General features: G+C 40.5%; 11 protein-coding genes, 2 non-coding genes and 1 pseudogene across 13 annotated transcripts; 5 read left to right on the top strand and 9 right to left on the bottom strand.

Annotated features, from left to right (window-relative positions):
- Positions 1-6,334: 6,334 nt before the first annotated feature.
- Positions 6,335-8,659, bottom strand: LOC120296233. The gene is made up of 4 exons (XM_039317952.1): positions 8,344-8,659; positions 7,602-7,744; positions 6,416-6,576; positions 6,335-6,338 (listed from the first exon to the last, which is right to left on the bottom strand). Exons 1-4 carry the CDS (start codon positions 8,657-8,659, stop codon positions 6,335-6,337), a joined length of 624 nt encoding a protein of 207 aa, XP_039173886.1.
- A 3,816-nt stretch (positions 8,660-12,475) lies between these two features.
- Positions 12,476-15,969, bottom strand: LOC104454303 (scarecrow-like protein 30). Its single transcript, XM_010069111.3, has 3 exons — positions 15,828-15,969; positions 13,104-15,527; positions 12,476-12,899 (listed from the first exon to the last, which is right to left on the bottom strand). The coding sequence occupies exon 2, from the start codon at positions 15,371-15,373 to the stop codon at positions 13,133-13,135; it is 2,241 nt and encodes a 746-aa protein (XP_010067413.2). The 5' UTR covers positions 15,374-15,527; positions 15,828-15,969; the 3' UTR covers positions 12,476-12,899; positions 13,104-13,132.
- A 12,624-nt stretch (positions 15,970-28,593) lies between these two features.
- On the top strand, positions 28,594-30,747 carry LOC104454301 (expansin-A4). The gene is made up of 3 exons (XM_010069110.3): positions 28,594-28,897; positions 29,458-29,776; positions 29,995-30,747. Exons 1-3 carry the CDS (start codon positions 28,603-28,605, stop codon positions 30,302-30,304), a joined length of 924 nt encoding a protein of 307 aa, XP_010067412.1. The 5' UTR covers positions 28,594-28,602; the 3' UTR covers positions 30,305-30,747.
- Positions 30,748-33,305: 2,558 nt separating this feature from the next.
- LOC104454300 (protein INVOLVED IN DE NOVO 2) lies at positions 33,306-39,556 on the bottom strand. Its single transcript, XM_010069109.3, has 8 exons — positions 39,133-39,556; positions 37,129-38,076; positions 36,600-36,781; positions 35,218-35,307; positions 34,832-35,119; positions 34,416-34,634; positions 33,957-34,195; positions 33,306-33,609 (listed from the first exon to the last, which is right to left on the bottom strand). The coding sequence occupies exons 2-7, from the start codon at positions 38,048-38,050 to the stop codon at positions 33,959-33,961; spliced, it is 1,938 nt and encodes a 645-aa protein (XP_010067411.1). The 5' UTR covers positions 38,051-38,076; positions 39,133-39,556; the 3' UTR covers positions 33,306-33,609; positions 33,957-33,958.
- Positions 39,557-40,235: 679 nt separating this feature from the next.
- On the bottom strand, positions 40,236-43,801 carry LOC104454299. The gene is made up of 9 exons (XM_010069108.3): positions 43,376-43,801; positions 43,176-43,295; positions 42,588-42,900; positions 42,019-42,442; positions 41,828-41,927; positions 41,672-41,731; positions 41,463-41,546; positions 41,189-41,296; positions 40,236-41,093 (listed from the first exon to the last, which is right to left on the bottom strand). The coding sequence occupies exons 1-9, from the start codon at positions 43,442-43,444 to the stop codon at positions 40,785-40,787; spliced, it is 1,587 nt and encodes a 528-aa protein (XP_010067410.2). The 5' UTR covers positions 43,445-43,801; the 3' UTR covers positions 40,236-40,784.
- A 106-nt stretch (positions 43,802-43,907) lies between these two features.
- On the bottom strand, positions 43,908-43,980 carry TRNAK-UUU. Its single transcript has one exon. It is a non-coding gene; the product is annotated as a tRNA-Lys (tRNA).
- Positions 43,981-44,668: 688 nt separating this feature from the next.
- LOC104454298 (receptor-like cytoplasmic kinase 176) lies at positions 44,669-47,778 on the bottom strand. The gene is made up of 6 exons (XM_010069107.3): positions 47,501-47,778; positions 46,620-46,924; positions 46,285-46,420; positions 46,041-46,183; positions 45,807-45,930; positions 44,669-45,398 (listed from the first exon to the last, which is right to left on the bottom strand). The coding sequence occupies exons 1-6, from the start codon at positions 47,547-47,549 to the stop codon at positions 44,977-44,979; spliced, it is 1,179 nt and encodes a 392-aa protein (XP_010067409.1). The 5' UTR covers positions 47,550-47,778; the 3' UTR covers positions 44,669-44,976.
- Positions 47,779-57,303: 9,525 nt separating this feature from the next.
- LOC104454296 lies at positions 57,304-58,669 on the top strand. Its single transcript, XM_010069106.2, has 2 exons — positions 57,304-57,433; positions 57,595-58,669. Exon 2 carries the CDS (start codon positions 57,742-57,744, stop codon positions 58,426-58,428), a length of 687 nt encoding a protein of 228 aa, XP_010067408.1. The 5' UTR covers positions 57,304-57,433; positions 57,595-57,741; the 3' UTR covers positions 58,429-58,669.
- Positions 58,670-61,818: 3,149 nt separating this feature from the next.
- TRNAK-CUU lies at positions 61,819-61,891 on the bottom strand. Its single transcript has one exon. It is a non-coding gene; the product is annotated as a tRNA-Lys (tRNA).
- Positions 61,892-61,979: 88 nt separating this feature from the next.
- LOC104454295 (dolichyl-phosphate beta-glucosyltransferase) lies at positions 61,980-66,630 on the top strand. The gene is made up of 10 exons (XM_010069105.3): positions 61,980-62,216; positions 62,345-62,393; positions 63,176-63,282; positions 64,073-64,118; positions 64,441-64,575; positions 64,695-64,784; positions 64,881-65,012; positions 65,103-65,186; positions 65,322-65,386; positions 66,055-66,630. The coding sequence occupies exons 1-10, from the start codon at positions 62,104-62,106 to the stop codon at positions 66,239-66,241; spliced, it is 1,008 nt and encodes a 335-aa protein (XP_010067407.1). The 5' UTR covers positions 61,980-62,103; the 3' UTR covers positions 66,242-66,630.
- A 1,529-nt stretch (positions 66,631-68,159) lies between these two features.
- On the bottom strand, positions 68,160-71,538 carry LOC104454294 (actin-1). Its single transcript, XM_039318190.1, has 5 exons — positions 71,407-71,538; positions 70,177-70,246; positions 69,664-70,057; positions 68,636-69,249; positions 68,160-68,536 (listed from the first exon to the last, which is right to left on the bottom strand). The coding sequence occupies exons 2-5, from the start codon at positions 70,234-70,236 to the stop codon at positions 68,471-68,473; spliced, it is 1,134 nt and encodes a 377-aa protein (XP_039174124.1). The 5' UTR covers positions 70,237-70,246; positions 71,407-71,538; the 3' UTR covers positions 68,160-68,470.
- Positions 71,539-73,353: 1,815 nt separating this feature from the next.
- On the bottom strand, positions 73,354-76,626 carry LOC104454293 (very-long-chain enoyl-CoA reductase). The gene is made up of 4 exons (XM_010069103.3): positions 76,172-76,626; positions 75,966-76,005; positions 74,191-74,945; positions 73,354-73,688 (listed from the first exon to the last, which is right to left on the bottom strand). The coding sequence occupies exons 1-4, from the start codon at positions 76,238-76,240 to the stop codon at positions 73,620-73,622; spliced, it is 933 nt and encodes a 310-aa protein (XP_010067405.2). The 5' UTR covers positions 76,241-76,626; the 3' UTR covers positions 73,354-73,619.
- An 11,405-nt stretch (positions 76,627-88,031) lies between these two features.
- LOC104454292 lies at positions 88,032-90,175 on the top strand. The gene is made up of 2 exons (XM_039318276.1): positions 88,032-88,217; positions 88,979-90,175. Exon 2 carries the CDS (start codon positions 89,110-89,112, stop codon positions 90,043-90,045), a length of 936 nt encoding a protein of 311 aa, XP_039174210.1. The 5' UTR covers positions 88,032-88,217; positions 88,979-89,109; the 3' UTR covers positions 90,046-90,175.
- A 29,818-nt stretch (positions 90,176-119,993) lies between these two features.
- On the top strand, positions 119,994-122,134 carry LOC120296232 (annotated as a pseudogene).
- The last annotated feature ends 498 nt before the right edge of the window (positions 122,135-122,632 follow it).

The following is a 122,632-nucleotide window of genomic DNA, read 5'->3' as shown; positions in this document are numbered from 1 at the left end:
TTTTTTTTTTTTTAATATCAATTTTTAATTTTTAATTTTTCCTTTTCTTTTATTCTTCTTCTTCTTCATTAGCTGAGTCCACGGTCGCCGAGGCCGCCGGCGGCGATCGGCCACCGAGCGAGGACTAGCCAATGAGAAAGAAGAAGAAGAAAAATAAAGAAAAATAAAAATAAAAAGAATAACAAATAATTATAAAATCGATTTAAAAAATTAAAAATTGATAAAAAAAAATGGTGTATGTAGGGAGACACAAAAATAAAAACAGAAAAATCGAATTGAACCGAATCGAACCGAGATTTCGGTTCGATTTAATAAATTCCTTATCAGTTTGGCTTGATTTGATTTTTCAAAAAAATTGAATCAAATCATTTACACCCCTACTGCCAATTCGTCTCGTGAATCATATTTGGACGTTGCCCTCTCAAATGGATTCCACGGGGGGACACAAGGCCACGATCCGCTCGCCTCGTGCGCGCTTCCATGTACGGAACGAACGCCCCTTTTCACCATCATAACATCGACATTGTCCAAAGGGTGGAGTCCGACATGGCACCTTGAAGAAAATGAAAATACAAAAGTTCAAGTTTTTCGCAAGAAAATAATCAGTAAATTGTGGTGCTTCGTGCACAAAAAGTGCGCTGACAAGAAATTAAAATACTACAGACATCTACGTGGGAATATCTAATTGTTTTTTTCTTTTAATTTTTTATTGGGTTAATATCTTTTATTGGTACACTTGTGTGAATATCAAACTATTTTTTGACCACAAAAACCCCAAACCTGGTACATATGTGACAGATCTACCCTCTGTTAGCTTCCGTTCGATTTTTCCATTAATTTTGCCGACGTGGTTGCTGACGTGGCAAGCCATGTGGAAATTCATAAGTTTAATACCATTAAAAACCCCAAATTGGTATATTTATGAAAAATTTACCCCAAAATGGTATATTTATGATAAATTTACCCAAAGTTGATATATTTACGACAAATTTACTCTAAATTAATTTTTTTGATCATAAAAAACCTAAATTGGTACATGTGCGGCACATTTACCATCTTTCAATTTTCCCAAATTTGACTGAGTTGTGATGTCCAATCAATTTTATTTTCTGGATTACTCTAACATTGCCTTCATATCATTAATACTTGATTTTTTTTTATTGGAATCATTATTAGAAAACTATTCAAAGGCTACCAAATGTGCACTTCATTCTTGTGCCAGGAAGATGCCCATTAACTAAAAGATGGATAGATCGCTTGCGCACATATACAAAAGAATCACACTCAAAGCACACATGAAATTAGCGACAAACATAAGTGATTTTGGTTCCAGCATTTCAACGAGCATGTGATGTACGAGTCACTCATACCATTCACATGCAAGTTTCATGTTAAAATTTTGACACTTACAATTCAAGGTAATAAAAATTACGTAACGCTAATAAGGACCAGCAAAGTAAGAGTAATATGTAAGCGTACAAACAGATTGCGGACAAGTAGTAAACCATGTGGGGCTGAGACATATAAACATAAAGCCAAGTTTGTCACAAACCAAAAACGAGTGAAGCAATCACAATATGTGCACTTCTTTTGTATATGTGCGCAAGCGATCTGTCCATCTTTTAGTTAATGGGCATTCTCTTGGCACAAGAATGAAGTGCATATTTGGTAGTCTTTGAATATTTTCTAATAATGATTCCAATAAAAAGAAAAAAAATAAGTATTAATGATATGGAGGTAATGTTAGAGTAATCCGGAAAATAAAATTGATTGGACATCACAACTCAGTCAAATTTGGGAAAATTGAAAGATAGTAAATGTGCCGCACGTGTACCAATTTAGGTTTTTATGATCGAAAAAATTAATTTAGAGTAAATTTATCGTAAATATATCATCTTGGGGTAAATTTGTCATAAATATACCAGTTTGGGGTAAATTTGTCATAAATATACCAGTTTGGAGTTTTTAATGGTATTAAAGTTATGAATTTTCACATGGCTTGCCACGTCAACAACCACGTCAGCAAAATTAACGGAAAACTCGAACGGAAGCTAACGGAGGGTAGATCTATCACATATGTACCGGTTTGGGGTTTTTGGTGATCAAAAAAATAGTTTGGAGTAAATTTGTCGGGTGTATACCAGTTTTGGGGTTTTTTAGGGTATTAACCCTTTTTTATTTACTGCACTTACTCATTTTGGAGAGAATATTTCATCAAAGCATCCCGCTAAAATTAGCATAGTTGATAAGATGGTAATCTAGATAGTCCAGTCATGGGAATATATTATATATCATATATTATTATATCCAAATTCCAATTAATGAGAGCATATGTTCTCATTAGGCAAAGTAGCATAGACATATGAAAAAGGTTCATTCATCTGCTGGCTATGGCTAGATGTTGAGAGTAGCAATTAAGCATGATCTAGTTACATTTGGCAAGTACGTGCAAGGTTTATCTTCCTTAGTTACGAATCGTGTTCTCCTTGCCGACTTCCGATGTATCATCGCTAGCGTTAATGATTCGGATGATGCCACGCTATCGATTTAACTTATGTTTGATCCAAATCGAAAGGTTCTGTGATGTGCATGCCTAGCTATAGTATATCTCAATCACAGAGGGAGAGTTGTTCGTTAAGTTTAAACCTATTCTAAAATGGCCAATTTACTCCTAAATTTTAATTTGGCCAATTTAGTCTTAAATCTTTTGACAATTCTTTAATTGATCAATCTAACCAATTTTGACTAAAAATCTTTGACATAGATGATTTTTCTTTTTTCTTTTTCCCCCCACATTCTACTGTTCATCTTCTTCCTTCGCCGATCATGTCAACGTCGGAACCAACCATTCTATGTAAGACAAACAACACTGATCAAACTGTCATGTCAGCGATTTTCGGTCAAAATCGACCACACAAACTACATTAGAAAATCATTTAAACATTTAGAAGTAAATTGGTCAAATTGAATTGACCGCTGGACAATAAATTTATAATTTTTTTCAATCAAATGTGCTTTTGAATCTTCTAAGTTATTATGTATTTATCGCCAAATGGAAGCGAAAGCGACCATCCAAATGGACCACCCTTTCGAATGACAAACTAACGACACTTTTGAGTGGAGTTGGGGGAAGTCATCAAAACAACAGCAGTCAACACTTCCTCTTTCTGTTGACCAAATTATTATGCCCTCGAATTGCTTACGATCATGTCAGACTCTATCCGATGCTCTTGTTCTCGTTCTCGTTCTCGAGATGACAAGATTGTCACCTCATGGTCGGAAACCTTGAGCCTCCAACTTATCCCCTATTTGTCTGGTCCAAGAAAGGATTTTCATCATCCTCTGCATGCACGCACGTAGCTTTCTACTTCGCATTTTCCCTCGACTTGCAGACAACGGTCTCTCCTGCATTAATCTCTTATTTACTCTTGTTTTTGTCATTAACTGCGTGTTAGATAACTATTTTGTTCTCGAAAATAATTTTTACTTAGAAGTAATTTTTATTTTTAATTCTGTTTTCGGGAATAATTTCTGAGTTTTGAAGATGCTTGATAATTGTCCAAAATTTCTATTCCCGAAATAAAAATGTGTTTGGTAGAATTCTTAAATTTTTTAGTTCTTTTAATTTTTTAATACTATAATTATATTTTTCCTTTTTTTCTCTTTTTCTTTTTCCTTTTCTCTTCTTCTTCCTTCTTCTTCCTTCTTCTTTGGGGCCGGTCGCCGGAGGCTTGCCTAGCCATGGCAAGGCTTGGCCTCACCCAAGTAGCATGAGGTCGGTCTCACACTGGCCTGGCGAGACCCAACCGCACGCAACTAGCAAGGCCGAGGCTCACTGTGGCTAGGCAAGCTCACCGAACCTCGCTTTGGCCTGATGAGGCTCAAATGAGCTCACTGAACCTCACCTAGTTGGTTGCTAGCCACCACCAGTGACGAGGGCGATGGCCGGCAGTGGTCGCTGACCATCTAGGAGGAAGAAGTAGAACAAAGAAGGAGAAGAGAAGAAAAGAAAAAGTTGGGCTTGATTATTGAAATTGTTCTCTGGAATAAGAAGTTATTTTTTTCTACTCTTGATTCTATTCCGAATCTATTTACGAAAACAAAAAATTTACTAAACAGATTTCTATTTTCTTTTTTATTTTGTGGAACAAAAGAATAGAACCAGTTGGTTCCCGAGAGTATTACCATATAGGCCATAAGTGACTACTTTTCGTGCCTTCAACGCGGGAAAAAAACGGGGTTGTTTTTGTGCTTTGAATTGTCGCTTCGATCTTGTGATGCTCGATCAGAGTGTTGGAAATGGCCTAACTAGGGTTTTGAAGATTTTTTCACACTAACTCATTAAGCTAAACATATTAATTGCTTGAAAAATCACGAGCACATGATCATCTTCCATTCGATGGTACCCATCAGGATGTGAAAAAGAAATGTTTAGAGAGCACTCTATCGTGTGCATAACAAAATGATTGACCGTCAATTGTGGTTTAGGACTGTGTTTTCCTCTACCTTCTAATCGTTGGGTCACAAAATGAGGCACCGCTTGCATTGTTGTATTCAATTAAGTTTTGTTAGGATTCACCGCACAAACACAAAAAAAAAAGAAAAAAAAAAAAAAAAAATAGAGAGTAAAAGTGAGAATATTCGACACATAAGGTTTTATTTTGATTCACCCTCAAATTAGGACTACGTCCAATTGATGATTTCACTATAATATGCACTTAGCACCTTGTTACATCTCTCAATTACAAGAGAAAAAAAATAAGAATATATATATAGTAGTTACTCATGAGCCCAAGTTCAAATTACCAATAAAATATAAGAAAGGAAATACATTATACACACACACACACACATTACACACACACACACACACACACACACATATATATATATATATATATATATATATATATATATATATATCCGGTAGCTATTTATGAGCCAAAGTCTAAATTATTAATAAAATATGAGCTCATCCTCTAGAGTCGCATTTTCTCCAATACTATAGTTTTTTGTTCCACTTTCTCGCGGATGAAGTGATATTGAATGCTGATGTGCTTTGTTCTTACATGAAATCTAAGATTCTTAGGCAAGAATATAGCACTTTGACTATCAAACCCATATTTCACTTCTCCTGGTGTAAGCCAAGCTCTTTACATAATCTATGCATCTAAATTGCTTCATTAACAACATGATTAAGGGTTATATACTCTACCTCAGTAGAAGATAAAGCAACCATGCTCTATCTCTTGCTTGTCCAACTCACAGTTCCTCCGAATAAAGAAACAACATATTTGTCAATTGACCTCCTGCTATCAATGTCGCCTCCCTAATTAGCATCCATAAAACACTTAAGTTCCAATGCTTGTCATTCCTTTGAGTTTTTCATGCCTTCATAACATAACTTAAAGTCAGATGTACTGTGAAGATAACAAAGCACCCACGTTACTACCATCCAATGTTTTTTTCTTGGATTGGACATATATTTGCTCAATACTTCCATTACTTGAGCAATATCTAGATGAGTATATACCATTGGATACGAGGCTGCTACCTTCTCTTCAATTTCCTCTTCAGTCTTAGGACACTAGAGCACTAATAATTTAGAACTTATGAACATAGGGGTCTTCATTAGTTTGCAATCTGTCATGTTGAATTTCTCCGATATACTTTCAACACATTTCTTATGACTTAACCATAATTTTCCATTTTCATGCTCTCTTTTAATCTACATGCCCAAGATGAGATTTGATGGACCTAGATCTTTCATCTCAAACTGTTTTGCCAACAGTCTTTTCACAGTGCTAATTATTTTCATATTATTCCCAACTAGCAACATATCGTCAACGTATAAGTTTAAGATAACAAATTCATCATCTAACCTTTTTCATGTAGTCACAATGATTAGCATCATAACGAACAAAGCCAAATTTAAAGACATATGAATCGAACTTTTGATACTACATCCTTGGAGATTGTTTTAGGCCATATAAGGCTTGTTTAGTTTGCAAATAAAGTCTTCTTTTCTTCTGACCACAAACCCTTTTGGTTGCTTTATGAAAAAATCCTCCTCCTCATCACCATAGAGGATTGTCGTTTTCACATTAAGCTGCTCTATATCCAAATTGTATGCAGCTGCTAAAGATACGACAAGTTTTATGGAATTTAATTTTTCTTGAACACCCACTTATAACCGATTGCCTTTCGATTTGTAGATAATTTTACTAGACTCCACATTCCGTTTTGATTAAGTGAGTCAATCTCATGTTCCATGGCTTTTTCCCACTATTTGGCATTCTCCGCACTTCTTGCTTCCTAGTTAGTACTTGAATCATCACCTGTAATAATTAGAGCACAATTTTCATTATCAGCAAATATGGTATACTTTTTAGGTGGAATTCCCAGCTATGTATACCTTTTTAAGACCGATTCAAGTGGTGCTTCATCATCAAATTCAATTTCAGAATCTACTATATCATCCATCCTATCTGGCTCATCAACTTCAGATTCTAAATTTTCTAATCGAACTTGTGCAACCTTCTCCTCTTCCTTTAAACCAACATCTAACTCAATCATCTGTGGTTTTTTAGGACTTTGTAGAACAATATGATTTGTTGTAGATTCTCTAAATACGATATCTTTGCTATAGATAATACTTATAGTATCAAAATTCTACAGCTTATACCTTTTAACACCATCTTTATACCCAATGAATATGCATTTTTCTTACTTGCTCTCAAGTTTGTTCCTCCTCTCCTTTAGCACATGCACCTATGTTTCACAACCAAATACCCTAATATCGGGTATATCTGGCCTTTTTCCGAATGATGTCTTAAACGGTGTCTAATCCTTCAAGGCTAATGTGGGGGATTTGTTTTTCAAATAACATGTAGTAGCCACTGCTTCCGCCCAAAATTTAGATGCTAAGCCTACACCACTTAACATGCTTTTTCCATGAGAGACTGATAAAGCCTCTCCATTACCCCCATTTTGTTGAGGTAAATATGGTGTTGTTTTTTTGCATTGCAATGCCATTGGTCGCACAAAATTTATTAAATTTCCCTAAACAAAATTCTCCCCCGTTGTCAATTCGCAAAACTTTAATTTTTCTATCAAATTGATCATCTTTTCTCTACAAGAAATATATCCACACATATCTGGAATAATCATTAATAAAAGAAACATAATACCTTGATTTTCCAAACGATGCTACAGGTGTAGGACCGAAGACGTCACTATGGATTAGATCTAGAATTCCTTTAGCTCTTTCTCCTTATAGATTCAAAAGATACTCGATTTTGTTTCCCATGTAGACAATGTTCACAAAATTCGAAACCCATAGAACAGCTTGAGATTCCAACCACCATCTTCTTTGAGGTAAGGGTCATCAACCCTTTCTCACCGATATGACCCAATCTCCGATGCCATAACATCGAATAATCTTCTTCCATCTACTTTGAGATATAATTCCCACCACTGATCACCGTGCTTCCTAATAATTTCTATAGTTTTCAATATTGTTCGCCTTTGGTGATCACCAAAGATCCATGGTTTAGCTTGCATGAATACTTATTACTAGTGAAAGTAATGCCAACATCTACCATAGTTCCCACATAAAGAAGATTCCTAGTAAGACCAGGAATGTGCATCACATCCAGAAGATTCTTGATTGTCCCATCTTTCATCTTTAGTTTCACCTTTCCACGACCAACCATATGAAGTATCATATCATCTCCTATTCGCACTATACTCCTTGATATGGTTCATAACATCATAACCAATCTCTATGAGGTGTCATGTAAAAAGATGCTCCAATATCAATTGTCCATGTACTACGGTCATTCTGTGATGAATTGCAGATGAGATACATATCTTCCGAGTTGTTGTCATCATCCTTCTTTGTATTTGAGGATGATGTATCATCTCGCTTCTCTAGACCCACACTTTTGCTTTTGTAATCTTTCTTCAAGTGTCCAAGCTTTTTGCACTTTCAACACGTTATTTCATATTGATCTCGGCTTTTAGATCTTTCTTTATGCTTATTCTTGCCACCAAATCTAGATTTGGGTCATTCACTATTTCTTTCTCTTACAAAAAGAGCCTCTTGTGTTGCATTATCAGAACATGTTCTCCTCATTTCCTCATACAATAAAGTAGTTACAATGCGCTCAAAGGATAATGCACTAACACTAGTGCCAATACAGACAATTATATGTTCCCATGAATTCGACAGTGAACACAACAAAGTACATGCTTTATCTTCTTCATCTAGATAGACATCAATTGATGCAAATTGCCCATAAATAGTATTAAACTCGTTTAAGTGTGTTGAAAAAGAATCACCTTTGCTCATCCGAAGATTGTATAGTCGCTTCCATAGAAATAGTTTGTTCACAAACAACTTGCTTTGATAAAGATTTTCCAGCTTTGTCCAGAGATCTTTCGCCGTCTTGTAAGAAGTCACGTTTATTAGGATGTTATCAGCAAGACATAGCCAGACCAGGTCTCGCACCCTTCGATCGCGAATATTCCATTTCTTCAATTCAATAGATGTGGGTTCCTTTACCTCATCCTCCTTCAACTTCCCCTCAGATTTTTCCTCATATTGATCTTCTTTGATCATGTGCCACAGATCTCTTTCCATGAGCAGAGCCTCCATATTCAATTTCCATAATTAGAAACCCTTTTGAATTTCTCTACTTTAACCCATGATTGACCAAACGATCACATCTTCCCAAGATTTGATTTTTTCAGATCTCTCTATACCGAGAAACCCTAACCTCAAACTTGGCTCTGATACTTGATGTTAGGAATCACCGCACAATCACAAAATAATAAAGAGTAAAAATGAGAAAGATAATTTGAGACGCAAGATTTTATCTTGGTTCACCCTTGAATTAAGGTCACGTCTAATTGAGGATCTCATTATAATTAGCACCTCACATTTCTCTATTATATCTCTCAATTACAAGAGAAAAAATGAGAATATATATATTCAAACAATATATATATTTAGTAGTTATTTATGAGTCCAAACTCAATTACCAACAAAATATAAGAAGAGATATAATAGCTATTCATGAACCCAAACTCAAACCATCAATAAAATATTAGTTCATCCTCTAGAGTTGCAGGGTATTGCCCTTACATAATTAATGGGGAGTAGGAATCATAACTTAACAAGTTTAACTTCCATAATTTAAAACCCGATATTAGATGATTATGGTTGGAAAAATTTTATTCGATGGGGGACAGAGAAAAATATAGCCGAATAACTAATCGTACTTTTCTTTTTTTTTTTTTTTTTTTTTTTTTTGGGGTGGGGTTTCGAAGGTTTAGCATACTTCAACAGGTCAAATTTGGACATCATGTAGTAATTTAAGAGGAAGTGGTTTGACACCCGTCACAAGTTGATTTCAAGACATTAGAAATCTTTAGTCACATCAAGCAAAGATAATTCGCGCTTTGGCATGATGAAATCAATCGATTATTCGGCGACTATTGGAAATCTCCTCAGTGCAAGTGGAGGTTTTACATCCGAAGAGGACCACACCCAGGCTCCAGTCGTTTCCAGATTTCCTCCAAATCGACCCAAAAAGAAGAGGCTCATTTGAAACCCGTTCTGCATTTGAACCGACCCGTTCCTCTTTTTCCCCCTTAATTCGAGACAGACGCCTGCAATTTACTCCCTATCCTTTCAAATTTAGCGAAGAAGGTCTTTATCATTAACTTGATGCAATATATATTTCCCTCCTAAACCTGCGACCCTCGACATGCTTTGGATAATTTGAATGTCACCATCAATATCGCGTGGAGATGCGAAGTACTAATTAAAAGGATTCGGAACTCGATGCTGAAGTGGTGAATTTTGGATGCACATCAACTATTTGCTTGACGTTATAGCCTCGCTACATAGAGGGAAATTTGGGGCACTGTATTAAACCAGAAGTCATAGCTCGGCAGGGCTGCCGCCTCTCGCGTGCGAAGGAATTTTGCACTTTCATGAAATGCAACTTGAAACGGGGGGCCTCGACCCCGTTCTTACAGCTCGAAGGCTCCTCAAGCTGTGAAGAATGGACTGTGTGTTTTGGCCCAACTTAATGAAATGGAAGATGGCTTGCCATGTTAAAAGCATTTGCTCAGAGCTGCATTCGGATAACGTATTTTGAGTCGCATTAGTTAAAAAAAAAAAAAAAAAGCCTCGATAAACTTTCCATAAACCCATATAATGACGTATCATATGCACGGTATGTGGGGATGACTATCCGATGATATTAACTGTTAGGGAAATCCCTCATGATATTTTGAAGATGACAAAATAAATCAAAGGTTACTAACATGTTTGATGGTTGAGTAATAGAAGACGGCCAGAAGACTAAACGTAACACATGTCCAAAGTATATTATGAAGATTTCCAGACTTTTGTGTCAAAGTCGAAGATCGCCGTGTCAAAGTCTCGAAGACGCGACTTTAGTGTCAAAGTCTGTTCTACATCAAGTCTGTTCACTCGACTAATTCCAGCATCGAACGTGAATGATGAACCGTAAGACAGACTCTATGCTAAAGCCGAACCGGGTACGAGACCTAAAGCTAAATCTGTTGAAGCGAGATATGTTCGCACCCATTGTAAAGTCTACAGACTCAGATTGTAAAGTCTATTGCTCTCAGACTTTACATTCAAATTCGATGAAACGTAACTCAAGCCAAATCATACCAACGGCTAGTGATCTGGTTTGGATTCCACATCAAGATTGATTTGATTGATTCAATCTATTTGATTGACGATTGGATCTTGAAGACAAGATTTTTCTATACGAAGAAGCTTTTTACTTATGGAAACCAAGATTTCGTTTGTATGGGCGATCGGAATCAATTTGGGATTCTACCTTGTCACTCAACGGCTACCAAATCTTCTAGATACAGAGTTTGTCCAATGGGTATATTGGAAGACGATTCTCCGGGATACTTGTCCAACGGGTAGTTTGGAAGTGGAGGAGTATTTAAGGAGATCATGGACCGATGAGCAAGTAAGAGACGGAGCGTAGAATTTATAATTCTAAAGTTTGAGCGACTTTCAATCATATACTTGTCTCTTGAGAGCTTAAACGTTTGTAATCGTGAGAGAAATACCAAAAGAGTGACTTAGTGAGATAGTGTGATCTACTACTAAGTGTTTGCACTCGAAGTTGTAATCTCTTGTTGATTGTATAGTGGAATCTAGCCAAGAAGGCTGTTAGCGTGGGAGAGTGGACGTAGGCTTGGATTAAGCCGAACCACTATAAATCTTGTGTTCTTATTCTTTTCCCTAACTCCTTTATTTTGTTCATACTAGCACTCTCATTAACAAATCAAGCACTTGTTATCAATTTTCATTCGATTTCCGTCATTCATTTAAATGTAATACCCGTTAGGTGGGTATTCTGATATCACGAAATATTTCGGGATATTGGCATTTAATTGCAATCACTGAGAAACTAAAATATCATTATAAGCCTTAGAACCCGACGAGGAGATGCAAAGACAACCTCGGGAATCTGATTTCCGATGTCGCATTTCAAGCTTTTGTCATCTGATCAGGAAATATGTGGATGGGTTGATGCATTCCAGCGACATTTCGGGAACTTTCTTGATTCGCCGAGCGCTCCCGTGTTGCATCAATTTGCTTCCCTCGAAATCAATCTCCGAAAGAAAAGACAAAAGGGTAGCTCCAACTCTTGACCGCAAGATTTACATCTTTGCACATGATGCACGCATTTTAATAATAGCTACTGGATTTCTGTATATCCTTCGATTGCCAGTGCCAAGTAGAAGTCGAGTTAGCAGAACATGAATTTCCAGAGATGAATAATCTCCTTCATTAGAATGACGATGATGCGACAGAACATGTTGTGCCCCAGCCCGAGATCGTAGTGTGATCGTAAGTGCACTCCCTGAGCACCGTTTCATGACCATGTCCATGTTTAGAATTTGGGCATACTGAGCTGCAACTAGTCCCTAACCCAACCTAATGTTTAGCTAGTACCACAACATATGTCTGCGCATATAAGATGTAGGTTTGTGTTTAATAACCTCAAACATTAACTAAACTCTTGCACATACGCATTTATCACTCTGATTATTTAAAATTGGCACCTTGATAATGCGAGACATTGATCATATGGGTCTCACCAAATCTAATGTTTCACACGCACAATGCTCATACAAACTTGGTGCACACGATAACAAGATTACTTTATGGCTTCCTTATTAGGGAGAGAAATAGGGGACGGGGGATGAAACGGAGAAGTCTGCATTTTGATCAACGTCCTCTTTCTAACCATACATAGATCAAGGTAAAGGCGCCTACATTGCATTCCCAGCATTCAGATATAGAAATCACCAACACGAACACAAATGAAATCTTGAATTACATATAGAAAGAAAAACGAACCGCTTCTATTAAGCCTAATTCAGACCGCAGATCATTGCCGCCGACTTTGGCAAATATGGATCTCACAAACATCATTAACCTGATCAATTCAAGTTCAAGAACAAGCAAGGAACAAATAAAGGCCAACAGCCGACGGCCGATACTGAAAAGAAAGAATGGATATTTAATCAAAGAATGCATATCTAATCATTTGACGAATGGTCTGCATTTCTAAAAATTAGTGCATCTTCAAAACTTATTGGAATCAAAATATAGCATAAAGAGAACTATCTAAAAATCACAGCCATAAATCTGCTGATGCAATTGCTGCCCAGATATCTTCCAGCGTATGTACAGAAACCTATGAGGGTCTCTCCTAATGAACATATAAGCAGTACCATCCATGATTAACCTATTTCTGTTCTTTATGAATCAGAGGATTGGCAAGTCGCCTCGTCATCTTGAGCTATCTGAACATGTCTCTCTCCACCTGTTTCAGAAGAACAGAATTCAGCACATAAATCTTTCTGTTATCAATGTCAAAGTCAGAAGCATCAATTATATATACTTATGCAGCAGGATGCAAATGGCAAATGCACAAATCCAGCATGATGAAGAGATTTCGGATGATAACAAGAGCGATAACTTAGATGACTAGAAATCCCAAATTATGTAGAATCAAAACCAGACTCACCATAAGAAAAACTTCTTGTCCTATCATCTTCATGCCTTGGGTGAATATGTAATGGTGGAAGGTCCCCATGTTGAGAACGCATCAACAATTCGGCCCTTCCATCCTAGCAGAAGCCACTGACCATCTTCATCAATGACAAAGTCCTTATGGTAGTAAGATTTCACTCTGTCCTTTGCTGTCTCCATGATCTCCTCATTCAATGGAAGTGGTGTAAACCCTCCCCTCATGATCCGCACCTGCCACTGTTTGCAGGTCTCTGGCCTTTCAATCCTCTCTGAGCCTTCGCATGCAATGACATTCATGGCTTCCCATCCAAATAACTCTTTCTCAATTAGCATCCTCTCTGGAATGTCGCGGGGAACATTCGTATCAAGCATATCAAAGATAGTAGAGAAGTGAAAAAGAGCCTCTCGAAACCGGGAGGTAAAGAAGGGGGCACTATAGGCCCCGTTTGTAACTCCAAGAATAAAGACCGCTGGGTTCATCTTCCTCATTAGATTCACAACAATATCTCTTGGACTCTCAGTCACCACTGTCTCATCGAGTAGGTTCTTTAATCTGTGCATACAGTTCACCACAAGGACCTCATCTTTATCAATTCTAAGATCCTCCAGTTGGATAGTGTCCCACCTCTGTGCTATAGCATTGAACTCGAATGGCACGCCGAAAGTCTTTGCATAGTTCTTCAGGCGGCGCCCTGTCTCCTCCACCCTTTCAGCTGGCTTGAATCCTGGCTGTGGAAAATCGATCCCAGTTATCCGAATTTTAGGAGGTCCACCAGGTCGTGATGAGAGACGTTTTATGAGGCAAGGCCATGGGAAACCATAGAGGATGCCAAAATCAATGATGTGCAGCCTGGTTGCATTTTCAGCTACATTCATTATTGTCTTGTTTGAGAAGAAGTTCGAGATCTTCTTAAATGGACATGCAGCAAGCATTAGGCGATAAGCTTTCAAGACAGAGGCAGCTGATGTCGGTTTAGACATGATGCCAGTGTAAATCTGAGTTCCTGAACCAGCTAATCGTGCCTCAAGACCATTAGCAAAGTAGTGCGCCATCCTTTGCATTCCATCACCAGTAGGAGATGAGTGTTGTCTTATCTGTTTGAGCATCTCATTTGCACTTCTCCTGTCATCTACTGCGACGGACTGTGCACAGAGAGTCAGCAGCGTTCTCAGATCAACCACGTCTTTTTTCCGTCCCTGCTTCTTAACTCGGCCCTTTTTCCCGTTCGACCCTTTTGTTTGTCCGTTCTGCTGCACACTTTGCAACTCTGCACGAAGTGGATCATCTTTTCCACAGCTAAGCAATACTGCATCAAACATATCTGAACTCACAGCTGATTCAGTAGAAAGTGATGAATGCTTGTGACTTCTTGATTCCTCCAAGCATACATCCTCAGAGTGAGGATTCTTCTTTCCCCTAGATTTATTCAGGCGTCCGCTCCCCATAGTCTTCTCCACCTTTGGGACAGTATTGATGGCATCATTCTCTGGTATCTTAAAAGACAAGCTACTTTTCTCCAAATCGGCAAACAGAGAACTGTTGTCTGGAAGAAACTTACTCGCCTCCTCAACGCCTTTCTTGAAATGAAAGGCTGATTCTTTTTCACTTAAAAGTTCGGGCAACCTAAGGATACTCACAGGAGAATCAGCAAACCCATCTGCGATAGGACTATTGCTACTATATGGGGAGCTAACTGAAGTATGGGAACTCGAAACGGAAGAAGAAACAGAGGCCCTGGGCTCACCCACGTCACAACTCCATCCTGGCTTTACCGAGTCGTAACCACATAAATTGTGTTGGTCGCCAGAATCGATGGCAGAAAGATCGGCAGGACTATCGTGATTCATTTCAGCAAGAGAAATTGGGTGGTTATTCAGTGAAGGCGGATACCTTTTACCAATGACTGCATAGAAGGACTCCTCGGCAGCCTGAAGAGCCGCGGACTCTTGGAACATGCAAGTCTTCTCTTCCACGTCTTCCTCCATAAGAATTTCGCTGATGTACTTGAGAACTACGTCGCTGAAATCACAGTCCTCAGCCGACTCCTTTTCCGAGCCGACAGCGCTCAAAGGCGGAGCCACTCCAGCCAGATTCAGATCAGACGACAACGGCACAGCACCCCCCAAGGAATTCTGCCCATCGTCCCCATCATCAATTTTGAGCCTATTCACAAGATTATAATCCAGCAAGACTGCAGCCGCCGCATCGCCGCACTCTCTCCCATTGGCCCGGTCGTAAACATCACCACCGACTCTTCCATCCATCGGGCCGTAAACACCACCTATTCTATATCGTTATCCAGAACAAGCTACACATCTCTCTTCACAAAGCTTCCTTTTCTTACCCAGATTAAAAAAAACCTAGATACGCATAAACCCAGAACTTGGCTAAACGCAAGTAACCTCCTACCACTTCCCCCTGAACAAAACAAAACAAACAGAGCAAGGAGATCTTTAGGCAGGCAATGAGTGCCCCCGCGGGCGCTTACTTTCGACACCCAGAAACGGGAATCGACACGACGACGACAAAATGACGACGACCGACGGACGGAACCCGCCGGCGAGCTCAGAAGAGCATCGCCGCCATCGCCGCCAGGCCAAGAGACGTAATCGGAAGAGCTCTCGAGACCGAAAAGCTCGAAACTTTACACGGAATTCCCTACTCCAAATCCAAAGAATTCGAATGGAAACGAAGAAGAAAGTGAAGCCGACGAGTTACCTGGGCGACGAACCAGCAGATACCGCGAGAGCGAGAGAGAGAGAGAGAGAGAGAGAGAGGCGTCGAGTTTTCTCGATTATGGAAATAAGGGAGGAAAATGCAGAAAGGCCCGGTTTAAGCGGAGCGATGACGACGGACGTGAACTCGTCCGATCCCGACCGTCCGTATTATCTGGTGGAAAATATAATATGTCATATATTCATGTTTTGGCCTAAAAGAAAATTTTGGAATTTCGACCCCAAGAACAAAAGGGAAATTGAATACTCTTTTCCTTTCTGGCTACTTCAATTATGGAAATATCGATGATAGTATCCCTTTACCTGTGGGGAAAAAGCGTATATTAATTTAATAATCACCCTCATTTCTTATGTTCAAAGTATAAATAAAATCTCGTGAATTATCGTGTATAAAATTAACGCGTCGAATCACGAAACACGCTAAAAAAGCGACGCCCCACTTGTCATGAAATTTCCACATGTCAAAAGTTCTTATTTTAATTATGTTTGGCTCGCTTCGAATAAAGACGCGACATCAAAAGGCGATAATATTGTTCGTAATTAATATCCACGTCTCGGCCGCTTAAATGGACTCCTCGGACGACATAAGGACACCATCCGCTCGTGTCGTGTATGCTTCCAAGTTCCATGTACGAAACCAACGCCCCTTTTCACCATCATAAACATCGACATTGCCGAAAGTGAGGCGCCCGCCATTCCACCTTGATATCTCTCTCCTCTATTCCATTTAATGGGAAAAAAAATACAAGCTTTTTGCAAGAAAATAATCCGTAAATTATGGAACTTCGTGTACAAGATTTATGCTGACAAAAAATAAAAATACTACAAACATCTACATCAAAATATCTAATTTCCTTATTTATTTATTTACTACAATTACTCATTTTGGAGAGAATATTCCACAAGAGCATCCCAATTAAATTAACATAGTTGGTAAGACGGTGATCGGATGGGAATATTATATATAATTATAATATATTATATCCAAACTCCAATTAGCGAGAGCATATGTTCTTGTTAGGTAAAGTAGCATAGACCCATGAAAAAGGTTCATTCATATGCTATCTATGGCTAGATGTTGAATGCAACAATTAAGCATGATCTAGTTACAATTAGCAAGCACGTGCATGGTTTATCTTCCTTAATCATGATTTGTGTTCTCTTTTATGACTTCCGATGTATCGTCGCAAGCATTAATGATTTGGATGATGCCACTGCATCGATATAACTTATGTTTTATCCAAATTGAAAGCTTGCCTTGATATGATATATCTTGGTCATAGAGAGAGAATTGTCCAATAAGTTTAAATCTATTTCCAATTTAATCCTACACATTTCAATTTAACCATTTAGTCCTAAATCTTTTAACAATTCTTTAATGTAGTCTATCTGATTAATTTTGGCTAAAAATCGCTAACGTAGATAATTTTTGTAATTTTTTTACTATTTCCCCCCTATTCTACTGTCAATCTTCCTCCTCTGCTGGTCACATCAATATTAATGCCGGCAATTTTATATAGGACGGACAATGCTGAGTAAATTATCACATCGGCAATTTGTAGCATAAATTGGCGAGATGGGCCACAATAGAAAACCGTCAAAAAATTTAAGAGTAAATCAATCAAATTGAAGTGACCAAATCGCTGAACAATAGAATCAGGACTTTTTGAAAAAATTTCCCAATATATGCTTCTGAATCTTCTAAGTTATCCTGTTTAAATCGCCAAATGGGACCAGCCTTTCTACGAGCTGGGGGGAAGTCTTTAAAACAACATCAGTCAACAGTTCCTATTTTTGTCGACCAGATCATGTTCTTGTTCGCAAGATGACAAGATTGTCACCTCACGGTTGGAAATCCTTGCCTTGAACTTACCTCCTTTGTGTCTAATCCGAGAAAGGATCTTCATCATCCCGTGCATGCTGCGCGCCCGTCGCATTCTACTTCGCTTTCCCCCTCTGCATGTTTCGCCGACGATGATCTCTCGCGCATCGATCTCTTACCACTTGCTCGGGTCGCTTGTCATTAAGCAGCCACTTTCCGAGCTTTCGACACGGGGAAAAATGGGGTTGTTTCCGTGCTTTGAATCATCACTTCGATCTCGTGATGCTTGATCAGAGTGTTGGAAATGGCCTAACTAGGGTTTACAAGGATTCCTTCGCACGTATATAACATCGTTGTCTGCCGTGCTCATTTCATCGGATGCGTGATCGACTGGGTAAGGTCCAGTGTCGAGAGCAGGAATCAATTTCAAATCTCGTTGTTTAACCTTTTTAATCGCTGCCTAGGATGACGTGTTTCTATTGCTAATGGAGTGCGACACGAACCCACCGGTCAAAGCCAGCGTGATATAACGAAAGTTCTGCGATGTCATCTCGGTTGACCCCTTCCTTCTTCCAATTTATGCCTTTTTTTAATCAATTTCCTTCTGCAGAACAAGACAACAGAGGATTCTTGCAATGCACGAAACCCAATTTGATTTACTCAAAATAACGATAGGTAATGTGCTGGACAAAACCAATTATAATGCTGGAAAACATTTTCATGCTTGTTTTACCATAATAAGAACCGATGTCAGTCTCGTTATATATCGAAAGGGGAGGATTGATCATGACTTGGCTATTCATGCTAAATTCTTAAGTCAAAAGTTGCTTATTGGTGTTTTACCCAGACGGGAAATGATTACTTTACTTTACGCAATTGAGGAAATTTGTTTTGCGCGATGCTTATGAATGTCCGCGTGCGACCAGCTTGAAAGTGACAATCAACTCGATCGAAGTAGAATGATTCTAGCTCGAAGACGGTTTGACCTGCGAATAGTAACATGGGCGAGGCCGAAGTCCAAAGGGCGGGTCGCGGCGGCAAACCCATCTAGCCGCCGCCGCCACCGCCATATCTACAAACATCACGTGATGCATCTTATTTCGCCGCGTGTCCACGATTGCAGGCCCGTCAGCAAAGACCATTCGTACATAAACTTAGCACACCGACGAAATTTTCCGGAATTTGAATTCTATCGGGAATCGCCTACGTGGACTTTTCGAGATACACAAAAGTCGATATAGATATTATCCAATCGTGGTACTTAAAACATGAAGTCATTATTTACGCACCTGAAAATTTAGTATCCCTTCGACTACACTAACTCATTAAGCTAAGCACGTTAATCACTTGAAAAATCGCAAGCACATGGTCATCTTTCATCGATAGTATCCGTTGGGACGTGAAAAGTAAAAGTTGAAAGAGCACTATATCCTGTTATAATCGCATGACTTTTTGTATTTAATTAAATTTGCACGTTGATGACATGTATAATTTATAATCCCGACAACAAAAACGTGTGGTTGGAAAAATTCTATAAGAGATGGAGAAAAGTATAGCCGATGGCTTATCATACTTCAACGGGTCAAAATTTCGCATTAAGCACCAAGTTAAAAGGAAGTGGTATATGGCTCCAAGAAATTGAACGTCATTTGTCACATCAAGCAAACACATTTTGCGCTTTGGCCTGATGAGATCAATCGATAAGTTTGGCGACTCTTGGAAATCGCAGTGCAAGTGCAAGTGGATATTCCACATCCGAAGGACCACATGCAGGCTCCAGTCGTTTCTAGATTTCCTCCAAATTGATCCAAAAAGAGGATATTAATTTCAAACCCGGTTCGCATTCGAACCGACCCGTTTGACCCCTCTTCCCCCCCGGCCCTCCTTTATTGCGAAGTAGATGCCTGCAATATAGAACCTAAATTTGCGATTAAGGACTCATCATTAATTCGATGCAATATATAATCTAAATTGCTGACCCTCGACGTGCTTTAGATCGTCTAAAAGTTGCCATCGATAGTGCGTGGAGACACGAAGTACTAACTAAGAGGATTCGGAGCTCAGTGAATTTCGGATGCACGTCGATGTTATAGCCTCGCCACATAGAGCGAAATTTAGGGCACTGTATTAAACCAGAAGTCGTGGCTCGGCAGGGCTGCCGCCACTCGCATGGGCAGGAAATTGCACTTTCATGAGATGCAACTTGAAACGGACTGTGTATTTTGGCCCAACTTAATGAAATGAAAGATGGCTCGCCACGTTAAAAGCATTTGGGTCCAATTAGGGCTTAGGAGCGATCGTGCCCGAAAAAGAAACAGAAAATAGCGGAAGAGATACGTTACGTATAAACAAGGAAATTACCAAAAAAAGTCTTAAACTTATTAAAATTGTGCCATTTTGTCTTAACTCCTTTTTTTTGTCAATTAAATCTTAAAAATTATTTTGTACTCGTGTCAATTCAATCCATCTTTCTTACTTCACTCTTCTTCCAACCAATGTTAAAGCCATTTATAATTGCATATTTTTACAAAGCTTTCTTAAACTGAGGAGGTGAGGCAAACCTCATATCTAAGTTAAATTATATTTCTTTATGATCACAATTGGGGTCACATCTAATGGTTCTGGGTCTTCTTTGCTCACTGGCTTCTTCAGATCCATCACAATTAAGAGGGCTCAAATTTTCATCTCATTCTTCTAGCTCAACGTCTCTATCATTTTCACCCCATCCTCATTTTCAAGCATGTTAACTTCAACTATATCAATAGCATTAGCAACAATAGTAACTTCAGCTACATCACTCCTCTTGCTATCATTACTCTTAGGACGCGCATGATAAAATTTCTGGAACAGAAATCAAATTCTATTTCTTAGACAAGTTTCCGAGCAAAGAAACGCGTTCGATAATGATTCAATTTTTTTTTTTGGAATAAAAATTCATTTGATAATATAATAAAATTTCTATTTCTAGGGGTAGCAACGGCCGACGGTCGATAACGAGGGTTTGGTGTCCAACGGCTGACATCTGACGTTCAGCAGCGAGTGTTCGGCGTCCGGCGTTTGGTGGTTGGCATCCAGTGGTGAGTGGCCAATGACTAGCAATGGTTGACCAACATTCGATAGTCAACAATCGGTGATGGGCGGTCGAAGTCAAGCGTCTCGCGGTGGGCGGCCGATCGGCGATGTTTGGTGTTCGACATCGGTGTTTGACGACGAGTGTCCAACAGTTAGTGGTTGGCATCTGGTGGGGAGTGGCCGACGACCGACGGCCTGTCTAGTGGTGAGTGGCCAACGACCAGCGATCGGCGGCCAACAATCGGCAATGGGTGGCGGAAGTCTGATGTCCGGTAGTGGGTGGTTGGCGTTTGGTCCCCCATGGGCAGCAAGTGAGTGATGAGTGATGATGAGAGTAAACGATGAAAAGAGTTTTGATTTCTCGCTTTTGTTTAGAAATTGAAAAGCTAAAAATTCTAGTTTCTAATTTCTGCTCCAAATTCATTTCTAGAATAGAAATCTGTTTTAAAATAGAAAAATAAATTGCAATACAAAAAAATTTATATTCCAAACCTTTTTCGGAGAACAAAGAAATAGAGAAACAAAGAAATAGAAATTTTACCATGCATGCCCTTACTATCTGCCTTATCATTGTCACCACCACTAGAACAATCACTACCGCCACCAAGAGAAAGTCCTTCCAAATATATATACTTCAATAACACCAAATCTAAATCCTAAACCCACTAATTCAAGCCCTTAATTTTCACCAAAAATCTGCACGAGACCATTTCTCTAGGTATTCCCGAGAATTAGGTACCACTGTACCACAACCTTGAAGTGTGCATCCTAGACCATTAAGGTTGTGCTTGATTGGACTTTTGAGAAAAGCCTTTGGAAAAATGCAAAAACTTTGAATTAAATGAGTTTTCCAAAATACAAATTGTGTTTGGTAAGTTATATTCTAAAAATTCATTGTGAAGTACCTTTGAGCAAAGTAGTATTTGGAGAAGTTATAAAAAAAAAAAAAAGAGTTGGCTAGCCAAGGGTAGGCGGTCGTCAGCAAAGGGTAGGCAGCCGTCATTTGAGATTGTGAGACCTCAGGTGGCGTTTAGAGACCACCGGTGAGGGTCATCTAGGGCAGGCAACCCTCCTAAAGGTTGTCGCGACAGACATCGCATGGCCCCTCACGGAGGTTACATGGCCTAGCATGGAGGTTGTCATGACCTAGATCGCACGAAGGTCGCGCGACCTAGGTCGCAAGACCCCTCGCAAAGGTTGCCACAACTCAAATCGGGCAACCCCTCACGGAGGTCACGCGACTCCCCAGTGACGGTTGCTTGTGTTGCCACGATCACGTCGGCCCCTTTCTAACCAATCGCTAGCCCCTCATAGCCATTCAAAGCATCATCGATCAACCTCAATAAAGAAGAAAATGAACAATCATCAAGGGTAAAACTAGAGAAGAAGTTGAATAGTCATCGAGAGCAAAACTGAAAAATTTAACATTTAATGAGGATAGTTTTGGAAGAAACCTTTTTTACCAACCGTAACTAAAGGTATACCGAGAAAGCTAAAAATCCAAGGCAGCCTAGGACTTGCCTTGGGCTTTCAACCTTTTGAAGGCTACCTTTGCGAAATGAAGTTTCAAAAAATTTGCCAAACACTTGCAATTTAGCTACTTGCAATTTAGTTCAAGGTGTTTTTGGTGCCCAAAAGTGACTTAGGAAAGCCATTCTCAAATGCATCCCAACAGCCTTACCAATGGCATTATAGTTCATTAACTTTGGCTTACAACCATGGAAATTGTGTAATCCATGATGTCTTCAAATTCCATAACTCCACCCAACTGGAGTGCCATTATAAATCGCCAGACATCTACAGGAGAACAACAAACAAACCACTTGGTTTGTAAGAACCAATCAAGAAACATGAAACAACGCCGGGAAAACAAAAGGACATGACCAAGATGGTGTTTTCCTTAGCCATTTACGGTATTTCTGCTTCAAGTTCCCTGACGTCGCTGATCGTACCAAGCAGAACAAGTTCGGCAAACAAAGCCAATAAAAAATAAAAAAAAAAAAACTAGAGGATCAACGTGGGATTTTCTAATTGTTTCTGAAAGAATGAGCCTTAGCATTGTTCTAAAGCAACAAGCAAAAAATAGAAAGAGAAAGAGAAGATTATTGAAAAAGGTTGAGGAAGATCGACGAAGATAACCAGAGATTCGGGATTTTCTATCGTTTTTTGAAAGAATGAGCAACACGAGGAGGGAGGGAGGACGGGACTATGACTTGTGCCTTATGCATGGGTCAATTCCCTAAAAAAACACCAACTTTAAGTGAGTCTCAATTGTAGCCGAACCTTTTTTTCCTTCGTAAAAAATTTGCCAATCCTCACTTTGTACCCAAATCAAGCCCCCCTTAACATTTTGTTCAATGTTGTTGTTAATGGTGCGACATGTCAATTCCAATATAAAAAGAGTTGATAAACGTATGAGGTTGCTAACCAAGACAAGTAAAAATTGATACCTTAATATAAAATTTTGTAAGTTAAAAAAGATAACTAAATATTGATAAGTAACTAAATTGAAAGTTGGTAATCCAAAACTAGTTGGTAATTTAATTCGATAAATGTTTGTAAGTCTCCTTAATCTAGGCTGGAAATTTCATATACAAGCTAAGGCATCCAAAGGATTGGTAAATTATGCATTTTAAAATTGATAGTCAGTACAGAAATCCTTAATTTGTAAACTATATTAAAAATTTTGGTGATTTCATAAAAATGTTGTTAAATTACCGACAAGTTACTCAAAAAAAAAAATTCATTTTTATTAACAATTTTTTAATACTTATCAATACTTATCAATTCTTATTGAAATTTATTAATACAAACAAAAGTCAATCACCCGTGGATAGCGAAAGTGATTTTTGCTCTCTCCTACAATGTTGTAGTCGAGTTTGAATTTTACATCCAAATAGTGGCTTGCAACAACGTCCAACGGTGCCACCGGGCATCGAAGAGCGATGTGACCCTGTGAGAGGTCCTAGCGGTTCTTCGGTCAAAAAAAAAAAAAAAACAAAATAAAACAAAATAAAACAAAACAAAAGTCTTATTCACACGCACGGAACAATAGAATCCTGTTGAGTAAAGTATTATGGAGACTTAAAAAATGATAAGCATTGATTTGGTTTTTTTCGTTTGTCCCGATTCTTCTGGGGACTCCAGGAACTTGTAATAATTATAAGCATTGATTAAACGATGCATGGTGCATCAATTTGGGGCCCTCTCCATATTCCGACACCAATAATTAGTTGCCCCGAGTCCAAATTTGAATTCGGACATGAAACATGTAGAGTCCACTCGATTCAATGATTGGGGTTGGTTCGCCTCTCAACCTTCAAGCCAATTAATGTATTTTTCAGACAAGACCCTCCCTACAATTATGGAAAAAGGAGGAAGCTTGGATATCACAATCTCCAAAATGGGTCCGAAAGGATCATACCGTACGAGGCAAGAAAGAAAATTTCAAAAATAAAATTGCAATAATTATGGGAAGAGTGCAAAAATATTGTATTATTGTATATGATTCTGCGTTTGCTTGCTCGATGAAATTGGACTTTTTTTTTTCTCTTGTCCCACTCTTAGGGTTTGCGTAAAGTTGAATAGAGACTACGGAGACAAAAACACATAGCCATCATTATTTTACTTTTTCATAGAAAAATGGGGACATCACATGGTAAGGGTCCCTAGGTCCAAATCGGGTGGTCTGGTAAAGATCAGGCAAGTTTTCAATTCAAGCATGCACGAGGATTTTCTTCGGCATGATAGAAGCTTTTCCGCTCGCTCTTTTTGATTATTGGGGTTTCTCAGCAGGAAGTTATGATCATTATATGCTCTAATCGAAGCATCTAATCACGTCTAATTATGGTGCGGTTTGCCGATGGACCGTCTAATTGGGTGGGGTTACCATGCCGCCGAGAAAAGAGAATATTTAGGAGTGTGCGGATTAAGACATTATTTTTGTCATTGTGTACTACTTAATTCAGCAAATGATTGTGGCGAAAAAGAATTATGGACATGTGGAAATATACGCAGTTATCGATGCTCATCGGTTCCCAATTTCAGGATTAAAACGACGTGTGTGCATTAGTTCAGCCAAGAAAAATAGTAAATCGTAAAGGGATCTATTAATTCATCTACCAGGCCTACACAGACCGATAAATTCACATTTATTGTATGTCGCCCGTCCATTGAAGTCGAATTTTGTTGTGTTTAACTATGTATGACATAGTTTCACAATAATATAAATTAAAACTAGTGAATAAACTAATGTGCTGCGACTGTCTTATTAGTAGAAATTATAACTTCTAGTCAAAATTGGCATGTCCCTTTTTCTTTACCATGGCTTTTGCTAAAAAAATTCCTTATTTTGCAGTTCAGTTTACTTAACTTATATATATATTCCCCTTCTAGGCGCTAATTTTAAGTACTTAACCGAACTTTATTTTTCAATTTGGTCTGCGACTAAAAAGTACAAATTCCGATTCCAATTTGCATTTTGATTTGATAATACGATTGGTACCAAAAGATTCCACCTTTCTTGCCCAAGAAAATTGTGGGACATAAGCCGAGCAGATGTCCTCCAAATCTCTCCATATCATAGATGAGAAGCTTCACCATCACTTAAAGTGGGGAAAGATTTGCTCTGGCTTCTAGCTCACAAAAAGAGTCTTGAGGAATCCAATTTGATATTTCTTTCTTTATGAAGCATCAGCAACTTTGCTGCCAACTGAATTAACTTCCACCGTTAGAATCACTTTCCATCCAATTAACCGAATGATGGTTCTTTGGGTATGCTCAAGAAAATATTTTTATATGTGATCTCAGTACTTGTATAGAGATTTACACACCATTGGTTTTCCCCCATATATACATCTTGCAGAACCCTATGTGAGCCAGTCAAATATGATTCCATGACTTTTCTCCTAGCAATTCCTAGCCTGAAAATAGATAACTGGGATTTCGGTTTATTCTCGGCTGTCAAAAACAAATCCGGCTTATCTAAAGCGTCTATATTGCATTTAGAGAAAGTAGGTGGGATTATGTGCTGCTTTGGATGTATTCAAATTTGAGGATGCATCATTTCTTTTTCTTTTTTTCTTTTTAAATCAAGACGGGTATCCAAACTATCAACTCTATTATTCCTTATGGAACACACAACATGTTTCATTTATATGCATCGAGTAAGGATCATCCACATCATGGCAAGCATCGCTTCAAGGTTACCTCGAGAGAGAAATGTTATGAGTCAAATGTGGGATCTACACACTTGGCTTAACAATTGATTGTTCAAGTAATCTTGGAGTTTAAAAATGAGGACATCGATATCTTTTTCTTTTCTTTTTTGGTAAAGGTAACATCGATATCTTGATATTTGGAATATGTGATATTCTGCTCGAATTCGAAATAGTTATTTGTGCTCACACAAATTCATTTTGATGATAGTTGGACCAATTTTAGTGATATTTTTATCCAATTCCTTAACACTAGGTCTAACCATAGTTGTAGCCATCTATGAGTAAGCTTGGACTAGGTTAATTTGTTAGAAAGCCCGACCTGGCCCGGTTGGGTCCGCTGAGTTCGGGCCAATCCAAAGAATCATACAAGAAATTTCTAGATAGGTAGATTAGGGTAATAATTTAGGCTTGACTTTTGTGCTCTGCCCGATTTAGAACTACTATTCTTCATTGTTGCTTCAAGTGTGGCCGCTGGTTTTAAGTCACAATACCATCACGACCCATGAGCCATCGAAGTCCACTATGGTGAAGACATTAGCGTCGTATTTAAGGGTTTTTATATTACCCTCTAAATAAAGAAAAAGGCAGTTCCATGGCTCAAAAAGCATACACAAAAAAGAAAAAAAAAAAGCCTTGGGGAAATCCCAAAGGGAAATAAAAGTCAAAAAGTGGAAATTATTTTCAAACGCATAAACGAGGGAGAGAGGATTTTAAGTTAAAAAGTAAGGAAAGATGATGGGCTTGGTGGGAGAAAATCTTATTGGTGGCATGTTCACATGCTAAGTCTCGATGTGTGTGTAAGTGTGAATTAGGGTTAGTGTGGTGTTGTTGAACTGCACAATTCAATTATTTCCAGGTGACGTGGTGGATTTCTCCGATTTGGTTGATGGGGTTGGACACTTGGACCCTTTTTTGGCTGCATAATTTATACTCTTCATGAAAAGGTAACGAGCTTCGCACCACCTCCTCCTCCCCCCGCCCCGAAAGCTCTCCTCTCCGGTCAAATCCTTATCTTCCTAGGTTGGATTTGGTAGCTCGATTTGCAATTATTCACCGGCTTGGTTCGATGTGTGCAGACAAGATTAGGTTTAGAATGGAGAAAAAACTGAGGTGCTTGCTTATTTCGTGGTTTGACTCCCTCCCCCTCTCTCTCTCACACACGACTAGAATTGCTCTAAAAGCAACGTGTTAGATTGCTTTGGCCATAAATTCATCTCCAGATATTGCAATTGCCGAGAGATCATTGTTGTTATGTGTTAGTTTATTGGGATTGACATAATTCTAATTCCTATTAGTCTAATAAACAGAAACCAAGAAAGATGAAAGCTTACTGTTATTTTATTCTTGTCCCGTTGAAAAAGTTGTGCAACTTGCTCATTGTTATTCGAGTAGCACATTATTGAATAGGGGAGAGTTATCAAGCAGGAAGTGTGAAGATGGTTTCTCTTTGATCCTGTGGAGAGTTTTTTGGATTTAAATTAAAATGGACACCTCCATATCAATAATGAAAAACTTCATAGTGATTTTGAAAAAGAACGGCTCGTAAACCCTCTTTATAACGACTTCACTGCTCCATAACCCAATCCGCTAAACGGGCTGTTCCGATTGGATTATCATGCTCGAGCATGCGAAATCACCTCCTTTTTTCAACTTTTTTCCAAAAAGGAAACATCTATCTATCGCTTGAGTAAAAGAAGAGATGCTTAAAAAAGGAGACTTTGACTTAAAGGAGGTCAAAGAACGTGACCGAGAAGACCAAGAACAGAACACGCGACCCAGGCATTCCACCAAATCGCGCCATCGCAGGAGAGAGAGAGGGAGAGGGAGTCCTCGAAATCGTACGGCTAATGCACGGCGCAATACGTGGACCGATGAATGCGGATGAGCGGGGCCCCAACTCTTCGTCGCCTTTTCGGTGAATTCCATCAATTTGGCGGCAATTGGACTCTCTCTCCCCGATTTCAATTAGTTGAAAAGTAGGGCACGGCCCAAATTTAGCTACGAACCCAACTACTACGCCTCACTGCTGCCTCTCTGCTGGCATCATGTTAACTAGGATTGCTTACGCGGAAATGTTCCCAAATACCATTTCTAGCAACTCATTTCGGACGTTTCCACAGTTAATCGGAACTGTCGAATACTGTTAGTCGGCCGTTAAGAATCGTTTGAGTTAATCCCATAACCACTTGTGAGCCGGCCCCCAATTTGGGTCCGAAAAAGTTCAAAGCTAAAAAGAAATAGGTAAAGTAGAAACGGAGAAAGAGCTCGCAGAGAGAATATAGAATTTCAGGAAAGGAGAGAGCTATGTGAGTTGATGGCACAACTTGCCTCTGAAGCAAAGTGCAATTCATGTCAATACTTGCGGCCTTTATTTCCCACGCTTTATGCCCCCCACTGCACTCATTCCACAGCAAAACATCCCCTAATCTCTCCATAATGCGGGTAGACCCTCAGGGGCATTTCCGCAAAATCGGTTCGAGTAAAACGTTGAACGGGTATCTGTTTTGGGGTTGCCGCCAAGAGGGGAGAATTGGGATGTCGTTTATAAAGTTGATTTTGATTGATAAGTAAGAGACAAAGCGCCATTAATCAAGGGAGATAATGTCATCCCAAAAACGACGACTTCATTGACAATGTAGCTTGCTATGCTGGCCTCCCTCTCCATAAATAGGAGGGCTCCCCCGTCTTCTTTTCCTCACAAGTCACGCACACCCCCCACCACAACTGCTCTAACAGCTCCTCCACTTCCTTTCCGTTTCCTGATACTGACTCTAGGAGGAGCCAAGCCCATGGCTAGTGTTTCCCGTGTGGTTGGCCTTGTCTCTCTGATACTGTTTTCGACGCTGGCCGAGGCCAGAATCCCGGGTGTCTACACTGGCGGTCCGTGGCAGAGTGCCCATGCCACATTTTATGGTGGCAGCGACGCATCCGGGACTATGGGTACTATAATTGGCTCAGTCCTGATTCTTCAAAATCTTGTCGTCTTTCAATCTTGGTTATCATGAGTTTCTTCACTTTCCGTTCCGTTCAGCAAAATCTCTGGTTGACCTGAGAGAACTTTTCAAAATGATGTCCCTCATCTGCATTTTTTTCCCGCTTCACCATAGTGAACACATGATCTCTCGAACTGCATTTCCCAGGACAGTTAGGATCACAACCCTCAATTTCAAGCCACATTCCACGAAACTGCTTTGGCAGAGTGCATCTTAACAAGAAGCCGACTTTACCACTTGGACTTCCTTCCCATTTTCCCAAACACCTAGCAAGCATTGTTGTGTTCTTGGCGATCCGCTATTCAGATGTCAGACCCTAATTTGAAATCAAGCACATTATTCTGTTTTGGACCAAATCTGGTTTTACTATTACTCCAGGAAACATCAAGAACCTGAGTTTTCCATTTTAACACTTGCTCTCACACGCACTTCATCAAACACCTCGCACACAGCAAACGCATTTACGAAAAACAGTCGCTCACCCGCTTTTTCCCTGACTCTTCGCAGGTGGCGCGTGCGGGTACGGCAACCTGTACAGCCAGGGCTACGGCGTCAACACCGCCGCGCTGAGCACGGCGCTGTTCAACAACGGGTTCAGCTGCGGCGCGTGCTTCGAGATCAAGTGCGCGAACGAGCCCCAGTGGTGCCACTCCGGCAGCCCGTCCATCCTGGTGACGGCGACCAACTTTTGCCCCCCGAACTACGCCCTGCCCAACGACAACGGCGGGTGGTGCAACCCCCCGCGGCCGCACTTCGATCTCGCCATGCCCATGTTCCTCAAAATCGCCGAGTACCGCGCAGGGATCGTCCCCGTGTCCTACCGCCGGTGAGTCGGTGACCGAGCGGCTCGCTTTTCCCGCATTTTCTGGGTCAAAATCTGTTAATGGGCCTCGAATTCTTCATGGGCTTTTCTTGAACTTCGGGTCATCCGAGATTTTCGTTCCACGTGGGACCGCATGGTCAATTTTAGTGACTTACGGTCGTCTTTCTTGAATTTGCCAATGAACATATTAACTCAAGTTGTCCGATTTGTTATGTCGGCAGCGTGCCGTGCCGCAAGCAAGGAGGGATCAGGTTCACGATCAACGGGTTCAGGTACTTCAACCTGGTGCTGGTCACCAACGTGGCCGGCGCAGGGGACATCAACAAGCTGTGGGTGAAAGGGTCGAAGACCGGGTGGATGAGCATGAGCCGCAACTGGGGCCAGAACTGGCAGTCCAACTCCGTCCTCGCCGGCCAGTCCCTCTCCTTCCGGGTCACCGCCGGCGACCGCCGCACCTCCACCTCCTGGAACATCGTCCCGTCCAATTGGCAGTTCGGCCAGACCTTCACCGGCAAGAACTTCAGGGTCTAGCCTCACTCCCAACCAAAAAAAAAAAAAAAAAAAGAAAGCTCGGCCTCTCGGCGGGCAAACCTAAAATTACCAACTTGATTATACTTTTATCTCTCTTTTTTAATGACTTTCTTTTTATTTTCTTGGAAAGCGGATGATTGAGAGAGAGAGAATCAAAGTGTGAGAATATATGAGAGAAAGTGGGGGGGTATAGTTTGTGTGGCTGTTTGTGTTTTGCGTCCGGGGTGGGGGAGAAACACTTTTTTGACTCTTGGGGACTAGGAGGGAGAAGGGGAATCCTATAAACCGAAAAGAAAGAAAAGAAAGCGTTTGATGTCGGGAGCTGAAGTGGCTTCGGAGGACGTATAATCGCCCGCAGCTTTGTTCCATTTAATGGACGTTCACATTTGATTAATGTTGATGTTATATATATGTGATGATGATCATACTTTGTGTCCTCGAAATCTCACTCTGCTCTTTCTCTTACGTCCTCTGCTTTATGTTCTATTTTGTTCTCGCTCTTTTGCCCCGCTTTCGATAAAGGTAGATCTGTGATGGGACGTTGAGAAATTATTGTGTCCCTCCTTCATTTCCAACTTTCTAGATTGCCCCGTTCCTTCTCTATCTAGGAAGAAGATAAAGCTCGCCTGCGATGAACAGATGTTCTGCACTGCGAGCGTCCCTGATTCCTGTAGGTCCCTTTCTCAGCTAAATGTAAATACCATAACAGAACATTTTCACGGCCTCTCATGTTTTAATTACATAGCAGTCAAAGGATAAACTCTCTGTCGGATTAAAAAGAAAAAAAAAAAGACAAGAAATCCCAGAAAATAAAATAGCCTGAGATTACCCAATTCTTGTTCAGAACAGAGGAAAAAAGGAAGAAAGATGAAATCTTTGAAACGAAAAGGATGTGGGATGGACTCAGTAGACGAGAACGAGACGAAAGAAACCCGTCGCCTGTGGATGTCTCATCCCTACGGTTGTCTGACCGACGCCCAACCCTTTTTCCTGCAGAAATGCAGGTAAAGGATCGAGCTTTCTCTGTCCGCAACGTTGTTCAGTCGAGAAAAATGAAATCTTTTCTCGGCGAAACACAAACGAATGCGACTCGAAACGACTGAAACGGAAGCAAACGCATAGATTCGCGACTCGGCTGGGGGCTCATATCAAGTGTATAGAAGAAGTCCGTCATCGTGGGGGCAAAGAGAAAAACCCTAATCCCCTAATCGATCCCCAAGGCGACGGCGACGGCGGAGACGGCAGATACCAGAGCCCCCGGAAGGGGGCGGCACCTGATCCCACCAACCTCGCGCCATCGCTTTCCGTCGATTAGGGGAGCGCCCACTCTAGCCTCTCTCTTTCTAATCACTGCCCTAATCGCCGCAAATGGTGCCGCATTCTACGCTCGCCGCCATAATTTCTCGATATAGAGAGAGAGAGAGAGAAGAAGGACCATGAACAGGTCCCTGCTCCTAGAGAGAGAGAGAGAGAGAGAGAGAGGAGGAGGACCATGAACAAATTCCCGCTCCCCGCCTCTGTTCGATTTCTAGGGTTTCAGGTTCGGGAGAGAGGAATATAAATAGTTCTGTTATGATTGGGCCAGAACGGGCCGGGCCTCAACGAGGAACAGATTAGGGTTTTGCAACTGACAATGTGGAGAAAGGACTTCCCACTAATTATCGATAATTTTAAGATTAATTACTTTTGCCTAAGGTGAAAAGGTTAAAAATGCCTGGAAAATGGAAATCGCCAAACAATACCTCTTGCGTACTCGTTAAGCTTCGCTATTAATGTGCTTTAAAAATATATTAGGGTAATCGGTTTTCATAAATCGCATGCCTCTTTAATTTCAAAAATGTCTCAAAAGTGTGTTTTCTTTTTCTATTTACGGTAGACTTCATTACTGTGCACGCCGGTGAGACCACGGTTATGGACTTGTGCACCTAGCACAGATTGAGCTTTTACTCAAAATGAACGTGACGCGACAATTGTGAGAGCTTCATGGTAATGTTGAGAAGGGTTGCAACGTCGATATCCATCTTATCACTTATGGAAGGATACAAAAATTAATCAATACACTTCCCTGGGTACCAAAAAAAAAATAATAATAATAATAATCAATACACTATGGGCACTTATTATCATAACCCTGACGCAAAAAAGGTAATCGTGTTTAAATGCTTACCAATTTCCGATAAATTTGAAATTCATTTCACACTTGGAAAGTTACTAAACACATGACAAAATTACCAATCACCGAAGGAGAAACTTTTCACTCTTTTTTTTTTTTTTTTTTAATCGGCAGGAACTTTTCCCTTTCTAACGAAGGAAACTATAAATTGTGAAAACTTTTAACTTATATTATATATATTGAGACTTACTTTTAGGGTTTATTTGGTTAGGGGAAAAATTAAGGCTAAAGAAAAATGCTTTCCAAGACATCACTTTCCAGAAAGATATTTTTCACGTTTTCAAGTTAAGAAATCACTTTCGTCTCTTTAAACATGCATATTTTCTTTAACCATAAATGATTCTACATTGACTAATCATTTTCAACAAATCAAATAAGCGAAAATTCAGAAAACTAAACCTCAAAAATCTCTTCACTCACACAAATGCACCGTTAATCTTGAAAACTTACCAAACACAAGGCAAAGCTGCTAGTAATTGACAGGACAAAGGTTTGCTGAGGAAAGTGATTTACAAGCATAAAATGAGGATCCAACCCTTTCCTCTGCCATGCATCTGTAGTTCTGTCAAGGCATCAAAGAAGGGAAGAAAGTGACATTTTTGGGCCACCCACACCAGCCCAAATAATTTCACATTTGGGCCATTCAATTGGGTTTCTAATTTTAATGTTTCACCTGATCGGTGATGAGATTATCGAGGTATTTCATGGGCCGAAATTTTCTTTTTATGGGCTGAGGAGTTCATATAACTCGTGTTACCTGTGATGAAACCAGGGTCCATCAGTGCCAGAGTTCATAACAACAAAATGAAGTGATCATCTGAGGTAATGTTGGAGCAAATTCAAGGCAATCTTAAAGAAAAGAGAGACCAGTAGACAATTAAGTCCAAGATTGGATCCTCATACACAGTTAGTTCACCCTCCCGGTACAAATTATTCACATAGCTTCAGTGCTTGATGACCGGAAGTTGCTGTGCAATAGGGCACAGAACATACAACAACATAAATGATGCCACGACTTACGGATAAACTTATTCGGAACATGCATTGCTAGTCACCGGTCATGGAAAATCAATCTTCTGGCGACACATTGCTAGAGCTTTCACAGGAATCGCCGCCCTCCTATTTTGCAGTCCTGTAGGTAAATTTATATGAGAAACTGGACGTTAATAAGTTTCTGGCATGTCATGAACGCAGAGTCTACGAGAGGCCGTCAAGACAGGCGAGATCCAGAGAAGTACCAGAAAAAGAAATATAGTTTCCAGTAATTCTGATGATTTTTTGTCTTGGCATCAGCATTATTAGTAGACAGGACACTAGTTTTTCAGGCCCAACAAACATCGGTATCAACAGAGAATCGTATAACTGAAAGCTCTTAACTGAATATATCCAAATTCATCTCAGCATGCTATCCTTGCTCGTCTGTTACTTCTTGTTTGCATAAAACAGGCCATGACACAATCTACACATGAAAAAACTAACCTTCAAGACATTCCCCTCTTGGATCTGGATGCGTTCCATAGTGTCAGAAGGAACTCAGCTCCTTCTTTGAGCGATGCTTTTCTCCTCTCTTTATAGTTCCATACTTCCGAAGTTATGTATCTTCCACTAGGATTGTACTCATTCACCTCCTTTAGTGCAGCCGTGACTGCCTGGCACACTTTATCACCCATTTCTCTCTTCAGAGTATTCAACTTCTCATCTTGTTCATCAATTATTTCCTGCAAAAATGTGGATTCCAAAAAGAAACTCTCTCACATGCAAAGAAAAAGCAAAGCAGGAAGAATTGCGAAATATCGGAAGCGTGAAAACACAAGAAAGTATAGCAGTGTGAGATGTTGTAAGCTACCAGAAGTTATATGAGAGTTATTGACTTGATGAAAATAAACACTGCTTGCAGACCTGGCTGATGGCAAATAGGAGAAATCTACGAAGTCATACCTGATGCTTCCCGTTAACCTCAATAACTCTGAAGGGATGCCAGTCTGGATCTTTCAAATATTCCTCCCACAGCGAGCAGAGCTCTGACGTTTTTTCTTCTGCTTCTTCTTCATTATACTTCAACTTCATCACTTCGAGGAATGGTTCATGGTCAAGTTCTCCCATTCTCTTCACACCAATGTTTGCCTTGCTAGATCCAGTACATATGTCTCTTAGTACCTGCTAAGTAAAGTCGATTGGCACCTTATGTAAGTCAAATCTGTGGTATACAGCTGCAGGAGCAAGTTGTATAGAGTATGGTAACAGAAGAAAAAGGGCCAAAGAAGAAAAGGAAGATAAATTATACAGGTGAACACATTTACTTGCCAAAAATTTAGAACTCTTGCTATAAAAGAGGAAAGGAAAAGCAAACTTGCATTGATCAATTCTTTGCGAGCTTCCTGAAGCTCATTATTGCTGTTATGCTCCTTTACTATGAGAGCTTGGTTCAGTGCTTCTAGATCCTCAAGATTCCCCTCCTTTTCCCTCAGATCCGACAGCAAAACGTCTACGTTTTTCAAAATTTCAGCATCATCCTCATCTTCCATGTGCTTCATAACATTTACTGACCCTCTCAATTGTTCAATTTCCAATTCCAAGGCTTGTTTTGCATCAAGCTGCTTTTCCAATTGAATTATTCGATTATGAAGTTCCTCTTTTTGCCTCTGGAAAAATTATTAGTTATCATCATAAGTCTCAAAAAGGATGAATAAGAAAAGATAGGCATTCTCTTGACATGAGAAAAATAAGATGATTAGAATACCTTCTGATCTTCAGCCAGTTTCCAGACTTTTTCATCAACTTTCTGTTGCTCCAAGGCAGCCAATTCAAGTGAACTGTTTTTCTGGGCATTCTGATGTACAAGAAAGAAGTTAGCCTCACCAAATAATTGTACTCTAAAAAGCATGCATAAAGGATTGCACAACACCGAAATTAATTAATAACAGCAAATAGAGTCTATCATTAGGTGTCAATTTGCGAGCAGTTTAATGAATTCAGAAATATCAATGTCACGATGTTATTTTTTGTCACACACACACACACACACACACACACACATATATATATGAACATATTATGACATCTGCACAGCAAATCCATCCGTAGAAAAATGGATGAGCAAAGGTAGATGCTCTAGAAATGAAAACTAGACTAAAATGCAAGCGTAACAAAAAAGGAGGGTTACGCAATATATGTGAAAATCTTGGAGAACACATTTGCATAAAAGTAAAACAAGGGCCAGGAATTCTAAGAAACCAATTTTCCTATCTACAAAAACATCAAGCCTACTTGGCATAATTTCCAAAAACTTCCCACATTGCAACTGTCAAAAGGCTGGCCCTATATGATCTAGAAAAAAGAATAAGTAGCTGGGGCGTAATTGACAAAAGCAGAGCCTGGTGGCACAAAGCTAGACAATTCAGTCTCTTCTGCTATATAAATCCTTCATCGTATATTATAATTAGGGCAACATTTCTGAAAATTAGCTACTCTCGAAAAGTTAGTAAGTCTAACTATACTGCGGACACCAAGGCTGTCATATATTTCTCCCAGGAGTCTAGTTTATACAACCAACACCACCCATCTAGAACTATATTTCTTCAAGGCTAACTTTGTTTATTTGGACTCTATTCTCTTTGGGGAAAAAAAGTTCATTTTTTGTAATACTGTCTTTAGTTCTCATAAGATGTGTATGCATACGACATCGCATTTCACTCATGAAGCTGGATGAACGTATCGCACAGGTAGAACAATGTTTTCATAAAACGATATTTCTTTATTTCTAAATGTATTTTTTCATGCATGCATAATGCATCTCATGGTATCTTTGCCAGTCCCACTGATTTCAGACAGCAAGCCAACGCATTCAAGAAAGCCATGTATTATATGCCATAAAGAATCCTACTCTAAATACTTAATAGAACATCATTTTGGTCATCTCCAATTAAATAATCCCAGGAATAATGGTTCTAATCTCCTAATCATGAATGCAGTATTCAATTCACTCACACATATAAAATTATATTAAAAAGATCGGTCGTTTGCCACCAGGCTTATTGATAGTCAATATCAAAAATGTTAAATATGTAATACTAGCATATTGACGGGGATATTCTATATATGCAGTAATAAAGCATGAAATACCTCTGCAATCTCTTCCAATAGCTTCTTTCTCTCACTCTCATTGTGCGCTTCACGCTTCTCCAACTCCTGTCCACGCACTTCTAGGTCCTTTTTGAGGGATTCTAGTTGGAACTTAAGCTTCTCATGATCACTAAAAATTCTCCGGTAGTGATCATGTGCACTTGTCTGTATTTTTCTCAATTCTGCAAACGCTCCATAAAAAGAAAATGCGATGTTTGAGGTCTCTCAAATATATTAGCTCCATTAAAAAAGAAGAAGAAGAAGCTGAATTGAGACATAAATTAAAAGTTCAAGGATGTTGCTCTCCTGACAAGTAGATTTAGGAAAGACCAAAGTTTCATATTCTTAATTGTTTGAAAATCTAGAAAAGATAAAAAATTCCCTAATTTTTCTAAGAACTTAGGGCTGGTAGAAAAATAATTTTACAGCTTTAGAGTATAATACTATTTAGAAAGAGGGGGTCGAATCTTGTATGTGAAGACTCTTAAGAAAATAATCCTAAGCTTCATAGCAGAAAGATGTGAGCGACCTTCGTCATAAGATTGATGAAGCTTATCCTTCTCTGTCATTATGACGTTCAGAGACTTTAATGTCTCATTACACCTTTCTTCAATCTCCTGCATGTACTTGTTCTTCACCTCTATTATGTTTGTCAAATCAGATACAAGCCTATCCTGCTTTCGAGCCTCTTCCTCCATAATCTCTGGAATGGTTTTCAAGTCACCGATCTTGCGTAAGTGCTCCCCAACGATACTATTTGAATTATAATCGTCAGCACGGGCAACCCATGCATAAAGCCCAATCTTTTGGGTACCCTCAGCATACCAATCCTTGCGGCCATGACGGTCTGCTTCATAAGCCTTCTCGAATGACATTGCATTGTGCAAGCCAGGCCAACCTTTGTTGAATTCCACCACTGCACTTCCGGAGTGACCGCGGTAATTCCAAAGCGGGTGAACCCTCATGGGATTGAAGCCTCTTCTCGTCAGCTCATCCCTCAACTTGGATCCACTCTCACCAACATACCGGCCATCTTCCGCCCGTTTAGTAGGAATGTTCATGACAACTCCTTTCCATGGCCAGACAAATTTATCATCATGGCTACAGCCAATCGGAGCTTTACCCTCATCAACAAGTTTTGAAGGACCGGCCACATCTGATAGATCTTTTTCCAGGTACTTTGCCAAAGCTAGGTGATTGGCCTTCTCTTTTGCACTTCTCTTCTCCGAGGAACTCTTGCCCACCCCGGAAGCATGCTGCAGCAGTTCATTATATTGGTAATCTCGCTTTCTCTTTTTGGGACAGTAGGGGCATGCAAATGCCTCATCTGAAACTTTAACCTGGTGATTTCCACTCTTCAGCTCTTCATATGATTTCTCTTTGTAATCGCCCATGTCGGAATCACTCATGTCTGTATCGCTATCAGAATGGTGATCTGATAAGCTTCCCATTTTTATGTTACCCGAAAAACCAGAACCTGGATAGATGAAGAATAGTACTTAAGATGCGTAGAGCTAGCTGCTAATAAACAGTGTTTGGAATAGTTACATTGTACAAATAAATTATGCAAAGCCAATTTAATTAGAACATTTCACCACATATTTGCCACATTAAATTTATCACTTAAATTGTTGCATATATTCACGAGATTCAAAGAACAAAGGAAAAAAGGAAACTATGGATGTCGCAATCTCCACTTCGACAGATTACTCGATATATGCAGGAAGTAACTGGGAAAGTAAATTCATGCTTTGCTCATTCTTTTTTGGTATAAGATATTTGGGAACTGCCTTGAAACTTCTCCTCCAAAAGCCTGACACTGGAAAGGCCATTTCTTCAGGCTAAATCCATGTCAAGCTTTTACTTCAATCTGCTTCCCTCTTTGGGTCTCCACTGATTACAGTCATGGAGAGAGACAGGTGGGGGGTGCTCAACATTAAATAAGGGTGAGGTCCGATCTCTGCTGGGATAGCACATCAACCAATGCCCGCGTTTTTCAATCGAACTAAAAAAAGCAATTAACGACTATTTTCCCCCTCTAGCTAGAATTTGAAAATTATTTTGCCCTGTTTCCAAAACAGAACAAACAGGTTTTCTGTAGTTACAAAAGAAAATGAAGCCGGAAAACCAAAACGTCGTACCCACAAATTCCTGAGAAATGCAAAAGAATTCAGCAGAAAGTCCAGTACGATGAAACCGGCAATGCGAATCCAATTGGAACCAGTACCACTTCATTCCCAACAATCCAACAACCATGCAGCTTAATCACCACCACATGAGTAGGAGAGAAAGCGAGAACACACAACAGAGCTTCAGTTTCACCAGATCGAGTGCACACCAAGCACGAACACCGCCGCAAACTCAAATTCGACAATTCCACACCCGTTCCGAACCTCAACACGCAAAAACAAGAAAGACCCAAAATCCCAAAATCCGAAACGAAACTCGAGAACCCGGCATGCATGCACGACGACGGACCCAGAACCCAGAATTCAACTCGGGAAATCGAATTCGGTCAAAGAATGCGCATCACCTGGAAGAGATTGGAGCCCCCTGGAGATTCTTGGCGCGACGCTTCAGCCCCCCGAATTGGAGGGTTTCTTGGCTGTGGTAGGTGGGTTTCCGCCAAGAACGAGCCCAACGACTGGGACTGTCAAAAGGGCATTAATAATTCCATTACACGACAAAGGCGAACGGCCGCTCCCCTCACTTCCCAGTCCACAGTGGCATCATCACTGTCGGAAGGACACAGAGAGAGAGAGAGAGAGAGAGAGACAAGACAGCAGGCGCGTGGGAGCGCGTGGGCCTGTCGAACTCGAGGTCCACGCACGAATTCTGTCGCGCAAGGGATTCTCGAGAAAACGCAGAGGAAAGGACGGAGACGAACGAGAAATTTGAAAAGGCAAAGGTGAGGAAAACCGCGAAAGCGGGTGGTAAAACTGATGAAGCAGAGCGAAAGGTTGGACCTTTTTCTTGGGAAAAAACGGGGACCTTTTTCCTTCCCGGCGCAGTCGACCAATCAGGTGACAGGCCGAGGGGAGCGAGGCCGAGGACGGTCCCCGGTCAACGGAATGACGCGTGGACGCATCGGGGGGGGGGCCTCCGCGCAGGCGAATCCGGGATCGCGGCCGTCCACGTGGGTACCTTGGTTGTGCGCGCCTCAGGCTACGGAATTATATAGGCCCCACCGAGGGTTTTTATATCTTCACCGAACTACTGATTAGCTCATTAATCCGGCATCTACTTTTCCCTTCTTCTTTTTTTTTTTTTTTTTCCATTCCTCCCCCCCCCCCAAAAAACATACGAAAGGTCTTTTAATTTTGGCTCCATGTATAATGTGATCTTTGAAATTCTAAATTATTCAATGTGATCTATAAACTTTGATCCAATACGTAATGTTATGCCTAAACTTTTAGCTAATGAAATTCATGTTTAATTTAGACCTAGAGTATAGTGTCAAATGTTATCCTTTATAAACTAAATTGAATATAAACCAAAAATCTAAATACCATATTGAATAAATTAAAAAAATTTAAACCATTTGTGCCAATAGAAAAAAGATGGGATATATTACAATCAGTTTTATAATTAGACTTGTTAAATAAGTTAATTATAATAAAAAATGGTGCCTCCCACTTTCAATCGATATGCAACTTTAGGATCTTCGACATTATTACACTTCAAGTGGCTGTACTCGTCCAATCTAAGCCATTAATACGTTGCATTGAAGCATATATTCAACTAAAACATAAGTTGCTCCCTACTTAATTTTTCTCATTTTGCATACAAACGTAGCAGCCACTTTCTTCAATAGGAAGATACGGAATCACCTAATTCAATGTTACAGAAGCAAAGACGAATCTGAAACATTTATACAGAAAAGAATGCCGATTTGCCTAACTCCAAATGCACTCTTATTCATTGCTCCCCGAGCCGGTTAATGCCCCTGCTTGTTGCCCGAGCTCAGCTCAGCTCCTCTGTTTAATGCACTCTTGAATCTCGAATCGGACCGGAAAAACCAGCACAAAACGCGTCGTGCTGCGTCCTAGCGTGGCCTAGACCGAATTGGTGGTTGAGGCTGGCTTAACTCTGCCTGGCCGTTGTCTTCACTTCCTGATGAGCTGAATCTGTCAGATTTGCGGTGCATTGTTTCCCGCTGATTGGGATATGTCCCGCTTGTTTCGGTTACAAGGCCAACAGGTACCGGAACTCGGATTGGTAAGGCTGGATTTTGACCATCTTGGAGGCGTGGGACTTGGTGTCGTAGTTCAAGCACTCCATCATCAATCTCTTGAGAATCCCAGAACGTGGAAGCTGGCTGTAGATCCACTCGAGGAGCGAATCCATGTCGTCCGCGAAGTCCCTCAAGTGCCACTGCAAAAGCTTCGGCACGATGATCTTTCTCTTGCTCGTGACCCCGACTGATGCTTCCAAATACTCGACCTTCGCTCTCCCTAATTCGTTCACTACCTCTTCCGGAGTATAGACCCTTAACTGAGCATCGACAGAATTAGCAAAAAGAGTAAGAACAGATGAATTAGAGGTTTGTTTGAATCGATGAGAAGTGACACTCAGGAGATCAAACTTACTGCAGGGGAAGACCAGCTGCCCCGGCAAAGGGCAAAGGTCACATTCGGCTCAGGATAGCCGAGGCCGTAAGCATGACGAAGCAGCATTTCTTTCTCATCCATCGAGCCCTTTTGCAGAGAAAAGTTCATCGCATTAGACAATTTTTTGGAGACAATTACACAAAAAACCTGGTGCTAGTCAATATCCAGAAGATGAGCAAACATGAACAAGCAAGAGAACCACATGAACTATTTGCTCTTTGGATTCAATAGTAATCTCACTCTTTGCACTTACATGTTTGCTTTCATATGGATGTCTGAGAATGAAATGCTCGATTGCCAGAGCGTTTAGTACTATGCCACCCACGTTCAATGCAGCCTGCCTCAGAATTTCATCATAGTCAATTGAAACAAGATCTCGTCGTACCAAAGGTGAAATCTTACTTCAAATTAAACCACTTTTGCACAATACTTCTGTATATAGTTAAGGAAATATCGGCATACCTTGTTCATCAGTGCCAGAAGTTTCTCCTGAGAGGAGGGCAGACCGTGTTCCAGAAAAGCCTGGATCAGAAAAATTGGCAGAAATGAGATTATATGTCAGATAGTGACTGATTTCGGCTGTTGTCGTTCATGCATGTTTGAGATGTCTTACAGTACATTCATTATACAGGCATTGTAGATGTTGATCCAGAACGCTAACTTCTGCTTATATGTCAAAAAGGTCAGGTCTACACTGCTCAATTTGTGCACCAAGGCCCTGAAAAGATTCCGCGGAATTGCGTTAGCTTCTTTCGAAGAGATTTTGTGTCCAATCGACTGTTGGTTCTTGCAATGATTGTGGGACTCACCTTAATTTCCCAATTGCAGGGAAACGCTCCTGAAGATGCACAATGTCTAATGAGCTTCCCGTGATTGGGATAAAGCTTTTGTACTGACCGATATCTCTGAAAGTACCATCTGCATCTAGCAACACGCCATAAGGGTCGAGACTCGAGATGTAACCATCGACATAAGTCAGAGAGATCTTGCGGCCAGACGAGCTCTTTACAGTGGACTTGGAATTCTTGGCGGCTAGGATGAGCTTCGGAGCATGATTCGGTCCTTCTCTATCCTGCAACACGCGGTTTGATTCAAGGAATACGCCTATGAGGCACTTGATCAGCTGTTCAGAGAGTTCATTAGGCTTCTCTATGACGTATCCATTTTCCATGTCCATACTGTCGTGGTATCTACTTCTCCCGATATGCTTGATTGATTTGTCGACTGTTTCTTCTGCTCAATCATTTTCTCGTAAAGCAAAAGAAATGCGTGAACACAGACCAAAAATTTATATTTAGGTAAGAAATCGAAAATCATTAAGAAATGATTAGAAATTATTTCATTAGATGGCAACAAATACGAGCTAATGATCACATACCACTGGACCTTGGGGAACTGATGCTCAGCATGTCTGAAGCAGAACCAACCGAAGCTCTTCTTTGTCTGATTATTTTCTGCTTCCTCGCTTCTTCTAAATAGTGCATTTTCAGAGGCGGCTCATGTTCTCTAAGCTCCGCATGGTATTCGATACTACAATTCAGTTGCCGCCTTCGCCGGGGCTGCTGCAGCATCTGCCATTCCTGGGTGTGCTTCTTTTCTTGGTACAGCCTCATTTTCATACCTATGATTTTCCGCTCTAGCCAAACGATCTCTTCCTCCACCATAGCTAATTCAGACAGAAGCCCCTGAACCTGTACAGAGAAACAAAGAGAGCATCGTGAAATCTCTTAAGCAAAAAGGGTGCTGCGCCCAGCCCACATCTCTAGACACATCATTGTAATCTATCTGGCTCGGCACTAACATGACAAGATTGGGCTGGTATACATTACTTTTCTGATGACATTATTATTGCAACCAAGACAACCAATGACACGACACAAGGACACTGCATCAAATGCGACCCGACCGTGCATACAATCGCAAAATGTTATGTATCAATGGATGCCTAGATTATGGAGCTCATCACCTGAGGTGGAATCAGTGAGGAAAGACCCTGGTGGGAGGAAGAAGCAGGGCAGTAGTGAGCACGGTGCAAGACCCTGTTGAGCACTTGCTGTCCCTCCAATTCCGCTTGCAACTTGGTCACCTGCCAAACTCTTTGTTAACTCTCCCTCTTCATCTCATCAATAAAAGAACCGAGAGACAGAGAGAGGAGCCATGCCATACCTCCTCCTCAAGGTCCTGTCTCTTCTGCTTCTCCTCGCCTCTCTCCATCAGCAAGTCCTCGAATTTCATTATCGGCGACCCGAAGATAGGCCGAAAGAAGAGAAGCAGAGAGAAAAGCTCAAGGTCTAGATGAACATTGAGAGGGAATAGGGGAGGCAAAAGGGGAGGAGGAAGGAGTTGAAAGTGGGCGAATGCATGAGACCATTTGCGGTGGGAGGAGGAAGAAGGAAGAATCTGGTTTGGGCGATGGCAGTAGTGGGATGCATGGTGATCACATGAATCTTGGTCTTGGAGGTCAACCGAAGCTCCATTTGAAATTTAATACAAGCATTTGGGCAAATTTGGGCAGTGACGTGAACCCCATGAACAGTTTTTATTTTTGTCACATGTCACCTCCCCCGGAAAACACAACAATAGAGATAAAGAGAGAGACAATAGAGAACTGATTGATTTTGGAGGCAAGTCGAAGTTGTTGAGTGCCACTAACATTATAATAAATTGGGGAAAAAAAGGGGATAGGAAAATAGGAAATCGCCGTCTGTGGGAATCGAACCCACGACCACATGGTTAAAAGCCATGCGCTCTACCAGCTGAGCTAAGACGGCCTTGCTTTTTAAGTCGTAATCCTTCTTCTATGTAGCTTCCTAATCTTGTTTTTTTTTTTGGTCGAAAGCTTCCTAATCTTGTTTACCTTCTGCTTTTCCGTAGGTGAGTGCTTGCCTATTCCAGGTCATGTCTGCAGACACCATTAACGACAAACAAAACGGGTTTCTTGAATTTAAACCCCTTTGGGTTCTAAAATTTCGAAAAGAGTTCACTTTTTTAACACGAGTTTTCCTCTCCTTTTCCAGACAAACATGTCATTTTTTGTCAATGAAGAAAGATCGAAATGCAAATGGATATGTAAGTATGTCACACACGAACATACGTTATTCTCGTGCCTCCTCGGAAAAGCACGCAATTTTGTGCACAAAGATGATCTTTCTCTGTTCTGCTCTTGATCTTTACCCATGGCCTGCTCACTTTCATATGGTCCCGTTTAGAGAATATTTAATCCCTTTTCCCCGATCATTGTTTTCAGGAATAGCATATATTCTCAAGAAAGCTGTCGCACTGCTCCTCTATAGCGCACACAAAGCAGAAGATGCTTCGCTTTGTAAGCCCTATGGACTGCTGATGAAAGCTTCCTCTTCTTTTTTAAGGATAAAGGGAAAGGAAAGGAAAGGAAAGATCGATGCAAAGTGCGTAAAAGGTATCCAAAGCCTCCATGGATTTTCCCAATTCAGCTTGAGCTTTACTCGGCAAGGCAAAAGTCGGTATTCATTACTAGTGACTGAAGTACAGGAACAGTAAACAGCATCTATATACACAGCAAGTGGATGATACTATAGGCTATGCAGGAATAACATACAACCAGACACGATATTCTCTCTTCAGGATTTGGCAGTGAGGCACTGAAATCAATGGGACAGAACGATTGGGGGATCAGAGTTGTCTGTGCCTTACAGCCTCCAAACTGAAGCCTCATTCAGTGAGCGTGGCTACGCCAAGTTCAAATGCCGCCTCCCAATGTGGCATCACTCTACAAAGCATGCCATTCATTAAAGCACATTGTGTTCGTTATGATTGCGGTTGGTACTTCTAGGATGTTTGGAGCCGTCGCTCGAACTTGAAGGGTGTTGCCCCTCCGATAAAGTTTCATTAGCTTTCGCCTCTTCAGAAGCCTGGAGTTGCTCCAATGCTCTGACCACCTCGTTCATAGTCGGCCTGTACTTAGGTTCAGTTGAGAGGCAACCTATTGCGAGCTTCGCCAATTTCAGGGCCCCGCCCACTGAGTACTGCCCTTGAATACGAGGATCCATCACTTGGAGAATCTTCCGTTTGCTAGTAAGGCAAGGTTTGGCCCATTCAACTAAGTTGTGCTCTCTCGCTGGCCTGTTTTTGTCCACCGCTCGCCGGCCACATAGCATTTCGAGGAGGACAACCCCAAAGCTGTAGACGTCGCTCCTTGCAGTGAGATGCCCTGTAAAACAGAACGAGTTAAATGTTAGGATCCAGACAGGAGCAACTTTTTTTTTGGATCATGACCATCATGATGATTGGATATACCAATTAGTGACATCCTACTAAGGATTTCGTTAAAAAATTTACTCCATTTCTCGTTGGTCGATCAGACGAATTCTTCATATGCCAGCAGAAATGAACAAACATGACCACATGACCAGTTCATAATATTTTTCCATAAAGGATCAAACTCAGTCCTCACAAATTCACCAGAGTCGAGTATAAACTTAGAAAATGCTGCACCAAGCAGTAGGCTTTTCCGACTATAGGAAGATTTTGGGATGATATGGATGAACTTGCAGGCAGTAACATTGTTTGAAAATCAGGATATCAGAATGTAAAAATGAACTACACGATTGACAGATACCTGTGGCCATATATTCTGGAGCAGCATATCCAAAGGTACCCATTATTCTTGTAGAGACATGGCTTTTGTCGCCTGTCGGCCCATCCTTGGCCAATCCAAAATCAGAAAGTTTTGCATCGTAATTCTGTACAAGTAATGCAAAATTCAAGAGTGAGAAGCGCAAGACAAGACAAGCCAATAGCTTCTAAGTCCTATCTGATATGTATCACTACAGAACTTTGCCCATTCACATACCGTATCCAATAAGATGTTGGATGGCTTAAAGTCACGATATATCACTTTGGCCTCATCACTATGGAGAAACGCGACGCCTCTGGCAGCACCAAGTGCAATCTTTAGGCGGAGTTTCCAAGAAAGTGGTTGATAGGAGGAATTCTCTGTTCACGAAGATTGGACTTTTTAAGTTACATGTTCACAAGATAAAGTTCCAATAAAAACAGAGAAAAGAAGAGTTGGCTCAGTACAGGAAACTACTCACTCCTGAACAGATGATTTTCCAAGCTGCCTCGGGGCATAAATTCATACACCAGAAGCCGGTGCTCATCTTCCAAGCAAAAACCAATCAGTTTCACTAGATTAGGATGGTACAGCTGCCCCAGGTAATTAATTTCGGTCTGCATTTTGAAATTCATGTCAAGAAAAGAACAGAACTGCCATCCATAGCTGCAATCGAATTCTTTAAGAACATGGCCAACAATAAATTGCATGCCTAGTAGACACTGTCCACTTTTTACATTGAAAAGCAAACATGTGCGAGAGAGGCTGTGAATGTTTAAACTAACTGAGAAACATAGTACTAAAAAGGACACTCACCAGCCACTCCTTGTGACCTTGGAAACCTTCTTGGTTAAGCCGCTTGACCGCAATGACAATGCCAGTTCCAGGCTTGGTTGCAGCGAAGGTTTGTTCATCAACCCATCCCTTGTAAACGCTCCCGAAACCTCCTTCACCCAACACACTGTCAGGCCGGAAGTTCCTGGTCGCCACCCTGAGCTCAGTATAGCTGAAGCTCTTCAAATTGGTTGACTGCAATATCTCATCCTCTGTCCGAGGAGTTTGAGGCCCCGAATAGGATGACACCCTACCGCTCAAACCACCCGAGACATTTGGTCTCCCCCCTACACAAAAGTGAAAAAAGCCATTTATAACATCACATAAGAAAGAACCATAATTCTTGATTGGTTACTTCCGATCATCAATTTCAGCTACTCCAACCTGTCTCAACATTCTACATTAATATATTCGGTATCGTTTGATGCAATTATCTGTAACCAAAACATATAATAGCAACCGTGAGTAAGAGGAAATCGATGAATTTCAGTGAAGAAGCTTTTGTAGGTCAATCAGACCCTACAAAAAAAAAAGGGCTAAAAATACCTAAAACCAAGCATTCAAGGTCCAGACAACCAGAGCAGCTTTAGAAATGACATAAGATTCTGGTACCCCAAGAGAAGCTTGAGTACAAACTTTTTACTCGAAATTACCCAACGACAACTGCATCAGCCAAAAGGACAACTCGTCCCTGTTAACAAAGCTTTCCCTTGATCAAAGGAAATTAAACTAGCTAAAACAAATGGTCGATAGACAACCACAGCTAGCTTATTTTTCCAAGGCATGTCCCTGATTCAGGCAATAACGGGCAAGAAGCACAGCTTAAACTTTCATCTTAAAAACGAGTTAGGACCGGTTCATACCTGTTCGAAAAAGATTGTCAGTGATCCTTGCACTCAAGCAACACCCCATATCGGAGAAGCTAAGAAAAGATCAAAAACGTTTCGCCTCTCCTCTACTCTCCCTCCTAGGACACCAACGCAGCTTCCAGGAGAGGGAGAGAAAAAAGGGGGGAGAGAGAGAGGGAGAAAGAGAGAGGCAGCAGCTGAAGCTTCAAAAAAGGAAAATGATGGAGAGTGTGAAAGCTTGACCCGAGAGAAGTGGAAAGAAAGAGGAGGTGGTGGTGTACAAAATGTGAAAGCAAGCTATCCACACTTAGAAATTTAGCCGTCACCCAGGAACACGCCAAGGTCCTTTCGTTGAATTATTAGACGGTCTGATAAAGAAATCGACGACGGACAACAGTGGATAAAAGTTGATCTGTTCTCTTTTGGGGGCGTGGAAAGTTCTAATCGAAAAGACCATCAATGACAGAAGGGTGTTGACTTCGCCTTCCTACTGTTTTGAGCATTGAATTTTTTTTCAATTGTCTATGATTTTGAGAGCAATTGCACTAGTATGCTGTCATATACCATTAATCCGCTTCAAATCCCAATTTTTCTTAAGAAAAAAATATATCAATTTCGGCATGTGATTCCAAATGAGTTCACTTTATAATCAATGTTATAATTTGCATGCAATTTACTCGATATAATGCATTTACTTATGTAGGGTCTAAATGTTCTTTTGAAATTGTCATTAAAGAATGCGATAATTATACATCACGTTAAACATTGAATATTCGAGAATGTTAATGCCAAGGAAAAATGAATTCTTTTTTTCTTAAAGACAGTGGTTGTGCCATTGTCGACTTCAGTAGTTCATCATCGCATGCAAAATAACTTTGAAATTGGAATATAAAGAAGCAAAACAATCCAATCACGTCAAGTCAAAAATAAAAATGATCACGTCACGACGTCGTCATACAGGTGTAAGAGCAAAATTAAAATAATCACATGGTGATGTCATCACTTAGCTGTAAACGGACCCTCCCCGAAAGAGGGGAAATAATATATAATTATGGTGAGAAACAGGCAAGAAGGTCTAGTGAAATTCTGACTTTCGGTGCCATGCAATTTGGTTTGACTTTTCGAGAGCATATGATCATCCCCAAGAGTCGTTATTTCTCCATCAATTATTTTTTCTATATTTGCTTCTGATATTTTGGCAGGACAGTATTCATTTTGTCACTTTTTGTTCGGTGCATTGGTTGAAATTATTGCGCCCATCTAGAACGACGCTGACTTTTCTATCACCGGTTCCGCACGATCTTCAAGGTTTTTCTTATGTTGGAGAATTCGGGTCGTACTAACGTTGCTTGTGTTTTTCTCCTTTCCATGTGCGTCTTTCCTTTCGATCCCTAGGCTGGAAAGGGGTCGCGTCGTTACCTTACTTACCTAGGAAAGAAAAAAATTAACATTGGTTTCGCTTAATACCCAAATATATATAGATTCGACTCATCGAATAGAAAAGGAACGCAAGATCAAACTCGGGTTTGATTTGTTGGGTTGCTGGAAATCTACTCGGGCAAACATTGGTCACTCTATTTTGCATGTATTAGGTTATCGCATTCACCCTCTTTGCCATTTATTGTGCCCACCAAGGCTGACATATGTGTTTTGCAAAACATTGACGTTTTGATAGAAAACGAAGCCTTAAAGTTTCTAAAGACAGATCATATTTGTCTGGCAGGACGAGTCTTGCCAATGGTTTTTTCTTGCCACTCGTTTGCACGTACTTATAAGTCTCAAGGTTGGTCTGTTTCCACTATAATGAGAATAGTAATATGTGCTTTATCTATTAAAAAAAAAAAAGTTCTATGTTCATATTGTATGCTTTGGAAAGGTCTCAAAAGTTTGTCACGAAAGAAACCATCTTTCAAACACTCCATTATTAGGCAAAATCTTTCCACGTACCATTGATCAACAACTTAATGACTTTCAAAGAGAAAAGTACTAAAAAAGTCTTAAACTTATAACATTAGTACAACTTAAATCATAAATCTTTTAATTTGACCAATTTAGTCCTTAACACTTTTACATTGGTACCAATTCAGTTCATCCGACCAAATTTGACAAGCCGGTGCTACCGTGGATGCCGGTCATTTAACTAACACTAACGTGATAATTTTTAATTTTTAATTTTATTTTTTTGAATTTGTACTTTTTTTCCTTTTCCTTTTCTTTTTTCTCTTCTTCCTCCTTGATTCCTTGCAGTGGCTGACAAGTAGTGGCCAGCAAGCCGTCGGAGGTTTGTTGGCCTCTGTCGGAGAAGAAGGGCAAGAGGAAGAAGAGGAAAAAGAAAAGGAAAAGAAAAAAAAAAAAGGAAAAATTAATTCAAAAATTCAAAAATTCAAAAAAATTATTTAAAAATTATCATGTCGGCATTCGTCGGCCGCCCAAAGCATCCACGTCAACGCTAACTAGCTAAATTTTGCTAGATGGACTGAATTGGTATCAATGTGAAAATGAACTAAATTTATAATTAAATTGATACCAATGTTATAGGTCTATAACTTTTTTAGTACTTTTTTTGATTTTCAAGTGTAAACCAATCCCAAGAGTTTTGCTCAAATTATCAAATTGTGCACATTACCCGATTGTGTGTGGAATGAGAGGGCCTCATAATCCAAAAAGTCATAAACTTATTGCACTCTTACAAATTTAATCCTAAACATTTTTACATTTCGTCAATTGATTCCATCCGACCAATTAGTTAGAATTCGATGACATGGATGCCGATTGTCATACATGTTTTTATTAATATTTTAATATTTTTCGATTTTGTTACATTTACTTTCTTTTTTATTTTTTCACTTTCTTCTTTCTTTTGCCGATGGCTGGGTGAGCTAGCCCGACTGGGCGAGGGCAAGCCTCAATGATGCTCACCCTCACCTAGCATCACCTCGGCCTAGCTAATGCTCAATGAGGCCGCCTAGCCCAAGCAAGGCTAATCATCGTCGAGTCTCACTTGGGTAAGGATGAGCCTTATTAGGCCATGCCTTACCTATGGCTGGCCACTAACAAAAGAAATAAGAAGAAAAAAATATTAAAATATTATTAAAATTATTCACATATTGGCCATCTTACGTGGCACCCACGGTATCCACGTTAGTGATTTTCAACTAAAATTGGTCAAATAGGCTCAACTAACAAAAAAGTGAAAATATTTAGAATTGAGTTAGCAGAAGTGCAATAGATATTAGTTATTTAAGAAAAAAATTGTATTTCAGACATTCCATTAATATAACCCAAAAAAATTCGGTTCCAAGTTCTGTGACTGAGAATCTTGTAAGTCTGTTCAGTTTGTCCTAAGCTCTCTAGTTAATGGCATTTTCCTTACTCTATTGATTGACTTCAAAAGTGATTAAGATTTGCAAATAGAGAATGGAGAAAATCAAATCAAAAAGAAGAAACCAACGAATATAATAATTTTAAAGATAAAATCATAAGTTGTATCTGTTCAATTTCAAGTTCAAAGATCGCATCTCCTCCGGTGAAGAGCATGGTGCACCTTTTCATCCATCCCATGGTCATTTGATCCTTCAACATGGTTGAGTCAATGCTTATTTATCGTCACTTTTCCTTTTTCTTTTCCTTTTCATCTCCAAAGTAACTATATATAATCACGTGAAATGGCTCGTAAATAGCTATTAATATTCATAGTACATGTATATACAACGAAAGGGGCATTGTCTAGTTACTCCAAATTTACTAATCATGGGTGAGTTGCTAGTTTAGGGAGATAATACAAAAAAAAAGAAAACAAGGTAACCCCTGAAAATGATCTAGCACAGGTTATGTTTATTTCACGGAAAATGATTTGAAAATGATTTTCCTAAAAATAAATCTGTGTCGCTCAATATAATTAGTTCATTATTAACAACAATTTATATGTAAATATTTTTGTAATTGGTGAATTTTTTTATTCATTTATTTTCATAAGCGACACAAGTGATTTTTTTAAGGAAAATATTTTCCAAGTCATTCATCTACCTTAAGATAAATGCACCCTAAAACTCAATTCGTTTTACAGAAAATGAATGATTTCGAAAATATTATTGAAAATAATCTATGTTGGACGACGGAAACATTAGTCGCTCATTCACTTTTGTAATCGATATAAGCGATTGTTTTTAGAAGAATATGTTTTAAATTATTCATTTTTTGCGAAATTAACGCAACCTAACTTGCAAATTGTCCTGCGAAATCGTAAGAATAACAATTGGCGGCGCAGCGGGAAAAATATGGTAGTAGAAAGAGCAAATAACATACTCTCCTGGCGACGAGTGTCGAGATTGAAGAGACAGAACATTGATGACATTGTTCTTTGAGGTCATTCATCGATGCCCACGTATCCCGCCTCCTTCCATGCAAGCAGGACCTCTTTCTTAGTGGTGTAGACGGATCCGGTTGGATCGTGTAATAGAACTTCCCCCAAATGATAAAGAAGAAGTGCAGAACATATCAGTATGGAAGCAAGACATCACTTCCAGAAATGGAAAACCAGAACATCACTTGTAGACTTGCCCTTGAGGACATATTTCTCGACTCGATATTATTCTTATCGCAATTAGGTTTATTTTTTGTATATGGCTTCGATCTTTTTAGAATTTTAGATGTTATTTGGGCGTCTTATTTAGTAAGAACAAAGATTATTTTTTCTCATTATCTTTCCTGGTTTAAAGATTTGACTATCTTATGGTTATGCCGCCCGCCCACTCGCCGGCTCGCCGCCCATAGTCCATGGGTGCTTGGGATGGAGAAATTCTTCTATTGTTATCAAACATATTTCTATTTTAAAAATAAAAATTTTGTATCGTTATTAAATACGTATTTTTGCTTTAAAACTCATTTAGAAATAAAAATAGAAAAATTTATTTTTATTCAGAAATTAATTTATAGCTAGAATGAGGGAAAATTATTAAAATAGTCCTAAACCTATTTTACTTTTTCCAATTTAGTCATAAATTTTCTTTTCTTTATTTATTTTTTTTTTGTCAATTCAATCAATTTGGTCATTTTTAGCTAGGCAATGCTAATGTGGACACCAATTGGCCAACCAACGCTAAAGTGAATAATTTTTTAATAATATTTTATTTTCTTGAATTTTTATTTTCTTTTTCTTTTTTTCCCCCTTTCTTTCTTTTTTATTTACTTCCTTCTCCTTCAACGACTAGCCAAAGGCAGGGTTGATGATGGACAGCACCAGCCTCAGGGAAGCCTAGCTGTGGCTAGGCGCCCTTGCCCAGGCTGCCAGCCATGGGTGAGGCTTGACCTTGCCCAATCTCTAGCAAGGGTTGTCAATGGTTGGGCGAGGCTCACCCTCTTCGGCCATGGGCGAGGCCCGACCTCGCGTGGCCTCTAGCGATGGTTGCTAGTGGTCGAGCGAGGCTCGCCCTCACCGATTTGGTGATGGTCAAGCCTTGCTGGCCATGGCGCTACCCGACCTTTCCAAATCCAACGAGGTCGTGACTTGCCCATGGCTGATGAGGCTCGCCTAGGCCAAAGCTAGGCGAGGCCTTATTGTCACTGGGTGAGACTCACCCTCGCCATTGGTTGGCAAGGCCAACCTTGCCGGGCCTCACCTTTAGTTGGCTAGAGGAAGGAGAGATGAGGAAAATGGAGAAAAAGAAAAACACAAAAAATCAAAAATTAAAATATAAAAAAATTATTAAAAATTATCTACATTAGTATAAGTTGAACAACCGACATCCACACCACCGATGTCCAACCAAAGTTGGTCGCATTGACTAAAATGACACAATTGTAAAAACTTAGAACTAAATTGGTTGGAAAAAAGGGTAAAAGACTAAATTGGAAAATTTCCAATAGATTTATGACTGTTTTGGTAATTTTCTTACAAGAATGTTTATCCTTCTTGCACCAAGTAGCCACAAATTTAAACTGATAAACTGAATAAAAAGATAAATCCTAATATAACCAGAAAAACTAAATGAAATCACATTAAATACCAAAACATGATCAGAGTTTTCTAAGACTATCAAAAGTGCAAAGAATAAATTGATACACGATCGTAAATAGTATCAATCTTCTTAGGACATCTTTACACACATGATGGATTTTAACCATCCTACTTGACAGTTATCCTTCCAAATCAATCTATGGACCAGCTAACTTTGTGCTCATGACCAATCTCAACCCTTTAAACTTACGTGGGGCAAAATCAACGTTCCTGTCATCTCATTGCGAAGTCCTCCTTCGAATTCGCTAGAAGGGAAGCAGCAGATTGGCGAGGAGAAACCAGGAAAGACTCCAAATCGCAGCAAACAAATCTTGACTCCCACAAAGGATCAAGAAGAAAACTAGACGAATCACCTTGGAGACCTGTCTGAAGGCGACTTTTCGCTCGTCAGCCAGCCAGCTGGTCATCAACCACTTGCAGGGAGCCGTGCTCTTGTCATACAAGATGCTCTCATAACATCCACGATCAATATTTTGAGATCGAGTACTTTCCTGTCAAGTACACTTAACAAAAGTCCAGAAAGCACATTCTAGCAAATTCTTTATTAAAAAGCTGGAATTAGATTAAATTCGATTCTCAAATGATGGGAAATGGAATCGTTAGATTTTCGGTTCGAGAGTCATCAATTGCTGCCCATCTCAGGCCGATCAATCAACTTTTTGACCGTAATATGTTGAATTTTCTTTCGAATTCGCCAATTTATATGTGTCAAAGCATATACACAACCAAGACAATAAACTCTGCATAACTGAAAAGAGTCACTTAGATGTGGTGCGGCGGGAGATAAAAGCGTATCCTCGACGCAGTACGGTGTATCTAGCGGGGTCTCCCTCCATTTGCAGGTGGGGTTTGTGAGTTTTTGCATTTTGCACCACAACTTTTCCTGGCTGTTCTCATTATCGTCCCTGGCAATGTAGGGTCCATAATGATTCAACATGAGACTTTATAAAGATATAACGCAATATCGGGCTCGTGAAATTGCGTGGGCTCCCATGTTTTTTGGAAATTGGCCACGGATATTTGTTGTCGTTTCTTTTTCACTATATTGATTTGGGAAAATAATTTGATCTGTTTAAGCCGGGTACTTTTTTCGGATGACTGACCGGTCCATCTGGAGGGAGAGCGTTGAAGGAGTCTGGAAGATCTCTAAGAACGTGTCATCCCAGTGCATTTTCCTTTATGAGAAGGCAAATGACACGTTGCATCATTTATTATACTCGAATGAATAGAGTAATAAATCACGAATACATGGTAGAGCACAATTATTGGACACTCTTGTTTGTTAAATATCCAGCATCAGCTCTATGCCATATATAACAAGACTAAATAGGGAACGTGTAATGAGTAGGATAAAAATCAGAACGGAGTAGAAATTGCGAACATACCAATTAATTTACAATAAAAAGGCGATGAAATATATAATAAGTTTATAGATAGGGGTCCTAAATAAAAATGAATAAAAATATAGAGAGCCAATTAATGCCATGCCATGTAAAGCCGACACTCGTGTTAAATACAAAATTCAAAGGGTAAATTTCACTTTGACACTTCTATTTTTTTATGTCATCTTGAATCTGACGTTCTTGATTTATCTAATATCCCCCCTTAAATATATGCTTAAAAATATAGATATGGTACGTTGGTTGTTAAAGGCTGAACCCGCCTGCGATCTATAATTAAGTAGGGTAGGTGCAACGAAAGAAAGGGTCTCAGTCAACCATCCACCAAGGAAAGTAAAAGAGATTTTGCTAATTTAATCAAGAGTGTTTAGGCCAATTAATGATCACAGGACCCAATAGAAAACCATCAATTTTGAGCAATGCCGGGCTCAATTACTAACCATGGGCCGTGGATTGACCCGTAAATTTTGGCCCAATCGACTCAGTAATTAATCATAGGTTTAATAGCTATGAAAGTCAAAAGTAGTTGATCGGGCATTGGTTTTATTTGAAATTGAGCCCGACCCACTTTCCACGGGCTTGGGAAACGGATCGATCACAACAAATTATTAGTAAAGAAACATTTGGATGATGTTCAGATGTCCCGGACTTTTAATCCGCCCGCCTCGCTATCCGCCGCTATCTTTAAGGAGCGGCGCTGCGTTTTGAAGTTGTGTGATCTTGTCTTTGATAAAGGGCCAACCCTCGGTTGGAGACTGTTTAACGGGCCGAGGAGTATTTTTTTTCTTCTTCCTTTTGGTCATTAACGATTTATTACCGAATCTTGTCAAAGTGTGCTGTGGCATTCCGTTCCATTGCAACTGCTAAACTGCATCTTCTTGCTTTGCTCGTTTGAGAGAATACAATGCGACCGAAATGAAACATTCACAAATTAGTTGGAGCAGACCATCTAAAATAACGGGTAGCTGTCCGGTTTATTTGAAGTATTCTAATCAACGCTTATTCGGTTGGTACATTGGTACAATGAAATTCAACCATAATGTTTTCCTACAATTAGATTTAATAATTGGGACAAATTTCTCGGTACATCTCCAAAAAAGTACAATTTTTTTAAGATGCTACAATTTCGACAATAATCATGAGGAGAACATCATTACGTAAATCTGGAATTGAAGATTATCAAAAACCACTAATTTTTGGGTTTTTTATTTTTTATTTTTTGGTCCCTTCTCTCGTAATTCCTCTCCATTCGATAGCTTCCAAGTTCATCGAACAGAGTCCAAACATCAGGAAATGCATCTGAGACTCCCTAACGTGTTTCCGAAAATGTACCGATTCCGTCCTCTGCTACGTCCGAATGTTTTTCGGCTCGTATCTCCAAATCCCCCGCATTCGGTCGAACGGCCTGTGAGTTCCAAAATGACAAAGGTACATGTCGCAACACAGCATCAATCCAAGAACACGGTCGAAAAGATGAATTCGATGCGAGGTAAATACGATCCGGAAGGTTTCGCATTTCATCTAGAGGAAGTTACTGCGGGGGATTTGGCCATGAAAGAGGACCTTGTGGAGCTCTCTCTCTCTCTCTGCCTTCCGTCCTTTTGGTCCCATGAGTTGGAAGAAGACAGCCTGTAGAGAGGACTGCTTGGGTTGTCAAGTGAGGTCTCCTGCAATCAAATATTGCAATAGAAAAACAAGGAAAATCACTTGTGAAATTATTTAAATATTTCAATAGAAAAAAGAAGAAATCAATCGTGAAATTATATAAAGCTTCTCTCTTTTGTCTCTCTGACCTGCAAAAATTCCACCCACCTGTGAACGGTGGGGTCTATGATGACTGATGAACCATTTGCTCCTGTCACCCCCTTGATCTCTAGTCTCTACCCCCTCCTCCTATTTGACCATTCCCAAGCGTCGGCGAGCCTTGAATTCTTTTCACATTTTCTGTCACTTTCTTTTTTTGCTCATCACAAAAAATTTGCCTTGAATGAAGAGCCGCAAAAATCCAAGTTTGCTTGAGACAAGCAGTGACCTCAAGACATGTCCAATCGATGAGACTCTATCAATCTAATGATGTAATGGTTTGGTCAAAATTTGGTTTTGAATGAGCATCTTAGATCAGTATTTTATATCAGAAGAGACTGGTAAATGGGTCGAGTTTCAACGCATGGGCACAGGATAGAAATTCGGTGCCTTGATCAGCACAATTTCCTGAGTTGAGTTCACCACCATCAGTGGTCCCGGCCCTCTATCGATGTGAACGTACGCTAAATCTGGAGCTGTAATTATCAAATTCTATGCCCAAGTATCATGCCTTGGCACATGTCATGCTTCTGATCTAACATGGGATCAAGGGCGACTAACAAGATCTTTTGACTTTGGTAGTTTGCTCATCCAATCGGTTTCTCAGTTTCCTTTTAGTGGGTTGGGATGGATGACCCCAATTAAGGGCTGAAGTTTCTCGTCATTGCAGATCAGGTAGAAGTGGCATTGTCGTAATATGTCATCAAGAATGAGGGTATCCAAGAACCGGTACTAGCATCTGATCAGCATACTTTATATAGTAGAATGATGTAATCTCTTTACAGTCTAGCATTTAATTCCATACCATACGCTGACGGTGAATAGGGATATGGAAGAACATGCCTTCTATAAGTCTTTTTGCCTTTCTTGACTGTTCATTTCTGATGCAGAGGAGGCTTGTGAAAGCTTTGAACATGCACAGACATCGCCAGAACTTCTAAACATCCTCCCCTTTATCCCCCCCACAAAAGATCCAAGGCCATCATAACCGATTCACTCAAGCACCAGAAGGTCTCCAAGAACGACTGCAAGAGGCCATGGGAGAGAGAGAGAAGGAGAAGAACAAGAAGCACAAGAAGCAGAAGCACCAGCACCCCAATGACCAAACTCAATCCACAGCGACAAAGCCGGCATCGGATTTCTCGTTCAAGCCCAGTTCCGAAGTAAAGGGCCTCCGGTTCGGCAGCCAATTCATCGTGAAGTCGTTCACAATCCGAAGAGCGAGGCCTCTCGAGCTCCTGAAAGTCCTGTCCTTTCCGCCAACCAATAAGGCCAGCAACAGCAAACTGCCTTTCCCTTCCACAACAGCCTATTTGCCTACGAATTTCACCATACTCGCGCACCACGCCTGGCACACACTGACGCTTGGCCTCGGCACGAAAAAGTCGAAGGTGCTGGTATTCGTGTTCGAATCGGAGAGCTTGAAGTCCGGCGTGGACCGGATGTGGCCGCCAGAGATTCCTCTAGGGGAAGTGAACAAGAAGCTCATCCGGGGCCTGAACGGGTGTGAGATGGCCCGGTTCAAATTCAGAAAAGGGTGCATCACGTTCTATGTTTATGCGGTCCGTCGCGTGGGAAGCGTGGGGTTCGGTTGCGCCGATGATCTCAGGATAATTTTGCAGTCCGTGGTCGACCTCAAGGACTTCTTGGATCACACTGCTATATTGGCCATGCCTAATCAGAGGAGCATCAGCTTTTCCCCTCCTGTCGCCATGGCTCACTAGTGGCTCCTGCTCATCTGCAACCAAAAAACCGCAATCACTGTTGCCGTTGTCGATATTTCCATCGCTCCGGGTGATCAATCTGTTCTTGTTCCCTAGAATGTTTGAGCTGACTATATTTCTGAGGATAGTGGTGTTGTAATTTTTGGGGAAATTGGTTTATTCGTTTGAACATCATGCATGCTTTTCGTTCTGTTCTACTAGATTTCACATAGTTGAGAATGTAATATGAAATTTTTGTTTCTTGTTTGAGCATACTGATTGCTGACCCTTCTCTAGATTTTCAATCTTCTGTCTGGCACGTCATATGTTTCTGGCAAATTCTTGAGGGAGTTGAAAGATTATTCTCAGCTGAAGAAATGGTCAAGCCTTCTGGTACATATTTCCCTATAATTTCGGAAAAAAGAGGGCGATTAGACAAATTCCTGAGCTTTTTCAATGATTCTATGCTTAGCTTACCCTAGTCCTTGATAAAACAGTAACGTTAGAATGCTTTTTAGACTTTAAGCTTCCTTACAGCTTCCTTAGCTTTGTAAATGGACTGAAGTGAAAAAAAAGCAAAAAATTAACCTTGGACTTGGGCTGCTTCCTCAATCATTATCAGCATGAGCTTGAAGAGAACTGCTGCTCTGATTACCATCACTGTTGTTGTAATTATCGTCATAATTGCGATTCCTAATCCTCCCTGCCGCAAGCAAACATTATCGTTGGTGTCTGTCGTTGAATAACCAGCTGGTTAAACAGTCCCTATATAATTTTTCCTCATTAAGTGAAAAGCACAGGTTAACAAATTCTGATGTTTGACATGAGATTTCCAGGGTTTCCCCTTCTTCCTTTTCTCCAGAAAAAGAAAAGTTGGTGCTCAAAGACTGTTTTCTTGTGATTTGTGCGCTCAGATCTAGCTAACCCGTGAGCCCAAAGCTTCACAAGCTGTAAATAAGCAACCTGCCAACTCTTTCCAGCAACTAATTAAATTTAACACTATCTTATCGCAAGATTGTAACTTAGAACTTCTTGAAAGGTATGGAGACCTGTCCTCCCTATTCTTATTTATTCATCCACCCCTTATTTTATTGGAGCTTAGGGTAAAAGGGTGCGTTGAGAGAAGCAAGAACTGCAGGTTTTCTGCAGATTCCGTTTCGCGGGGATTTGTGTTGTTGGTGCAAACAGTTGAGAAACCCAGTACACTAAATTGAATATATGGAACGGAATCAATCTCTTGGGCAGAGCCAAAATTTATTCTTTCTTCTTTAGGCTTTTTATTAGGCCCCATCGTTATCAGTTCAACAGAAAGATTCCTTCTCTCGGTCAGGGAGCATATGATTGTAAGAGTTAGAGCCGTTGAGCGCGGGTCGCCCAATTGCCGCGAATTTCGTACCACAAGCGAGTGGATTGGAGGGATCATTTGGGAAAGATGTTATGTATGTTTCAGTCTGCATACACCAAGTTTAGGTGATGACTTCTGCATGATCTGATAACGTCATGGGATTCATGAGGCTGCACCGATGAACCGATGGTGCCATGATCTATGGGGGTGGATACCTGATGGCGATGGGATCATGGGATGTTAGTGGTGAGAGAGAGAGAGAGAGAGAGAGCTGATGATGATGATGGAAAATGAAAAAGCAGAGGTTTTTGGGAGGGTGGCGTTGGGTTGGGACGGGCCAACCTCTTTACCTTCTTGAGCCTAGCTTTAAGGGGTCTACCAGAAGAAAAGGAAAAGTTAGGGTGAAGAAATTGAAAGAACAACCTTTTCCTGACTCCAGCCTTTGGTGGCTTTAATCATGGTAAGGCCCGGTCCCATTCCCGACCAACTTGTTTCCCATGAATCATCACTCTCTCTCTCTCTGTACACGCATTTATAATACATACATACACACACACACACACATATATATATATATATATATCAACCTAATTATATGGGCTTTACCCGATTAAAGAAGACGTTCTGCCAGAATATCAGCGTGGGGTAATGAGTGGGAAGGACTAAGCGAGGGGCATGTGAATACATGAAAGTCCTAGGATAGACCAGGCACTTATAAACTACAAGAACATAGTTAGGATGCCAATTTCCTAGCTTTGGGTCAGCTTATAGAGGAGTGTGTAGCTCAAAAATATATCCATCGACGGGATTATTTATCTTGCCCGACACCCGATGCGGCGATACATTTCATAATCGTAGTAGCGTGTCATGTCGTGTGACCTGCTTTATAGGGCATGTCGTGCTCGTGACGAGATAGTCCCCCATGTTTATTAAAAGCATTGTCCTTCGAATAGCAATGTTTCGATGTGCTCTCTATTTCGACGCGCCACGATTAACACGGCATAACACGTGATAGATATACCTTTTCTTCTTACAGGCCCAGGGAACTGGAAGGACTTTGGACTTTGCCGTTGAATGAGAAAGGCCTTTGCCTTGAAGCCGATCATGGGCCGGGGGCGATGGCCTTCTGGCCCAGATCCAAGCCCCCTTGGATATAACGTGCTGGGTTCTTAATCCATTTTGGTTTGGGACATGAACCCGCGCTGATCTTTCATTGCATTTGGACAATCATAGCAGATCATGTTACAGTGCGAAAAATGGGTTTAAGATGCTTCGGGGGGACAACCGCCACCCATTCTCCCTATACCCATTTCAACGACTTCCGCTACTGACCAAAAAAAAAAAAAAACGACTTCCACTCAAAGTGGCTGATTAGTTAGCCAAAGCCCAACGTATGGGCTATTTTCCTAGAACTAGGTATCTAATCTCTCGTCTGCTCCTTTGGATTTATTATGTACTGATGCTCATGCTGTATTTGCTCATAACTTATCCTAGTAATGAATTCAAAACGACTTCCGCTCAAAGCATCCAATCCACTCATGATGCATTATCGTACTTCGTGACTATTTAGATATGTGAAATACGTTGCCATCAGAAGTAAAATCTTCTCTCGATGACACGTACAAATTCATTAGTCATGTAGTAGGACATCATGAATAGCTGGTCATATATTTTTTAACATACTTTGAAATTGCGAATCCCATCAAAACTCTAAGGAGTAGTCCAAATCTAGAAAGTTAATTATAAATGCATCATTGACATGACCTATTCACGAAACATAAACATTTGAAAATTGTGGAGAATAAAAAGTGGAAGTGGGTAAAAAGAATGAGATATGGTCATAAATCTTGCTATCAACGTGTTAATTAATAAATCTACGATTCAAATTGTCCAAATGGGAAAGTTACTTAGACTCATCAATATTGAATTCGCACTGGAAAACTAAAAATACGGGAGTAACGTAAATATTGTTCCTCCGAAAATAAAATATAAAAAAAGAAGGTAAAATAATGTCGAAAAAATACATAAAATAAAAAGAGTAAAGACCTAAGTTAAAAATAGGGAAACGCCCACCGTGGGGCTCGAACCCACGACCACAAGGTTAAGAGCCTTGCGCTCTACCAACTGAGCTAGACGGGCTTCTTGTTCACTGAATCTTAATTTTTTTATATAGATAAATAAAATTACGAGGCAATGACAGAAAGAGAAAGACCTACATCTACGAAGCTACATGGAGAAGACCAGAGAGAGAAAGAGGAAGCGATGTTAAACTCGCCAAAACTCTGACCGAGCTGCGTTGAATCCTCGTCGCCAACCTTCACGGCGGAGGCTCAGAGTATACCGACGAAAAGATGGGATTTTTATTCACGGCGGCCGAAATCCTGATCTCGTCGCTCGGCATTGTGCTTCTCGGGGGGCTTTCGGCGGTCGTCCTCGAAGCTTACCGGAGGAGACACAATCACGCGTGCGTTCGATCTCAGAAAAGCCTCTCGCTTTGATCAATTCCTCGATGTTTAGGACATGGGTCTTGATGTTGATCTGGAGCCGCCCTCGTTTTTTTGCTGATGAATCTTTGTTCTTGCTTTTGTTCAGACATCTGGAGGCTCCTCCCGTGTTCGAGGATCCGAATTCGTTGAAAAAGGTAGGGCTTAGATTTTTATGTGGGTTCGTCGTACATGGGGATTGATCTGTCCTTGCAATGAAAAGATCGATGCTTGGGCAATGGTTCACGTGTGGGTAATGGGAGCCGAGGTTTCGATAGGTCAAGTGATTGGTGCAACGCGGGCCAAATGGCGAATGGAATGTTCTCATATTGGAGCTGTGCCATTTGCTTTAGTGGCGCCTGTATCAGTTTCATTGAGAATGACTTTTGAACTGTGTAGAACTGATAAGGGCTTTGAAGTTCCAGAGTCCTTTCTGAGATTTTTGCTGTTGCGATCATCTGTTCAATAGAATTGATAAAGCCTGCTTACTGTGGGATTATGTTGAGGTTTTTACTACCTTCAGAAGTCAATTCATGAAGCCTCGCCTAGAATTAGGATCTAATTGCACCTTCTGACGTGTAATTCAGATCACATTAGAATACCGGGAGGTAGTAACCTTTGTTCAGGCTCCCTCGTTTTATCACCGATCAGTACTTGTTGCCTTGATTATTGTAATCCGTGTTCTGCAAAGGGAGCTTCACCATGTAGTTAATTTGCTCTCATACTGAAAAAACTTTATAACAATGCTTGCGTTTGGTGTCGGAACATGATAACTACCAGTCATAAGCTGCGACAAATAGGAAAAGTTTGAAACGTGAATACCATCCTTTATGAAATTAAATTTGGGAAAGTAGTTTGCAAATCATTGGCCAAGATAAAGTTAAATGATTGACCTGTGAATCTTTGGCAGATGCTGACTTCACTTAAAATGCTTTTCCAGGTTCAATGTCCCTCTATATTCGATCCTGCAGAAAAATATATCTCTCTAATAGTTCCTGCATACAATGAAGAGCATCGACTCCCTGGAGCTATTGATGAGACCATGAAGTAAGTTAAACCAACAACTCTATGCTAATTTCCTTACTTATGATAGTCGATGAAAGTTGGTTTCGGCATTTTTGAACCACGAAATGCTCAGTTTCCATATCAGTTGTAACCAGCCTGCTATTAAATATATGGCAGAGAACCCTTTCCTATATTTGCTAAATATGAAGTTCTTTTAAATAGTTCTTTCTCAACTGGAGGAACATTTTGCGGTTCTGATCTTTTAAATTTAGATATCGCATTAGGAATTTGCCTCATAATGGGAAAGGCTACTGTGGAGGATACTAGGATCCTTTTCAGTGTAGCAATGGGATCTAAATGTGTGCAATTGGGTTCACGGTGTATGATTGCCAGATGCTACAATAAAATAGAACTGTAAGAAGGGAAGTGTGCTAATTGTTGATGGAAAACCAAAAGTGCTGATTTGTTCCCTACACATTGATCCTTTTCTCAATTAGGAATTTATTTGTGGTTTGGAAGCTGATATGGCATTATTGTACATGGACATTTCTTGTAATTGATTAGTGATTGCTTTCTAATATCCAAGTAGGAGTTGTAGTCTTTGTTCAGGCAAATGCCCCGTATCTAGAGCAGTGGAATGGTATTACAAGAATTTGCAACTCCTTTCAAGTCCTTTTCTCCCACGTGTTTTCTTTTTATCTTCATGTCATAATTCTTTTGGGGTGCCACATCTCGATATTGGCTTTACACTTTATGAATTTTCTAGTAGGATTGCTCATATTGTCTATGGGCTCAGTCAAGCGATATAATTCTTACCTTCTTCTGTATTCAGTTATCTTCAGAAACGTGCAGCAAAGGACAAGTCATTTTCTTATGAGGTATTTCTCCTGCGTAGATTAACCTTCTATAATCTAACATCAATTGGATCTTCTTGACCCAATGTCAAACAGAAAATTGCCTGCTTTAGTTGCACATCATTGTTTTCAGTATGATGCTTTTGGTATATATGAGCAGTCTTGATGATCAAGCATTACATAGATTAGTTGGATGAGTATTTATTCATGTCACAGACAATCTAGATTATATTGTATCTTGCTCTAGATATACTTTCAGATCTTTTTGAGCTGCATATTTAATATCCACTTATTTGGAGAAAAGGGGGACCTTGTGTTACATTAGTTTAACTCCATCTCTGAATAGGTCATAATTGTTGATGATGGGAGTAAAGATGAAACCACAAGAGTAGCATTCAACTTTGTGAAAAAGCATACAGTGGACAACGTCAGAGTGATCCTCCTTGGTAGAAATCATGGAAAGGGAGAGGCAATTAGAAAAGTGAGTTATCACATGCACTTATGTGCCTAATATAGCTTGAGGCATCATCGGATTACTAATCTGTTTGTGACCGCAATTGATTGAAGTTCTTTACATCTGTGAAAGCATTGTAAAAACAGGGAATGCTTCATGCCCGTGGTGAACTGCTTTTAATGCTAGATGCTGATGGAGCAACCAAAGTTAACGACCTTGAGAAACTAGAAAATCAGGTTTGTATGAGCTCTGATTAACCAGACTGGGATCTTTCCAAGTATTTGTGAAAGATAACTGAAATAATTTAGAGATTGTGCTTTTCTTGCTGTCAGATTCATGCAGTTGCCAAACAGGACTTCCATTATGGAGATTCAGCAAGCAATGATTCAAGCTTCAAAGTATCTGATATTCCTGTTGCTGCATTTGGTTCTCGTGCACATATGGAGGAGAAGGCTTTGGCTACAGTTGAGTCAGTCTCTAGTTTTCTTCCTCCTTTTTCAGACTTCTTTTTTCAGAGTTTGTAGTTAATTTGAAAGATGTTGATGATGTTTCAGAGGAAGTGGTACCGCAACTTTTTAATGAAGGGTTTTCATCTTGTGGTATTATTAACTGCCGGTTCTGGGATTCGCGACACTCAGGTACTAGTTCATGATACCAGTTCTGTCCTCCCCCTTCAGTCTGTCTCACTGGCATTGCGTCCGTTGTTGAACTCTTTATGGGGTTTTGCTGAATGGCCAATACCTCATCACTACGTGAAATTTTACTTGTCACAGTGTGGTTTCAAGATGTTCACAAGGGCTGCAGCGCGGAAGCTTTTTGCTAACGTCCGTTTGAAACGGTACTTTTCCTTTTAATTTTTCATCTCTTAGTGGGTTGAGCCACTCCTTGGCCATGCTCTTACAGGGCGGTGGAATCTTTAAAATTTCACTGATTTAGCCAATTCAGAAGTAATTCGTTTGATTCCTCTACCTATTAGAGGTCAAGACTCTTTTTGTGAGTCTTAGGCTATTGCTACAGAGATCTTAAGTGCTCTTTGGAAGTTTAATACCATGTCATAATGGTCAAATTATATCACAATATAGTGGTTTGACCCGTGAGATCGAATTGGCGTAGATGATGTGTCATTAGGGCTTGCATAATCGAAATTTTCATTCTAGGTCAGAACAAATATCGATAGTAAGGGGCAAGACATGGCACCAGCAGGTCTTGACAAGAACTTCCATATTGCATTGCTTCGGTTCCCTCAATTTCCCTTTGAAATTACATAAAATAGGATAAGACTTTTTATCTTCTACCTTTTTTCTGTAACTGTTTTGAGGCTTCTTTCCTTAACCCTTAGATTATTCTCTAAACACTCATCCACGAAAAAGGCATCCAGCCATTCTGTGTATAATGCCTGTTGAAAAAGCTGTTAGTTCTCTAATTAATAACGCGCCTGTAAATGTGTGAGTGACCACTCTCTATAAGAAAAGCTGAAAAAAATAACTTCAGGTGGGATTTTTGCAGGTGGTGCTTCGATGTGGAGTTGGTTTTCCTGTGCAAATGGTTTGGCATCCCGATGGTCGAGATATCTGTCAATTGGTCTGAAATTCCTGGGTCGAAGGTGAACATGTTAAGCATTCCGAACATGCTTTGGGAGCTTGCGCTCATGTCAGTGGGATATAGGACCAGAATGTGGAAGATCCATTCTTGAGCCTTTCTTTTGTCGACCGACCTTTGCTCTAGCACCAAATCACTTGAGCAGGTTGTTGCAAAGGCTGTGGAGAACCTTATAGAGCCATTTTGACGTTACACGCCATAGGAAGATGCATCTGCACTTGCGAAGATGCTAGTATATTTTGAGCTCTTTCAATACATCCAATCCAATAGGCTAAACACTAATGGTTCAAGTTCGTCAAAATGACTGGGGGCGTTGGCTATGTTTTCAAATTATTTACCCTTTTTGCAGGAAACTAGAATCTTTACCATATTAGAGAATGAATACTTACTGTTCTCGGAGACTGTATGGACGTCTCCTCCGAGAAATTCCTTTTGACCTCTAGTGTGGATACGACTTTTCAATTTTGCACCTGTTTTGGTTAATTCGATGTCTCAAGTGCTGGCAGAAACTGCAGGAACAGGATTTGTACGATGCTTCTAAAAAAAGCGGGATTCGTACCTTTGCCATCGTTAGTGCATGATGTCGATCGGGAATCACTTGCCCACAACATTTTATTGCAGTATTGCCTCAAAGGAGCTCCTTAAAGGGAAGGGATTGGACTTTGGCTTACTTGTTACAAATGGGGTTAATGCCATTAAAACTATCTTGGATCCCTTGGCTACCGAGGTAGAGGAGTTTCCTCCGACTAGGGCCTCCATCATGTATCTGGTAACTCCTGGTAACTCAATGGATTGCGAGAATGCGTTTTTCTTTTAAGGTACCGGTGCCTACACATTATGCACCCTTTATTAGAGTATGTATATTTTTCTTTCTTAGTTCTAAGCAATATCCTTAAGTGTTTTACATCTAGGGGATCCCAATATCTGGACGAGGATCTAGATGAAGCCTTTTTAAAGACTTGCTTAGGTCCGATTAGGAATCACCTGCCCACATCATGTTATTGCAATATTGTCCCAAAGAAGCTCCTTAAAAGGAAGAGATTGGACTTTGGCTTACTCGTTATAATAGGATTAATACCACGAAAAACTATCTTGAATCCTTAGCTACCATGGTAGGGGAGTTTCCAAGCCTCCTTCATCTGTCTGGTAATCCAGTGAGTTTATTTTATTCTAATACTCTAAATATTTTACAACGAAGTGATCCTGAGATCCTCCTAAGGACTTGTTTGGGTTAGATTAAGAATCACATGCGCACACCAATATTGTCTTCAAGAAACTTCTTAAAGGGAAGGGATTGGACTTTGGTTTACTCAACCTTTTGTCGTCAAAATGCTAAGTTTTTTTTTTTTTTTTTCCGAATATAGTTGAATTAAATGATACATGATAGTTAACGGGTATATCAATTTGAAGTTTTACCCTTTATTTATCACAAATATACCGATTTGTGATTTTTCGTAATATTAATCTAATTTAAAGGGAATTAATAAAAAGTAAATTTATCACAAATATATAAATTTTATAAATTAAAGGTTTTTGTGGTAAAAAAATTATTTAGAATAAATTTATTACAGGCATTCCAATTTAAGATTTTTCGTAATATTAACTCTTACAAATAACATCTAGTTGTTGCATCGAAACATATAAATGTCGACTAATCTGGCTAATAACATCGAATATCTCAAAATTTCCACCCATGGATGCAGAACATTAATCACTTCGCTTGTATCTTCAGACGTCAAAGTATTGAATTCGACGGGTTCCCAATCAATTATTTTTCAAGTGAACGACGAGATATGTGCCTCCACTGTCTCCGTTCTGATCAAAATCTTTCAGCTCAGAATCCATTCTTTGCAAGTTAGAAAAAATCAATTTGATGAGCTTAGTGGAAGGGGGCACTCGGTTCAGTCAAATCCGGATGAAGAAAAACACCAAAATGTCCAACCACTACGAACGAATAAATATAGGTGAATTGTACTGCTCTGTAAACACGAAGATCTAATGTCTAAAGCACCTTTGACTCCAACACTAGATGACCCATCTCATCATTCGAAACTCTACGAAGAAACAAGCATACATCAAGAGGGGAAAGGGTTGTTGGGCTTACAGAAGCCGTGCACAGCAATATAGAGAGATCCCGAAATATTAATAATCAAAGAATTCGACCGTTCTGGCAATCGAAGTCCTCACCTCCTCAAAAGTCATCACTCCAACATGAGAACAACAAGAAAGAAGCATAAATGAAAGCTAGAAAGAAAGAAATGCAAGTCGCAGTTCTTCCTAAAGTGATACTTCTTTGATCCACAACCCTATCCTTTCAAAATATTTAGAAGCATTTTCTGTGCACTATTGATGGACCAGATTCATCATACTCCGCCTTCGCAATCCACATCTGCACTCAAAAACAAAGCCAAATCACCATTACTAATTATCTATTCTGACATAATAAAAAGTATCCATGTGAAAGATCAAGGTATGAAAAGCAACAAACCTGCTGGAAAGTGCTGAGAGAGGCCAAAATGGAACCACCAATCCAGACGCTGTACTTCCTCTCAGGAGGAGCAACCACCTTGATCTTCATGCTGCTTGGTGCCAGCGCAGAAATTTCCTTGCTCATCCTATCAGCAATTCCAGGGAACATGGTAGAACCACCACTGAGGACAATGTTGCCATAAAGGTCCTTCCTGATATCCACATCACACTTCATAATGGAGTTATATGTGGTCTCGTGAATGCCTGCAGATTCCATTCCAATCATGGATGGTTGGTACAGGACCTCTGGGCACCGGAAACGCTCGGCACCAATTGTAATCACCTGTCCATCTGGCAGCTCATAGGTCTTCTCGACTGCAGAGCTAGACTTGGCTGTCTCCAGCTCCTGCTCATAGTCAAGGGCAATGTAAGCCAGCTTTTCCTTCATGTCCCTCACAATTTCACGCTCCGCCGTGGTGGTAAACGAGTAACCACGCTCAGTGAGGATCTTCATCAAATGATCAGTGAGGTCACGCCCAGCCAGGTCAAGACGAAGAATAGCATGAGGGAGAGCATACCCCTCGTATATGGGCACAGTGTGACTCACACCATCACCAGAATCCAACACAATACCTGTGCAAAAGAGTCATATCTAAGAATTGAGTTCCTTTTATTAAGGAAAAGAAAAGAGAGAAATGAACCTCCACACAGCAGAAATTAGGACAGAAGATAACAAACTAGTAGACCATTGCTGAAGATCAGCAAGCAATTACTTCACAAAAGATTCAAACAACTTACATCTCAGAATCGGAATCCCCTCCAATCATTTTTTCATTAGAGAGAGAGGGGAAGAGGAGGTGGATGGGAAGGAACGGGGAGGTAGGGGGTGTTCTGTATAATGTTCAAGCAAGAGAGCAACTTATAATTGCAAGATACTCTTCCAGGAACCTTTGGGCAGCTAATTTTACTGAGAACGAAATTTCAATAAGATACAAGTTAAATCAACATCTAGTAGCCAGCCTGTCTTAAGTAGCAAAAATTGCTTACCAGTGGTACGACCACTTGCATACAAGGAAAGGACAGCCTGGATGGCAACATACATTGCAGGTGTGTTGAAGGTCTCAAACATAATCTGGGTCATCTTCTCACGATTGGCCTTGGGATTCAAAGGAGCTTCCGTTAAGAGAACAGGGTGCTCTTCTGGGGCTACACGAAGCTCATTGTAGAAAGTATGATGCCATATCTTCTCCATATCATCCCAGTTGCTGACAATACCATGCTCGATTGGGTATTTCAATGTTAAGATACCTCTCTTGGATTGAGCTTCATCACCAACATATGCATCTTTCTGGCCCATGCCAACCATCACACCAGTGTGACGAGGGCGACCCACAATACTGGGAAACACAGCACGTGGAGCATCATCGCCAGCAAATCCAGCCTAGAAAGAAGATAGGATCAATCACTGCAATCTCATCTTTGAAAACAATTGCATGCATGCACACACGCAACTTCTCCATATTCAAATAATGATGGCTCCAAAACGATATTGATATCTACCTTGACCATCCCAGTCCCATTGTCACAGACGAGTGGCTGAATATCCTCTGCATCTGCCATATTCTTCTACCTGATGAGTAAATAACAAATATGCTTTTGTTAGTAGAAATATAAGTGCTCAACTGTACTTCAAATAATACAGACTCATAAAAGTACTGCCCATGTTAGAGAGCTACCAAGGGCAAAAGTAAATGTGAAACCAAATATCAGTGCATATCACAATGAGAGCATCCACTCTAAACATTCAGACGGGCCAAATAGCTTCCTTCTATCAACTAGAAAATTAAGAGACCAAAACATCATCAGCCATAATCAGTTCTCCTGATCGACACAGCACGACGTTGCTTTCCACCCATACATATGTAAATCTTTGTGCGGCCATTGACACCACCAAATATAGTCCCCACGGTTCAAAGATCTCAAACATGCAACCAACGAAATGATGGATCTAGGAGAATGTACATTAGAACATTTTCAGCATGCACTTCTCCAAGGAAGATGGATAAGGCGACGACATAACCAAATAAGCTGATCGTTAGAAAAATCATTCCCGAGAAAATGCTACAGAATTGAAAATCAGATAAATCAAGTCACGATTTAAAATCACCAATTCAAAAAAATAAAAATAAAAAACCGAAATCAAAATGAGACGATCCACCGCAAACACATTTGCCCGACTACAATTAACAAAAGTAGAAACAAGAGCAATCTCAACCGGCCCCGAGATACGATACCCCTCCCCACATTCAATCGAGACAGATCCACCGCATTTCCCCCTCGAAGTACCAACTTCCTAGTCACTTCCTCGAAAACGACGCTCAGAGCCGGAGATCAGCTCAAACACCGCAATGCAACCGGCAGAAGACGAAAACAACCAGAACGCGGCAACCTAACGCCAATCCTCATCCAGATCCACCAGCTCAGCCACTCCCACAACCAACCCCCGACGATCGAACACAACCTCAGAAAAACACCTCGGAAACCGCGACACGCGACGAGAAGAAACGCAAGCGTCGTAATCAGACAAAAAGCTCGTCCGATCAACAGATCCTCCTCCCGAGCGACTCAGCATCGCAATCAGACAAAACCACTCCAGAAGCGCCGGCCGCAGCACCGCGCGACGCGCATTACGGACGTCGGAAAGCGCAGATCTAAGCAATCGCGGGCAGATCCGGCGGGAGATAGAGAGAGAGAGAAAGCTAGAGAGAGAGAGGGAGAGAGGGGATGGACCTGCGGAGAGATGCGAAGATTGAAGGCGAGCGAGAGAGATAAGCGGAGCGACGACGGAGGAGGGTGCGGGAGTGCGTGTTTTGAAAGAGAGCAAAGGAGGACGGGGGGGAGGGGTTTTGGGGCCGTTATATATATATATGGAGGGCGAGAGAAGGAAGGAGGGCCGTTGGATTGTACAGCCTGGATGCGTAGGTCCGCCCCACGCGGCTCGCCAATGAGTGGCTGGCCACCACCCTCCCCTCCCTGGTGTTGTTTCCCCCATTTTTATTCTTTTTCTCTTTAGTAGTCCCCCTCTCCCACCCCCATTTTTTCCCCCTTTTTCCATTTGAAATGTAATCATCGACCCCCCACCCAAAAAAAAAAAAAAAAAAAAAAATTTATATATATATCGAAATGTAATTCACTTTTTCTTCTTTTTGGGCTGTCCGGAGACCAATTTAGGCATGGCATCTCTCAAGTTTTTTTTCTTTTTTATCTGTCTTTGTTCTCGATGAGCATTTTTGGGTTTTAGGGCCTTTAGGAGTTAATCGAGAACCTCATTGCATTTTCAGGCATGACATGACAACAGGGGTGGACATATGAGGCAATTTATTTATGAAATAACAAAAATTCGACATGCTAGACAAAATTGATTTTCGAAATTCCCAAGTATCTTGGTTATACTCTTTGTTATTCACCGACGATGTTTAAATGGAGCAACTATAAATGAAGATATGCATAGTATCTCCTCTAAAATAAATGAACAAGATTCTCTCGTAATATTTTTGGATAGGGTAACAAAATCCAAGATAGGATCATGATTCTGATATCGTTCTATTTTTTGTACTCAGCTCCTACTTAAGATGGTGATACTGTTTTTTTACGCTAAAAAGAACAAGACATACACTGATTTGGTCCATTTAAGTATCTAGCGTCCTTTTTCTTCACACTGTGGACTAATCACTTCGATGTGGAAATTGCTTCCAAGCAAGAATAGAGAGATTTTTTACACTCCCATTTCATTCCTTGAAATTCAGTAATGCTTCTTGTTACTAGGAGCCGTCTTCATAATCGCCAAATAAAAGATTGAACGACCCTCAGGCCATAATAACTGTCGACGAAGACGACAGCAGTGAGGACACAGCTTGTACGATGATCAGCTGGGCCCAATATGGTAATTGCACCGACACATTCAAAGGCGATGTGCAGAGTATTCGGAAGAATGGTCCTAATAATGTGTCGACCACGTAGGTTAGGACAGCCAGGAAATTTAAACAAAGCGGCTCCGGCGCCTTTAAGCCTTTAGACAGAAGCAGAGCACCATGTGTGGAGCCTGTTGACAATAGATGGGAACATCGACACGCTTGTATGATCTGTCCGAATGTGGGTTTTCTCAGATTACGAATCACCGTTGCGTCATGCACGTGTGCTGAGCTATCGGGATGCTTTATTTTCCATGGCGATTGTCTGAAAAAAAGGGGAAAAGAAGGATGGCTTTTGGATCTGGGAATGTGATTTAATGATGATGAATGAATATGGCTGCCTCAAAAAGGTGTCTTGGATCTGGCATTGCCCACTAGTGTAGCACCGAACTTCCATCACATCCTTGCGTTTGCCCATCCGCAGCTTTTGGAATGTGATGGAAATGACTCAGCAGCAGATATGTTGAAATGATTACGGTCATGTGCAAATCCTCAAGACTGAAACCAGGCTAGGAACTAGGGAAAAGACGTGGGAGCATGAGTTGGTTAAGTTGATCAAGTCTTTTCGATATGCTGTCCGGTCCTTTTGTTAGTTAAGCAAAACTTTATCTTATCTTGAATGCACCTATGAAACAGAGTCCAACCTTTATCCGCTTATCAAGTGATCCTTAGAAAGTAATCACCAATAATATTGAACAGCTCATGGCCGTTATCACAATTGACACTACAAATAATTGATAATGCAAGTTCAGCCTAAGGGGCATCGTTCTGTGGGAAAAGATGATAAATGAATAGACATTGGAAAGGCAATAGCACATGAAGATCAATCCAGAACCTTGCCAATAAAACAATTGAACCCATAAGGTTCACGCCATAATCCATGTAATCATATAAAAGGAGAAGCAGAGCGACAGCTAGACAAAACTAATTCAGTTGGATTACAAAGATTTGTCTAGGACTGCTGGCTAAATAAGGAGCTGATCCAGAATCAGACCACAGCTAAATGGAGATGCCGACATAACGTGGAATTTCCTACAGGAAGGGAGGTAGGATCACCCAGCGTCTTGGATATCGTGGTCTTCCTTCCTTTCCATCAAACAGCTGTTCAACAGGAAATTGTCAAATGCAATGCCAGAAGTACGAAAAATTTAGAGATCACCAATTAGTGATATTTCTAGATTCAACAAACCAGTCAGCATATACTGGTGTCACATAGGATGCTAATGCATAGACCTAACAATGTTCATGGAAACATAGAGCAATCTTAACACAAACATAATCAGGCGATGTTCAGTACTTGGACAAAGCAAAAGTTCTCTGCAATAAGTCGACTCAGTCCATCCTTAATAAGTACTTCTTGTAGATATGCACCCAGCAGCTCCACAACCGAGCATGATTTTATCAGAACACTCATAGCACACTTTACTGATACATCACACATGGACTCTATAAGTGGAGCTCAAGCAAAACGAACAGAAATTGGTTAACGCAACGAGATATAAGAAGCCTGAGTAGAAAATTAACATCTAACTTATCTGTTAATCATGATGCCTCTGGCAAACATGTAGACATGAAGTGAATCAAAAGCATCAGAAAAAATTACCTTCTTCAAGCGGCGATGCTTCGCAAGGGCCCAGTTGGTCATGATAAAAGCAGCAACCACAAGGAAGACATACCCAGCAATGGTTTGGGTCGCAATGTTGAAACCCAACCACTGATAAATCTCAGTAGTGTAATTGGCGCAAGTAACGATGTTGAACAAGAAGCCGCGAGGAATTTGATATCCTCCATTCCCATCTGGGCTCCGAAGATTTCTCAGCAAGATATGACAATAAAAGTTTGAAACTTGACAAAGCACCCCAAATGCGAAACCAATCTTCATTTGGAGGTCACTAACAGGAGTGTAAAGCGGATGGTTGACATAATAAGCAATGTATGACCCAAAACTCCAATAATAGGCACAGTTCCGGAAAACATTAGAAAGGGGTGAGGTTGCATGGCTGAAACGGTGCACGAAAAATGTCTCCATAATTCGTTTGAAGTAGTGGAAACACCAGTAGTACAGAGCATAAGTCTGTACTGGGTGGATGATGCGCTCCCCAGCGTAGCCAAAGTAGCGGTACACAGGAAAGAAGTAAAAGATGGGATAGAGGATCAAGGGACCGAGGTACTCCCAGAAGAAAAGAGTACGGTAAGAAACCTGTGGTCCAAGGTCCTTGAATACAACAGTTAAATTGGCTGAGTTTCCTTCAGTGTAACTTTCAAGGCTCTTTTTGTAGTTAAGAGCGATAGGTTTCTCCTTTGATCCAGGCTGGAGAGGGAGTGTTAGCCGCTGTCTCGAAGGATAGAATTTCTTGGCTGTTGATGCAAAGGCGCAGGAACATGTTAATATAGTAATCTTAATTCCAAAACAATCATAGGCAAATGAACATGAGGGTCCCGGCTAACCGGTTTCCATCCAAATGTGAAGCCAATGTATATATGGGAGAATAACAGGTTCATTATCCAAATGTGAAGTCAATATGTATGAGAGAATTAAAGGTTCATTATATATACTCATACACATTGGACAATACAAGGTTCATGATCATAGTTAGCAGCCATAATTTGCGTAATCACTTAAGGAGGCCCGCAGTGATCAAAGCACTAGAAATGATGACTTTTCAACTTGGTAGCAGAAGATCTTTAAAGGGAACAATAACTCCAAAATGAGGTTTACTGAATATCGAAAAGAGTAGAAAGAACTTTCATAGGTCCTGTTATGTCTCACAAACAAGCTATTATTTATCGTCTTCAAAAAGATTTGAGCACTATTTGCCAAGTGCCTTAGACAATACAATTAGAGAAGGTGCAGAATAGTAAATTGAGTTTCCTTAAGCAAGAGATCTCATCCTCTACTCATCCTAAACATGTAGATCTCCATGTCACAAGTGGCCTTGCTGGTGTAAACATCATATGCACGCAAACTAAAGGTGCATAGATAATTGCAGTTTCTGGTAATTCATCTAACTCATTGTTATTTGGACATAGATGATTTAGCTAATTCATAATACCGCTATTAACTATCTAGAAAAATGAATTCCACAGGATGAAGACCGTCTATATCAAAGTTGACATCCCAAGAAAAATGAATTTAACCCAGATTTTACAAGTCCAGAGCGGGGAAGTTTTCTTGTCTAAGGCATTCCTATAAAAACAACGTGAAGTTGCCTAGCCTTCCACAAAGAAGAACGCCAGTCCTTTTAACCCACACCGCAAGCTAAACTCATGTGCCCGTACAAGTGCACGCAATTCATCAACCAGCGGAGCAAATAAATACAGCTCAAACGGCAAAATTATTTTGGATGTTCAAAGAGAGGAGAGCTCGAGAAAGCTTACTCCTGCGATGAATCTCCTTCTGCAGATCAGCCACGGTGGCCTGCACCGCAAAATCGAAACACGTAGCAAATTTAATACCATAACCGTGAACACTTGAAAATCATTCGAATTCACCAATTAGAACGAACGACACTAAAACTCGTAACGGAAATCGAATCTAGCGAATCATCGAGAGAACGAAAGAGAGACAGGGAGTCAGTGCGTACCGAGTCGTTGAGCTCGACGCCGCCCTTGACCACTTCCCTGCCACTGCGCGAGACGACGGAGACCTTCATGTTGGAGACCGACCCACCTCACCAAATGGACAAAAACGACAGACCCACTTCACCGAATGGAGAAAAACGGCGACCCTTCTGCTCCCCCCGGCGATTTCGCTCCAGATCCGCCAAACCAGCTCGAGAATCCGAGGCTCAAAGCGGCAAGAAAAGGGGAGATTTTGGCTATGGCCGGTAGCAGGAAGAAGTGGGGCGAGACGAGGGACGCGATTTATACAGAAACGGAGAGGGGGCAGAGAGCTGGAGCGATGGACGCGGGCGATGATATTAAAGGCGGATGGTTGGGGAGGTGGGAGAGCTAACTCTCCAACTGGTACTGCTCCCCTGCCTCTGCCAATGCGTTGCCTCATCTAGCTGATGAACCACACGCCATTATAACTCGAGCTTTTTTTATTTTTCTGATTTGGCCTTTTTTTTGTTTGATTTGTATTTCTTACGTGCGCGATGGGAGAAACGATTTTCACGAAAAATGCGGATGTCGATGGGATCCGTTGTTCTTGAGTAAACGTCTAAATCATTTCGCGAACGAATCAAAACTGAGGTTTTGGTGTTTAGTACGTTTGTAAAATACATTTCATGGCAAAAAAAAGAGAGATTGATTTTATGGCTAAGAGCCAGGGGGGCCACTGCGATTAGTTGACCTAATTCTTAATTGTTCTCCTCTCCGATCTGGGACATGTCAACGCGTGGGGGAGCACCAGATTTGGACATGTTTGATATTTGATGGAAAAAGCCAGGAGAAATTATGCACATTATAACATATTTATTTTAATGTTTTTTTAGCATAAAAAATTATAAATTATATTCATTTTGACATTTTTCTTATGACATAAAAAAATATAAACTTATACTTATGTGACGCATTCATTTCCTATCAAATTTCAATCAAATGATTTTTTTTTAACTAAAATAAATATTTTCATCGTCATGTCAACGTCGTTTGTTTATTTTCTTGCGTCCATATAAGTAAATTTTTAATGATACTCGTTGGTATAAATTGGAAATTTCTGGTGTTACAGAAAAAAAAAAAAGAGAAGAAAACCTAAGGTAAATGTGTCATCGTCTTTATAGTTTTTGGTTTTATAACTTTTTTTTCCTTAAGATAAATGATGGATTTTTTATTTTTATGATGATATTGAGTTCTATGATAATTTTGATTTTTCTCTTCGTCCATGAAGGTTAAAACAAGGTCTACAGGAGTGACTACTCTACTAATGGATTTAGTCGAGACAAGTAATGTTTGATAATTGGAGACACTTCTAATGATTATCGAGGAAATAAGGCGAGAATATCAAAATTTTCTCAACCAAAATGAACCAGAGTTTGCATGAGTTTCCAAGCGCACGCGTATATGTCATGAATGAGTTTTCTCTCGATTTTTAATTCCCGTTTAGGCCTTGTCTGCATATTATAATATATTGCAATTTAGCTTCAAAGAAATTGAAATCGTTCAAAAAAAAAGGACAAAAAGGTTATAAAATAAAAAATCAGCTACCAACTTTACTCTAAAATTTTCTCTATTTGTCCTTACATTGTAATAATCATTATCATCTTTTCTCGTTTTCTTTTTTCTAAGTTTTGAATAAATATCTAGTGGCGAAAGAGAAAATGAAAAATAATCGCACACACGCGTAACGCATGCATGTAACTAATCTCTCTTTTATACAATTTAAAAATCCTAGCATTAAGCATGCACCACGCATGTGTGCAAAAATAGAATAGACATGTGAAAAGATAGACTAGGAGCTAACTCCAAAGAAAGGAAGAGGATGGTCATTTCTTAATGGAAGAATGGGTCAAAGTAATTAATATTTAGCAAACGAGGTGGGTGTTTGGCAGTGGATGGAGTTCATTCATAAATTTTGATCATTACTTTTTGAAATGTGATTTCATAATAAATAGGGAGATAAATGCTTTGTTTGGTTCAGTTTTGGAAATGGGTCTTTGGGAAATGCAAATATTTTTGACTTAAAGGATTTTGGGGAAATGTAAATTGCATTTGATAAAAAATTCTTCGCAAAATTATTTTGGGGTAAAAATTGTTTGGCAAATCTATTTTTATAAAAGACTTTTGGATTTCATTTTTCTTTTATATTAAAAATATTAAGCACTGTGTTGACTCTAGTGAAGGTAAGGGTAGTCTTGGAACAATGAGAAATAAAACCAAAAATAAAAAATTTATTATGGTAGTTTTGAAAAAAAATAATAATTTAAGTATTTGGTCAGATGCTAAAAATCTAAAACTAGTCCCTATTAGTATTGAGTTTTAACTTTTTCAAGGCCAGCATTTGATTGAAAGCCTTTTGGATAGACTTGCCAAATACTCCAATATTTCTCTAAGGGTTTTGGAGGTGAAAGCCCTTTAGGAAAGTTGAACCAAACATACTAAAAAAAGTTTTCCCCAATTATATTTTATTGATAGATTAGATATGTAGGTTTATTTTATGAGTTTTATGTAACTTTTATTTGGACAAGCAACCTTAGAAAGTTGGAAATTCGTAATTATTAAGGTTTAATCTTGTGAAAAATGAATGATTTGGAAAATACTTTTCTAAAAAAGACTACTTAAAATAATTAATTAATGAAAAATATTTCAATATCAATAATAATATATGTTTGACTATTTTGTAGACAATAAAAATATTTTTCATTTTTTATAAGCAATGCAAATAATTATTTTTAAAAAATGTTTTACGGAAAAAAAAATGTGGCTAAGCCCAACTTGATTTTCAGTCCAAAAGAAAAGCCCCACTCGAGTAAACGCAAATTCCCTGAGCCACCACCCACCCATGTTAGCTCCACCATTTATGAGGCCTCTTAAATTTCTGTCGTTTCATTAGCGGTTTGGTTCTTTATTTCATTATTGCATATTTCATATTACTTAAAAGTATATATTAATCAATTTTAATCTCGAATTATTGGTGCGCCCACATTTAATTGAGATTTCTCTCGGTAATTCACATTTCAAATATTATCCTCCTTCAACATCAATGACATTTAGGCTGCGTTTGTTATTATTTCTTTTTTCTGTTTTTGAACACTTTTTCTGTTTTTTTGTTCCTGGGAACAAAAAAGGAACAAAAACGCATTTGTGTGCGTTTTTGTTCCAAAACTATTTTTTTGTTCCCAGAAACACATCTAGAACAAAAATAAGAAACCAAAAAAAAAAAAAAAAAAAGTTGTTTCTTGTTTCTGAAACAAAATTTTTTAACACTTTTCTCTTTTTTCTTTGGCCGGCAACCGGCCGTCGAGGGTCAGCGACGCCCGTCGAGGGCTAGCGACCTCGCCGGAGTGTCGCCGGCCCTAGGCAAGGCCAAGCTCACCTAGCCAAGGCGAGGCCGAGCGCTTGGCCTCGCCGAATCTAGGCGAGCCAAGCTCACCTAGCCAAGGCGGGCGAGCCTTGTTGGCCCCGGGTCGGCGAGCCTTGCCGTGAGGCCGCCGACTGTTGGCCAAAAAGAAAAAAAAAAAGAAAAAGAAAGGAAAATAAAATAAAATAAAAATATTAAAAAATTAAAAGAAACAAAAAAGAATTGTTCTCGGAACAAGTTTACCAAATGTGTGTTTAGTCAAAAATTGTTCCGGAACAAAAATACTTTTTATTTTATTTTATTTCTATTCCCTGGAACAATTTTTGAACAGAAACGTTATCAAACGCGCCTTTATACACAAGTTCACGGTTACTTTTATCAAAAAGTGAATTTCGATGTTATTGGAGTAAATAACGATTTCGAAGAAATGTGAATTATAATCAAAATTCAGTCTTGTTTTGTCACTGGACAAAGAGGATATTTACAAATTAAAGTTCCACATGTAAACAACAACACCATGTAAACCCGCACATGTTAATCCATACACTAGCGCGGGTCAATTTTTTTTTTCTTTTTTCGTGCTTACTTGAGAGAACAGATTTTCCTTCCTAGAATAGGAGAAGTAAATTGAAAAATGAAAGTAAAACTATAATTTAGTTAGAAATAAATAAATAAAAAATTGAGTAAGTTGGTTATCTCCTCGCTACACAACTAACAGTGTGTATGGTTCAACATTTACGAAATCCTTTGGATTTTAATGTCTCTCAAGTAGATACGGATGTCGTTTATAAAATATTTCAAAGAACTTTGGAAAAATACAATTGCATTTTTCAAAGGTCTTTGGCTTTTGGCTCAAGGCGCGTCCAAAGGTGTTTTGGAATGTTGCATTTTCATAATGCAAATATAATTCTTTTTCTTCCAATTTTGCTTTCAATCAACTTTCATAATTATGAAAATATCTTCATCTCACGTGACCTTACCAGTGATGGTTCAGGTCACTGGCAAGCTAATTTGCTGCTGGCTTGCAATCTCGAGGTTGGCTGATAGTTGATTTTGTTGGCTGGTAGCTAAGTTTTGCTGGCAAATAGTTGGAGATATCTTTTAGGAAAAAATTATCAAAAGTCCTTTATAGAATGTAGTTATTACCAAATGGCATTTAAATTAAAATTGTTAACTAATGTGTTTTTAAAATAGATTTTACTAAACGTTACTAGCACTTTAGATAATCTCTTTAACCCAAAAGTATTTGTATTTTTTTGAACCCAACACACCCTAAATACCCACAAGTTCCCAACCACATCCTCCTCTCTTCCTCTACATCATTGCGTGTGCTTTCTTTTGCGTCTTCTCTCCTCACTCCCATTTTTCTCTCTTGAGAGCTTCAATATGGTTGGGCTAGCGATGACTAGAGCTGTCAAATTAGTGGGTTGGGTCAGGTAAAAAATGATCTAATCCATATTGACATTCAACTTGTTTTGATCCATTTTTATATAATGTAAAATTAATGATCTATACCTAATCGGATCCATACACGACCTAACCCAATACAACCCAAGTCATATTATCAAAAAAATTAATATTATAGGAAAACCTATATCCACTTATTTAACTCACTTTAAGCTCTCCACATGTATATGTTATTAGATAAAAGTTTCACATCGCATGAAAAAAAATTAAATAAGAAAACATTATTAAATAAAATAAAAAACGTAAAAAACTTATAAATTGAAATACTTATAAACACTTAGGGCTAGAGAAATTGGGTTCTCTACCCATTTTGTGACCTAGATTCAATGAGCCCAGTTTCATATGAGCAACTCATTTGCTTTTTAAATTAGTTATAAATAGCCTGAGAAAAAAAATGAAAGAAATAGGCAAATTTCAAATCTTATTTTGTAATTTTCCTGCATTTTTTTTTTTTTTTTTCTATTTAGACTCTGGGGCAATGACTTTAAAGGTTATTTTTTGGTTTTATCAATTAATGAGTTTGAAATTGATCGATTCATGTATAAACAAAAATAATGTTTAGATAATTTACAAATCGAGCTAAAAAATAATGGAGATCGGATATCACTGCTACTCGAGTATGTTTCAACGTAGGGATATCTCATGCTTTTCCAATAAAATAATATGAAAAGTAAAACCAAAAGATGAAAAAGAAATTAAAAATCTAATTTCTTGAAAAATGAAATCAAAATTAAAAAAGCTTCATCTTCTTCCCCATTCAGGACGTGAGCCACTGTGTCTCTCTCTTTGAAAAAGAAATCCACTTTCTCTACCGCAACAGAAAATTGGCAGCAACCACTAGAAGAAGGACCTAGCCCGGGCTGACCAAGCCGGTGGTCCGCTCCCTCGGCCCCCTCCAGCTACTTCACGCACCGCCGTCCTCCGCCGCCTCCTCCTTCACCTTTGCATCCCGCGTCTCCGCCGCCACCGTCACCTCCTCCTTCCACGGATCTGCTTCCCCGACGCGCGTCAACCTCCACCACCCTACGCAACACTCTCCTTCCATCCGCTTCTCCCTCGATCGCCCGACTTCACTGTGCCGGTTCGCAGCACAGGGCGGCTAGCTCGTCGGGTCGAGCAGCCAGAAACCGATGCCGTGGAGGACTTGCAATGCTCACGATGACGCATCCTGGCTCGTTCCGGTGCAGCTTGCCCAGGAGTTGCAGATCCCCGAGCGTGAGTGTCAGCTATGCGCTGTTGCCGAGCAGTGATTAGGTGAGTCAAGAGCAGTGATTATGGGCCATGTGCAAACCCCTATTAATCCATACAAAGTTAAGCTCAGATATCTTAAATCCATTTCCACCCATTTGTAACCTGGCCCTCTTAAAGTGAGTCATAAAATGGGTTTTTAACCCATATCGACAGCTCTAGCGACGACGGAGCCAGATTTGGCTCGACGTGCGGCCTATCATCTTTGATGGAAACACTTATCGCGCGGGGGCGGAGAGAGAGAGAGGAAAAGAGGAAAGCGACTGCAGCCGCTGGCCGGGGCTTAGCGACTAGGTCGCACCCAGCGATGGCAAACGCGAGGCTGAGTGACGGTTGTGGATAAAATAGCATTTTGGAGGAGCTAGAATTCTAACAGCACTTATGGGCCAAGGGACCGCGGGCTCTTCACGGTTTTTTCTGTGAGTACCTGAAATTTGTCCTCGCGGATGCTTGTTGACTTGTCGTTTCTCCTGTCCTGGTCTTATATGGATTTCTACATTGAAATCTTGTCTCTTGACTATTTTTTTTTGGTTTGGGTTAATGGGCGTCGTTGCATGTTGCGTTACGAAGGTGCCGTGGGTTGTGGTAAATTTTCGTCCGATTAAAACTCTCCGCATAGACAATTCACTAAAAGCTTTTGCTGGGGATTCATTTATTTCATTAAAAATAAATAATTCGGACAATATTTTCCTAAAATCTATCTTTGTCACTTAAAAAATTAGTCAATGAAAAATTTTTTTACTAATGAAGATAATTATATCTTAACTTTTTTGTGGATGACGGAATTTATTTTCATTTATCCATTTTCATAAGCTATAATTTTTATTTTCCATGAAACAAATAGAATTTGAAATGTAAATGCTTTTGTCAAATTATTGTATTGAACCATCTGCCATTTGGCTTTTCTCAAATCTTTTCAATCATTTTGTACAAATGAGGAAGATTACCAGAAAAGTTATGAACTTATTGTACTTGTGTCAATTTGGTTTCAAACCTTTCAATTTACCTAATCGAATCCTTCACCTTTTGATAATTTGCCAATTTAGTCATAACCTTTTCAGAAATGCCAATTTAAAAACTTTTGATGATTTGTCAATTTAGTTTTTTTAATCAATTTTGGGTTAAAATCACTCATGTAGTGATCTAATTAATACTGACCATCTTACTTGACACTACTAATGCTGATGTGGATAATTTAGCAACATCCCAAACCACGACATCTTGGGCCGGTCTTGTAAGTTGTTATATAAAATTTGAAGTTTGCTAATTACATAGGGACTTCTTAAGCCACTATGGGCCAGGCCTGGAGAGTCCACAACCGACCTGGTTAATATGCGGGTCGAAACAGGGCAAATTGCTACACTATAAATGGTTGCTCTCTGAACCCATGGGGAACCCCATCTCTAAAAATATCTGTCTAGGGTAATTTTGAGCCTTTGCCTTGAATTGATGAGGACGTGCACTATGTGAAGCTAACATCATTCCAAATCCCACGTTACACGAAGGAGGAGTTCATTATTTCGAGCATTCACTTTCCAAGCTTGACCAACGTTAATTGGGATGTCTATTTGTCCTTTGCTGGTATGTCGAGACATGAAAGGTCATCCCTATGGTTGACTTTTCAAATCAATGGGGGAATCAACAGTTGAGATGACCGGTCAACCCGTGAAGGATTTCAACGATTGACCTGAATATTGTGGAAGTTGGCCAACGGGATCGAGAGCCTCTCCGTTTTCCCTTGTTCATTTTCATTTGGGAATCATTACGAATCGTTCTTGTCAAAGTTTAAACCGATAGAAAATGGTGTGATGAGATTTGCACATATATTACTCTATTCTCATCTTCACATGCATATAATGCGAAATGTGGGGCGTGCACATTGTGTTCATTGTCTACAGCATATTGACGCGTCAATTCGCTTTACCTGAATTCGAGTTTGGATGGAATATGCAATACATCGGGAGTGTCAATTGTGTATAACCCTCGCATTGGTGCAAGCAAAACGCATGTTATGCAAAATTCGGGAAAAAAAGAAGAAGGAAGAAAAGAGAAACGTTAAACTTTCTTAAGGAGGGCAAATGAAAAGAAAATTGAGGAAGCGCGGCACAGAGGAAAGCGAAGAGGAGGAGGCTTGGGGATGAATGAGCCTTGTCAAAGAATTTGTCGACGGCCGATCCTAAAGCCAGTACATATGATGCAATTTGTGAAATATCAAAGGAAAGCTCTAGGTCATGGTTGAGGTTCTTCTATTAGATTAATTGATTCACGTTATGCGTCGACGTCCAAATCTGATTCATACTAAAGCTATTGCGTGTTAACCAATATATTTCCTTAGGTTAATGAATTCTAAATTTCGAAATTACCCAGTCGCCGTAGAAATCAAAGAGAGTGCTGCCGCCCCCGGTTATCAGTTGATTCCCCCAACAAGTACCTGCAAAATTCTCATTAGCTTAGCAATTTTTTTTTTCCGAAAAGCTGACCTAACGACATTCTATTCTATCCCTACTTCTAGTAGAAAAACTGTACATGTCCCTTAGATTAATACTTGAAAATTTTGAAGCCCAATTATAAGCTAAGCCGTTACATCAAACATTTTGATCATTATATCGTCAGTGTGCATTAAATTCATTTGGTCAATTTATAAATAAACTACGCGTTTTGCACTTTGAAGTAGCCTTTTCATTGACTCAGAAAGAGAGGTCCGTGGGTTCCTATTGCGTTCAACTTTTTTTGCTTGCATTGACTTGACAAAGGCAACAATTGAGTAGTTGAGCATGATTTGATCAAGCATATGGCAGAATGTATTTATACTTTTCACCATGTGACGAGCTATCTCTATTGTACATTGGTTAATTTTGTGGATTGTATAAATGTACTTCTTTTAATACCGAGTCTTGAAGAATTAAAACGGAGCCAGTTGCATCAAGCATTGATTCCAGGCTATCTCGAAAGGGATGCTGTCCCGCTACGAATTTAGTACAAATTATATTACGTCGTCATTATGATCCTAAGATATTTGATAGAGAATTATAATAACATTTTAAAGTGCAGGGAATGATTCCAAAGAATTGGGAATAGGTTTACATTTTATGCCTCGTCTAAAATATACCTCCTATTATTATGAACTTTTTCTTTTTTTTGGTAACCGAGGATTCCACCACGGGCCCTCCGTGCCCAGACGGCACCGAAGGGCCGGGCTCCTATACCTTGGGGGAGACTAACATAGGACCCCATTACCATGGACCCCCACTTAAGAAGTGTTAGCAGCTACGGAGTTTCGACTCTTGGACCTTTGTGATGAAGTGCCCAAAGCCGAACTAACTCAGCTGCCCACCGGGAGATATTATGAACTTTTTATTCCGTAAGAGAACAAAAACTTGATGGTGAGCGGACATTTTCATTCTAGTAAATTAAATGTGTTCTCCTACCAACCATCATAACCCCATGGTCATAAAAACCAGCTATAAGTCGATAGTTGTCTTCGATTATCTGCAGACAATATATATACATAATCGCACTGAAGGCGAGATAACTAGTAAAATCAGGTTATTTGGGCAAAAATAGTATCATCGTTATTAGGAGGACAAAGAGTTTTAGCAGAAAATTTAGATGCTTTAAGCAAACTGAAATGAGGAATTCTAATAACATAATTAAATGAGTAGGATGCGTATGAGTGTTAATTGGAATCGGTCACATCCAAATGGGCATTTGTATACCTAACATCATTATATATTGTTGATACTCAAAATTGATCCCGCCATCACTTGCCTGTCACAAGAGTGGAGGATGTAATAATGGGATAGACGAAGTAGTATGTGTGTCATGTGGGAAGAATTGATATATAACCAATTATCACTAGGCATAAGGATAAAAATTGGATGATCAATGACAAGGCAGAAGATGGCCGTGTGTTTAGTTGTTGGAATACTATGACGAATATCTAGTGGCCTTTCAAATGGCTCCGGCGGCAAACTTTTATGAAAATGTTTGATGTAGGCGCCAAGAGTACATGTGGTTGAGAAGCAGTTATCATTTGAAGACCCAACCATGAAACTACTATCAATAAATAAGGAATCATCAAAGCACTATCAAGGCTATAGAGGAAATGGGCAAGTGACACACGAAGGAAAAGGAATTTGGATAAGTTTAGAAGCGTTTGCTAAGGGACGTATAACTACCCGGTGATCATCAAGCTCTTCCATAAATACCCCCAATCCTTCAACAAGAGGCCCCCCCATCCCCTGAAAAACCAATCAGAAAGTTATTCCTTTATCTTTACATTTCCTGTACTGCCTTTTAATTTTCATAGCTGTAGTTCTCAGATTCCCGTTGTTGATTGGATTCCAGCATGTATCTATACCTTGGTGTAGTGTCATTGATTTGATTCCGGCATTATATCCTTTATCCTGGTGTAGCATCATCGATTAAGTTCTAACACTGTGTCCTTTATTCTGGCGCATTGTCATTGGTTAAATTTCCCGCATTGTATCTAATTTTCTATGAGCTGTGTCATCGATTAGATTTTGGTATAGTTTGGATTCAATTCCAAAGTCAGTGGGTCTATCATCATATTGGATTCTTATTTAGCCCGGTATTATATGGTGTTGTTTGAAGTTGAAAATTCAAATATTTGCATTGCATTTGATATCCTCTATTCGGAGTTGATATGGAATTTTTGTCATTTCTAAATAAAACCGATAAACAACTTTCGGTGAAACATATTCTGTTGTGGAAATAAAACCGGCGAAACATATATAAATATAAATATAAATATATATATATATATATATATATATATATATAAGTGTTAAATGGGTTTGCAATTTACTTAAACTCGGTCCCCTTCCATGACTCTCTCTTCACTCTTTTTCCCCTTTGTTCAATGTCATGCTCGCTCACTTTATGCTTTTATTTCAGTTTAGGCATGAGGTTTTCTAAATTTGGTCAAATATAAAATATTTTTAACAATATGAGTCGGGTTGGATATGAATTATTAAATCTGCATTGTATGAAATGGATCGAAACATGTTAAATGACTCAATTTAGGTTAGGTCATTTTCAACCCGACCCATCCGTTTAACAGATCTAAATTTGGGCAAGAACTCACATGTATAAGTTCATTCCCCACCAGGGATTGGAGAGAGAAATTCGGAGCATTTTCAAAGTCTAAACCTACCCACTATGTGTTGAAAAGTTCATAAGTTCAGGTACAACGTAAAGTAACTTCTTGTAGTCTAGATTACAAACGTGTTAGCGAAGTATCCTCCTAAATACCACCTCCATTGGCTCCTATATGCGCGTATGTTGAGTCGTTACATCAAGTCTATATAAGTAATTAGCACGCCAAACATTATACCGCCGGTTCGCATTAGCTTGTTCTACTCGGTTTCTAAATATAGCACGCGTGACTTTGAACTTTTCCAATCATTGACTTGAGAGAGAGAGAGTTGCATATAGGGACAGAGAATTGCAAGTAGTCCCTTGGGACGTAATGATGCCTTCTATTTAAGTCCGCTATGTACTTCATCTAGGCTCCTGTCGGACAAACATTAACACGATATTGGCACGTCGGAATAATGATTATGATAGTATCCATTTGCACAAGTAGGGAATATGCACGTTTATTAGATAGTGTCAACGAAAGTTAGTAACTTAACGGACGCAACCTCCGGGAAATTTCCTAAAAAATGCACGAATATTGCAGTGATCATGCTATATATACGGCATATCCTTCAACCCCCATCTTCGCCATTTTAGTTTGAGTTCGACTTCAGTTAAGTTCCCCGACCAGAAATTAGTCTTGTTGTGCATGTTATCTACATCTAGTTTTCTTCACCACAATGATTATGATTTCTTGTATATATCAGGATATTGCAGGATTTATAAGGAGGGAACGAAAGGAGAAGAAATTATCGGGCGCAGTCTGAATCTACCCGCAACAAACTTCCCGCTAGGTTTGGCCCTTTTTCCTTATCATCTCATCTAACCTGCAATTATCTCTACGTTGCATCGTACATAATTTGACTGGGTTCGTTTCTGAGTTCGAGTAAGCCCTAGCCCATCGTTTCCCTCCCTCTCCTCTCCCCCATCAACTATCTCCGCCACGAGCACAAAACTGGAGCCAACCATCATTCTGTTTGACAGACCCGACAATGGGAAGACGCGGTGAACGGTGGACTACGTTTTTAGGGTTTCCATGGGAATTTTTAGGGATTTGGCTCGATTCCGGCTTCATAGGCCCACCGACTATCTCTAATATTCACACTGCTGGCGCTGGATGAATGCCAAGTGTAGCCATCATTTGCTTTTTTTCGAAAATTGCCACAAAAAGCTCTAATTTGATGTCATCTACGTACTCATCTTTGTCTTTGGCTACCAACATTGCTCCTTCAGCCCCCGCCTACTTCCCTCCCTCTCCCTCTCCCTCTCCCCTCTCTCTCTCTCTCTCGATACCGACGAGGCTCAGTGAGTGATGTGGTTATTATTAGTAGCAACATGTGAATATATGGTAGTACTAGCAATTGGTTTTGAAAGTACTTCTGGCTGTTTTGGTTCGGTATGCACCACTCTTTGGTAGGGTAGAATAAGACAATAAAGTATGAGCATCTTAAAAGAGAGTTCAGGAACTTTCGAGTCTAGAATCAAATTTATTTACTGTCATTAAGCGATTCTCTTGCTTCTAATTAAATAAGGAGGTTCTTTTTGTCCCGTGCAGGAGTTTGGGATTTGCCAGAAATCAGGTGTTATTGCAGTTTAGAGTTCAGACCTCCTTCATTAACAAGAACGAATCAACCCTTGAAATAACCTGCTACATCTCCACTTTTCATCAGCACGACGATCTCTTTCATGGGAAACTCTCCTTCCTCTAGCAAGAAGAAGGGTTCCGGTGGAAAACAAAGCACGACGATCTCTTTCATGGGGAACACTCCTTCCTCTAGCAAGAAGAAGGGTTCCGATGGAAAACAAAAGGGTAAGAGCATGAGGAAGCGGATGATGATTCGTGGCCATGAGCACCAACTAATTTATCACGACCAGAAAAAAAGTGGCAGCGTGTACCAGTGCAATGGGTGCCAACAACCAGGGTTTGGTCCCTATTACTTGTGCAAGGAGGGCTGCAATCTCCATTATCACCCGTGCTGCAGCGAACTTTTAAGTTCGGAGTCCTCTGAGTCCTCCTCAGCCACTGTTGTTGGCAACCACCATCCCTATCCGACTGGGGATCTCGTGTTAAAGGAGAGGGCGCCACGCAAAGCGCGGTGCTGCGTCACGTGTGGAGAGGAAGTCCGGATGCTCAGGTACAAATGGCGGCACAAGAAGGCACATGGCTCGCGCAATCCTTACTGGCGCCTCTACCACCACCTAAATTACCGTGCCTTCCACCCGCTCTGCGCGTCACTCCCTGCGCAGATCGAAGAGACTGGCGAACATAAGATCGTGCTGCAGCTCATGGAAGGGGTCGAAGGTGAGTGCCTCATATGCAAGGGCAATGCCAAGGGATGGGCTTACAACTGTACCAGCGAGAACTACAGTTGCCACGTTAGGTGTATGAAGAAGAAGATTATAGAGCGTCAGCAGCAGAAGGAAGCTTCACGAGAGAGCAAAGTGACTATCTACGTGAAAAAAGCGTTGCGGCCGATTCTGGAAATAGTAAAAGTGGCTCTTAAGCTCATCATCGGAGCCCTCTTCGGGTCCCAATCAGAAGACCTGGCAGATGTCCTTGGAGAGCTTTTCGTAGTCATCTGTGATCGTGTCGCCAGTGAAATTGTTACTATGAACACCTAGAAGGGGGTATGGAGAGCTTTTCATAGTCATCTGTGATCGCGTCGCCAGTGAAATTGCTACTATGAACATCTAAAAGGGGGTGAATACGTGTTTAAAAGAAGTTTTGACAAATAAATACTGAATAAAATAAATTTCGAGCAAAGTCTGAATAAGGATCAGAATTTGACAAACGAGCTATTAGATTTATGATAGATGTTCAAAATTTGTTATGCGATGGAATAGATGCAACAAACTTAAATAAGATGAGTTAAGGAAAGAAAATGTTGCACACGAAATTTATAGTGATTCGGCTTAGATCAAGCCTATGTTCATTCTCCCACGCTAACAACCTTATGGTTGGATTTCACTATATGATCAACAAGAGATTACAATTTTGAGTGCAAACACGTAGATCACACTATCTCACTAAGTCACTCTTTTGGTATTTCTCTCAAGATCACAAACGTTTAAGCTCACAAAAGACAACGTTTAAGTTCACAAAAGACAAGAGTATGATCGAAGTTCGCTCAGACTTTGGAATTCTAAATTTTATGCTCCGTCTCTTACTTGCTCATCAGTCCTTGATCTCCTTAAATACTCCTCAACTTCCAAACTAGCCACTGGACAATATCTAGAAGATCGTCTTTCAATCTACCCATTTGACAGATCTGCATCAAGAAGATTTGATAGCCGTTGAGTGATAAAAGTAGAATCCTAAGTTGATTATGATCGCCCATACAAATAGAATCTTGGTTTCCATAAGTAGAACTTATTCGTTTAGAAAGTTCTTGTTTTTATGATCCAATTGTAGCAGTATAAGCCCAAGTATAAGGACGTACTACAGTCCAAGAGCCCGTATACTCTTGTTATGTATGAAGAATGTAAAACGCGTGGCAAAAAGTCATAAATGCTCTCTCTTCACGCTCTGATGCTTCCCGTTTAAAAGTTCATTTTGTAATTTCCAAGTTTTCATCCGGTGGCATGTATAAACGTGCTAGAAGAACGACTTTGTAATTTCCAGGTTCATTAATTGGTGTTAGCGATCGACACAACCTCTGGGAAATTTCCAAAAAATGCACGAATATTGCAGTGATCATGTTATGTATAGCATATCCTTCAACCCCCATCTTTCGCTTTTTCTGTTTGAGTTCAACTTCAGTTAAGTTTTTGGACCAGCAATCAGTCTTGTTGTGTATGTTATCTGCATCTGAGTTTCATCCCCATAATGATTATGATTTCTTGTATATATGAGGATATTGTAGGATTCATAAGGAGGGAACGAAAGGAGAAGAAACTATCTAGCGAAATCCCGAGTCTACCCGCAATAAACTTCCCTGCTATATTTGGCCCTTTTTCCTTATTATCTCATCTAACCTGCAAATGCAATTATCTCTACGTTGCACAGTACATAATTTGACTGGGGTTCACTTTTAAGTTCGAGTAAGCCTTAACCCGTGTTGACACTTAAATTTTTATTAAATATTTAAGTTTAAATTGTATTAGAAGATTAGGGACCAAATTGGCCCTAACAAAAAATATTTTCGTATTATATAGGCATTAACATTATTTACACCTACTAATTTTGATTTTGATTATTATTTTCCCTTAGCATTTCGGATAAATAGAAAAGTTAAAAAAAAAAAAAACAAAAAAAAAACAAAATTCTCGTGGGGCTGGGCTTTTGCCCCAGCCCCCTTCTTTCTTTCTTTTTTCCACGCACGGGCCCAGGCCCATTCCACCCATTCTCTCCCCTGGCTCGGCCCCTCCCCCATTCCTTCTTCTCCTCCTTCCTCCTTCCTTCACCGCAGCCCACGTGGGCGGCTCTCCCTTCTCTCTTTCTTTCTCCCCTTCCCATGCCGCGTGCTGCGGAAAAGGAGCAGAGTAATGACTGATGCGACGACGATAGGACGCCGGAGAAGGCCGGAGGAGGCCGGACCTCCTCCGTCGACCCGCTCCTCAGCCTATAAATGGGCCGTTCACAAGCAAAGGAGAGAACACACACAGAGGGCAGCGAGCTCAGAGGACTTCCCCCGAGAGACCTCAGGGGAGGCCTGAGAGTGAGCAAGCCGGAGAGGAGAGAGATCGGAGAAGAGCAAGCGAGATCTGGGGGCGGTGAGTGAGAGAGAGTGACGTTCTGGAGAGAGAAACCAGGGCAGAGAGAGAGCGAGAGAGAGAGAGAGAGGGGCCGATCTGGAGGCCCCAAAAAGAGGTCGAGAAGAGAGAAAGCTTGAAAGAGGCCGAGATAGTGAGCGAGATCTGATAGAGATTCGGCCGTGAAAGAGAGAGAACGCAATTGAAAGGGCCGCCGTTGGCCGTCACTTCCGAACCAGAACCGACGATCCGCCGCCGCTCCTTGTTCACTTTGAAGCCACGGTAGTTCCCCGTTCGGGCGGTCTTGGTTTTTCCGATTCGAGGTCGGCTTCCTGAGGATCCCAGCTTGCGGGCGCGCGAAGCGGACAGACGTAACCCGATCTATTGAGCTCGTCCGCCGTCCGACGCCGCGAGCTGGGTAGGGACCCTTGGCCGAACCTCCTCTGTTTTGAGCCCTGTTTTGCTCGTCGTGAGTTTCGCCGTTTGTCTAGCGCGCATGATTTCCGGCCCCGTTTGTGTGTGCCACGATCTCGGAGCCTAGTGTGTCGTCTGCTGCAGATCTCAGCTCGAGCTCGAGCGTTCCCGTTCCTCACCCCCCAGGTTTGCGTATGCCTCATGCTCGACGAAATGCCTAAGTCAGATGCTTTTTGGTGTTCTTCATGGTTGAGACTTGCTGCTTTTCGCTCACGCGTACATTAACTGAAGCTGAGTCCCGCTTGTTCATTATTGCTTGGTTTTGGTCTGAGTTGGAGTTGGAGTTCCGGTAGGTGTAAAGCCTCCTTCTCAATCGGCGCCTCACATGCGGTCGATGAAATGCCCGGGTGAGGATCGGGCATTTGCTCTTAGCTTTCTGCTCAACGTGGGTGCTCGCATCTTGCTAAAAGAATCCGATAGATCCCCGCCGCCACCTTTGCTGCGTATGTTCTTGTTTTTGTGGGCATCGCGTTATCAGGTGACCGGTTCTTGGCCAGCGTAGTTGAAGGGTTAGTGTTGGTGACCGAGACAATGGATGACGGCCGCGTGATGGACAGATGGGACTCTAATCGTGCTTGTCTCTTTAACTAAAGTTGTGTTTTTTGGCGCTTAAAATTAGCCGGTGTCTTCAATCCATCGGAAAAGAGGGTCGGCGTTCGATCTAGGGTTCTTCGTGCGCTGTGTTCGTAGGGGGCAGAAGAGACTAGGGCAGAGGGGACGTTGAAAGGCTTTTTTTTTTTTTGAAAGACAGTTGCGAGTGGTTAAAAAAAGGAAAGAAAAGTCAGAAAAAGGAGAGAAGGCTCGGAAGATGATAAAAGACAAAATGGGTCTTTCCCTCTTTTGTTAAGTCTGACATGTGCAGAGGGGTCTTCAAGAAGAAGACCACTTGAAGAATAGAAAAAAATAATAATAATAGTAAGAAAAAGACAAAAGAAAAGAGGGAGGGAAAAGTTAAAAGTGGGGGACGGAAAGCGCGACTCGGGTCGGTCGGGCCGAATCCCAATCGGGCCGGGCGCCGGTCTGGCCGACCCGGGTCAGTTTATTATATTATAATTTTATAATTTTTAGACATTTTTAATTAAAAATAAAAAATAAAAAAAAAAAAAATTAAAAAAAAAAATATTTTTCACGGAAAGACCTAAAATTGATTTTGATTATTTTTCTCTTGAAAAATAAATGAAAAATCCTTTAAAAATTTTCTGAAATTAGGGAAAGGCCTAAAATGTTTTTTAAGTTTTTTTAATGCATAAAAATATATATAAAAGGAAAATCAAAATTTTAGGATTTAAACAAGATTATGTATCAAAATTGCATTGATCAATTAATTAGTGTAATTATGTCTCGATCTTAATTTCTTTGATTGTTCAGAGTTAAATTAGTAATCAACCCACCCCAAAATCAACTAGTGACAACACATATTTGAAATTGATTTGTAGGATAAAAACTCAACAAATCGTAAATTGGTGAGCTTAGGAGAGTCCGGGCTAAACTTAAAACTTAGCGAGCCATTAGCCTCCACATGCGCCTACGCTGAGGGTGCCAAAAAAGGAAGGTCGTGACAACCCATCAATGCCTTCCCTCTCCTCTCCTCTCCTCTCCCCCATCAACTATCTCCGCCACGAGCACAAACCTAGAGCCAAGAATGTCAAATTGAGGAGCTAACTTGATCACATTCTATTTTTTCCTTAATTCTAGTAAAGGAAACTGTACATGTCCCTAAAATTATTAGTTGAAAATTGTGAAATCCAATTATAAGTTAAGTGGTTCTACTGAGCACGTTCAACATTATATCGCCGGCATTAAATTGGTTTGGTTGATTTATAAATATAGTAGGTTTTACATTTTCTAAATAGCATTTTTATTCACTCAGAGAAAGAGAGGGAGAGGTTCGTGTTCCTATCACGTTCGACCTTTTTTGCTTACATCAACATGACAAAGGCAACAATTTGAGCATGACTTATCAAGCACATGGCAGAATTTATTTATACGTTTCGCGGATGTGACGAACTATCTCTTTTGTACATTTGTTAGTTTTGAGGATTGTATATACGTACTCCTTTTAATATCGAGTCTTGAAGAATTAAAATGGAGCCGGTGGAATCAAGCATTGATTCCAGGCTATCTCGAAAGGGAAGCTGTCCCGCTACGAATTTGATATAAATTTATTAGGTCATTATTGTAATCCTCTATAAGATATTTGATAGATAATTATAATAACATTTTAAAGTGTAAGTGTAACCCCTTGGTCATAACAACCAGCTAGTAGTCGATAGTTGTCTTCGATTATCTGCAAACAAATGTATATAATCCCACTGAAAATGAGATAACTGATTAAATCAGATTATTTGGGCAAAAGTAGTATCGTCGTTATCAGGAGTATAAGCAAACTAAAATGAAGAATTCTTATGACATACTTAAATGAGTAAGACGTGTACGAGCAGTAATTAGAACCAGTCATGTCTAAATGAGCCTTTATATATATATATATATCCTAATGGAACTGATGGACTTGTGTAGACTTGATGACCCATTTGTTAACCCATGTTTGATGTGCTAAGTTATTATGTGGGTTAATTATATTCAGTAAATGAGTAATAAATGGATTTAAAATGATAAAGTCTTGTGTTAAATAAGTACATAACTTATATAGACTCAACTAACTTCTATGACTATCTTTCCACTTTCTCTCACCCTCACTTGATTTTAGACCTACTCACTTTGCACTGTTACCTCAGTTTAGGTATGAGTTTTTCTAAATTTGGTTAAATATTGAAGTGTTTTAGTAATATGAATTCAATTGGATATTAGTCATTAGACTTGTACTGCATGGAAATGAATCAAAACGGATTAAATAGCTCAAATTGGGTCGGATTAATTTCGACCTAATCCACCTGTTTAATAGGTCTAAACTTGAGCAGGCACTTAGGGTGCATTTGGGAAGACTTTTGGGAAAAATCCTTGAGAAAAGGTAAAGGCCTTTGAGTTAAGGGTGTTTTTTAAAATATAAAGTGTGTTTGGTAAATTTATTTGTGAAAGTCCATTGTGAAATATCTTTGTGCAAAATAATATTTGGGTAAATTAAATTTATAAAATACTTTTATTATTAAAAAAAAAGAACGTTGGCTGGCCAAGGCTTCGCCGGCCATCGCCGGCCAAGGGCTTCATCGGTCACCGCCGGCCAAGGGTAGGCAATCCGGCGAGGGTCGCGGCGACCGCCGCGCCGTCGTGCGACCCACCGCGCCGCGAGGTCGCGGCGACCCATCCGGTCGCGCGTGAAGGTTGTGGCCATGGCGTGGTTGCGACCCGGATCTGCGACTGCATGCATTGCGCAAAGGTCGCGACCTCCGCGGAGGTCGCCCGAAGCATGGCCGGCGACGCAGATTTGGTCGCTACCAGATCTGCGTCGCGACCTCCGCGAAGGTCGCGGTCGGCGACTCATCCGGTCGCAGCGCAAGGTCGCGACCGGATGGGTGTCGCGAAGGTCGCGACCTCCGCGGAGGTCGCCGGGCACGGCCGGCGACGCAGATCTGCGTCGCGACCTCCGCGAAGGTCGCTTGAAGGTCGCGACCGGCGACCCATCTAGTCACAGCGCGAAGGTCGCGGCTGGCGACCAGATTTGCGACCAAATGGGTCGTGGTCGCGACCTTCGCGGCGACCTCTCGAGCGGGGTCACGCGACCCTCGCCGAAGGGTCGCACGGCCGCGGCGGAGGTCGTGGTGTGGCGGGTCGGCGTGGCGGGCGCGACGGTCGCCGGCGATTGCGTGCCCTTTATCGGCAACCGCTCACGAAGAAGAAAGAAGAAGAAGATGAACAGTCAAGGTAAAAAGGGAAAAACGAAAAATCAACGGGGACAATTTGGGAAGGAAATTTTTTTATTTAAGCTCAGCTTAGCATGCTGAGAAGGCTAAAAGCCCAAGGCAGCCCCCCACCTGCCTTGGGCTTTCAGCCTTGGGAATGCTTGGCATTCCCCAAATGGGGTTTGGAAATTTTTACCAAACACCCACAAATTAGCCCAAAGAGCTTTGGGGGTTCAAAGTGGCTTGCAAATGCCACTCCCAAACGCAGCCTTAGATGTGTAAGGTCGTTCCCTAGTACAGGTTGAAGAGAGAAACTAAGAGCATTTTTCAAAGTCTAAACCTACCCGCTGTGTTGAAAAGTTCATAAGTTCAGGTACAATGTAAAGTAACTTCTTTGTGGTCTAGATTCCTAATGTCTTGAGAAGCATCCTCCTATAAACCACCTCCAATGACTCTTATTTACGCGTGTTGAGTCGTTACATCAAGTTTTCAGAAATGATTAGCACGCCTAGCAATTCCGCCGCTTCGCATTGGCTTGTTCTACTCGGTTTATATTTACAGCGTGGGTATGAATTTGAACTTTTCCAATCGCATCTTCATTAATTTTTTAGAGAGAGAGAGAGAGAGAGAGAATGACGTAATGATGCCTCCTATTTTCTTCATAAGAATGATTCTGAAAGAATCTATTTGCACAAGGAGGGAATATGCACAACCTCCGGGAAATTTCACAAAAATGCACGAATACTGCAGTGATCATGCTATATATAGCATGTGCTTCAACTCCCATCTTTGCCTTTTTTAGTTTGAGTTCGACTTCAGCTAAGTTTTTCGACCAGCAATTAGTCTTGTTGTGTATGTTATCTGCATCCGGATTTCATCAGAATAATAACGATTATGATTTCTTGTATATATGAGGATATTGCAGGATTCGTAAGGAGGGAACAAAAGGAGAAGAAACCATCTGGCGCAGTCTTGACTCTACTCGCCGTAAACTTCCCTTGTAGGTTTCGCGTTTCTCCTTATCATCTCATCCAACCTGCGATCATCTCTACGTTGCACAGTACATAATTTGACTGGGTTCGTTTTTGAGTTCGAGTAAGCCCTAGCCCGGCACTGGTTCCACACCATCGCTGCCCTTCCTCTCTCCGCCAACCCCCCACGCCGCCCCCCACAAAAAGAAAAAAAATGAACTCTCTCCGCCACGAGCACAAAACTTGAGCCAACCATCATTTCCGTTTACAGACCCGACAATGGGAAGACGCGGTGAACGGTGGATTACGTTGTGCTTGGGACAGTCTAGCTATGGTGGCTACTGAGGCTCGCTCGAGTTGAGATCTGAGAAGGGGGCCGGCATCTCTGATGGGCATGCTGCTTTTAGCCCCTGGGCTCCGCCAGCAGTCAATTCCAAGCAGCGGCGGGAGTTAGAGCTTCAATCAGCAGCCTTCATTTCCCGCTCTACATTTCTTTAGGGGTTTTGTTCTTGCTTCAAAATTCACAGCTCTCCTTACTTAAATCTTGGATGGCCCTAGCTAAGCCTTCCTCGAGATGATCACTGGTCCTGGCAGTGCGTTGGTTGGCTATGGCTTTGTGACGATGAGAGAGAGAGAGAGAGAGGGTTTCCACTGGAATTTCTTAGGGATTTGGCTTCATAGACCCATCAACTATCTCCAATATACACACTGCCAGTGCTAGATGAACGCCAAATGCACATATCATTTGCTTTTTTCGAAAATTGCCACAAAAAACCCTAATTTGATGCCATCTACGTACTCATCTTTGTCTTCTATGCTTAAGAGCTGTAGATCAGTTGCTCGCTGCCACAGTTGACCTCCTTGGCTATTATCCATCCATCCATCGGCCACACCGTCTCCCACTTTGGCTACCAACATTGCTACTTCAGTCACTGTCGTCCCTGTCCGATCTTTCTTTGCAGATGGCCCCCCTCTCCCTCTCCCTCTCCCTCTCCCTCTCCCTCTCTCTCTCTCTCTCTCTCTCTCTCTCTCTCTCTCTGTTGTTTCCATTAATGAGACGTGACGCCAATACGGAGGAGCCTCAGATCTGAGGCTTCGACGCAGGCTCAATCTGTGGGAGCGAGAGAACCTCAAATCAGGCTCAATCTAAAGCTCGATACCAACGAGGCTAAGTGAGTGATGTGGTGGTGGAAACTAGATAGGGAGGCGAGCATGGTGGAAAAGGCAAAGGCGACATGGTGGTGGAAAACTAAAGAACACGTGATGGTGGCAAACAGAGAGAGGTTGAAAATTAGGTGGGGCCTGGTCCGTGGTCGAAGGTCAGACCTAACTCAATCACCTAGGTCTGCTCATCGTTAAAAGGACACGCATGCGTCTCCAATCAATCCACTGCCAAACTTCTAATTGAATGGCCTTGTCCATTCGGCAAGAGTAAGCCAATGGGATGTTGAGTCCATGATTAGGTCAAAAGCAGTCGGGTGGTGGCGAAAAAACAAAAGAAGATGCGGAGGTGACAATGGCAGTTGCGTGTGATGCGCAGTGGCGTTCTCAGAGAAAGTGTTGATGGGGATAGAAGGCGTGATAACTATGTGCAGAGAATGATAGAGTGAAGTTAGGGAGGAAATTGAGATGGGGAGATTGCGAGTTAGGGTTTTTTCGGTGTTAGAGCTAGGTTCACATGCGGAGAGCGTCTGGCAGTCCCGATTCATTGGGTGGGAACAGTAAACGGGTCTAGGAAGTGGGGAAGAAGACCCCTCCTCTTTATTTATTATTATTAATTTTTTTGTGTGGTTATTATAAGTAGCAACATGTGAATATATGGTAGCAACATGTGAATATATGGTAGCAACTGGTTTGGAAAGTACTTCGGGCTGTTTCGGTTTGGTATGCATTACTCTTTTGTAGGGTAGGATTGGATGATCAATTATAAGAAGAGTATCTTAAAAGAGAGCTCAGGAACTTTCAAATCTAGAATCAAATTTATTTACTGTCATTAAGCGATTCGCTTGCTTCTAATTAAATGTGGAGGTTCTTTTTGTCCCGTGCAGGAGTTTGGGATTTGCCAGAAATCAGGTGTTCTTGCAATTTAGACTTCAAACCTCCTTCATTAACAAGAACTAATCAACCCTCGAAATAACCCGCTACATCTCCACTTTTCATCAGCGCGAGTCTCTTTCATGGGGAACGCTCCTTCTTCTAGCAAGAAGAAGAGTTCCGATGGAAAACAAAAGAGTAAGAGCATGAGGAAGCAGATAAAGATTCGTGGCCGTAACCACCTAATTTTTTGTCATGAGCAGGAAAACGTGTTAGCATCTACGAGTGCAATGGGTGCCGACAACCAGGGCTTGGGCCCTATTACTCGGGCAAGGAGGGCTGCAATCTCCAAAATCACCCGTGCTGCAGCGAACTTTTAAGTTCCGAGTCCCCTTGAGTCCTCCTCGGCCGCTAGTGTCAGCAACCACCGCCCCTACCTGACTGGGGATCTCGTGTTAAAGGAGAGGGCCCCGCGCAAAGTGCGGTGCTGCGTCGCGTGTGGAGACGAAGTCCGGATGCTCAGGTACGAATGGCGGCACAAGAAGGCGCATGGCTCACGCAATCCTTACTGGCGCTTCTACCACCACCTAAACTACCGTGCCTTCCACCCGCTCTGTGCGTCATTCTCAAGAGACTGGCGAACATAAGATCGTGCTGGAGCTCATGGAAAGGGTCCGAGGCGACTGCCTCATAAGCAAGGGCAATGCCAAGGGCTGGGCTTACAGCAGTACCGGCGAGAACTACAGTTGCCACGTCGGGTGTATGAAGAAGAAGATTATACAAAGACTGCAGCAGAAGGAAGCTCAAAAGAGCAAACTGATCATCCACGTGAAAAAAACGTTGCGGCAGATTCTGGAAATAGTAAAAGTGGCTTTTCAGCTCATCATCGGAGCCCTCTTCGGGTCCCTGTCAGCAAACCTGGCAGACATCGTCGGAGAGCTTTTCGTATTCACCTATGCGTTACCAGCGCCTAAGTTAAAAAAGATGCAGATCTTTTATTTTGCACGGTGCTTTTCTCAATGTTTCGCTAAACCTCAATCGTTAATAAAAACGTTATTTTCCTAAGACGACGAATGAAGTTTAATTGAGGTACCTGCAAATAAATGTAGATAAACCAACTAAACCATAGAATTTATATTATATATGCGTGTGTAATTTTCGATGTATCAGTAAATCCACGCACTGATATCAAAAGCATTTCTTACGATATGACGATTTCTCCATGAGCTGTTTTAGCGTAATGTGCCCGTTGGTTTTAAGGCAAAGTTGGAATCGGCCAATACATAAGGAAAAAAGTCCATCTGTAGAGAAAAACAGAGGGATGATTTATGTGGTTCACCTTATAGTTTTGATGGAGTGCTTTTGGGGTCCCTCAGTAACTTATCTTTATGGGTAGTATGTTAGACGCAAATTGCGCAAACCCCAAGATCTCCATAACTAGAACAAAAAACATGCATGATTAAGTAGAAAGAATTGACGCACCTGTTTTGGAATCCATTGTTCTTGAAGCGGAAGCGGAAACACAATGTTCCACGCGCAAGTCCTTCTCCTCTATTGCCCGGCACCTCCTCACGTGTAGCGTTAGGTAAACGCCCCTTAGGTGATGATATAGGTGAGAATCAGGGTTAGATGAGAGACTTGAGCATTATTTATGTAGTTTCAGCTAGTCCCCTCATTATGGGTCGGGCTCAACTCGGCCCACACAAAGCCATATTAGACTAATTAAGAAACCTACTATCTCACCTTAGACCAAACCCCGTAAAGCGATAAACGTTAAACGGTAAATTACAATATCAATTAATGTAGTCCACAATTAGAAAAACTCTTACATAGTAATCTAACTTAGTTGCACTTATAACTAGTAATTCATAATTATAAATTATAATGTGAGTATAGGGTTCGTAACATGAAAATACCGACACTTAAAAAAAAAAGAAGTAAAATATGTCAAACTGCCATAAGTAATGAATGGTACATGTAGTTAATAATTTTCCTTAATCATTTTGATTTTATATCCTTGAAAATGATAAATCAGTAACCATCATTCACATGTGTTAATTTACCTCAAAGTTTTGTAAGATTATACAAGCCCGTGACTGAGTTCATCGACAATGTTTTAAAATTCATTGAAGATCATATTTCCGGAGTCACTGTTAAGTGAAGGAAGCCATGTTTTTTTAGTTATCCTTGATTATTTAATTGGTATATAAAGTTGGTTTACTAAGTTATTTGGCAGGCGGACCACATTCAACATCTAAAAAAATTCTGTCACGTCACTCAATAAAAGGATCTACTAAATCAGTCACCATAGACTTAGCTTTTCTTATTTCTTATTTTTTTCTGTTTTCTTTTCACTCTTCTTCGCAAGAGTATTTGTATAGTTTCAAAAGAAACAAACTTCAACAGAAAATGTGGTGATAAAAGAACAAGAGCATTTTGAGCTTACCATCGGTAGAGGAGCTTTTCAAATGGTGATGTCAAAATAGGGATACGGGTTGAGTGAAAACAAGAAGAAATGTTGCCAAGAAAAAGCAGAAAAAAATGGAGAAGCTTCTTCTTCGCCGCTTGATTTCCCAAAACTCAGGTGAGAGAGGAGCGAAGCATGCGCAAGGTTCAACTCAAGCTCGTTGGAGCCTCCGATAAGGCTCCAAGAGGCGACGGCAGAGCTGGAGGCAACACCGTGGTTCGTCCCCGAATAGAGAGAAGCCCTCATAGTAATAGGATGGAGAGTGAGAGGCCTTCCTTCTTTGAAATTTAGGAAAATTCCAAATAAGAGCCCAAAATGTACTCGTTTTCTTAAATAAGGGCATAAAGTGGACTTTATTTCGAATAAAGGTCTAAAATAATTATTATAATCTTAAAAAAGGGCTTGAAGTAATTATGGTTGTTTTAAATAAGGACCTAGTCTTGCCGGCTGGCAAAAAATTATGGCCAATTAGGGATATTTTCATAAAAATAATTTAAATTAAAATTAAACTAGATTAAAATTTTTAATTTTATTTAAAAAGAAGCAAAAATAGAGGTGGGAGGGCTCCCTCTCGCTTGTGGCTGCCACCTCATTGTTGATGGGGTAGCGGCGATGGTTAGCATGGTCGCCGGCGCCTAGGTGAGGGTCAACGACCCTTGCCGACCAGAGGCAAGGCCTTGATGTCGACAACCTCGTTGGCTATCGTTGTCGCTCCACTAGCAATGGGGAGGCGGCCATAGGTGGGAGGGAGCCTCCCTCCCATGCGTGTTCGTTCTTTATTTTATTTTATTTCTAATTTTTATAGTTTTTTTGGAAGGAAAAAAAAGAAAAAAAAAGAAAAAAGGAAAATTTTAAAAAATTTAAAAGATGAAATTATCCTTCACTAAATAGTAAGTTTAGGCCATTCTTTGATACTGATATGTACTTCAAATATTTATTTAAAGAAAATTTATTTAAGGGCATTTTGTCCATTTTAAGTCTTTATTTGAGAATATAAGAACATTTCGAATTTTTATTCAGAATTTTCCATTGAAATTTTGAGAAAACAAAGAGGAGTTGAAGTTTTCTTGAGTGGGAGTGAGGGAAAAGAGAGATGAGGAAGGGGTGATTGGGTCCGGGGTGAGTAGGGTTTAGACCTTGACTCTGTACCCGACCCTGTTTGTATTGGATTCTGTACTTGGCTCACCTTGTTTTTCTGGTCCAATTCCAATGTCAACCCTGTTTTTATTGGAATCTGTTTTGTAATTTCTCGATATTCTATACGATTTCGAATTTTATATTAATACTCGAGAAAATAACGTAATTTTCATAATTTGTATTGAGATATTAAAAACTTGTAATAAATAAATATATGATCTTTTTAACTAAATGAAAAATTAAGGATTTACGGGGCTAATTATAATAAATAAAATCATAAGACAAAGAATTAACAATAAACATGGGTCTAATATTAGTCTTACTCCCACAACTACTACATGAAACTACTCATTTATGCATGCATAACTCCTACAAAAGAGAAATTAGGTGAGCCAATCCACGTGGTACACAAGAATTTGGCAGAGACGAACACCGTCCGTCCGTCCATCGGACGGTGGGAGAAGGATTTGATGAGGGAGGGAAGCAAGTGAGGAAGAGGAATGACGAAGGAGGAATGTTGTGCATGTTTGAGAGAGCCAAGAGGAAAAACACCGTGTGATTGCTAGAGTACAAATAGAAATAAGGGAAAAAAAAATAGAGTTTTGGATCTATACTTACAAAACCGGTTCCCAAATCGGTTCCAAAACCGGTTCGGGAACCGGTTTTTAGGTGGGTAATCAATCGGACCTAGTTCCCGGATTGGTTTAAACCGGTTCTAAATTGTGGGAATCGGTTCTCGGACCGGTTTTAATGGGAACTGGTTCCTGACCTTGTTTTTTGGGTGGGCTGGTTTGGTTCCTGGGTATACCCGGTCCGGTTGCACACCCCTAAAAGGAAGTGTTGGTACTTTTCAAGGAAAATTAAGAGAGAGGGTCTATTGCAAATGTGGGCCCGGATTGAGAGAGGGGAGAGAGAGGGGGTTTGTAGCAATTTTGAATAATATCTGTGTGGGCTTGAATGACACATGTCCATTGCTGAATGGTTTACTGCTTGGCATATGAGAAGTACTCCACTCACACCTAATATTTTCTCACATATGTCTATTTGTCCTTTGCCAACATATTGAGATGCAAAAGGTTATCATGTGACCACCCACTTGGGTGGCGTTGCTGGCTTCGGGCCTCCTCCCCCTCACGAAGGGGAGGGGTTCCAATCCCCATTGCGTCACAAGATAACTTACCCGCTGGTGTGAGTGTGGTGGCTAGCTTGCGTCAGCCCCAGGATTTGTCCGCCGGCTATTGGCTTACGGGTTTCCCTGGGTCACAAAAAAAAAAAAAAAGTTATCCTGTGGTTGATTTTACAAGTCAGGGAATCAACCTTGAGATGGCCGCCTATCCGTGAAGGACTGCAATCATTGACCCGAATATTAGGGAAGTTAGGCAATTCGGATCGAAATTTCTTTTGTTTCGCGAAAAATATAACTTTTTTGAAAAACATTTTTTAGGAAATCATATTTTTGGAAGAGGTAACTATATTCTCACATTCGGCTGAAATCTGAAAAGAAGCGGAAGATATTTTCCGCTATTCGATAAGAAAAATCATTTCTTTCATGCACTCTTTTTCCAATTTTTTATTATTTTATTTTCTAAAATATAATTTTTAATTATTTTTATTTTTTTTTTTTCTTTGTTTTTGTCTTTCTCTTATTCAAACAGTCATCTATGAAGCACGGACACATTCTAGAAGTTTCTGTGTTGTGTCAGACACCTCGACACGTGTCCAACACATCGTCAATTCTTTTGGACACGTTCGAACACACTTGTCCAGAATTGCAAGAGGCGTGGGTTTTCGGAGTGAGTCTGCAAGTGCAAAGGTTGTTGAAGAAGGCAATGGAGTGGAGATGAGGTCGCGAGCGATGGCAAAGTTGTGACTAGAAGGGAGGGCTAGAGGAAGAGCGACCCAGAGGGCTGCGACTGCTATGCCGCCATGGAGGGCTGGAGGCGAGGCTGTGGCTGCAGTTGCGAAGGGGTCGGAGGCGAGCGATTGCAAGAGAGAGGAGGAGGCGTCTGCTACTAGGGTTTTTAAGTTTGCTTCTCTTTTAGTTTTAGGCTTTTAACAAGAAAAGTAGAAAAAAAAAATTAAAAGTGGGGATTTTGATGGGACTTGGCGTGAAGGGGGTGGATGGAGGAGTGTGATTTCAATTTTCAAGGAAGGAACCGACAAATTGTTGGGGGAGGGGGAAAGGAACGCGGGAGGAGAGGGTGAAATAAATGAGTGGGGGACTTTTTTGGATTAGAAAATTAAAGCATTGAAATAATTTTTTTTGGGAGGGGTGGGCGGTTGGTAAAATAAATAAATAAATGAGATTAAAAAATGATTTCGAAAAATAAAAATATTGAATATTAAATAATAATATTTTTTTGGGTAAAGAATTTTTTTGATAAAAAATAATAATAATAAATTTTGATCATTATAGAATATCATAAATTTATTTAAATAAGTTCATTCTAATTTCTTATTAATTATTAGTTTCATCAATAATTTTTGTTAAAGTTAGCTTTTTATTTATTTATAAATTTGAATCAAATTAATTAAATAAATATTAATTTAATATATAACGTGTCCCAACGTGTCGGAATTCTTTATTTTTGAAAAATGACGTGTCGACATGTCTGTCGTGTCGTGTCGCATGTCCGTGTCGGTGCTACTTAGACAGTCACTAGCCACAATGACGACCAATTACTAGTCAAAGTCGAGCTTGAGCTCGCTCGCTGGACGTTGACAATCAAGTTCAAGCTTGCTAGAGGCTCACGCTCGCCACTTTGGCAATCTTGAGCACGCCGCTCGCTTGGCTCGTCAATTTGGTTAGCGGTGAGCTCGGGCTCGTTGAGATCAGCGAGCCAAGTGAGTGGGCTTGCAAGGGCCTCGAGCTCGCTGCTTGCTAGATTGGCGAGCTTGGCGAGCAAGGAGCTAGATTAGCGAGCTTGGAGCCCTACCTCTCCATCAATCGGGTGAGCAGCGAGCTAGGGCTTGAGCTCGTTGCTGATCAAGGAAGTGGTGAGCCTTGAGCTCGCTTGGATCTCGCTCGAGGCTAGTGAGCTTAAGGCTCGCCTATGGCAGGTTATGTAGCATGGACACTCTCCAGAAGCTTTCGTGTCATGTCCGATACTCCGACACGTGTCGGACACGCTCCGACACGTCCCGACACGCTCCGACACGCGGTCAACGAGTGTCGAAAAATCCAACACGTGGTCAACTCTCTTCGACACGCTCCGACACGCAAGTCCAGAATTCCGACACACGATTCCGACACGCATGGGGTCAATTTTAAAAATTTCTAATACTTGAGGGGTCAAAATATAAATATACACAAAAGAAGTAATAAAAGAAGTAATAAAATTGCTATAAATATACACGCACGGGGTCAATTTTTTTTTAGTTTTTTTAAGAATTGTTTTATTTTTTTAAAAAGTCTTTTACTATGAAAGAAGTAATAAAAAATGCTATATATGATAAATAAATAAATTTAAAAATATCATTTCAGCATTTTTCTTTAAACAATGTTTTTTTCCTCTAAGTTTTGTGTATTATTGTAACAAATTAAAATAAAGAACGATATTATTTAATATTTTTGTGTAAATTAATTCTAGGCTATTTTATTATTATTTATTTATGTATTTATATATAAAAATATATTTAATATATAATATGTCGGAACGTGTCGAAATTCTCTATTTTTAAGAAAGGATGTGTCGGCGTGTCGTGTCACGTGTCGCGTGTCCGTGTCGGTGCTACATAGATGGCAGGTTGTAGCAGTTGTCGTGGCCAACGATCGGCCAAGACAGAACTTAAACAAAAAAAAAAGAATTAAGAATTTGAATTTTTTTAAAAATGAAAAAAGATTAAAAAAGAAAAGAAAGAAATATAAAAAGGTTAACATGAGTGTGAGACAAGAGAATATTTTCCCCAACTAATTCATTTTTCATGTATGTACCGGTGACCGGATAGTACAAGCGATGCTGAGAGTGCAACTAATTCATTTTTCATGTAAGATACTTTTACATAGAATTGTAATAACATTTCAAAGTGCACATGAAATAAATCTGAAGGATCGTGAATAGGTAAATATTTTCTCCTTATTTGAAACATGAAATAAATCTAAAGGATCGTGAATAGGTAAATATTTTCTCCTTATTTGAAACATACTTGTTATCATTATTTTATTAGCCGCATCATAATATACACTTTTTATCATTATTCGTTCTAGTTAATTAAATGCGTTCTCCTACAAACTATGGACGCGTTTGAGCAAGAATTAGAATTGGTCGCAGACAACCGAGTCTTTGTGAAGATAGTACAAGCGACCATGAAATTTCCAAAGGGAATCTTCCTTAAGTTAGACTGAGACACCGTGATGGCCCATCTTCCCACCGTGTTTGACAGGTAACATCGACACGACAAGGATGCGAATTGAGTGGTTCAGCATAATTCAATCTCGACATAAGGAAATTCTACAGTCACATACAGGAAAATATGGGATCCATCCTGCTCAATCCTAGCCGTTAGATTAAGAGAGAATACGTTCCTAGATAATAAGATACGCACATTTAAGAGCGATCACTAGCTGTAAAGAAAATTGTTGATGTCACTATTGATTTCTAGAAATTACGAAATACTCACAGCAGGGCCATTAAATTTACTAACCATATAAGAAATATTATGATCTCTAAGATAAGTTACTACTATAGAGAAAATAATCTAAAATGAACTCAAGTTGCTCACAATATTTTATGGAAGTTACGCACTTCGGGAAAATTGGCCTTATGCTTTAAGGTAAATTACCACATTCGAATAATGATTACTAATATGTCATTCCCAATGGCTCATACGAAAATTACCGCATTTGAATAATGATCACTAATATGTCGTTCCCAAGGGCTCATAGGAAAATTACACTTACTATTCAGTTTAGATACCGTCACTCACAAAAATTTGTGGTACTTTACTATGTTATTGGTTAATTATTAAGGGCTACCATTTTCAGGTTAAAGGTAAATCGCTAATTATAGGTTAGAAAACGCAACTATAGATGAATTACGACCATAGAGTTAACTTACTATATATAAAATATGACCAACATTGCGATGATATCAAGTAAATTACAACAGAATTTCGGGAACACAAAGGTCTCATATAGGACTTGTCCCATTTTTTTATCTGCAGGATTTACCCACGCTCTAAACAAATTGCATATTATTACGGGATTCGTGGGTTTTCAGTTTTGTTTTGTTTTTCCATTATATGTACATGAAAATATCGTCTCGACTTTGTACTTGTAGTGTATATAATCTTTATTAGGTTAGAGTATAATCCAAAAACATATACTTCAAAATAAGTTGATGAATATGATTTTCCTCAAAATATAGTATTTACATCAAAGCCACTAAGATCGTTGGAGGACCAATTTTTATTAAAGGCCCGCTTTATATTTATAAATGTGCTACCCTCATTTGTGAATCGATCTGTCACGCCCGAATTTCGAGCGCGCGCATATCCTTTATTTTCCTTCTCTTTAATGGAGGAACCGGGGGGGGGGAGGAGAGAGGGGTCTGCCATAAATTTTGAATAATCTTCCGATGGGCCCGGATTGATAGGTGTCGCTAGGTGATTTCGTATATATCCCACATGGCAAATAAAATGCACCTAATATTTTCTCCAGGGCAAGCATAACCCGGTCATGACCATTGATAGCAAGAGACGTTTGCAAGAACCGTCAAAAGTATGATCAACTTACGAATTTTGCGGTTTGATTGAGGTTTGTTGTTTGAAGACAATTTCCACGAATTAATGCCGCCGTGTCTTGCCGTTGGATGTCTTAAGAAGCTGAAAACGCAATTGCGACAATTTAAGGGAAAGTGGTTCATGAGATCAACTAGGCAGGAAAGCGGGAAGTGGGTTTTATAGTCAAGCAAACCTGTGCCGTCATCCAATGATCAAAATAAGCCAGGTATTTTGGTAGCGGGAATTGTTGGTCACCGAAACATTAATTGCTTTCCATTATATGACTCAGGATCCCAACTGCCATGTACTAGCGAGGAAAGTGAGATATTTATCCCAACGTGCGTGTATAAGGGGCTAACTTCCCTATTTCCAAACTTGTCAAACCCGACAAATAAAGATCTTGGTTATTTTTTCCATGATCCACAGTGATTTCGCCGAACAATCCTAAGTAGGCCTGATTGGAGTTGGGTGGGAAGCCAACCGGCACGAGGAAAATGCATAGTCATCGCAGATGTTCATGTGACTAAATCTTTGATGGGTACAAGAGATTTATGTTAAGAGATTCTTCCAATAGTATTATAACTTTTTCACAGCGCTCGTTTTAGTGTCATAAGCAATTTATAAACCACCACCATATTAAAGAAAATCGATCATTCAAATAGCATTGACCATTTTTGTTGTGTGAACATCTTATGCGGCTTTATTTTTAGAATAAATAATCCAACTTGTCTTGCTACAGATGTTGACATCTAAGCTACAAATCAAATGACATTCGGCAATATGATTTTCCTCCGGATTGAGAAATTAGGTTCAATTTGCTCCATAACTAAACCACAAAAAGCACTTGAAAGTATGTACATGCGGTTTTCTCATTCAACATTTGTAGATGGAGATGGAGAAAATATTGGGTGAGGCATGTCATGCCAAGTTACTAATAAATCATTCCATTCATCGATCAATCAGGTCCATGTTTTAAATTGTTCAGAACTTCCTTTTGAATCGCCCTTCTCTTTTTCATTAACCCCCATCACCTTCATCTTCACATCCTCAACAAAAATTGACATAGCCACTCCAACAGCCAAGCTTCAAAGCTTGTGGAGTTTTCCAGTGCTGGATCAACTCCTCTTCAGCTGCATGACAGAAAATACACATCATATAAATTCTTTATTTTCCTTATAAAAAGGACCTTTACGTAAAAGCAATTTGGGAAAAATCGGCACCTTGTTTGTTCACACACCTCACTACATTTGGATTTCCCTCACCATTGACACAGCTCCTTCTTCGTCTTCTTCATTTTAGAATTGGTTCACAAGTCAAGGGTTTCGCTCCTCTCGTCGTGTTGCAAAGATGGAGCCTCTGTAGTTTTTGACCAATTGTGATCTAAGACGACGACAGTCAATTTTTGTTTTTGTTTTCACACCGATTTGGATTTTCTGGGTTGGTAGGCAAAGAGATTCCGTGCAATGGGTGAACTTAACAAGGAGCAAGAACAGAAGATGTGAATGGTGTTCATGGAAAAAGAGCAAGCGAGTGAGAAAAGGACTCCTAGGAAAATCCGAAACATGGGCCTCGCCGGACTCATCTCGATCCATCAATGGAGTGATTTATTACCGATATGACACTAAATATGGGGGACCACACGGAGGAGTGACTTTCCAGGAGGAGCCACTTAGAAAGCGAGGTTATTTAAGGCACAAGGAAGACCAAGTAAATATTTTCCTAGTAAGTGTCTGTTGTCCAACCACTTCGGCAGAGACTGCAAAGAAGCTGTTGAACGGGTTAAATTTTGGTTTTAGGAATGCGTGGTTCACTATAAAGCACACCATCCCAAACCAGTTGAATGGTACAAACCTCATATTTAACAGCTGCAGAATACACTTCTCCTTACAACCATGTCTTGTTCTCTTCCTTTGTGCACTCTGTTGATCCTTTTTGTAACAAAGTAAAAAACAAAAGGTGTCGAGAGAAAATGAAGTGTGCGATTTTTTGTGTTTCTTTCTATTGATTGTAAATCCTTGTACAAAGCTATGTATTTAATTACAGAGAATGAAATAATAAAGGAAAATAAATATTCTCCTATATTTCTAATCCTAAAATAGACACGATCCTCTATCAATTTACAATTGATTTGATTCACTAAATCATATCTTCCAACACTCCCCCTCAAGTTGGTGGCCTGTATATATCCAAGACGCCAAGCTTGTTTAGAAGATATGTATGCTATCTTTGACAAAGCGGTTTAGTGAATATGTCCGCGGGTTGCTCCGAGGTTTTGATTCCTCTAGTCTCAATAACTCCCTCTTGAATTTTTTCTCGAGTAAAGTGGCAATCAACCTCTATATGCTTTGTCCTTTCATGTAATACAGGATTTGCTGCGAGTTTGAATGCTGAATCATTGTCACAGAAAAGTGTAGTTGGTCATTTAACTTGTGCCCCGAGATCCAGAAGTAGACCCCTTAACCAAACTATTTCACAAACAGTCTTGGCCATGGATCGATATTCGGCTTCGGCTAAAGATAATGACACCGTAGATTGCTTCTTTGTCTTCCATGAAAGTAATGATTCCCCAAATTTGATATAGAAGCCAGTAATAGATCTCTTGCTCATAGGACATGTGGCGTAATCTGCATCACAATAAGCCATAATTTCCATGTTGCACTTTTGAGAAAGAAGTATTCCTAAGCCTGGACATGTCTTCAAATATCTCACAACCTTCAAAGCTGCATTTATGTGAGATTGTTTTGGATTATGCATAAATTGACTAAGGGTTTGTACTGCATAACATATGTCTGGCCTAGTCATGGTGAGATATATAAGTTTTCCCACGGGTCTCTGATATCCCGGCGGATCTTTTAATAACGGATCATCAGATAAAGAAGATATGCCAGCATCATAGTCCGCAGAAGTCAACGTGGCATTTTGCTCGATAGGAATAATGGCGGGTCTACAGCCTGACAGTCCTGCTTCTGATATGATTTCCATTACGAATTTCCGCTGACTGAGAGAGATTTCATGATCTGAACGAGCTATCTCAATTCCAAGAAAATACTTAGGTGACCCTAAATCTTTGATATGGAATGTGGAATGTAGACACTCTTTAAGTTTTTCCACAGCAGAATCATCATTTCTCATGATAAGTATGTCATCAACATAAATCATCAAGTAAATAGATGACATACCTTTTGTCCAAGTGAATAGAGCATAATCATATTTGGACTGTTTAAATCCAGTGACCATCGGTGCATTGGTGAACTTGGCGTACCACTTTGTTGAGAGGCTTGTTTAAGTCCATAAAGAGATTTGCGAAGACGACATACCTTAGACTCCCCCTGTCTTCGTAATCCGGGTGGAAAATCCATGTAGATTTCTTCATCTAGATCACCATGCAAAAAAGCATTGTGGACATCCATCTGGTGCAATGGCCAGTCACGAAAAGCAATAACCGATAGAAAAGAACGAACCGTGACATCTTTTGCGACAGGTGAAAAAGTCTCATGGTAATCAAAACCCTCTTGTTGTGTAAAACCCTTGGCCACTAATCGTGCCTTATACCGTTCGCTGAACCATCTGCTTTGTATTTAATCTTATACACCAATTTACACCCAATTGGCTTGCGATCAGCGAGGCAATGATACGACATCCAGTGTGATTTTCTATCAAAGCATGCAATTTAGCCTCCATGGCCTTTTGCCAACGAGGATCATCTCTTGCCTCGTTATAACTAGAAGGCTCTCGTTCCTCAGAAATACGGCTTATACAACATAAATGTTCTGGTAATAGCCTATCAAATGAAACATAAGACGAGAGAGGGTAGCGAGTACCTGGCGATCTTGAAGAACCACATATATAATCCTTAGTCCAAGTCGATGGACGAGTGACACGAGTGGGACGTCGTGGAGGCTTGTGTTGTATTGGGGACGATTCTTCAGTAGGACTTGCATCTGAAGGCACCGTCAACTAAGCCGACACTTCTATGAAATGATCTGCCAGTTCTGCTAGCTCAACAGAAGGTTCTTCAATGGGAGGATCCTTAGAGATCTCAATAGGCGTTGGAGGCAACATAGTAGTTGGAATGACAAACGTTCCTCCAGAAGGTAAATCATCTTCCAATAAGAATTTTTTAGTTGTCTTCTCATCTTCAGAAGGGAGACTTTGAAAAGGAAAAATATCCTCATGGAAGACAACATCCCTGCTCACAAGAAATTCTCCTGTAGACGGTACGTAAATCCGATACCCTTTTTTTAAGGCTGGATACCCTATGAATATGCATTGATGAGCACGAGGTGCCATTTTATCTTTATGCCCCACTGTGGCCACATAACATAGACACCCAAAAACCCTGAGATGACTCAGATCTGGTTTCCTTCCATATAATAACTCAAAAGGTGTCTTCCCTCTCAGAATGCGTGATGGCATGCGATTGATTAGATATGCTGTTGTGACCACACAATCTCCCCAAAACCTCTCAGGAATAGAAGCTTGAAACTTAAGAGTATGTGCGACTTTTAAGAGGTGACGATGCTTTCTCTCAATGACTCCATTTTGTCGGGGTGTATAAGTGCAGGAACTCTCAAGCAAGATTCCATTTAGGGAAAAAAGAGAAGCGCATTCACCATTGAAGAATTCTCTACCATTATCAGTTCGAATCCGACAAATTGTTTTTCCAAATTGAGTTTTGGATAAGGATAAGAAAGTTTTCAGATACAAAAAGACTTGGCTTTTAGATTGCATGAGAAAGATCCATGTCGCACAGGAGAAATCATCTACAATTGTGAGGAAAAAACGAGACCCATCATGATTTAAGGTATGATAAGGCCCCCAAACATCAACATGGATTAGAGAAAAAAATATCATTTGCTTTGGAAGTACTATTTTGGAAAGGAGCACGAGTTTGTTTGGCCATGGGACAAATAGGGCATTGGGGACAAGAAAATAATGCACTGTGACCCAATCTTTGATGATGAAGAAAATTCATATCATTAGTAGCAGAATTACACAATGATTTATTGAGTTCGATAGAGTGTAATTTGAAAATTTGTGGAAAATCCATCCAAAAATACAGCCTTTGATTGACTCTACCCAAGCCCATCAGTTTGCCAGTCGAAAGGGCCTAAAAGAAGCACTTATCAGAATGGAATAGAATGCGACAAGAGTTTTCTTTACAAACTTGGGAAATTGATATGAGGTTGAAATGGAAATTAGGGACATAAAGTACATCTTGAAGTGTAATGAGTGAACTAAGATTCACAGTGCCAGACATGATGACTTTTGTGGTGTTTCCATTTGGAAGTTGTACTGATATGGGGTAAGACAACTTCTTAATTTCAGAAAAATAAGCCGTATTGCAGACTATGTGGTCACTAGCACCCGAATCAATAATCAATGCATTTTGTGAAATTGAGTTCATCGACAATAAGATGTACGTGCGAAGCTTCCAATTTTGTCGAAGCATCCAATTTCCTCAATGTTTCCATCAGCTCCGATATTGCTCATGACCGATTGATTTTCCCATTTGTTGGCTCGATACCTGAAAAACTGTTGAAAATTTTCCTTTTTCTTTTTCTCCTGGTTTTCCATGTAATTTCTAGCAGTTCTCAATTGTATGGTGCGGACGCTTACAATAATCACAATACAATTTACCTTTCCCTTTTGAGCTATTATTTTTGGGGGCTGAATTGGGCCTAGTCGTGGGCTGGAAAACTTGGGCCAGAGTTGGACTGTACGAACTGCCCGGCCCGCTGAAGAAACCCTCGCGTGGGCCATTCGGCCCATGGAAAGACAGTCCACACGAGCCGTCTGATCCATCGAGATTGAAGCCTTGTGGACCCTCGGATCCAGTTGCTCCCAGGGATGAGCGTGAGCCGTCCGATTGGAGAATGTAATCTAGGCCGTCGGTGCTCTTCTTTATATTGTTAGGGTTGCTGTTGAAAAACCCTAACCCTAGATCAGCCTCTTCTTTTCCTCTCGCCCGTGCTCCTTTGTGCGGAACGGAAATGGCTCCTTGTCACCGGGACCATTCAGTCTCCTCCTTGCCATGGTCGCCATCCTCTCGCTGATTTTCCTCCCGAATGGCGAGTTGGTAGATGTGGCCGAGGCTCGGCATCGGCTCCATGGTAAGGATTTGGGAGCGGAGCGTCAGGTAAGCTTCATTGAGGATCAAGAGGAACCTCGTCGCTTTCTCCCTCTCACGCATGCTCTTGTACTGCTGCTGAATGTGTTCGTGCCAATCAAACTTCTCCTCGGCTGCTTCTAATTCGTTCCACAAAGCCGAAAGCTTATTATAAACTGCTACGATCGTCATGTTCCCCTGTTTCAGATCTGAAATTTGTTGTGTGAGATAAAAAAATTCTAACTTGGTCGAGTTTCCCGTACATCTCCTTTATGTTTTCCCACATTTTTTTGGAGTCTTCCGTCGGGGGAAGTCCGGCTACGACTTTGGGCGAGATGCAATTCCCAATCCAAGTCTTGACTAATTGGTTGCATCTCTTCCAGAGTCGTGCCCTTCTCTCGTTGGACGAAATCGGAAATGTCCCGTTGATAAAAACTTCTTTGTCCTTCGTTACTAGTGCTTGCCGGAACTCACGCGACCAACTAGAGTAGTTGTCAGCATCGGTTAACTGTTGGCTGATGATTTTCAGTTCTAGTCCGTCGTCGTTTGTGGTATAAAGAGGGTCGCCGGGTTCCAGTCGGTCGTTGGTAGCGAGGAATTGATATGGAAAAAATCCGGGCGCGAAATTCGGGTAGAGATTGGCGTCCTGACCCGAACCGCTCGACCCGATTGCAGGCCCCGCATCGTGAAAATCCGGGTAGGGATTCATTCCTATACCCGGTCCAATTGATCTGCCCGTCTGCTCCGGGTCGATGGTTGGACTTGCCCCATTATTGGTTGGTGGGCCTCCATCGGCTCGCGCGTTGCTTTGGTAGCCCGGCAATGATGCATTTGGGCCCGGCCCATGGTACCATGGATAAGGTATCCACTGGTAAGGATGGCCCGTGAAGGGCAGCCCCGGATTAGACTGAGCCTGGAATTGCTGCCATTGCACGTGTTGGGCTGGAGTTTGAATCTGACCTTGCTGTTGCCCAGATTTGGACATCACGACGGACGGTTCTTAAGCTGATTTGTTGACTGGAGTCGAGGTAAGTTCTTCTGGCTTGGTCATGATAAACAAAAAACTTGATTCTTCGGCAACTCCTTTGCAGGTGGAGTTCCTCTTGAAGCAATCAAGATTTTGATTCCTACGGCAACTCCTTTGGAGATTGGAGTTCCTTATGACACAATCGGAGCGGAAGCAAAAGAATAAGAACCGGATGCTCTGATACCATGTAACAAAGTAAAAAAAAAGGTGTCAAGAGAAAATGAAGTGTGAGAATTTTTGTGTTTCTTTCTATTGATTGTAAATCCTTGTACAAAGCTATGCATTTAATTATAGAGAATGAAATAATAAAGGAAAATAAATATTCTCCTATATTTCTAATCCTAAAATAGACACGATCCTCTATCAATTTACAATTGATTTGATTCATTAAATCATATCTTCCAACACTTTTCTCCCTCGTCTGCTCTAATGGAGGCCGCACACTACTCGAAGGAGCTGCGAGAACTATGTTTGGATCCGTTGTTCTCCCTAAGGCATCGTAGTGCCATCGTTTGAAGTAGGCCACATGCTGTACCCTAGCTATATGGGATATTGCCATGTACTGAATTTAATTTCGTGATTAAAATCGACCGAACGCGATTTTAATTCAATCTAACCTATCGGGTAGCTTTTAGGGATTTTAGCGCATTTGACCCGTCGATAATTTTCGATCCACATTTGTGCATCTCTGACTAATAGGTGACTCTCGGTTGTTGTGAAAATCGCAAGGTTTCAATTACGTGTCCCGAGTATAATTTCAATAGAAAATCAGATTAGTACCGTTCGACTCGAATTTTACAATCACGCGGAATCACCCGCAATTCAATTACGTGTATTCCGTCGAATCGATCTATATCCGATCACAATTTAATTATAACGGTGTCGTATTGACCCTTATCGATTACTATGATCGAGCAGTCGATTTCCGATCGAATTCTCGAGTCTGTCGTGTTTATATCCCTTAACGGTTTCACCTAATAGATTAGTCAACTCATGAGTGGCCAACTCAGATAAGGACCATAGGCGTGTCAACGAAATGCCCATTTCATATTATCGAGATAGAGCCGATATTCAGGATGTCACACGTATAATACTCTCACAAAAACGCAATACTGAAGACATCACCTCATCCGAAAGTGGCCTTTCAGAGAGTGACCTTGCAATACCCGTAATCAGTCACAGTAGTACCATTAATGAGCTAACTTTGGCCATAGTTTGTATTAGTATGCTTTACGGAGCATCTTGCGAGATGCATGTGAGTTTGTCTATTTGAATCGTAGTATGTGTCACTGGCGTCAGTATGCTTCATGAGGCATCTTATGAGATATATCTGGCTTTGTTTAGTCCATTTTCAGTGTAAGAAAAGTCTGTAATAGTCACACCCGGAATCCCACAATTCAACTACTAGAAGTTCCCCGTCAATATTACCCTCACGCTACTTATCGCTAGCTAAAAAACCTAAATTTTTTTGAATGAATGGTAAGGGTCATTATAGCTTAGTGGATAGTGTATATTTCTTCTAGGTAGATCAAATATCTACTATGCATATTTACAAAGAAACTCATTCAATTTGAATCCATAGTATAGAATATATACAAGGTCAAACATAAGTTTTATATTTTCAACAAAGCTTTATACATATTTGAAATACTTGTTTCTTCAATAATATCAAACAAAATATCAATGGTCAAGTCCATTGATCCATCTCAAGAACGCACATATTAATGGTCAATTCCATTCATTAATATCATCAAATCATACGTCGATAGTTCATTTCATTAACTAATCTCAAACTATAGGTCAATGGTCCATCCCATAGACCAAATTCGCGCTCAAATATCTAACCATAATCACGCATAACACCCCGTCATAAGGCGACCGGGATTCTCCTTTGCTAGGTCTTATCTACATCGTCGGTGTTGGTCCATAAAGATATGCATACCCACAAACCCCTATTGGGTTCACAACGATATTAAGTACCAAATCATCATACTCTAATATGATAATCAAATCTAAAATCCATCTCATAAACTGGTTTCACAAGCCGAATCAAATCACATTTCGCAATTCAATTTTTGTCAAATAGAATACATTTCATAAAGAATTTCACAAATCCATGGATGTACCATTCATAAACCATACTAAAAACCAAGAGCTTTTCTTAATTCTTTCAATGAAAAGTTTCTCAAATCTAAAATATATAATGTTTCTCAACTCCATTCATTAAACATAACACACACACACATATATATATATATACACAAGACATTTTTCACTTCATTTGGAAGTCCATTTTGTGTAGCCCTTCCTTTTTTCTTTCCTCCTCTCTTTTCTTCTCTTTGCGCGCGCTTTTTCACTTTTCTCCACGAGCAAGCATAACCCGGTCACAGTCATTGATGGCAAAAGACACACGGCAAGAACCTCATAAAGTATAGTCAACCTGCGAATTTCGCAGTTTGATTGAGAGAGGTTTGTTGTTTGAAGGAAATTTCCAGGAATCGATTCTGTGTCTTGCTGATAGAGGTCGTAAGAAGCTGGAAACCCAATTGCCACCTTTCTAGTAAAGTACTTCATGAGACCAATGGGGCAGGAAAGCGAGAAGTGGGTTTTATAGTCCGAGCGAAACTGTGCCATCGTCCAATGACCAAAACTCTCCTTGCCTTCATCTTCACATTCTCAACAAAACTGCCGTAGCCACTCCAACAACCAAGCTTCCAAGCTTGTGGAGCTTTCCGGTGCTGGATCAATTCCTCTGCAGCTTAATGACAGAAAACACACATCGAATAAATTTTCTTTTCCTTTAGAAAAGGACCTTTACACAAAAATAAACTTGGGAAAAATCGGCACACTATTTGGGAGGGAGGGAGGGGGGGAGAGGAGCACACAACTCTGTCAGACGCCAAACGGGCACACCTCACTGCATACACTATTTGGGAGGGGGGAAAAAGCACAACCCTGTCAGACGCCAAACGGGCACACCTCACTGCATTTGAATTCCCTCGCCATTACACAGCTTCTTCTTCGTCTTCTTCATATGGAAATCAGTTCAAAGTTATGGGTTTCGCTCCTCTCTTGCGTTGCTAAGATGGACCCTCTTTGTTCCCAAGAGTATATTCTATCATAAATGATTTTTTTTTTTATTATGTTTCTAGGAACAGATTCTAAGTATTTTAAGCCGTTTGGTAACTGTTCAAATTTTTTTATTCTAGAATAAAATTACGTTTGGTCTTGTACTCATTGATTATGTTACAAATGAATTTCTTTTAATTTTTATACTTTGTTTTTTCATTTTTTCCTTTTTTTTTTTTTTTTTTTTCTTATATTCTTTTTTTTTTTTTTTTAGGCCGGTCGCCGGACCAGCGATTAGCTAGACGAGGGCTGGCGACCTCACCGAAGCATCACCAGCTCTCGGCAAGGCTGGCCCTCATTGGCAGTGGGTGAGGCCGAGCCTCGTCGGAGCCGGGTGAGGCTCGCTTGGCCACCGGCGGGGCGGGCGTCACGAGGCTTGTCCAGCCTCGGCAAGGCTTGCCCAGCCTCGGCAAGGCTCGGCCTTGCCAGTGGCTGGGCTTGCCTTCGGCGAGCTCGCCGGAGGCTCGAATGACCAAGGCGAGGTCTGGCGACCTTGCTGGAGTCTCGGCGGTGGCGGCTGTGGACAGCGGCAAATGGGGCGGTTGATGAAGAAGAATAAAAGAGAAGAAGAGAAAATGGAAGAAGAAGAGTTTTTTTATCCTTAAATTTGTTCCGGAACAAAAATCAACTTTTATTTATTTATTTATGATTTTGTTCCAAATCTACTTCCGGAAAAGAAAATAGAAATTTGTTCTCATGAACAAAAATTTATCAAACACGATTCTGTTCCCAAACTATTCCCGAAAATAAAGAATCGGAATCAAGCCATGTTTAAATGGTTACCAAATAGGGTCTAAGTTAATTTCTGTTCCAGTATTCATGCCAATTTGAATTTTCCCGGTCGGTAGGCAAAGAAATTCCGTGCAATGGATGAACTTAACAAGCTGCAAGACAGAAGATGTGAACATGGAAAAGAGCAAGCCGTGTGAAAAGGGGATTTCTAAAAAGTCCAAAACATGTGCCGAACTCCACACTTGATAAGAGTAATTTATTGCCAACACTGACGTTGAAGATGGGAACCACGTGGAGTCCAATGACTTTGGCAGAAACTGCAACGAAGCTGTCGAACGTGTCAGAAACTGGTTTTTAGGAATGTGGAGTTCATTATAAGAAGCACACTATCTCAAACCAGTTGAATAGGGCAAACCTCGTCTTTAGCAGCTGTAGAATACGGTTCTCCCCACAACCATGTCTTGTTCTCTTTCTTTGTGCACCCTCTTTATCCTCTTCTCCCTCGTCTGCTATCCCGTTATCCCCTTGTCAGTTCTCTTTCCTTCAATATAGATAGCTTTGACACAAATCTAAACACCATATTATACGAAGGAACCGCGCGAAGTAAGTCTGGATCCGTTGAATTAACCAATAGCTATATCCAACCAGGCTATCAAGTAGGCCGCATTCAGTATTCCAAACCCATCAATATATGGGATTCTGGTACAGGAGACAAGCGGACTTCTTTACTCGTTTCTCATTCACCATCAGTACTAACAACGCCACTGAATATGGTGATGGCATGGCCCTTTTTCTTGCTCCTGTTGGCTTCCCAATCCCACCTAACTCAGCTGGTGAATTCTTAGGATTGTTCAATGCAAGCACATTTGAAGATCCTCGGAACCAAATCGTCACTGTCGAGTTCGATACTTATGTGAACCCGCAATATGATCCTCCGGTGCAGCACATAGGAATCAACAAAAACTCACTCTCATCGCTTGTTTATGCCGGTTGGAATGCTGGATCACACAGTGGCAACGCAACTGATGTTATGGTGACCTATAATTCTACTACCAAGAATCTTAGTGTATTCTGGTCATTTGATGATGAGCCCGTTTCTCTGGATAACAAAAGTTCCTTGCTTTCTTGCCAAATTGATCTTGCTAAAGTTCTTCCTGAATCCGCAGCAATTGGATTTTCAGCTTCGGTTGGCCGTGTTTCAGAGAGACATATCCTCAATTCATGGGAGTTCACTTCAAACTTGGATGTTATACATCCCCCATCAACAGATACATCAAAAAAAGGGGTAAAATCTAAGATGTATAGGTTGATAACATTTATCACAGTTCCCGTAGCATGCCTCTTGCTAGTCATTGCAGCAGGTTCTTGCTTATTTATGATCAAGATGAGGAAAAATGTGAGTATCGGGCTGTGACTCACATTGACAAAGAGATAGTAGCATTGCCACTGAAATTCTCTCGTCAAGAGTTGGTCGTTGCTACAAATGACTTTGCAGTTGATCGAAGACTAGGCCAAGGAGGGTCCAGCCAAGTTTACAAGGGATTTTTAAGCAGTTTAGATCGCCTTGTTGCCGTCAAAAGAATCTTCGCAGAATCCAAACATTCAGAGAAGGTCTTCACCAATGAAGTGAAGATAATAAGCCACATGATACACCGAAATCTGGTGCAATTCATTGGATGGTGCCAAGAGGAAGGTGAGTTTTTTCTCGTTTATGAATATATGCCTAATGGTAGCCTTTATAATCATCTCTTTGGAACACGAAAAAGTTTGCCATGGGATGTGAGGTACAAGATAGCTTCAGGGCTAGCGTTAGCCCTCAACTATCTTCATGAAGAACTAGAACAGTGTGTTCTCCACAGAGATATAAAAGCCCCCAATATATTACTTGACACGAATTTCAACACAAAGCTTGGAGACTTTGGTTTGGCTAAGCTCGTTGACCCCCGGTTTAGGACACCAATGACGGACGTGGTAGGGACATACGGTTACCTGGCACCAGAATATTTGAGTGAAGGTAAGGTTACTAAAGAATCAGACATGTTCAGCTTTGGAGTTGTGGCTCTAGAAATCGCATGCGGTAGGAGGACCTATCAAGAAGGAGAATTTCACGTTCCACTACACAAGTGGGTCTGGCAGCTTTACCTTGCTGGAAACATGCTTGAAGCAGCCGATGAATCATTGATATCAAGTTTTGAGAGGAAGGAAATGGAATGCTTGATGATGGTGGGACTATGGTGTGCGCATCCAGATCCCAAAAGAAGGCCAAAAGCAGGACAAGTTATAAAAATGCTTCAGCTAGAAGTTCCCGTGCCTGAGTTTCCACGTGGCACCTGTGAGGTCTCCACTTCATATCAGCAATCAGCACTGAGAATAGAGTCTTCCTCTTCCGTGCAAGAATTCAGTTCCTGTTCAGCAAGATAGATCATGGCTCCTGAAGCCATCCAGTGAAACATGTTGACTTTTGGGAAAATGAAACAAATGTTGTGACGGATTATTTATGCTCAACCAACCTTTTCTTTGCTGCTGTAATATAATGTCTAGCTGCTGGTCAATTGGTTAATGTAGATGTCACAGAGACATCGGTACCATTGCAGACTCCCACTCCTGCAAAAGCTTGCATTGCATAATCCAATCTTATTAGGGATCATGCCAAAGAATTATGTGCTTTGACTCTGTTTCAGTTACAATCTGGAGATGCCTTTAACCTTACAGGGAGATGATTTAGTTGAAAGATTGAGTAATTATAATAAGTAGAAACTTTCCAACAAAAAGATTATTTAATTTATGCACCAAGGATAGTAGCTAAACAAGAGCATTGGAAATGTGTCTGCAATTCAGAGCTTAACCAAGGGAAAAAAAAAAAGCCATACTGGTGAGAGATTGTAGGTTCTTGATGAGTCATTGTTGAGAACTATCTGT

This window comes from Eucalyptus grandis, chromosome 7 (assembly GCF_016545825.1).
Source record: "Eucalyptus grandis isolate ANBG69807.140 chromosome 7, ASM1654582v1, whole genome shotgun sequence".
Classification (NCBI taxonomy): Eukaryota; Viridiplantae; Streptophyta; class Magnoliopsida; order Myrtales; family Myrtaceae; genus Eucalyptus; species Eucalyptus grandis.
Note: the sequence above shows the minus strand (reverse complement) of the source record. Positions and strands in the feature narration are given on the sequence as shown.

Bases quoted from the DNA above. Each gene is read 5' to 3' on its own strand.
- LOC120296233 (XM_039317952.1), bottom strand. From the start codon at position 8,659: ATGGAGGCTCTGCTCATGGAAAGAGATCTGTGGCACATGATCAAAGAA. The intron at 7,745-8,343 runs GTGATTCTTTTT...CAAGGAGTATAG, and splicing joins CAATCTTCGGATGAGCAAAG to TGCGAATAGGAGATGATATG. The intron at 6,577-7,601 runs GTAGATGTTGGC...AAAAAACCACAG, and splicing joins TTCTTTATGTGGGAACTATG to ATGATTGAGTTAGATGTTGG.
- LOC104454303 (XM_010069111.3), bottom strand. From the start codon at position 15,373: ATGGATGGAAGAGTCGGTGGTGATGTTTACGACCGGGCCAATGGGAGA.
- LOC104454301 (XM_010069110.3), top strand. From the start codon at position 28,603: ATGCTGGCCTCCCTCTCCATAAATAGGAGGGCTCCCCCGTCTTCTTTT. The intron at 28,898-29,457 runs GTACTATAATTG...GACTCTTCGCAG, and splicing joins CGACGCATCCGGGACTATGG to GTGGCGCGTGCGGGTACGGC. The intron at 29,777-29,994 runs GTGAGTCGGTGA...TTATGTCGGCAG, and splicing joins GTCCCCGTGTCCTACCGCCG to CGTGCCGTGCCGCAAGCAAG.
- LOC104454300 (XM_010069109.3), bottom strand. From the start codon at position 38,050: ATGGGAAGCTTATCAGATCACCATTCTGATAGCGATACAGACATGAGT. The intron at 36,782-37,128 runs GTCGCTCACATC...GAGCGTTTGCAG, and splicing joins TCATCAATCTTATGACGAAG to AATTGAGAAAAATACAGACA. The intron at 35,308-36,599 runs GTATTTCATGCT...CTTGTACATCAG, and splicing joins TATTGGAAGAGATTGCAGAG to AATGCCCAGAAAAACAGTTC.
- LOC104454299 (XM_010069108.3), bottom strand. From the start codon at position 43,444: ATGAAATTCGAGGACTTGCTGATGGAGAGAGGCGAGGAGAAGCAGAAG. The intron at 42,443-42,587 runs GTATGTGATCAT...ATGATTGAGCAG, and splicing joins CAGTTCCCCAAGGTCCAGTG to AAGAAACAGTCGACAAATCA. The intron at 41,297-41,462 runs GTAAGTGCAAAG...TCTCTGCAAAAG, and splicing joins ATCCATATGAAAGCAAACAT to GGCTCGATGGATGAGAAAGA.
- LOC104454298 (XM_010069107.3), bottom strand. From the start codon at position 47,549: ATGGGGTGTTGCTTGAGTGCAAGGATCACTGACAATCTTTTTCGAACA. The intron at 46,925-47,500 runs GTATGAACCGGT...ACTTTTGTGTAG, and splicing joins TGACAATCTTTTTCGAACAG to GGGGGAGACCAAATGTCTCG. The intron at 45,399-45,806 runs GTATCTGTCAAT...TCTGTTTTACAG, and splicing joins TCCAGAATATATGGCCACAG to GGCATCTCACTGCAAGGAGC.
- LOC104454296 (XM_010069106.2), top strand. From the start codon at position 57,742: ATGGGAGAGAGAGAGAAGGAGAAGAACAAGAAGCACAAGAAGCAGAAG.
- LOC104454295 (XM_010069105.3), top strand. From the start codon at position 62,104: ATGGGATTTTTATTCACGGCGGCCGAAATCCTGATCTCGTCGCTCGGC. The intron at 63,283-64,072 runs GTAAGTTAAACC...TTCTGTATTCAG, and splicing joins GCTATTGATGAGACCATGAA to TTATCTTCAGAAACGTGCAG. The intron at 64,119-64,440 runs GTATTTCTCCTG...ATCTCTGAATAG, and splicing joins ACAAGTCATTTTCTTATGAG to GTCATAATTGTTGATGATGG.
- LOC104454294 (XM_039318190.1), bottom strand. From the start codon at position 70,236: ATGGCAGATGCAGAGGATATTCAGCCACTCGTCTGTGACAATGGGACT. The intron at 70,058-70,176 runs GTAGATATCAAT...TCTTCTTTCTAG, and splicing joins ATGGGACTGGGATGGTCAAG to GCTGGATTTGCTGGCGATGA. The intron at 68,537-68,635 runs GTTTGTTGCTTT...TTTTGAGTGCAG, and splicing joins CTCTCAGCACTTTCCAGCAG to ATGTGGATTGCGAAGGCGGA.
- LOC104454293 (XM_010069103.3), bottom strand. From the start codon at position 76,240: ATGAAGGTCTCCGTCGTCTCGCGCAGTGGCAGGGAAGTGGTCAAGGGC. The intron at 74,946-75,965 runs GTAAGCTTTCTC...TTGCATCAACAG, and splicing joins GAAGGAGATTCATCGCAGGA to CCAAGAAATTCTATCCTTCG. The intron at 73,689-74,190 runs GTAATTTTTTCT...CCTGTTGAACAG, and splicing joins AGCATCGCCGCTTGAAGAAG to CTGTTTGATGGAAAGGAAGG.
- LOC104454292 (XM_039318276.1), top strand. From the start codon at position 89,110: ATGGGAAACTCTCCTTCCTCTAGCAAGAAGAAGGGTTCCGGTGGAAAA.